Genomic DNA, 130,981 nt, shown 5'->3' with positions numbered 1-130,981 from the left:
GCCCACGTCTAAATCTCCCCCCAGTCTCTCCACTGCTGGAACGTGCTGCACGTGTCTCTTTTTTTCTCCTTTTCAGCTGGGGAAATGAAAATTAACTTCTGGCACAGTGTGTGACACTGCTTCATTTTTGGAACATTACAATAATTTCAGCGTGTTCACTGAGCACTCAGCCCAGACCAAAATAACTACTGGTTCAAAAACATTTTAAAAAAGGAAGTAACACCACAAATGCCTTTTCTTTACATAAGCTCCTTGATTTTTGGCTGTAACCTGTGATGTTACATCCTGAGGCAAAATTAAAGCAAGGGGCTGTACAGCAAACACTGGCAGCTGCATGGTTGGTGGGAAAAATGCAAAAAATACATTAATAAATATCAGGTTAAAAATACAATAAATACAACCTTAATGCTGCCACTGTTTGGTAAGGTTTTATTAGGCTGTCTTTGTATCAAATGTATTATTCTAAGAAGGCAAAACTGAGCTTAAAATATTTCAGGGTTTTGATAAAATATCAAGTTCATCAACTGAAATCACAAACCTGAGCGAACAGTTAAATTGCAAAATAAAACATCTGCTTTCGGAGCTGCAGACATTTACAGTTTTACAGTCGGTCTGAACAGTACATTAAGTGCAGAGTGCTGTGAAATTATTTTTACGATAACGTTTTTACATCAGTGACTATTTACATGGATGGCAATAATTCGACCTTATTCTGAATAAGACATCTTGATTATGATGTTTACATGCATCGCTAATAAAATACATATTCCTGTTTACAGAACGTAGTCTTGACTTCAAGCAGGTGGTAACTCCCGCACATCTCACAAACTGCTGTGAAATCCACATGTCTTGTGACCTTATCCGGGTTAAGGTTATCAGAATATGCTGTCTACATGGCAGTATCTTGTTCAGACTATTGTCTTAATCGGTTAATGTTGAAATATTGCTGTCCATTTGTACCAAAGTATTGCTACTGCTGAAGAATGAAAACCATTCGGTTTTTGTTGCTCTGACTGTTAAAAAAACAACCTCTGGAAACCATGAATGTCTTAACATTATGTCATGACAAAATAATTGAGATGCTGGAAAAGGGGACGACAATGTTTGGCCAAAACATTTAGAATCCAAATATCAAGAATAGGCTGTAACTCAGAAGAGCACATACCTACGCCAACAGGCCCAACAGTTACTTTAAATTCAATCAACCTAAACCACTCATAAAACCAGTCCCCTAAATATGCCGGATTTTTAATAAAGATCTTGGCATTATTTCTTTAGAAGTTCACAAACTTGTTGAAAAATAAATGTATCCTTGGATCGGCCTCTTTGAATGTCCTCCAAAATGTATTGTACCCCACCCCTCCACCAAGTTTCAAGAAGATCGGCTCAGTAGTTTTTGTGTCATCCTGTTGACAGGCAGGCAAAAAGTGATGGAAACATTAGCTCTGTAGAGGAGGTAATGAAGTAGTCTCTTTTTGTCTATGGTCTAAGAGTCACGATGTCAATCAGCGTCTTCATTTGGTTGTAGAGATGCTGATAATTGTTGTGACGCTGCAGAGAAGATTGATTGTCATCGCGTATGTATAATGTTTTGTTACTTGACATTAAAGCTGAGCAGTCGCTGTCTGCTCCATTATTACTGTGAATGGATCTTTCCTCATCATTAAGGTAGATAAGCGTCAGCACCGAGGGTCAGCTTTTGACAGACAGCTGCAGGGGTCAGAGTTCAAATGGCTCTTGTGCAGGTGAATTCTCCGAGGACACGGGCCGAACACAACTGTAGAGCCAATCTGACCTGCATCTTTAGCCTCCTCCTCGCGACCCCTGACCCCCCTGCTGTTGAATCCACCTCTCTCCTGCCAACCTGCAAAGGTAACAGTGGGAGAAAAATAATGAGGGAAAATAATGTGGGCCGAGGTGCGAGGCGATCGCTCCCGCTTCAGATTTACTTTCGAAAGGTCAAGCCAAAGGTCCGGCAGCCCAGGAGCCAGGTGTGTGTGTGCGTGTGCGTGTGCGTGCGCGTGCGCGTGCGCGTGTGTGCGTGTGTGCGCAGAGACTCCTGCTCCATTATTACTAACAGAGCATCTTCATTGTATACTTTATATATTATTACTATTATCCGCCATGAGAATTAAATGCAGATGACATCAATGTAGCTCACTATGGTAACAACATTTTATAATTACAGAAACCATCGCTGTTGAAGAAAATATCTCAATGTAAAAAACAAGAAATACATTTAATATTTTTAAAGGCATCAGTGTTAAATTATTCAAATAGTGATTATAAATATGAAATTGTTTAAATTTATATTTTCCTATCCTACCTATATATATTTTATGGATCTGATTCAAAAAATGTTACTGAAAGAGATGTTAATACCATAAATGGAGAAATGAAAGTCACATATTTAGAAAATTTGAGGTTGAACATGTAAATAATAATAATAATAATAATAAACATTTATAATAATAAATTCTATATAGCACTTTTCAAACAAACTGGTTTACAAAGCACCTCACATATTTGAAAAAAAATAGTGCAATTACAAATGTGAACAAGTTGATGCTGATAAACCAATAAAACATCTAATTGAAAGCCATTTAATAAAAGATGCCTTTATAAAAGGATTTTAAAAGAGGACACTGACTCGTCTGATCGACAAAGGAAGGTTATTCCACTTGTGAAATCACGTCTTGTCCTGGTTACTGAGAGCAACAGCTGGTTTGCACAAGGTTTCCCCAACTTCACTGACCCCCAAAGTAAAGATACAACAGACTTGGGACCCCCCACTGTATGCTTGAAGCATATAAAAGATGTCGATTTGATCCAGTTGGTAAAAATAAAAATGTGCCCACGTGCACATGTTGCAATGTTTCTTGTGGTGCTGTAAATTGACCTGCTGCAAAAGATTCTGTCAATCGTGTGTTATGTTCTGTCATGTGGGGATAAAATACAAGACAGTTGATTGGCTAAAAGATGCAACGTCAAATAGTCCCCCTTTTTCATCACAACATTGTGAGATATGGCATTTTTCAATATTTTCCCCTACATTTCTCCGAGGATAATTCATGGATCTTGAAGAAAAAATCGGACATGTTTAGGCAACTGATATTTATGAGGGTGTGCAATCTTGTAATTTTGTGCCAATCCAAATAAAAATCTTAATGTGGTGTCATAGGGGACTGTTGGACCTTGGCAGGGACATGTGCTCTACTGAGTGACATTCTTCCTGGAAATCATCTTGCGACCCCCCACACCCCACACTAGCTCCGTGTGACCTCCCAGGGGGTCGCGACCACCAGACTGGGAACCACATTGGCACTTTAGCAGATTGAAAAGTAGCAGGGACATAAGAGATGAGGAGGATGTGTTCACAAAACACTACTGAACTGCAACTAAACAACTCATCATAAACTCAGAGCTGTTTTATCTCCCCCACTTAACTGCTCCTCCTCTTATCACCGAAACACTCAAAGATTATGTCGCCGTATCTTCCTGCTGCGAGTCTGTAAACGTCAGACATGCAGATGATAAACACTCTTTAGCGTGTTCTCTGTTAACTCAACACGCAGACGAGACAAATTCAACATGTCTGCAGTGGCCACACGCACAGTGATATTTTTCATTTATCTCTGTCTCAAATCTTCCTCTGTATTGCCTTGGTTACCTCTCAATTACCTCTCTGATATCAGTCAGCCACACGCACACAGACACACACACACGCTTGCAGACGCTTTACTGAAGGAATAAACCGCTTTCCGTCCCCCGCTGTGAGCTGTGTTGAGTATAATGAGCGAAAGCCTTCTTCCCTCTGTTTCTTTCAGAGAGAGTGCCTCTCATGTTTTGCCATTTGGAGTTTGACTCAGAGCCGTTCTCCACTCGTTCTTTCTGTGTATTCACCCCAGCTTCTTTTTTTTTATCCCTCCTTTCTTCTCCCTCCTTCCTCCTCTTTCAAGAGTTTAACTTGCTTAACTCATGAAGCTCACACACACACACACACACACACACACACACACACACACACACAAACACACACGCGCACAGCCAATCAGACAGCAAGTTCATCATGGAAGTTTTATTCCAACACAACCACATTGATCCTTGGGCTTGGTCACTCGGGATGACAAAGTGCCATTTGCAGCAGATGCACAAAAAGGTCAGGGTTGTCGATGTATTTTTGCATGAGGGATTGAGTAAGGACGCTACAATTTAACAGCCATTTCAACAGGAATACCACAGGAATTAATCATGCCCGATATCTCAGGGACAGAGGGGCCGTGCGGGCGTGCTTTATGTGCTGTTTCAGAGCGTGCATCACTCACTTCGGGAGCCAATTCAGCGGCGGCCCGGCTGGATGGTTAGAGACTGTCTCATAAATACAAGGCCTCAGGTTTGATCCCTGGAACAAGCAGAGTGACTTGTTAACGTGTCCTTGAGCAAGACAGTGAAGCCCTGAGGACAGACTGTCAAACAAATGTCTGTAATGAAAAAGAACAGTTGAGATATTGAAAAGTTAAAGAGCAATGTTTGGTGTGTGATTACTCCCTCAATGCTTTACGAGGACGAGGATAACAGATAACAGACATGCCAGATCTAAGTTCCCATCATCCCTGGCATCTGTGTTTCCATCAAATCTGTTTCTTTTTTCTTTTTGCATCCATGGTAGGAAAGCAGGTCAAAATTTAAATAGCTGAAAATAGAACATCTGGCTGGGCCTTGTCAGTCAGCCGTGTGTAATGAAATATGGAAATTGGGGCACTCTTCAAAGAGATGCGGGCCTCTCGGTGCCGTCCTGGGTCTCCAGCAGGCCCCTCCACAGCCCCGGTGGAGCCCCGCCCCCCTGAAACGTGTGCTACATTTCCAGGTGCTGCCGCCGAGGCCCAGTCCGCCGCCAGTGCCAGCTCGTTAGCACTCACAGCCTGGCGGAGCTGGCAGCTGGCATCATTAAACTTCAAACCGGCTTTCGACCCGGGGTGCCGCTGCAGGGACAGACCGCCCGCTCGTCCGCCTGCCAACAGCTGATCAGAGCCGTGCTGACACCAGCAACCAGACGCTATCCACACGCTATCCACACACCACCAACCACACCAAAAACTGTCCATGTCCACACACCACCAAACACACCAAAAACTGTCCATGTCCACACACCACCAAACACACCAAAAACTGTCCATGTCCACACACCACCAAACACACCAAAAACTGTCCATGTCCACACACCACCAAACACACCAAAAACTGTCCATGTCCACACACCACCAAACACACCAAAAACTGTCCATATCCACACACCACCAAACACACCAAAAACTGTCCAACCATAATATCCACACCACCAAACACACCAAAAACTGTCCAGACATAATGTCCACACGCTACCAACCACACCAAAAACAGTCCATGTCCACACACCACCAAACACGCCAAAAACTGTCCAGACATAATGTCCACACCACCAAACACACCAAAAACTGTCCATGTCCATACAGCACCAAACACACCAAAAACTGTCCAGACATAATGTCCACGCTACCAAACACACCAAAAACTGTCCAACCATAATATCCACACCCCACCAAACACACCAAAAACTGTCCAGACATAATGTCCACACGCTACCAACCACACCAAAAACTGTCCATGTCCACACCCCACCAAACACACCAGAAACTGTCCAAACATAATGTCCACACACCACCAACTATACCAAAACAACATATCCACACATATCCACCAACCACATTACAAACTCAAACTCTGTAGAGCGGAAACCACTGCCACGGCCAAATGGTCCCTTTAAATTGAATGAAGTCATGCCAAAATTTCACACTCTCATAGATATCAGTCCTCTAAATCTGCCAGATTTTTTTTCATGAAGATCCACATACTACTCTCTGGGGAAATAGTTAAAATATGGAAATCGCCCCCGGATCTGCACCAAAAGTGAATGGGTTCTTCTATGACCCGTACCACATCCTTCCACCGGGTTACATGGTTATCTGTCCGGTCGTTGTTTTTCATAATCATGTTTATGAACAAACAAAAGGACGGGGGTGAACACATAACCTCCTTGGTGGAGGTAATGAGCTGCATGTCTTACACAGAAATACCTCGGCCGAACCGTGATGTGAAACCAAGAACCCAACCACACCACACACACCATGCCAGTGTGTCCCCCAGGCCTCCAGCACCATCTCTTCCTCAGTCTGTAAAACTACTTCAATTAATATTTTTCATGTGCACAAGAGCAAAGATTAATTTGGAAGCCGTGCCTGAAATATCTCTCCGTCACATTCAAATGAGTGAGCAACATGTGCAAAGACATGTTTGGCAGAAAATCAAATGGAAGCAAAACTGCCATGACCAGAGGCCTTCAGGTTCGAGCTGAGCAACAGTGGAGAAAGGCAGGTGGACAGTAATAACCTTGATGGATTGTGAGTCAACATTTTTAGGTTTAAGAATATTCTGTGTTTTGAACCTTTTTCTGCATTGAGTCTGCCTGTTCTGGTTAAGATCAGCTCTTTCCGTCAGCAGGTGGATGAGAAGATGGATATCGCTCTCACACGTTAGTCAGGCCCATTCACAAACTTTAATAGTCTTTGTGCCACCTCAAACTAATTAATTCATCTCATCTCATTTGTTTAGTCTGCACAATAACCAAAGTTTTAAAAAAATGGACACGTAGTGGTTTCACGGGTGTTATGCCCAGGAGTTATACGTGCCAGACATTCTTGGCTGTGAAAAAAAACCCATCCTGAGCTCGCCGCCATTTGCCTGGCAACCTCACAGCGACGCAGAGACTTCAAGCAGCCGCCGACTCAGGCCAAGAAATAGTCCTGCCTATATTTATATTCGGCAGACGGATACAGTCAGAGAGTTGTATCGATCTCATCTAAATCAACTCTTGGCATGAAAATTAATAAGAGTGTTTCCTAAAACATTGATTCCATTATTTACGATTGGGGAAAGACACAGAACCCTTTGTATCCTGGAAACTGACCAATGAAAATCCATTTGGAAGATGATGCAGGACCAGCTGGGTCCTTCACTGACATCACTCCTTCACCACGTCAGACAAAAACCTGTGTTACCCATCGTCTGTAGTAAAGATGGACAATGTGAGGGCCCTGGTGGCAGGTCATAAACCCTGCCTCCTCCATGTTAGTGGACGGGGACAGAGACCAAACTAAAAAGTCAAAGTAGCCTACATGTTAAAGATGGTGTCTGTTATTGTAGGTAGTTCTTGTTTCTGATAAGGTTGGTTTTAATCAGTTATTTGATATTTTAAAAACTAGATGAAATGCCATGATTGACAGCAGCTCGTGATTGGTCGAGCGTGTGTATTGGCGGGGCCTCGATACCACCACTCCACTCCATGATCGCTCGACTATACTGCAGACTCTGGCTCATTACAGCATCATTGGCAAAAAATGGCAGCGTATGTATCCCTGGATAGTGGGAGGAAGTGGAGCTACGTCGTTCATCTTTATTCACAGTTTATGGTGTCACCACATACTTCTGTACAAATGCCACTTTTATTGACATCAGATCACGGAGAGATCCACGTTCATTCATTCACAAAACCTCCAAATCTAATTTCATCAACCTATTGGAAATAAATAGCAGACCAACCACAAACAAAATGACAATAGCCATCAGGATAAAACATTCGATGTAACACGCATCTGATGCACTCAGCTCAGAGCGAACACGCTGCCTAAATTCTCCCTTGATATGATTTTCTTTACAGCTATTGCCTCCAAATAGATTGTCGGCCATTTTTTCGCTCCGTCTTTGCCTTCCATTCAGATGATGAAACAAGATTTAATTTGCACTCAATCAGGCTCAGGTATGGCAGAGCGCCCATATCTCGCCAAACCCCAGTGACGCACATGAACACCGGTCCCGCCGGAGCCACACACTGGTTTCGAGCTCCATTATCGTCCCTTTGTTTTCTCACATGTCTGCTCTTTTATTATTTTTTTTTCCTCTGTGCTGCCGGGCACAAGCGGAGACATGGTAATTTCCACTGTGATTGAGTCATGAATGATAATGGCTTGATTATTTGGCGAGAATTGGTCTCTTTAGATTCATTTCATGTTCGGTGATAATTGAGAAGCTTTGTCGGTCTAGATAATACCAAACGGACTGACTGCTGTTACACATCCCTCTGTCTTTATATTTTCACAGCTGAATACTTTAGGCCAGTGGAAAACTCATTTCGTTTTTTCATGCGGTGGGAAAATCTCCAGATAATTTCCATTAAATCAATGTATCACCATACCACAAGGCTGTAAAAGAACCCTTGAAAGCCAGTGCAGGAAACCTCTGAATCTATTCCCTCCTGTGAGAAAAGACCGATCTCGTCTGCAGCGCTGTCGAGGAATCTTGGCCCTCCCTTCGGGCGCTAAATTGTCCCTTCTGTCATCGTTTGGAAAAAGGCACTTTCACCTCTTTACAGTAAAACACCAGATCTAAGAAGCCAGTTATTTATCGATAAGTAGCCCAGGATGAGTGCCGATTTCTTTATCGCTGAGAGGAAGATTTTGCCACAACCATAACTTCCTTCCTGAAATAGCAGAGAATCCATTAATGCGCTCTAAAGGCACCTCTGGGATGAGTGTGGGCTGCTGGGAGGAGAAACAGCCCAGTTATGCTGCTGCTGCGGCTGCTGCTGCTTACTGAGAGAGGACTTTAGTCATAATGCAGCTCTGCCGCTAATGAACACAGACACCCACAAATATCAAGGCTGATTCTGGTCAAATCCAAGCAGGGGAGAATTTATGAATCTACAGAGAGATAATAGAGAACAGATATGAGGTCTAAAGGAGCTTATATAAGGACAGCAGTTTGAAGTTTTCCCTTTTTATTCGGATAGGCTCCTTTTTAGGAGCGCCGAGTGTATCGTTACAAACTAATAGCAGGAGGTTATTAGGAGGTCCAGAGGAACAACTGGTGTGGGTGGCTCGCTCCTTAAAGGATCCCTAATGAGCTGGCTGTGTGTCTTCAGAGACCTCATGCATTGATTTATCACAAAACCAGAGACGCAAAGGTCACCGAGTCAAGCTGTGATGGACTTCGGTACTTTGGGGTTTTGACACAACCCTTTAACCTCCACCTTGCATCGCAATCCTCTCCTTATCTTGCTGTCACGCAGTCCACGTGCATCAATATGCAACCAAAGTACTCCCCGGGGATAATAAAAACCACGTCAATATGTACAACATTTCCAATTTGGCATCCCTCCCTCTCTCTCTCTCTCAATGAAAGATGAGCTGACACAAAGACTCCGGTCTTGATAGTTTCAGAGCTGAGAGACCTTGAGAGGGCATGTTTTGTCTGAGTGAAGAAATGCCTGCGCTCACGTCTATACTTGGAGATGTAGTTTTGCTTGTATCCACGGGGAGGCAGCAAAGTGTTTGTGGGAGAGGAAGGAAGCAGGGTGACCCCACTCTGTAAACAGTTGACCCTTGTGGCGGTGGAGGGCTGGGGGCCGGGCAGGGTACCCATGTTCCCCTGGCCCGTTGCCGTCCGGCCGGGGCGGGAGGGAGCTGGACTGAAAGAAGCAGAACCTTTCGGACTCCATCTGTTGCTTCCTCCACAGCGGAGAGGAGGGAGACAGGGAGAGCCAGAGACAGGTGGGCCCACCCCCCACCAGCTGGCACCGCAACCAGCATCTGCCCACAGCCAAGGCAACTTTCCTTTCCCCTCGTCATCACAGCTCAGACAGCTCTCTCCATCTTTTCCTTTCATCCTTTTTTAAATCTTTCATCCCTCCTCATCATCTGAAGTCCCTTTACCCCTCACTTTAATCGAGTTACTTTATATTTAAGCGAAATCAGGAGCACTCAAGTTTCTGTAGACCTCTTCCTCTCCTGCCCGCTGCTGTCAATTCAATACTCAATCAATAACAGCAAAAGTGAAGTGGGAGCGTCAGCAGAGGGATGCAAACATCCGACAGATTAGGCCAACATTTTTATATTTTGAGACAATGTGAGTTGTGAGAAGGAGCAACAAGTAAAGTTAGCAAGATGAAGCCAAACTTATACTCTAGCCTATATAGAGAGAAATCGGAGCAACAGCAGGTTTCAGAGTTCATACACAGTAGAAACATCAGGGCTGGGAAATAAATTGTGGGGAGATTTTTTTCTGAAGAATTTTTGGGGCATTTTATACCTTATTATAGAAAAAGTCAATAGAAGAGTGGTGGCAGTAAATGAGGAGAGAAAAATACAGAGGACAAAAGTCCTTTGTCAGCAAGGGTCACCGCAAATGGTTGAAGCCGTCGTTCACCAGAGGATTCTCCACAAACATGTTTTTTAACCTGTTTTCCCCTGTGTACGTCTGTTTTCAAAACTCTGTACAAAGACGTATGCCAGAAATATGACCTTTTATTCATGGCTGTGGGTAAGGAGGACATTGTAATTAAAAAAAATAAAAAAAATGCTCTTTGTTTAATATTCGCCAAAGACAAATTTTTTGGAAACATAGAGCCCTTTGCACTTAAAAGCAAAGATATTAAATTAAGTGTTTAAACATAAATCAAACTTTTCTTTAGAGATGAATTAATTAACAGGTCAACACGGTTTAAAAAAACTTTTACTCCCTTTTGACCTGAAACTATTTTGTACTTCCCATTGGGAAAGTGCCACTTTGAGAAGTCATAATTGAGATATGTTTAAAACTCCTCAACGGCTTTTGATTTGTTTGTATTTTGGGTTCATATTTCTGTTTAATTGTGAATGAAATAATTTGCTCTTTGTAACATTAACTAAATGGTGATTTGAAGTGTAAATGTTTACTTTAAATAATGATATTTTTTATTGATTTGATTGTTGTAGCTCACAACAGAGATTTATAATGAACCTGCTCAGTGTTAATTATTTTATAACCTTTTTATAGGTCAGGTTTTTTTTAATGAGCTGTTCTGATGGTGGGCTAACCAAACAACCTGAAGGGAACTGAATCACCCTTCCTCGTTGTGATAGGATGAAAATAACTGACATTTTCGCCCTCTTCTCTTTAAAAATCTGATTGAATCAACAGGCCTATTATATTAGTTTGTTCATTACTGAAATACAATGTTGGTTGAAACTCACCTCTGTGTTGTGGTATTCATAAAAATTGTCATATCACCCCAGCATCAAGTCTATTGGTGCACACACAATGTGTAGAGGGGCCACGCTGCAGTGATGTCACCCGGAGCTTCAGAAATCCTATAGTCTCGGACCAGGAAGGTACTGCCCATCACAGTGGACCTCGCCTATAGGGGGCGACGTAACTTCTCTGCAAATTTGTTTGAACCAAGTCAGGACCTCTGTCCCCTTATGTAACACAGTGAAAGGTTTAACATCACATATCTGTACAGTTTAGCCTCTGAATGAGCTGCTGTGTAGTGTTTCACTGTGAAAACTGTGACACTGGAGTGAAGTGCGATGATAGCAGCCCAGCATCTCCCCCCTCTCCGCCTAATTCTGCTACATCTCTGGTGGACCAGGCTAATTTAGTTGAAAATTGATACAAGGATGGGGATAAAATGTTAAGCAAGACAATCCAGTAAGTCAGATTAGGCTGTATGCAGCCAATTAGGCCCACTGGCTCCCATCTGAAGTCGAGTGAGCAGCAAACACAGGCACATTAGTCTCCTGGAGAGCTTTTCGTCTGTCCCGTAACATAATTAGACCCACGCCGTTACATTTAATCAGATTCTTGTCAGATTTGACGTCCCTGTAAAGTGCACACAAACAATAAAACTAAAAGGGCAAAGTGCAGCTCGTAGATCTATAATTTCAGTGACGATCGTAACAGGACAATCTTGCGGATGCAGTTTGACGTCTCACTCAGTCACCGCAGGAGATATGTGGCTAAAATGTAAATGTAATGTTAATGTACAATATTTAATCAAATAAGATGCAAATTGCCTACATAAACACAAATGCATCTTGGCACACTGAACAGCTGCAATTCTTTTTTTTATAACTGCAGAAAACAGACTAACATACTGGTGTTTATGATGTTTAAAGACCCAGGACAGGAGATTTTGTCCAAACGATTTCACTTTCTACTAGACGCATCATTCTGAAATCTTGCTCATTATACAGTAACTGGTCAAACTCCTTTTAATTCATACTGCTTCGTATTGATGTTATACTTCTGACTCTTTCTGTTGTTTATGGTCTATACTACTTTGCCTGTAAACAAAATCCCTCCCTTGAGTTTTATTCCCTTCAAAAGAAGAGGAATCCAATTTAAGGGCTTGCTCTATATTTCCTGTAATCTCTGAATGAGTTTTAAAGGGAGCAGCAGTCGGTGGTCGGCTTACCCAAAATAACATGCAAATGAAGCTCCTATATATTGCTTTGAAAACATCACGTGAAATGCAAGGATAAAGAAAAAAAAAAATCACATTACATGCTTAACTTTTAGATTTGAAGTCCAAACGTTATGTTCTCTGTAAATTCATCATATAAAAAACTCAGCGGTCACGTAATGAAGAACAGGTGATCGGTACATAAATAATTTTGCTTCTGATTTGTTTTTTATGTGCGCGGTGGCACCATTGCCTCTGTCTCATTTGCCTCTGCCGCCTGCTGGGTTTAATCTCAGCTCTCCACAGACCCCAATGTCCATCTATTTATGATCATTAGTCCTAATAGATGTGCAGTTGGCCTCTATTTGATGACTGTTGTTTGTTGACAAAGCCTTGAGATGTTATTTATTACAAGCTGCCGAAAGGATGGATTTCCTACCACAATAACTCAAAGCACACATGTTTGTATCAATCTACTGTGCTCACATGTCATTTAAATATAGATTCCACATTGATTATTACAGTGATCTTCACAACACTACATAAACCCGATATACAGCTCCATAAGGAAAAATACAATTCCTTGGAAAAAGTGTGCATGGCATGATTAATACAATGCACTTAATTGCGTGCATTGGATATAAATGAATGGGTTGTGAGTTATGCTGGAGGGACTGTGGGATGGTGGGAGATTTATCTCATATATTCTGGGATTGTTCAAAAATCTTAGATTTCTGGAAAAATCTTCCAAAAGAGATGGAAGTTGAATTTGGAATGAAAGCCTTGCGTGCTGGGAGTATAGACCAGCGTAAGATATTCAGTTAGTTTCTGAAAACTCAGATTTTAATTAACTAAGAAAATGATGACAATCACCTGGTTAAGGCCACAGCCCCCTACATAATGCATTGAAGACACTCTAAAAAAAGCTCTTTATTTATTGTTATATTTATTACAGTGAAACTAAAGCTAAAACCAGACTGATTTGCTAAAAGATTTACATCAAAAGAGAGCAAGCAAGGACAGAGCTCGAACCACCTCTCTTAATCTTTCTTTTGATTCCTTTAATTTATACAAGTGTCTTTTATTTAATTTTTTACTTGTATCAGGAATTTCTTATGTTTGAAATAAAAAATGTAAAAAGAAATGAATTAACTCCAGATTCTCCAAATTAACGAGGGTTTCAAAAACTTTGAATTATATTCACTGTGGTAATAAGTGGCATGTGGCAGATTCTCACATCCTAAAATCAGCTCAAGGTAAATGATGTGTAAATATGTATTTCAAGGTGTGATAACGCACCTCTGTGAACACATGGTGCTATTTTAGATGCCCTGGAGCATCTGATGGAGGACGTACCCCCCCAGGAGCCTTTCAGGTACATGACGGATATGTTATTTAACCGGGTTGTACCAACAGACGAGGAGCTGATGTTGCCGACGATGTCAGCTGCATAAACACATACAGTGCTGGTGGTGTATTGTGTAAAATATTTCTGTAGAAGCTCAAAAAAAGTGAACTTAGGTCAAACAGAAATGAACATCTGGATGTTTATGATTGATAGTGGATAAAAGAAAATGTTGTTGTCCGGACAGTTATTGCATTATAAGTATAATCCAGTTTTTATTGCAGTGACCAGGAGACGGTCCTTATCTATACCTCATTCAGCCTGGTTTTGGTTTTGAATATGCATATACACAAAAAAACGTTTCACATTACTGTCCCTGACCTGCACTGCCATATTTGCACAGTAGCGGAGGAGACGAATGTCCCAAATCTCCCTCGTTCACACTTTTAGAAGAGACCTAATCCCATTGCTAGTTATTGCCTTCATTCGTCTCCAGTATTATCATTACTGCAGGTGATTGGCAGTCCCCGGTGACGCTTTTTGGCGAGTCCTCCCTTTACTTGAAATGTGTGAGCCAGGCGTGATGGACGCGCCTCTTGGCAGCACGTCGTACCTATCTTCAGATCATCTGTTATCTCTGACTGAGCATATTGGATTATTGATTCAGAGAGGGAATGTGTTTTTGTAGGCGTTCAAAGATCCACATTTGTCTGTAGAAACCTAACATGTAGCCTAACTGTGACTCGATAAAGTGCTCGATGTAAAACAAATAATAAACCTGATTCTCTTTGTATGCTGGCGTTGGACAAATTCCATACTGGAGCTGTCCATGGTGCTGAATCTGATATTTTGTAGTGTTTGTGCCTTAAAAGAAAATCCCAATCAAAGGACAACACTTAATATAGCATAAGAAAAGAGGTTATACGCTGGCGAGCTGAGAACCCCACCTCTCACCCAATATCAGCTGGGATTGGCTCAAGCCCTTAACGACCCTCAATGACGAGCAGTATAGATAATGGATGGATGAACTTGAGCACCAAATATATAATGTGTTGTAAATGGTTCATTTTTCCATGTCACAATTGGGGACCTACATTACCCTACAATGCAATTTGACTGGTGACAGTTTGGTCAGAGAGTCCTTTGTGTTATGCTAGTAGCAGCTGATCTAGCAGCAGAGATGCAGAGATGAGTGATGGGCTATAACGGCTTTCTGACTCCACACCACAGGATCTTTTTTTCGTTTGTCAGATTTGTAGTTTTTAGCTACGACCAATGCAGACTCCAGTGACATCACTTGAGGCAATGCTTCAGATTGTACATATCTCCCTTGGGAGCCACCATAGGATTTGCACGTTTTCTATATGCTGTAGTAGAAGAAGTACTTGCCAACAATGAACATTTAATGTGTAAAATCTGAATTTCCCTTTAACACACATAAAATTTCTCAATTTTACACCGTGGCCTTGTGAAACTAAATGAAGGTTAGATTTCCCAAGTAGAGGCTGAAACAGAGGAGGTTATTTGATATTATTAAAAAGACACATCCACATCCACAAACACGTACTTTAAACGTAAAACAATCTGGGAGCAGGGTTCATTTCTGGACACCCTCTATTATTAATGTGCCCTCTATGCACCAAACGTATAAAACTGCGTGAGTGCACCTGTGCACACAGTGGGGTAAAACGAACGGGTAAAGCAGGACAAAGACGTATAATACAGGAAGCTGCACTTTGATGGTTCCTCAGGAGGATCTGTGAATTAGGACAGCCTGAAAATCAGCAGAAGGAGAGAGGAGGAGTCTGTCAACAGGAGGAGAGCAAAGTGGGAATATGCGGAGACGTGGCAATGAATTTTATTGATATTTCTCCTGCCTTTTGTGTGTGTGTATGTGCACACGCGTATGTGTGTGTGTGTGAAGGAGGCAAAGATTGAGAGCGAGAGAGATTGACCGGAGAGACACCAGACTCTTCTGCTGCCAGGTCGCATTAATTGTATATCAGTAACTGGCTTCCATTCCTCCAGTCTGATGCCGTTTCAAGTAACACCATGATTATTTTACCAGGCATGCTGAGACACATCCAACAGTTTCTATCTTTGGCCTTCGTATGGTTTCAGCCCATCATCACCCGTGCAATTAAAATGAAAACATGCAAGAAGATTTTATTTTGCTGGTAATCACCAGCTTAGTTAGATGCCATGGACATCTCTGCAGTTCTACTTCAACTATATTTCAGTCAAACTGTGTCGTAAATGTAAAATGCATGAATTCCTTCACACCTGAGTTTTCCCTGTAAACAGTCAGTGGATGATTGGAATCATTAATGTATATTCATGAAATGGGAATAGGTTGATTTTATGTTGTTATCCTGCTGATTAATTTAATCAGGCACAGAGATTACTACTCATATAGATCAATAATGGACAGAGAGAAAGCAAGTGTCTATTTCTGTGACATCGTGACCAAATTCTCTCTTTCAGAGGAGTGAATTTAAACTTTGAACTCTTTTCTCTCTGCATGCTCCCGTGCTGGCATGCTCTCTCACTGTTTACCAGCGTCTCTCTGGTACAATGACGATCAAAGTGTGTCTGGCTGCAAAAATCTCTGCTCTCTGAGACGAGCTCCTTCTTCCTTGGTTCTACTATTACCTGACGGCACTTCCTCTTCTCTCTCACACACACACACACACACACACACACACACACACACACACACACACACACACACACACACACACACACACACACACACACACACACACACACACACACCACACACACACACACACACACTGGTCCCGGCTAAATTAGCTGATGGCATGCTGTCTGGAAGCGAGTAATACACTGGGGACCTGCTCCTACTGTCCCCAGCTGTCTATATGAATTAGTAACACACCGTGCCACTAATGCTAGCAGATCACAGTCCCAGGCACGCTAACATCTGTGCACATCTGCGTACATCAGTGTGAGTCCTTGAACTTAGCGGGGAATCTGCTCTGAGGACACTGGGAGCTGTCAGACAACCTGTGGGGGCGCTCTCCGGTTTAACCTACACGAAGGAGCAACATGTCCTTCTATTTACCCGTCCTGACTGCCGCCATGTGTCGGGGAGCGTGGAGACAGTGTGCTCAGGTGACCTCATGAGTCGCTGCTCGTCATCCACCACCCACCACCTCTGCTCGATCCGTCGCCTCACCCCGTAGCTCCGTCACGGTCCCTGCTCATCACTTCTCAAACGATCCCCTCCATCTCCATTTTCTATTTTAGTTTCCATATGTTTGTTTATCTCTCTCCCTCTTTCTCTTGGCGCACAGCAACCCCCCACCCTCACACCCCCCTCCTCCTTCTTGCAGGCAAACAGAAGCATTGCCAAGAACAGCTCTGTTGGCCTGCTTAGGATTTACATATGTAAATGAGAGCCAGCGTTGCTTGTAGATCTGCAATTAAGCAAACAGCTGAAGCTTACAAACAACGTCGGTCCCCATTACTTTACCAATAATAGAGTTTCTTGTGCGCTGATTTATATTGCTAACCCTTATTACCTTCTTTCTCCTGCCTTTATGCAGTTGGTTGAAGATAATGTCCTGGACCCGACTCAAGGTCTTTGATTAGCGGAGCAGCACAATGTGTTCAGAAGGAAAAGAAGCGGCGCACTCTGTCTTTCAAAACACAAAACACGGGGCTTGACTTACTTTTTATGCTGTGAGGTCAGGAGAGCTTCTGAGCATGTGTTCATCAAAGAGCTGTTAAATCTATTCACCTACTGTACTCCAAAAACAAAACAGCACTTTTAATGGGTTGCAGAGTTCAAATGTCATGATTTAGATTTCATACCATCACTTATTATAACCAGCATGCAAAAATATACAATCCATCTTTGTGCCAGCAATATATTGTGTATAAAAAGGCTCTGTACTTCATTTAGTAAAGAGTGAACCAAAGCAACCTGACTATACAGTATACTACACAACAGCACGGAGTTTTCTGCCTGCTAAATCATCAAACGTCCGTCTCTCTGTCTGTATGTGGGACGCATACCCCGCAAACTGTTCATCTTATTGGCTTCACACATGTGAATCACCTAATGGCCCAGGGAAGTGCAGTGTTTCATTTTGTGCAATTAACTAACCTTCGAAAAAACCGTGAACAGGAGAAAAAGAGATGCAGAGACCTTAGGGGGGGATCACAAGTGAGGGATCCTTCTACTTGGACAGACAGAAGTGTGATAGATTAAGTATTAGCATGAGCAAAATGCTAAATGGGGCATTTAAATTTCCTGCAAAAAACAACCATAACAACATTAGGCCATTGTGAGGATTATACTAATATTAAAGGTGACAGTATGTGCTGCCAGGCTGACATGATATCAGATAATTGCATCTTGGAAATCTTGCAGTGAATCCACCCAGTTCCAGTTCCTGGCTTGGACTTCCTTAGAAAGTTTCCGACTTTCCAGCATCTTCTGGCTGTAGCATTAGATCCGGCATCTCGTGCCAACTGGAGATAAGGAGGTCGGCCTTCTTATTGCAGCCTGGTGGCCCCAGTGCTGCTCAGAACTTGATGTGCGGTGATTTGAGGTCACTGTGACCTGCCGCATGTGTGAGGTGAGTGAAGGTTCTCCAATATCACCTCCCCTCCGGATGACTCCTCTACAGAGGGAATCAAAAGAGGGATTCAAAGTCTGTTTGGTGGCAGGAGAGACCGAAAGTCGTCAATCGAGGTCATGCATTTTTTTTGTCCTGATTTTCTTCCTGTTTATCTGACACAAACACTCAAATGGTGTAAATTTCCTTCCAAAAAAACTGATAGGACTTGTCAGCGGGGCCATGTTGCAAAACCAAACAGACTGAAAGCTGTAAAAAAAAAAAAGCATCGAGAAATGGATTCATACAACAAAATCAAGAAGATCACCATGAAAATAAAGCATCAATTGAAGGATTTGTGTCGATATAAGACTCAGAAAAGTTTATCCATCCTTTCATTTTGGGTAGGCTATCGTGGGAGAACTCACTAACACTAAGAAAGCAAAGCACAATACTTCAGTTCTCAGATCAAGGCACAAGGCACCTGTGTGTCAAAGGACAGATTTTTGAAGACTGTAACAGACACTTGTTCGCAGAGGATGGAAATATTATTTACATCTGTGACCTGGTTCTGTGTTGCAAACCCTCCAGACCTCCAAACTTTGTCTCAGGTCGTCTGGGGCTGGTTTGATCACCGCTCCGAGGAACAAAACAGAAAACACCGGAAAACATCTTTTACTTTGGAAACGTCTCATATCTGGAACAAAACGCCGGTGTGCTGTTTAAAATACTGTAAAAGCAATTTTTTTTGCTTTTTCTTCTTTTTATTGAAATGGCTTTTCACACCTTACAAACTTGCCTTTTTGCCACACAAATAAACCTGCATTGCCACGATATTTGCTGGAGAAGAGAAAAAAAGCCACTATTGAAATGATGGAATTGGATTATGGCACATGATGAGGAATTAGGCCGGGGACCGCTGAGATGTTAAGTGTTACAGTCCCAGACCTTCTCTAATAGCGTGAAATGAGAACAGATCTGTTAAGGCCTCAAAGAACACAGAAATGGGATGGGATTGGCTTTATGCCGTTGTACATTACAGCCCTCACATTGATAGGCGCTTTATGAGACTTAATTAAAAAGTCGATGGCATCTTTAATGGCCACGGCGCTGGTTGTTTTTCTGTGCTTCTAAAACGCGGGTTCCCTAATGACCAGAGGCAGCCTCATTTGGGGGTTGGAGGACAGAAAAAATGTTTCGACCTGTGGCACGAGGTCATTATGCCCCAGCTGTATCAGAAAAACAAGTGTTTTGTACAAGTCCACTGAGCTTTAGCTGCTGGTTAGCGGGGAGAAAATTGCATCTAACAGGCGGCCGGCTTCGCAGACACAGCAGCCAGGCGGAGATGAAGTGGTTAAATGAAATGACAAATGGAGTGTTTGTTGACAGGATGCTGCTCCATTTGCTCTTCATGCAGCTACTTTTCTGGCATTTTGTTTTCGTGTCCTTGTTTATCCTCTGAATTAGGAGCAGAGTAATAGTGCAAGATGTTTGCGATGAAGCCAAGCGTGTCAAAGCCTTGAAAGACAGCCAGTGTCCTCCCTGTCTCATAAACTACTTTAGTTGAAGTTAATGACTGCAGTTTAAAGGACACAGGAGAAGGCCTCATCAGAGTAAATGTGGTGAATTATATTTTACACTGATCTAACAGGTTTTTCCTTTATTCTCATTTGTAGCTTGAAACAGTGATGAAAGACTATTTCTGTCTTCTATGCCATTCAATTTTGGGATGGATTTAATTCATCGTAAATAATGATGGATGATGCTTTTCCGCTTCCTCCCATTGAAGTAAAATATCCCATATACAGGACATTGACCTTATGATGTCATTTGGAGCCTCAGTCTCAGAAGCGATCAGGGGACCAAGCCAAGGTATCGAGGTCCCCCCCCGATACGCACGCATGACCAATCAGAAATCAGTCTCAGCTGTCAATCATGACGTCTCACCCTGTTTTTATGGCATCAGGTATTTGTTTAAAACTTACCGGAAAAATGAACACTTGAAAAAACAGTAGTATGATAAAAGCTAAAAAAAAATGTCCATCTTTGGTAAAGATTTATTTAATGTGTACTTCAATGTTTTAGCTTGTCCCAGCTAACACGAAGGAGGCAAGGTTTATGACTTACATTGCAGCCAGCCACCAGGGGGCAATCAAGATGATTTGGCTTCATTTTTTGCCCACATTTGTACACATAAAGATCAGTTTGCTTGTTATTTGTACAACTAAACTAAATTATGTGAATTATACATTGGGGTTGAGATTTTCAGATTCATTGTGTGACGTTTGAAAGTTGTTGTTAGTAACCAGACAGTGCAGGTTCTGTCCTGACAGACTCAGGATTTGATTTGCAGAGGTGGTGCTGTTGTTTGGAGGTTCCATTCATAATTTGGATTCAGCAAAGCACCTAATTTTCAGCAGGAAATATATTATCTACTTTAATCTGTCTCCTTTGAGTCCAACTTTATAAAAGAACATCACCAAAGAGTTTGAGTTCCCCTTTAAATGGAATGATTTCTGTTTTCTGAACCTAAAACACAGAACTGTGTCTTATCTTTGATCATCATCAATTTCATGTTGAAACAATTCATAACATAAGAAATATTCAAAACCATGTGCGCTCGTGTCTTCACATGTCGTATTTCCCATATGTTTACCCTGAAAACCTTTCAGCTTCTACACACACTCTCCCTTTGCTATGCAAATGCTGCTGTGCAAGTCAATGCTGGAGGGGAATTAGCCTGTGGAGTCAATCAAACTGAGCTGCATAACTCAGCCTCCGACAGCTCGAGAAAAACAAGCATCTTTCATTCTCGTTACGTGTTTCGTACTTTTCACGTTGTAGTTGTTAATTAAGATATTAATAATTTGCTTCATAGAGGCAAAATACACTTCCAGCAAGGATGTGCTACTTTCATAATTATAATTTGCCTAATTCAGAAAAACACATTTGCAAATGTGCAACTTTTCAGTGAAGCATTTATGTTGACATAAATACATCATTAACTTATCATTAATAACTGCTGTTGTCATTAATCATTATTGTACTCAAAGTGCAAAAATGACTCGACATGGAAATTCACTCAAGGTGATTTGACTGCGCAAAAAAGTAGGAAAAGTGGAGTGTTAAGTGGAAATATTATCAACACAATAAAGTGAAAAGTGAAGATTATGTCCATTAAACACAATGAGGCGATCTTGAGTCTAATCTAATGGATACATTTATCTCATTTCTTTTCTTTTTCATAAGCTATCAACTCCCACGAGGCTTCAGTCGCTGCCTGCCTTTGTTAAAGATATTTTCCCACCTTGATATTTTAATGCATTTCCAGCCTGTTTGAGTCTGACATTAGTGACTGAGCATCAACAGCTCCCCTTTCTCCATCGAAGAAAAAAAAAAGAGCCTCGCTCTGAACAGGGAGTCTGTCTTCCAAAGGATGCCTCTAATTGGAGGAGAAAAGGCTTCTTCCTGACGGCACTGGAGATTTCAAATAAAGCCCATTTGCCGATGTGAGGAGTCATTAAACATGTCATTAAACGCAGCTTCTTTGATATAAGTGGATGAAGCTCTGGATCCCATTTGGTCTTTGGAAAGGATGATGGAATTTAAACTGGGCTTATGGCAGACAGAGAATCCTGCCGGACCTGCCACACACACAAAGCGACACATATAAACGCATGTTCACACACAATGGGCGAGTGTGTATTGTGTATTCAAAGGGCGACTAGTACAGTCTATCATTTTCCTACAGGAGGCCACCAAATCATCCCATTACTGCAGGAGGAGAGTGTGACATTCAGCCACCGGATGACAAATCCTTGATGTTCTCAGACCGGTCACGCTCTTCTGTCTGGCTTCCACTTCTTTGTTTCACCGTTGCGGCTGATTTTTATTTTTTCCCACTAATCTTTATTTTTATTTTTTTTACTCAGTGGTCTGATTTGGCCTGCAGCAAGAGGCTGGTAAGTCCCAGTGGACATGTCGGCCTAAACAGCCGGGTCTGAAGTGATTATGTGAGTGTAGTGTGAGAGATTCCTTTAGGGCCTGTGGGAAGCCTGCACATTCTTTGTTGACAGTAGCAATGGAAGAGAGAGAGAGCGAGGGAGAGAAAGGTGGAGGGGAAGGAGATGAGAACAGAAAGAAGAAGTGGGAAATTAAAGGAACGTGTTGATATAAAATCCCCTTTTTGCGGTAAGCTGATAGGTTTATGAGATGAATGCAAAATTGGAAGAATACAAATATATCAGGACAAAAAGAAGAGTCCTGCACATAGAATACGCCAATAAAGGTGTCGACTTAGAAAGACAACGAGATTCTAGAGCTTTTGGCGATATGGGTCGATGTTGATGTGCTGCAAACAAAAACACTGCTCTCCGCATCCATCCATTGTCTTCTGCTTATCCAAGCTCGGGTCGTAGAGGTAGCCAGCCAAGAGGATATCCAGACATCGCTCTCCCCAGCCACAACTTCCAGCTCTTCCTGGGGGATCCTGAGGTGTTCCCAGGCCAGATGGGATATATAGTCCCTCCAGCGAGTTCTGAGTCTATTTCAGGGTCCCCTCCCAGTTGGGGCGTGTCTGGTAAACCTCCAACGGAAAGGCAGCCAGCAGGCATCACTGACTAGATGCCTGAACCACCTCAATGACGACAAGGAGCAGCGATTCTACACCTCACCCTGTCTCTAAGGCTGAGCCAGCCATCCGACAGAGAACAATAATTTCGGCTGCAATCTTGTCCTTTCGTCACTACCTATAGCTTGTGACCATACGTGAGGGTCGGAACGTAGATCGACCAGTACATCCAAAAGTTTACCTTGCAGCTAAGCGCCTTCACTAAAACGGTCCAGTTCAACACGACTTTCTGCAGCAGAATTTATGTCATTTCCTGCCTCCATCATGCTCTACTCAGGCACCCCACCCCCCCTCGCCTGAATGTTGCAGACATTTCCCTGGCAATCTCCTCCTGCCTTTTTAATATGTAAAAGACAAACTCAGGTAAATGGAACCCAATTTTCTCGACATTTTTCCAAGTTCATGTGTGAAAACAGCTTATGTTCAGGTAAACCCTCTGGTGTGTATCTTACAACCCTCTCATGCTGTGTCTGTGCAGCCTCCTTATGCAACTTACTGTAAAAGGGATTTCCTCTACACATTTTCATCTTTAAATCATTGAAAACTCACCGTGCCTCGGGCAAACACAACCAGTAATTAAACACCGCGAAACCTGCATTTAGCTCTAAAACAATTAATTATTCACATTCATTTCATCTCACTACGTCTTCATAACTTTCGCTGTGCAGTCAAATTGAAATTTTCCCTCTTTCTTCACTGCCATTGGTTTGTTTACTCTAAAAGCATGTCCTTCAAGCATCTCCTTCTCAGAATCAAGGAGCTAAGCCGTAGAAAGGCGAGCTGCCGTTTATCGCTGCCTTGCAGACAAATCCACTCTAAATGGCTGGTGATTTTCGCTCATTGGCTCAATAATCCATTTGAGAATTTACTCAGGGACTCAGACACATTGTTGAGGTTTTTTTTTGCTTCATTTTGAACAGAGTCTTCTGTAAACCCCCCTCAACTTGAAGGAGACGTTTGTAAACAACACAGAGAATGGAAATTAATGCGCGCGCTTACACACACACACACACACACACAGGCATTTGGAATCAGTGTGGTGCCACATTGTGAAGCGCCGGGAAGTTTAATGGATGCATGTTTTCAGACGTCCTTGTTGAATCCAAGGCCAGAACTTAGAGCGGGGGACCTGAGTCACACATGGATGGATCTCCCTCCAGTTGTTCCTCCTCATTTAATCTTTTCTCCGTCCTTGTCTTTGCACGGATCCATCCCGATTAAATACTTGGCTCAGCCGGCACAAATACTTGACATCTCTTGCTTTTTCTCCTCCTGTCTTCTTGCGTCACCTTGCTCCTTTAGCCCGCTGCCTATTGGCCTTCCACCCCTTCCTGCATATACTGTCCCTCCTTCCGTAGTGCACTGTGGTAATTGAGTGAGAGCTGTGGCCCTGGAGTCCTTGTGTAATCCACACTTTATAAGCACTCTAATTGAAGTGCAAATTCAATACTCCCTCATCAGCCTTTTACTGGCTGTGCTTTTGCCTGCACCCCTTAGGTAATTACAAGGAGACTGGCGGTTCAATCATTTTGCAGAAAATAATGTAACAAAAAACACAGCGGCGTACACCAAACCATTTCACTGTGGCTGTGTAGAGGGTGTGATAGCGAGGTGACTGGGGGTGAAGTACTGGAAGAGACAATTAAAATACCTCGCCTTTGTTATCAGGGAGGTAAAACACCCCAAAACTGTGTGATAAAGAATTTTGGACGACCTTATCTAAACATCATGGGATTACTCCACACTCACGTTTCCCTTCAGTGATATGGACTGTAGACAGGTTCACACACAGATGCACGTGCATGTGGATACTAACACGGCACATGCACGCTCACATAATTTTCTCTTTTGTATAGTTGCGAGGGAGATGCATACACAAACATTTCTAAGTTTATCGGTTTGCCTGTGTTTCTGCATGCACGCGCGTGTGTGTCTGTGTGTGGGAGTGCAGTTTGCAGCTTTAATTAAACTTCCTCTATTTTCTCTCAGCTTGTCCCCATAGGGCCCTGTCTTCTTCCCGTCCACATGCTTATTTATTTATAATTGCATAAAACTCCGGAGCTGAGCCACGGCTGAACACGGTGCCAGACCTGTGCAGCAAGCTGGGGTCGTCACACAGTAATACAATTTCATGTACTGAAACATCCCACCGCCTGGGAAAATTCCACATTATGAATCATGAAGGGAAGCACTAATCATTAGAAAACAACAAACAGAAGGGAAAGAAAAGTTCAGATCACTGTTTACAATATGAGAGCAGCAATACAGTGTCAACACAGATGTATAGGATTTAAATCTGTGGGGAGATGGACTGTTTCATGCAGCAGAGAAGCAAAAGGATCTCATGAATATCGTCATTGCGGCAATTGTCATCCTCAAGAGATCAAACATTCCCGAGAGGAAAAAAATCCAGGTGTCTTAACAACTTTTTTTCTCTCTCTTCTTTATTCAATTGCCAGATTTCATCCCTAGTTTTTTTGTTTATCTGCCTAATTTACTTTGCCTTATAATAAATATCCCACCAGACAACCGCTTGGATGAGCATCACAGCAAATGCATAGTTTATCCCATGTGTTTTCGTTGAAGTTGGATGAATAGATTTAAATCTTCAAAAGAGAAAATCATGTTACGATATTCTTATAACATTGCGAAATTGCCAAGATAACCTACATGGGCAGCTATACCCACATGTGGTGACTTAATATCTGCAACACTGCCTACACACATCTGCAGAATAAACCAGCCTGCACAGCCTTCTTTTCAATTTTAATTCTGGCATCACAATCATAATCATATTATCGCACGTCTTTTCCTGTCAACTCATCGAGCACCAAAGCCCCAGATCTGCACAAAGACACTGTACACTAATTTATATATTCCATCATTCTCAGTAGATTTTTAATTGCTTGATGCTTTATCTATTGTATCCCCACTCATCTTGCTTACATCTGTTTCCTGCTGTGATGACCCACTTTTATGGGGGCAATACTTCCCAAAAAACCACACACGTGGCAAAGTTTCCTGCATTTAATGGGGTTTGCCCTGAAAATACAAAATCCCAAACGTATGCTCATAATGATCAGAATTCTGGAAATAAAGTGAAGCAATTACTGGCTACAAACAAAAAAAATGTATTGAAGATGAATTGTCGATCACCGGGCGCTCAGCTACAGAAAAAATATGGTACAGTACGCTGGAAGAAAAACAGATTTACTTTTAGGCTTCAACACTGATGTCCAGCTCCAAGTAAATTTTAAACTTGCTAATTCACATATATAGTGAGGATCAGTCAAGTTTCATGATTATTGATTATTAGTTAGGTCTTATATGCAGTCAATTGTGAGTTTCTAATGTTTTTAATGGAATCAGTTCTTTTAGAGTGAGTTATACAGATATATGAATAATCTTTATTGGTTAAGGAGGTAAATCTACCTATGTTCATGTGTCATATATATATATATATTGTCTCACTTCTGTTGTCTGTATATTAATTATATGCTGATCTTTTAATCCAACCCCTAGCAATAGTGAAATGTGACAAAAATACCTAAGTATACCTATATTTTACAGTGAAGTATCATTTAGTATAGGTATAAAATGCAGATTCCAGGGGGTAGATCTCCAAAGTTATTGTTGAGATACAGAGAATGGAAAAACAGAAGAGAGAAAGCAAGACAGACAGAAAGAAAAATGATCAAAACGTTAAAAGGGCTAAAATATTGTATCAACATTTTTGTTTTAGAGTCAGTGCATCTCTTCCTGTGAATGTGGACTTTTTCCACTAATAATAATAATACATTTTTATCTAACTCATCAATGTCAAAACATAGAGAAAAAAAATCCTTATCCTGACACTTCTTTGTTTGTCCAGTTTGTATCCTTGTAACATAGATACCCAACCAGACCTAAAACATTCATATATTGTTTCATCCACCAGTGCACAGAAGTTAATAGGGATATTAAATATTGACGCAAAATCAGTCACGTCTTTTTTGCTGCTCATGTTCGATGCAGCGTGAAAAAGAAAAGTGTCTCTGACATGATTACCGAGACAAAATCAGTCACAGACTCCCAGTGAGAGTCCTCCTCCTCAGAGACTCTACCTGCTCCACAATCAAAACAATCCCAGCATGGCCACACGCCTGTGACGCGCCCGTAAACGTCACAGGCTCACCCGGAAGTGCGGTGACAGCACTTGTCAAAGATCCTCCAACGCTTCCGTGGAACTACGAAAACAAAAGGTGAGTTTCACCGCTTTAGAACAGCCTCTTCCTACACTGGTTCCCTGTGCGTCACAATACATCACCGGCATTGACGCATGTCGTAAGTTTGGCCGTGATTTAACGCTCGCAGCACTTTTACACGGCGTAAACATTAGCCGCTAGCTGGCTAATGTTAGCAGGTGAATAAGGGTGCGGGTTGTGTATTTGTGCTGCGGGGGTTTGTGAAGGACTTCCCGGCTGCTTTTTGTCATTTTGCCGCGTCTTGCCGCTGCATGGATGCGGACGTCACATCAGCGGGCAAATTTCACTCATGCAAAATAATGAGCCCACTCGTAGAACACGTTTTGCGCTGAATCGTTCGGCTCAGTCTGCGAATCCTGCCAAATAGTGACCCCCCCGGCTGCAGTTTGCTCCTCCTGTGTTGCATCTCCATGCTCAGCGCAGGACAGCAGCACTGTACACTGAGAAGCCCTGCTCATCAGACTAAGGGAGTCCGAACTGAGAGGCCACTGCCATGTAGAGAGACGTGACCACGATACCAGTGCAACAAGTCGTCATAAAGTGGCTTCGAGACTGATGAATTGGGTTTATTTTCTTCAATCAGAGAATATTGACTCGGTTTCATACATGGCCCCTTTTTCTGTCATCAGGGTGAATATTGTGATTTAACTCAACAATTACGACGCTTTAAAGTCTTAATTGAATAAACAGCAAGACAAGGGCTGCCAGCAAAGATTATTTTCATTATCGATTAATCTGCAGATTGTTCTCTCCACTGATTGTTTAGTCTATATGATGTCAGAGGACGGCACAAAACCTCTTCGATCAAAGTTCCTCAGTCGGAGCAGACGCAGTCCCCCGAGGAGGACGGTGAGATGGGGAAGTTTGAGAAAAAAGCCTTTGAGTTTATTTTTGTTATCAAGGGATTTTCACACTGAACTTTGCATGCCTTGTTTTGTCCGATCAACCATTCAAAAATCAAAACCAAGCGGTATAAACCAGAGAGAAGCAGCCAATCCTCACACTGGAGAAGCTGGTGTTCTTAAATCGAATGATTAATCGATGATCAAAAGTTTTAAAGATACATTTTCTGTCAGTCAAATAATTGATTCGATTGTTGCAGGTCTATATTAGATACACTTGCTCCGAGCACATCTGCGACAGAAGGCATGGGATGGAAACCTTGTGGAGTATGTGGGGCTGATTGGATGTTGAGGAACAGACTGGTGTGTAATAACAATAGCAGTGGGTTAGAAAATCCTCATGGGGCAATACAGACATGTTGTCCTTGGCCTGACACCTGATTTCATAAAGTAGGGCGTGAGGAAGTGTTGTATTGTGAAAATCGAAAGATTGAAAGATTGAAAGTTTTTTTTTTTTTCAGGAGTTTAAAAAACAATTGTTCATTCTAACAGAAAACAACTTTCCTATAAATGAATGTTTTTCTTGTTTGGAGCAGGAGTGTCAATCAATAGAAGTTGTTATTTATATGTCATGTCATTATGTGGGATTGAACATTTTATGATATGACAAGAAAACTAAAATTCATTTATTTCTACTTCTTGAGCTTAAAGAATCAGTTGAATTCATTCTTTGTTAATTGTCAGGAAATTAAAAAGCAGCTATTTTAGTAATTAAATAATTGACAAGTCATGTTTCTTCTTCTCAAAATGAGAGTTTGCTGCATTTAGTTGTCTTGAGCTAAATAACACATTATCTTCTGCTCTGTTATAATAATCATAATAATAATAATTATGACAATATTTTATACAGCCTTACGACAACGTGACAACACTATTTACAGAACAAGTTCAAAGTAACACAAGATCAACTAATCAGCAATTAGTTTTATACTGTTGGTTGGACAAAGGGAGACATTTGAACACACGCACCACTTTGGATTGTTGTGTTGACATTTTATAGACAAAGCAATTTATTGATTAATGAAGAAAAGTATCAACCTGGTTAATCATTATTAACTTTTTGTTGCAGTCCTAATTGACGGCTTGATAATGAGAAAAAGATTGCATTGACAAAACACATAGAGCCAAGTCATGAACAATTGACTAATTACCTATTTGGTAAATTGTAAAAATAAATCATGATGACTTAATAATAATGAAATAATCATGAATAAATATATAACTGTTAAAAAAACACAGTTAAATGCTTCTCAATTCTTATTTGTGGTGACTAATGAGGAGCAAGTTGGTGGAGTAGCTGTCTCAGTTGGTTTGTTCCACAGTGTTTTTCCACCCAGCTGTGCTGGAACTGTATGCATGAGTAGAGAGGCAAGTGGGAGCTCAGAAATGCTTTGAATGGGAGTCTTGTTTGATTCATAACAGTCAATGGGTGAAAAATATTTGAATCTCAAAGATAACTTGTAGACTGGCTTTGTATTTTTAGCATTTTACTGTTCCTCTCCTACTGTCAATCCCATTCTTTACATATCTGTCGGTAAAATGAGTTATGCTGGTGTAAATGTTCCTGGAAATATGTGTGAAAGTGTTTTTAAAAGGCTGCTGCTCATCGGGGAAAAAAAACTCCATTCTGCTGTTTTCAGATAGTATTTGACTTCATTTTACAGTTTTACTGCTGCAGTTGTCTCAGTCACTTCAGCACAGTGTAAAAAATGTCCCTCGCCTGCACTCAATGAGAAAAGGATGAGATGTAATGTCACTATGTGGTGTAAATAATAAAGAAACACAGACTAGAGTAATTATTGACTGTGTCAAAGTTGAACACAAACACAATGTGGTCGCAATATGAAATGGATGCCCCCATCCTCATCTATCTACCGATCTAAGGGTCAGGGTTGTTGCAGGAGGTTGATCTGTATTAACTATACGAAGCATTCAGTGACCCTTATATGAAGGTCTGTGATGCTACTGCTGAGCACACAGACTGTCGTATAAAGATGAACGACGTGTCTTCACTTCCTCCCACTATCCAGAAATGAAACCAAACTATCTCAGATACAAACGCTGACATCTTGTGCATTTGGAGCCAGAGTCTGTGCTGTAGTGACGGGGGATGGAGCTGCAGGAACAAGGTGTAGCCGATACTTGCGTGTGACCAATCAGTCTCGGCTGTTGACGCCTGATTTCGTCTTTATAGAATTAAATAACAAGCCATAACAAAGTTACTGGACATACGTCAGTGTGATAAGAACTACCTAAAATCACAAAAACCATCTCAAAGAAAAGTTTATTTGATGTGTAGAAAACCACCAGGGGGTGATGGAGACACTTTAGCTTCATTTAAGGCGAGCTGTCATGGCGTCCACGGTAATACAGTCTATGATTGAACATGGCTCACTGATAACAGAGCCATCATTATTTGTATCAAATACTCTGCTGTGCTCTTCCTGCTGTGACACATCCAATTGTCTGAAAAAGAACAGTACAGAAACAATCACATGCATTCAAAGGTATGTGTCAATCATATAGATGTATGCAACTGACATGTACTACTATCTCATTTATTATTATATTAATTAGTATCGCAAATACTATATATGCTACTATATTTTATACCCCCCCCAATAGATTTCTTCCAGAATATTATTATTTCTTTCAGAAGTTTGAAGTACAAATAGCTGATTAAATTTCACTTTGTGAGCAGCCCTGCCAGCCTTTCTTCTGTCAGCATACTTAGTTTCAGTCCAGTTCTTTTTTTTATCTGTACCTGTTCCAAATGCAGTAAAAAAAAAACTAATTTAGCTGCAGCATGTCAAGCATTGCATTTTTAATAATTGTCCCTAGAATTTGCAAATCCATTTAATTTTACTGCAGGGCTATTTGGTTTGTAAAGAAAGGAAGAGAGGTGTCTTGGATAAAACGCTCCTGGCTTAGCTGGACAACAACCAATACATCCTCACTCTCTGCTCTTCCTTAAACGTCCAGTGGACATCTGGTGGCTGGCTGAGTGTTGGTGGCAAAACCACATTGCGATCCCAAGCCCTAATTGGTTGAATTGAAAAACACAAAATTATCTTTTTGGTGAGGGGAGAAAAAAGCTGTTCAGATGAACCACCCAAATGAATTCTGTGTGAGGATCTGTGACACGTGTGCTGTTAACACGATCAGTTTGAAGGGGACAGGCCAGATGCTTAGTTTCATATTGCTGAGCTGTGTGCATCAGAAACGGTTATTAGACAGGTGGCCTTTCCTTCCACTTCCACCTGGCAGCTGGCAGATACACTTTTTACTTTGTTTATGGGAGTGTGTGTGGAGTGCAATGAGACCACTTGTCTTGATTTAACAGCGCTTCCCTCGCCTGGCTGCTTGTATTCTTCTTAAACACCAGTCAAATTTAAACTCTTACACTGATATGTGTCGAGCTGTCCCTCTTGTCGACTGTGTCCATTTAGCCCGGTGCTGTATATTAAACTATTCAACCGCTCTGTCGGATGTTCTTTACACACAAGTGCCCAGCTGCCCGGACCCCCACCCCCCACCCCCCTCGCCTCCCTCCGTCCCCCCCGCCCTTCACACCCTACAAGATGCAGCCATTTGGTTTATTTACGGGAGGTGCTTCTGTAACTGCTGGGAATAGGCCAAGAGCCAATCGAAACGCACAGTGGAGGCCAAGCTAATAGGATCTGACAGGAATGGAGTCGTAGTGGCCGCTCAGGCATCGTAAAGCTGTCGTCGTTTAAGGCCCTATATTTGTCGCTATTACCTGCTTGCCTCACCCTTTACATGGGTAATGACTTGTGAGGAAAAGTGCAGCCAGACTCCCGTGTTTCGCTGGGTGTTGTTAATCATCTTTGCCTATTTTAGCAACATTAAATGAGTATGGTTATGTCGGTTTGTCGAGGACACATGCCCCTGCATGTTCAGGGTATAACGCAGGTGGTTCCTTCCAGAAATTAACAACCAGCGCTGTTGCCGCTCGACCACAAGCACCAGGATCCTCACTTTCAAATGCACTAATAAGTAACTCGTGTAATGTCATTTAAACTGTGCAATACTTACTACTTGCAATATCTTTGTCCATACAATCCTTATATCTTTCTATGTGCATCCTGTTTTACTAGAGCCCATCGGATTTATACGTTGGCAGATAATATCGGCCAGTATGAGCTTTTCCCACACAGTATGGGTACCCGGTTTATGTTTACAAATATGAAAACTTTTATTTTACAGAATAACCTATTAAGAAAAGATCTGCATTTATTTATTTTCTCAATTTAAGTTCTATATATGTGGTTGTATTTGTGTTTTCTCTTATAGTTATTTATAATAAAGAATTTATGATTAAACAGTATCAAGCCTCAGTTACATTTCAAAGATTTGACTATGACATCTTGGACTCATTGCCATATATTATTACTATTTCAATATTTCCTTATTTTTAAATTGCATGTTTACTTATTTAGTACTGTTGTATTGATGGAAATTGATTGAATGTGAAGATTAGAAATAAACTGTAAAGTGAATTTCATCAAACAAAATATTTCTGCACTGCACCATTTCTCAGTTTGTCTCTGCCGCAGCCAGTTATCCATGTACAGTATTTGTTTACAGTCATATTATCATTTGTGTCTGAGCTTTGTTGATGGCGCCACAGGGAGAGATGTCAAGATGAGCGGATCTGTTCTGTGGTGTCTGAGTGGAAAATGCATCAGCAGTTAGTATATCAAATACTAGTTAGAAAGGAGGGAGCATTTGGAAATTGTTCACTCGTCAGAAATCCATTGTAGAATCCAAATGAATGGATCCCATCTGATGAGCCTGATTCACACGATATACGTCTATTCCCCCTAAAACTTGGCTCGTCACTGTGGCCGGTTTGTCTCCTGAGCTGCGTCGGTGGATCGAATCCAAGAAGAGTTGGCCGATGGCATCACAGCCCACAGCGTTTGCATTTCTGTCTTTGGCTTTGAGGGATGTTTACAACTTCATAAATCTGCACTGATAAATGTTTGAAGCTGAATTCCACTCTAAGGGTCAAATCTAAAATTAGAGCAAATCATATAAGAACTACTCATTCACACGGACTGACCCACAGTTTAATACTTAATGCTTATTTAATAGCTTTGAAACCATGAGTAGTTAAGCCCTTGATATTGACACTGACAGTACACGATGTAGTTTTAGAGTCTAAAAAATGTAAGAGGGCCTGAATGCAGTCTGAGAACAGGAAATGTGAAGAGAAGCGATTTGCATTTTGTACTTCATTGCGGTGAGAATGTTTTAAAGCACCGATTTTCCATCCTCAAGTGTTACCTCCAAGAATCTGCCTTTGTGCAGGCCTACCGAGACATAATCGATGTAGGCAGAGGCTCTCTCAAAAATGTCTCTGATTGGGCCTTTTTATAGAGGCAGCACGAGAAGAAGCTCATTTCTCACATAGCTGATCACTTGTGGGGGAAGGAAACAAGTATCGCATTAGTTTGCATGAGAGAAGGAAAATTGAAATATGGATTGGGGTCGCAAATGCCTGCCAGTGCTATTGGCTGTTTTGGATGTGGAGGATGAAATGTATTTTCTGTGTCTATGTGAGTGTCAGCGTGTGACTGATGCAGACAGTGCCGGCATCGAATGGTTTTCCAACGTTCCTGCACGGAGCTATTTTCCAATAACAAGTTGGGAGCTGCAGTGACACAGATGAAGTGAATGTTTTAAGAGGAGAAGTAATCTTAAAGACAAGCCGAGCCATTCCTCACTCGAGTACGTCATCGTCTGCCTCCCCCTACATCACTGCTTCTGTCTTAGAGCCAGACATGAGCCGGCTCTCTTGCCATCTGCCATTTAGATGTATTTAAATCATGCATGCATGCTGAGTTTGGACCTGTGATTTGAACTGGTCAAGTCCCTGGTCTGCGCCAGGCTGCTCAGCACAACGTGTGACCCACGGAAGCCATCTGAATATGAATTAATGACAACACAGTTGGATAGAAGTGTCACTGCCCAAAAGTCAGATCCAAATTTGCTGATATTATCTGGCATTTATGCCTGGAATATGTTGACCCATCCAAATGGTTTGATTACCAAATTCAGCTCTGTCGAGGCTGAAAGATTGTCTGATTTGGCATTTGAGAAGGATATCATTTTTATGTAAAATGTTGAAAGCAAAACCAGGGTTAGTGTGTTTAGAATATTGATAAAGTGTACAGGAAGAAAAGCCATGAAGCCAGAAACTGTGGTTTAAATGTTAAATGAGATGAAAATAACAATAACATCCTCAATTTGGATCTAACTGAACTTATTTACTCATTTATATGCATAGTTGTTGCATGCAGATTGTAAATTGATATTGCTAACAGTGTTTATCCGAGCTTGACTGCTTCTGGGGGGGTCCTCATGTTTTTTCATTTTGTTGTTGTGTACAGATGCAAATTGGACAGTTTGTGGTGTGAGTGGTAAAAGACTGTATGAAGTTGATTTAAGTGCACATTTTATTTACTTTAGCACCTAACCTAATTAATATCAGTCTTGTAGAGGTTATGTATTTCCTTTCCGACAGCTAGGTCAAAGCCAGTCCTCCGGTGCTTGTGGAGGCGGGGTGCAGATGTAACAGCAGGAGAGCTGCTGGTGCTCTGGCCAGCAGAGCTGCTAACTTCCTCGCCACTTTCGCCAGATTGCTGTTATATTTTGAACTCACTTTCAGATGTGTGGGGTTTGACGTCCGTCCATCTTTGGTTTGAAGAGTGATTTGTTACATTTGTTGGAAAGCTTTATTTAACTTAACATTAGGAGTTCTCAACCTGTCTCTCCTCTCTGAACCGCGTGTGGGAAAGGGCAAGCGCACGCATGCACGCACGCATGCACACACACACTGGAAGTGAGAGCAGAGGAAAGGAGAGAATCACAACCGTAAATGACAGTAAAACACAGTCTAGACTTTTAGATCGGAAATGACCGCACATTTGTCAATTTGCCAATTAATTGATTATTTGATTGACAATAAATGACTGAAACAATTAAGACAATTACCTAGTTGCTTTGATCAATTTTAATCCCTAACCCGTGTCAGTATTTGCTGGTTTTCTCAGGCTTTAATAGAATTGCATGGGATTTATGTGAATTTGAATATTTCAGCTTGGCTGCTTTTGACTTGTAATTGGCAATTTCACTATTTTTTGATATTTTATTTAACAAACGGTTAATAAATTAGTCAAGAGAATAATGTAGAGTTTAATCAAGTATGAAAATAATTGTTCATTATCGCTGTAAATAATAATAAAGTTGAAACTTTTTTTCTATGCCACACACAAAAAACAGCACCAGAGTTGTTGCTGACTGAAGCAAAAATAAAGAGCAGACAATGTAAAAAATAGTGAAAACATTGAAATGCATCTAAAAAGAGTAGTAAGTAGCTGCATTATTCAATTTGTGCAGAGAAAGATTTACTTTGTTATATTTAAATATGATATCTGTAGCTGCCCTCCCAGTGATTCATGTTACCAGTGGATGAAACTTAGAATGACCTTGTCCCAGACCAACTGAAGTAATGCCGTAGGTCACTTGTGAGGGATTTGAATGGTGGTCTAATGAAGTTCACAGATAAGGACGAGTCCACCACTCTCACTACTGAACATAAACATTCATGTTTCCCTTTAACAGAGATTGGAAAAGCAGTGTCAAGGGTAGGGGACTGGCAAAGAGAGAGGACAGACGGAGGCGGAGGACGAGTCTGAACCGTGGCTGTGAAATCAATAGTTCATACCGTTCTGAAATTGAAGTTTTTTTTTTTTTTGTCCGAAAGTGTGTGTGGAAGCTGGAATATGAAATAGCTTTGGTGAAGGCCCCTCATGTAAGCAGCAGTATTGATTTCCAGAGACCTGGTCCAATTATGGTTGCGTGTTTTTTTTTGTCCATGCCCTTTAAAGGACCAGAGTGACTCTGGTGGGGCAAAATATTTGGACATCGTCCAACTTCACCTCATGTCCTCCTCTGCTAGTGTCCGAATGTCTGTGTCACCACAACCACGGACAAAAAGTCAAGGAAATGGAGTCCGCTGCTTCTACACTTTCCAGGGTCTCTCTGAGGACACAGCTGCAGGATGGGAGATTTCCCCTGTTGGCAGTTCCTGTTAAGAGATTCACTGGCATTACAACATAAAGAGAAAATAATCCCCTCTCTATGTTTGGTTGTATCTGTCCGTGTGTGTGTCTGTTGGCAAGTGGCTCAGAGAGAAAGAGTCTGACTGACTGGACTGACAGACTCAGTATCTGCGTACTAGACAGCCGGGCTTTGTACGGCTGCACGTGCGGGTTTGTTTTGTTGCTGAACAAAGACGGAGGTTGCACGAATGCCTGTACAGCTGCAGCTTGTGTTGAGGTGCATTTTCACATATCTCAAACAGTTCAGCTGTTATTGTGAACAGCCCGACATTAAGCAGCGAAATTGCAGCTGTTTTAAAGCTTTTATTGCTGGTGCTTTTGTTGGGTAAAATGGCCTGTAATTCTCTGCCTGCGCTCCCGCTGTGCTGTCCCTGCTGCTGACGCTGCTTTCATACTGCCCTAGTCTGGCTTCATAAGGAAAAGTGGCAGGAGTTTATCAGCTCCCGGAACAATATGGAACATTCCCCCTCTTCACTCTTGAGACTCAAAAAAGTTTGCTGGCAGTGAAAAGAAGGCTTTGCCTCTTACTCTGTTTCTCTTCCCCTTTGCTTCCTCTACAATCACCATGTGTCCCATCTCTTCTTCCCCCTTCCTCTCCCTCCCTCAACTCTCATTCTCTCTCCAAGTAAGGGGAGTCTCATGCAATATGCCGTGTTCCCCCACTTGAGTGCTAATGAGGCATATGAATATTCATGAAGAGGAGGCTGACATCGCTGGATAGCAATTGTGTAGAGGGTGTTTGTGTGCACTGGGACTGTGGTGGCCACATTTCTGAGGGATCTGTTTTGCAGTGAATAGACATCAGGAGACTCTGGGCCTCTCTGCTAATGATGCAGATGTGCATCCCTGAGTTTTGTTTTGGTCGTTTTGATTGTGTATGACCCCTTCCCAAGGCCTGGCCTCTCTCCCTAATGGCTGCTGGAGGAGCCGAAGTCTAGCCTCCAGCTGCTGTGGAGGACAGCCAGGGAGAGCAGGACTGAGGAGAGGAGCAGCAGTCTGCCCTCCTTCTCCTCCTCCTCTTCCTCCCTGTGGTCCTGGCTTGTGACAAACAGATGCCATGGACCATCTCTCTGGGGATCATCTTCATCTTTTTTATTTTACCCTTCTCTCTTTCTTGCCACCCCTCTTCATCTTTTCATTTTCTCTGGCTCCTGAATTTCTCTTTCCTGGAACATATTGTGCTGTGATGTCTGGAGCTGTCAGCACTATGTTTTGAAGGACATATGAGGAAGCACGTGGCCTTTTTTCAGCAGCAAAAAGCTGTGTGATATGTGCCCATCATGTCTCATGTATTGCCATTTCCTCCTGTGCTCTCGCTCCCCCTTTCTTGCCGCACTTTTTCATCGTCAGCTTTGTTCTTCTCTTCAGATTCCTGTCCAGCAGTTCCTGTTGTAATCTCTCACTTTCTCTTTTCCCTCTTTTCTCTTTTGCTCGGCATCCTCTCATTTGCATTTTCTCACTTACTTGTCTTTTTCTTCTCTTCCTTCTGTCATTAGCCTGCTCCCCTTTCCCTCTCTTTTCAGCCTTTACTCAATTTGTTTCCTCTCAGGCAAGCATTATACTTTTTGCATCTACGCAAGGGTCCAAGTGACGTAAATGTCATCATCAGAAGACCTACGCGCCACACTGTGCGTCCAATTTGTTGTGTCAACTCAGACCCATCCATGCTGGTCTGGACACACAAACACACAGCTACACTACGTTGGCACCAACTGTACATGGTCTGCACCAAGCGAATTACAAGCAGACATTAAGTACTATAATAAGAACAACTATGCGTCTCTGGTGTCCACAGTTGTCCATGTGCACATCAGCAAGGGAGAATAATTTAGCCCTAAGCTTTTCTCTTTCCTCCCTTCCTTCTCTGTGTACATATCCAACTCCTGTAGTCTACCTGAAAGAGCTCCTATGGTTCTCTAAAATCTTTTCTACATAAAATGATGCGTGTTCATGTCTGTTGCATACGGTGGAAATGTGTTTGTTTTTCTGTCTCATGCTGCTTTTGCTCTGCAACCTTTAATTTTAGAGAGGTGAGTCTTTTGGAGCTGTGGAGGAGGACATATAGTCCAAATTACTTTGTATGTGTACTGTTTGCCGGGGTCTATGACATCCACAGTCTACAATTATGTCTTAATTGTTGTTTTAATTATGTTAGAGCTGTCATAATCAAGTATTTCTCTCTACTTTCCAAACCTATTAAAAACCCACCTTGAGAGTCCACACATTCACTGTTGCAGTTTTCAGACATGCCCTGCGGAGGGTCTCCGGAGAATTGGTTCTGGACTTTCTCCGCAGTTTGCCTGTTACACAGGCACAATGCAGCGGCAAGTTCTCCGCTCAGATGTGTTTACAACAGCAGCAAATTCTCTGAAGGATTCAGGTGAGGTGTGGTACTGCAGGCAGAGGCAGGATGTAACGTATTAATTCTGCTGCGAAGATCACATGATTTTGTTTAAAGTACATCGACACCGGCATCACCACAAACTCTCTTCGTCAGTGTCTTCTACGTGTACGGCTCCGGTTTTTCACCTGGAGATATTATACCTTTTGTTTTTTCAATTTTGGGTCATTGATGTGTTAGAAGTGTCATCAAGCCCCCACTCGCTCGTGCTGAATCCAGTTGGGGATCTCCTGCTCTGTTCTCACATTGACTCCTATGGACTCTCTGTGGACTACAGGGGCCCAGTCAGATAGTGTCTGTCACTCGGACATTTGCGTTCACACATACACCTCCTCCGGAGAAACAGTGGACGATATCCGGAGTTCATTGCATGTCTGAAGGTAGCTTGTGTCATTCACAGTGCATACAGTGTGCTAGTATAGGTCACAAGCTAAGCTAACATAGCTGCTACAACATGCATGACTGAAGTTATAAATTAGTGAACAAACAGCAACAGGAGACTTAATACAGTCAGCACAAGGCTCAAAATATTGTTAGATTAACTTGATAGATGTGGATGATACTCTCTCCCATGGCAGTGGTTTGGCTTTGAAAAGACAGATGTTGCTTAAAAAAGGTCAATCTGACAAATATGTCATAAAAGATAGCTCTTGTTTCAACATCTGCAAACTAACCAAAATATGAAGAATATGAAAAGCAGAGCAAATTCACAGGTAGAGAGAGATTTTTGAAACATTGCCTGGCCAAAAACAATTTCAGTCAAACGGCTCTGCCTAAATTGTATGATTCATGTCACCAAACAATCAATATCTTAAGATTCAGCACCTTTTTGAAGGATGCAAAATACCATCTACTTATCATTATATACCAGATATCCAGATATCATTTTTCGTCACTATCGTCACACCCCTATACTGTGACATAATAAAGGCCCTTCTGCTCATTTGTGCTCTTGGCGTCCCTGTGTTCATGAAATCGGTGACAGTGCCACTTTATATTGTCAGTTCCAGTCTAGCAGGTGTCCATGCTGATTCTCATGCACACACATGCTTCCTGCAGGCGGGGAAAGGGTGGAGGCTGGCCAATTTATCCGCGCTCTGACTGTAAGGCTACAGGGAGCCCTCCGTCTTCATCAGTTCACTCAGCAGATAGGTACCCCCAGTCACTGCTACTAGACTTACCTCATGCGTCTCCATTACACGTTAATAACAAAGAGGTGAGGATTGACTAGAATTGGCGCAGGGCTCTGCTGGAAGCACAGGTGAAACGGGTTCAAATGTATTTATTAACTAAAATGAGAAGCACCTTAGATTTATTAGTGTACCTCTGAGTGTTGTGCATGGCAGTTTACATATACTATATTATGATTGTAGTCATTTTTTATTAACTAATGGCATTAACATTAGTTTAATTGTACCTGTGGTATTTGCAGAAATTTACTCAATAGACGCTTTTAGACATGCACTAAAGTTTGGACATTTTTTCCGAAATTTTCTGGAGGGGTTGTATGTGAGAACGCAAATGTCCAAGTCAGTTGCTCCGGATATATTCCAGAACTTTTCGTTCCAGTCTGGACAATCTTAGAGTGAGCCCATGAAAAAAAACCAATAGGAAACTACCCAGAAAATTTACAGCGAGCAAGCGAGTATTGATTATCACACGACAGACACCGGAAGAATGCCGGAGCTTTTGGCGATAAGGGCTGACAAGTTGATGTGCTGTAAACAAAACACTATAAATGTATACGTCAGGTCCTGCCTCCTACATGGTCAACCCAGACACCACCCCTCGCCTGAATGTTCCTGTTATCGTAAACAAGACTGACCTCGACGATCTCCTGCTGTGTTCTTAATACGCGAAAAGGAAAACTTATTAAAACTTTCTTTATAACTATCAAAATGTATTCAATTGAGTTGATTTAAACAAGTAGTCTGCAGTTTGAAATTTCTTTTGTAATGGTCAGCGTATTTGACAAGGTTATGCGCAATAAGTTTTAATGCTGGTCAACTCTACTGTTTCTGTCCCATTATGTGATATCTCAGGGCCGTCCTGTAATAGCGAAGGGTGGTTGTCTGCTTCGTCTATCTGTCTGTCTCCGCTCTCAGTCTCTCTGCTGTCCTTGGCCCGCGTGCCCCATCGCTCTCTTTGGCCCGCTGATGATCAAAGCCCCTTTGAGGATGCCGAATGGGTCCAAAGATGAAAGTGATTTGATGATATTTGTGCGTCTTCAGAATCTTCACTTCTTGTGTGATTAGATGACAGCCGAATCAATTATCAGTGATTATGTTAGTGTCAAAGTCTTAAGAGGCTGGTTGAGCCCGAGTCCCGCTGCCTCTTCTTCCTCCTCCCCTTCCATCTTTGTCACAGTGTCGCTCAGACGCCCAACAGAAGCCACTCTGTGCTGATCCCCACTCAGAGCTCTGCTATTGCTGAGGGACAGATATAACCAACTCTCAGTTTACTCTTCCTCTTCAACAGTGGTGTGACAAAACAAGGAGGGTTTATTATGCCTGACAAAACTCTGCTATGTGGGGAGTCTGAGCCTGTGGTCTCAGACTTTTGGACTCAATATTTTCTCTACAGTGCAAAAGCTGCATAGCGATTACCCCTATCATGCTCTCGTGCGGATGTAGCCGTCAAAGCTGGCTTTGTGGACTTTATGTGTGCTTGGATTAAACACGATGCACATTGCTGCAGAAGGCTATTTGTATAAGAAATAAGAGAGCGCAGAGCCTTTACTACACCACACTTGCGTTAGCTGGTAATAGGAGAATTTGCTTTGCAAAAACTCTCCTCCACACTTTCCCATGTATCCTATCTCTTTCTCTCATGGGCTTTTCTCAGAATTACGCACTTGATACCCAGTGTGTGAGTATGTGTGTCTGGATTATTGCCAGTGTAACACATGGGGCAGTGAGGTGGCTCGTTAAAAACCCCTCTCAGCTGCAAGGTCACAGCTCTGGCTTTTGCACCTTTGCTTTGCTCCAGTGCTTCGTCACACACATGCTCGCACACGTTCTGGAGTTTTTAAGCATCGTGAAGCTGCAAATTTAGGCTCTAACACTTTCAAACACATTCACATACGCGCTACTAACTGTTTGCTTGGTGTCTTTGCAATTAATAAGTATCAGCTGCTCCATCATGTCCCCCAGCTCCTTTGTATTTACTCACATGCATGCTAGTGTTGAAACAGTATGGGTGGTTTCCATTTTGGCTCCAATTCCTATTTGCTTCAAGCTCCGACGCTAACATTACTCTGTCAGCAAATCCTCTTCTCTCCTTAACCTTTTTAAGCTTCACATCTTTTGCCAGTGCTGACAGCCATCACTGTTAAAATGTCAAACATATAACAAACATATTACTCTGGTAGTTTTGTTGGGACTGTTGAAGAACCAACAAAGTGGCTACTCTAGCTGTCTTGTTGAACTGTAATGGCTCGGGAGGGAGAGCGGCTTGTCTCTCAATCGGAAGGTCGGCAGTTTGATCCTCCCATCGGCATTTTGAAAGTGTCGTTGGGCCAGACACTGGACCCCAAGTTGCCCTTGACGGCTGTGCTAGCAGTGTCTGCATGGGATGTGTGAATGATAGATAAGCACTGTGTGAATAAGTTGAATGAAACTGCGGTGGTTGTTAAATTACCATTAAATTAGAAAAACAAAGTCTCTAGATATTTGATCTAGCTCATTGTACCAGGGAGCATTCTCTCATTAGCCATTCCTCTTTCATGAATATCATATCAACATTTTAATTCTGTCAGAACAACAATTATAAATTGGGATCACCAGCATTTGAAGCAAGTAACCCATTAAAAAAAAGTTGTGTAAAGTAATACGTTCGTCGCTGTTATTTTGCTGTGTCAGAAGCCACCTTCAGACACTGAAGTCTGGACCTTTTCTCCGACTCAGTTGCTCCAGACATTTTCCAGAAGATTTCCTGCCAGCCCCTCAGTGAAATTTCTTGAAAATGTCAGTGTGAGCCCATATGAGAATACAAGAGTAAAACTACCAGTAACTGACAGTGAGCGAGTGGGTGTGTTGATGGCGTTTCTTACATGTGACGGATGTGAAATCAGAAGAATCGCACGTAGAAGTTGCTGACGACGATGTCAACTTGATGAAACAAGATTTGAGAGCTTTTGGTGAAAAGGGCTGACAACAGTGTTAATGTACTATAGACAAAAACACAGCAGAATTTATACGTGTCACGTTCTGCCTCCTGCATGTTCTACCCAGGCGCCACCATTCACGCAAATGTTCCAGACTCGGACAATCCCCTGCTGCTATCTTCAAATATGAAAGGCAAACTCCAAACTCCAGTTAATGTCTGAAAAACAGCCAGATGCATGTTTCATTTTTTTCAGTTCATGATGAATGAAGTAAGCTACCACTAAAACCTGCAGTGTTTCTGCCCCCTCATCCAAAAGAAAGTGATCAGACATCTTGCTCTGGATAATTTACGGGAAAATGCGAAAAGAGATGAACCCTATTTAATTTGGTAAGAGATTTAAAAGGATTTGGATCAGAGAATAGGGTTTTGCACTGAATACAAATTTCATAAAATGCTGTCCATGTCCAACCACAACGCAGTTTGTCAGTTAGTCAAGTAGAAACATTATTGATCGTTTGTTTTAACTAATTTCTCAAGAAGAGACATAGACTTTGTGAGCTGGTGGAGACTTTTATTGACATTTTTCATGCTATCATAAGATTAATTTAAAAATAATGATTTGATTTACTGATTAAAAAACATTTGATAATAATGACAGATCCTCCACCCAAGCCAGCTGTTTACCAGAAATGAAAGCTTAAGTGTATAGCCTGTGTTCCTACATCAGCAGAACTCTGGAAATAAATCAAGGGTCAGGTTTGAAGTTTCCAGTTAGGATTAATTCAGCCGCTGTCCTTCTTTATTTGACAAGCCTCTGCTGTTGACAGGGGTGGACGTTTGTTTGAGGCTTTTAAGATCTAATGTGTCCGCCTGCTATCTAAGATTGTTTCTTTGCCTCACTCTCGACCCTTTCTGCCTCTCCGTCTGCCCACCCTCTCCTTCTATGTTATCCAGTGTTGAGTGGAGGTAAGGAGAGATAGTAATCTGCTGTAGCCTTGGCACTCTCTCGCACTCTGGTATCACTGAAGAAGATTGATGGCCCTCTTTCTGAAATGGCTGTTGTTTTGGATGGAGAGAGAAAAAGACGGAGGCAGAGAAGTGGATTTAGAATGACAAACTGAGCGAGGGAGGGCAGGTTATATTTGGGAGGGGAGAAGAGAAATGGAGGTAGGGAGAATGTTAGTTGTAAAAGATGGAGAAATGAAAGAGGAAATGTCACAGTGGAGGAGCTTGAGAGCTCATTAAATTTGGTTTGTATTTTATTGAGCGGGAGTGTGCATTCATCTGTGATTGATTTCAGACTCACACATCATTCTGTTTTCTGATGGACACGCGGGTTATGGAATTGGCTGCACGTAGTTTGCATGTCAGCAGGATTATATTTAAATGTCATGCTTTCCTCTCAGGATGCAAATGAGGCAGGGATGTGATGGAATGATTTTCTACATGCGTCTCTTGTTTCTGTTGCATTAAAATGCTGTAGCCTGTAGGCCGTTAAGGTATCAGGTATTCACTATAAGCAGTCAGTGCGGAATTGCTAGGGGGAATCAGCAGCTCTTTATCCTTCTTCATGATAGGTCTATTGCTCAGTGCCTGTGTGTGGGCAGCACTGGGTTGATTGGCTGTGATGACAATTATTCTCTTAATTGTGTCGGTTATTCTACCTCTGTGACTCTTTTTGAATATAGTCAAGTGCTTCGTGTAACCTCCTGGCGTTTTACTCCTTTCTACATATTGGACTTTTTAAGTCTGTGCAGGTTCTCGGACCGGTGAGACTGAAAGGAACAAGCCTTTCTTCGTCCTCCTTAATCCTCCCTTCTGTTGAGAGAAGAATTGGTTCTGGCATTCTTTTTTTTGGGGCTATCCCCATCTCATTTTGTCCCCCTCTGCCCTTTGCTTAATTTGCCTTGCATCCCTTTAGAGTGCCTCCTCTCGCCTCTGTTTCTTTAGTATTGTTTGAGTTGCTGTTCCACTCCTTTTTCCCTCTGTCTGTCTTGCTCTATGTTATCAGTCTATTGTACAGCCACCTATCCTTTATCCGCCTGCTTTCAATTCTCCCTGCTCTTGTCTTGTTGTTTCCCACATCCCTGTCTGGCAGCCCCATCCTCCTTTTCTATTCTGTTTTCCCTAGACAGACCACACCATCTCATGATGCTCAGACAGCACTGGGGTCAACCAGTCAGGTTTTGGTGGCATGACTAATGTCATCCATCTCTGTCGATAGTGACCACTTGAGACTACCGGAGTCAAAGGAGGAGAAAACAGCGTGAACGTAGAAGACAGGAAGGGCATGAAGGCCAAGTCCTGTCCTGCTTATCCAAACTCTTGATGGGCTCATTACAAGCTCCAGGTCATACCTCATTTCCTGTGGTCACAGTGATCACACCTCTGACCAGCATGAGTATTTGACAGAGAAATTGCTGAGCTGTAGTCTCCTGTTCGGCTGGTCAGTTGGTCGATAAACTCTCGTCTGACAAAATTCTTACTAGTCGGAGTTGGTCGAGTTTGGAACTGTGTCCTCCTGGTTGTGGTAATTTAAGGTTCTTTGAGCCCTGGTTTGGTCACCACCCTCCTCTGAGAGAAGAAATCTTGCTCCTTAGGTGCTAAATGTTCTGCTATGTTCACTAGCAAGTAGCTAACTTTGTCCATCCACCATTTGGTGCTTAGCAAGTTGTGGACAGTGAAGTATTAGAATGAAAACAGCTGGCCCAATGAAATAATTGCAAGTAATATTTTGTTTCATTATTTATCATATTTTCATTTAATTATAATAGGTAATGATTTTTTTTAGAGTTGTCTGTCTCTGAATGTGACACCTTCAAAAACCTTTTTTTTTTAAATTACAGCCCAAAACCCAAAGATATTCAGTTAATGGTAATATAAAAGAGGAAATACTCAGCAGGAAAAAGCTGGACCCAGTTTGATCTCTTGCTTCATTAATATATAAAAAAAATAATTGATCATTGAATCAGTTGGCAATTCTTTTTTTCTCACTACTTTCACAACCAAGAGCAGTTGTCTCATCACCACTTCTCTTCTTCTATCATTTTTCAGTTTTCTCTATAATCCTGGTAAAATAAGCTTCATTATTAATTCTGTAGTAGTGACAAATGAAATGGATCTTAAAACTTAGAGAAAAGGGGGATTACTGAAGTAACGTAGTCTCAACTTTTGTGTTAAATTAGAAAAATGGAAAGCAATTGAAAAAAATCCAAAATCGTTGTAAAGTAGGATGGTCAGTACTGAAAATGTTTCCTCAAACTTGGTCGGTATTAAAAAGATTTTGAAATGAGGCCTATTGATCTTGGTTGTGTCTGTTTAGTCTATTTTTAAGTTTGGAGTGCATGTCTGGTTGGATTCAAAGAGAATGATCACATATTCATTTCAGGTTAGCTATTGATCAAACCGCACTGGGCCCATACAGAGATCACAGAGTCAGACTAGCTCTTTGACATTTCTTTCAGGGCTCAACCTCTGCGTTTTTGCATCCGATTGACATTTTCGTGGTATGTATGTGTAAACATGCGGATCTTAAGATATTTCATTCATTCATGTTGATCATCAGTTGTCTCTCTAAGGTAAAAGCCCACAGGCAGGTTTAGTACTGGTCATGAATACAAAGAACCTCTGTGTGAAAGAGTGGTCTATTCTTTGCACAGTACATCATAGTGTTTAGTGTTTTAGTTCCACTGGGAATTTATTTCAATTCAAGGCAATTTGCGTCTCACATTTAGGTATCACAATAGTTTCAAGTCATTCATGCCTGTATTAAAACTCATAAATCTTTGAACTTTATAAGCTGGTATAAAACTGAAACTCGACTAAGGCAGCCTTTTCTAGTTTAAAGGTTTGTGTGTAGAATTTAGTGACATCTTTTGGTGAAGTGTCATGTTGCAGCTGAATACCTCTCACCTCATCCTCCCCTTCCAATCGTGAAAGAGAACCTGTGGGAGCCTTCAGTTGTCATACAAACTCAAAATGTGTTTAGTTTGTCCAGTCTGGGCTACTGTAAAAAAACATGGCGGCCTCAGTAGAGAGGACCTGCTCCCGATGTAAATATATAGTATCTAAATACAAAGGGTAAAGACGGGCAACAATTTGTACAATTTAGATCAAACACACTAGTGAAAACATCACTAGGATTATTTTATATTAAATTTCTGTCAATTGATCCCTTTCACCTAATTCATGTCAGGCATCTTTATGGATTGGCTTTATTATGAGCCCAAATAGTATCAGTGTGGTTTTTAAGCTTCAGACGTTGTTTTAACCATCCACAGACCTTTTTTTAGAATAATGGTTGACCAGACACAACCAGCTGCCCCCTGTGAAGTCCTGCTCATCTGTGGTTGGCTGGTGGAGTATGAGTAAGCGTCTACGGCCATGTTTATTTAGATAGAGGTGGTATCTGAAAGAGAATTAGACTTGGAGGATTTTAATGAGACTGTCAGAGCAGACTTCTACTCTGGAGATGACCGCCACCGTGGGTCTGCTCTGTCAGGTAGTTGGACTATTATTGGGTTGTGTGTGGGCCATTTACACATCACATTAACATGCAATGCCTATATCAGAATTATATCCACAACATTTTTTTTTACATTATTTAAGGGTCAGAGTATACACCCTTAAAAGTATCAAGGAAGCTTAAAACCTGCTTTGAATCTGCTTAGCACCATCATTTGATCTGTGGGAATGAGATCGCTTTCCTTCATGGATCTGTTTACACCTGTGACTTGGTTTTCTGTTTGGATACAGTCCAGATACTGTTTGTGTTTGGATTAGTGTTTTAATGGCGGTTGTTATTACATTGGGAGGGCCCCTCTCCCACTTTGTTCCGCCACGCTGTGTAAACCTCACTACAGTCCTCATAAAACATGTCTTTGTAATATCTTGTCAAACAGTTACATACAAACACACGGATAAACTCTATCTAAAAAAAATTCTGTATTCAAGTCTCCTACATAACAGATGTGCGCACAAACAGTCAACTTGACAAGGAGTCGCTTGCAAGAATATGATAAGGCACTGGCTCACACCCACTCTCGCAGTCTTGTTGATTCTTTCGGCTGTTTGCGTTTGCAGCTTGCCAAGAAGCTCCTGCTTTGGACCGACACGCAGTATAGTGACACACCTACAGATGCAGAGACCTGACGGACACAGTCCAGCTGGCTAGTCATGGCAGCGGCAAGCAGAACAGATGTGCGAGGGACTTTGATCTAGGTGAGTACCAAATAGGGTGAGGATCTTGGGCGAGGGAAGTGGGGGCATTGGTCTGTACCAATATTGGGAAATGCCAAGTGTGTGCAGGTCTTGGAAAAGTCTTCAAAAATGTTTTGAACCATGCTATTGAAACTCAAGGCCACAAAGTTACATCAATGAAATGTTTTATTTATTAAACTAACTTGTACCTACTTTATCTTAAATATTGTTGGTGCCATGTTTTCTGCACTGAATTGTCAGCCCACAAACAGTATACGGATCAGTATTATTATAAATCTACAGTTAATCAGATTTACATGTTTAATTAGGTTGGAGATGCTGTAATCCTTTGAATCCTGTATTCCCTAACTTGTCTTTGATAGTCTTCCAGACAGTTTTTTGTATCTATTTTTTTGCTCTGGAAGACATGCTGTTGAAAATGATTACTCAGTAAATTATGGTGCTTTTAGACATGCACTGAACTCTGGACTTTCTACTGATATTATCCGGAGGAGGCTGTGTGTGAGAACGCAAATGTCAGAGTCAGTTGCTCCGGTTATTCTCCTGCCAGCTCCCAAGTAAAATATCTGGAGAATTCAAAGCGATTAAGCGATTGATGATGTTTCGAACACAAAACAAAAAGAATACAAATATCTCAGGATTAAAAAGATGTGCATGTAGAAGATGCAGACGGATAAGTCACTTTGAAAGGAAAACGAGATTCAAGAGTTTTTTGATGATAAGAATCAATTCTGGTGTCGATGTGCTCTAAACAAAAAAAAACATGATTTCTGCAGCAGAATTTATACATCATGTTCTGCCCCCTGCATGCTCTACCTAGGTGCCACCCCTCCGCTTAATGTTCAGGAAGTTATCTCGTTGTTGTGAACACGTCTGACCCGGATATTCTCCTGCTGTGTATTTCATGTGAAAGGTATTCTCCAGAACTTTTTCCAGAGGTCATGTCTGAAAAAGGAGTTAATCATTTGTTCTCAAGCAAACTACATTTAGCTTTGCTTTTTAATAAAACCGCCAAACACAGAGCTCTCAGATGGCCAGGACTGAACCAAATAGTGGGTAAGAGGAACTGGATGGTGCAGAATGAGAAATAAGTCAGATGGTTTGAATAGAACACACAAACCTTCAAAAAGAGTGAAGGTGACAGAAGATCTAAAAGCTACCTGTGGAGGAATACCAAGTAGCTAAAAGAACAGAGGATGCAGAAGACAGTTGATCACGCTGGCAGCTGGGTATGAAGTTTCAGGTAGTATTCAGCTGTCATTTAAAAGTGGAAATCGCATACACTTATAATAAAAGAGTAAAAAGCGAGAAAAGGGGAAGACGATTTTTAAAGGGCAAATGAGGGCAGAGGTACAGAGTATGTGCTAACATGAGAGGCCAAAGAAGGAGAAGGATGAGAAAAAAAGAGAACACAATAAATCCTTCAGGGGAAATTATGTGGGCCTGTGTGTTTCATGCCTCCCCCCGAAACATCTATGTTAATTAGGTAATGTAAAACTAGCAAGAACAGCAAGACAGCAAGAAAAAAGCAAGGGCAAAAATCTGGATGGAAAATACGGTGTAAAACAGCACACTCCATTCAGTTAGAGGCGATAAGACTTTTGCTATTTTGTTGGTGCTGAGACGAGAAAATATTACATGATAGATGCATTATTGATGCGATATAATAGCCTGCTGATGTGTACAGGTTTGTTGCTGTTCCTTTTGGTTCGAGCTCAAAACACGATGTAGAGACGAGAAAGTCCAGGTCACAGTTCAAATCTTTTCCCACATGTATGGAATGTGATTAACCTTCATATATATTCAAAGTGAAACTAGCATTTCACTCTGGCAGTGTCTTCTCAAATCAGTGTTGCTGTATATCCATGAAAATTAAATCTGTGCGTAGGATTTGTCGGGAAATGCGGGCGTATTATTTTCCATCTCCTTTCTATATTATCACGCAGACAGCGCACCATGCAGAATCAACACGGATATGGTTCTGCAGATGGATGTACTGCGTTACTGGATTTTTTTAGTTGTGACATAATTTCAGTTCTCTTGGGAAACAATGATGGGTTTTCTTTTTGCACAAGACAGGATGTGTTGTGTGTATCCCGTGTGGAAACGCGAGTGACAGACAGTCCTCGCTGACCCTGCAGTTACATACTTATACTTAGTAATTAGTCTAGAGAAGATGCAGAAAGGTTGGTGTTAGTGGGGCATTAGAGGACCTGTCAGAGTGCCCCACTCATCTTACCCCCTCCCAAAATCTGCCAGGAGGCTTGTCTTAGGTCCCCTCCCTCACACTTGGCTGCTCCAGTTAATTGAAGCAACTTCAGATCAGTCAGAGGAGCTGGATCTGCACGCCTGAACAGACCACGCCGCTCACCTAATCTGTCACTCAACACCGCCAGCAGCCCGCCACACACACCACCACATCCTCCACACATTGTCCACTTTTACATTTACCATCCCCAAATCTCTGCAGGGGAGACGCGCAGTATACGCCCACGCCAACCCACATCATCAGATCCTTTCCAGTTTTAGTCTGAGCCAGGGTCCTTCTAGTCAGCTTTGTCATCGGTATTTGAACCTGTGCTTATTTAGTTTTTCATTCAGATAGGTGAGTTAGCATCACATAAAACTCTACTGAGACGCCTCAGAAATATGTATCTCTAGTGAACTGCATAGCTCTTTATTAGGAGTTAGACCTTCATCTTAAAGATGTGACCCTGCAATGGAGTTTAATGGCTGCAAGGAGATGAATATTGTCATCTGATAGCTGATACTTACTCGGGCTTGAAAAGCCAAGCATAACAAAACGAACGAAGGGCAAACCTACACTCAAGATGCGGTGAAATGTCTTTTAAGTACATGGCACATTTATAAACTATAAAGCTCAGTGCAAACAAAGAGCCAAGACTGTAAGTCCACACAATACTCAGCGAAAGTGACATGGACAGCAATTGGATTTGTTTGGTCTAGTCTGCCTCCCACATGGCTTTTGTTGATATTTTATGGCTTAAAGGGGACATAGCATGCAAATTCCACTTTGTTAGTGCTTCTACAGGTTAATGTGGGTATCTGGCATGTCTACCAACCCAAAAACTCTGGGGAAAAAACACTCGCGCATTTTGTTATAGTTCCTCTAAGTCAGAAACGTCATGCTTGAGCGACTCGATTGCGCTTCCTGGGTATTGTTTCGTAACAAGGAACTGGAAGTCTCCCTACATGGTCTTGTGTGGGTATATATAAGGTCAGCCCGCGATTCTGCTTTCTCCGCTTGTTGTTGTACCCGTTGAATGTCGGGGTTCGGGGGTAAATGATGGTCTTCATAGCCCCCACCTCTCTTTCTCTCTCTGTCTGTCTGCTTGTGTGCTTGTAGTGGATGGGCAGAGGGGGGCATTTAATTATGTGATTGGGAAAATTAAAACTCCAGGACAACAAGGGAATACAAAGTATGGGATGCATATTTGATAATTTATATCATATAAAATATGTAATTTATATCGTTTAAAATCATGGGGGGAGAGGGGGGAGGGGGGAGCTGGCTCATTAGCATTTAAAGGAACAGGCACTCAAAACAGGTCGCTCTGTGGAGGGCTGTTTTATACAGGGTAAAAAGGGTGCTGTTTTATATGATCCTTGTGGTATTTTGACCAAAGTATGTTACAGACATTTCATTAAGACCCCAAGGAACCATATCAACTTGTGGTAAAATGGGCATGCTATGTCCCCTTTAATGGAAAATTGTCTGTGGTTTTCAAAAAAGCAACCACTAAATAAAGCAAAAAAGAAACTACTTGTCCCCTGATTTGGATCAAAACTAACTCAGCAATGTTTGCAAAGATCATTAATGTGAAACCTTCCTCCTCCCTGCAGAGATTTTTCTTTACCTTTGGCCAAATTACACGATAAGATACACGACAAGCAAGTCCTGATACCTCATATAGGAAAATAATAGGTTGTTAGTGCTTTCCATAGACTGTATGTTAAGACAGATCACATCACTGCTCCCCAAAAGTGAAACCAGAGTGTCTTGATCGCTACCTGGTGGCTGGTTGCAGTACAGGTCATAAACCCTGCCTCCTCCATGTTTGCAGATGGGACATGGACCAAACTAAAAATTCTAAGTATGTCTCAAAGATGGGTTATCATTTGTGGTAGTTCCTATCACACTCACATAAGTATACATTTTTTTGCATGTTTGTTTTTAATTACTTATTGGATGAAATAAAAAGGAAGTGAAATGTCATGATTGAGACTGACTCCTGATTGGTTGACGGCAAATGTCAAAGGGACCTTGCTACTGCGGCACAACTATCCGATCATTATTGCGCTGACTTTGGTTTCAAATGCTTAAGATGATGGTGATGTTCATATCTGGGTTATTTTAGCTTCATCTCCGGATAGTGGGAGGAAGTGGATCGGCGTCGACTATTTTGTATACAGTCTATTGTACTTTTCAAAGTGTTCGGACCTCTACTAGAGGTAACGTCTTATCTCACCATGTTTAAGAAAGTAAAAAGTAAAACATTTCCTCACTGCTCCAAAATGGAATTGCTACTTCTTTGGTTCGTACCCCACACCTACACAAAATTTGGCGAGAATCAGTTCAACTGTTTTTGTGTAATCTTACTAACTAACATAGAGAAAAACATTGATGTAAGCATAACTTCCTGGCGAAGGTAATAATAAGAGGGTTTAGGGTTTATAGCGTTTAGTTAAAGGCTTGTTAAGTTGAAGCTACTAAAACTACCTGGTTAAGAAAATATTGGGCTCATGTTTAAAAGAAACCAAATGAGATAGGGCCTTGGTGTGGAAGTGATCCATATTTCGGGTACAGCCATTATTGACATGACAGCAAAGGGTTGTTGGCTATACATGTGAACTTGTGTAGGTAGGTTTTAGGCATTGGACTGTTCTAAGGGCTGCTGTGTGTCAGGAAGTAGAGCATGTCGTCAGTTTAGCAGAGGGTTGGTGGTTCAATCCCTGGCTCCTTCAGTCTGCATTCCTACGTGTCGTTTTGCACTGAAGCCCCTTAAGGACTTTTGGCGGTAGTGTGTTAATGGCGTGTGATAGAAAAGTGCTGCATGTGGCCTCTACTACAACATAAGCACAGTCCATTCTCTGGGAAATTACAAATGGCTCAATGTCTTGTTCAGTGGCAAATTGGCAAGTTTAGGGATAGTCACTGTAACTTGCCAATATGACATCCTGCAGGAATTCTACAGTTTGCTCTTAAATACGGTTCTTTTTTCTTCTCTTGGTTCAGCGCAGCGTCATCCCACAACACTGAGCACTGGGGATGTGTTGAGGGGAACTCCAGGGAATAAATCTTTTTGAAACAACCCACTTGGGAGCGAACGTCTAAAATGAGAAGTAGGGCTTGTGTATTGTTTGAAATGCCAGGCTTCTCCTCATTCTGTGTGAGTTCTGGTGCGAGCCTTTAGTTGTAGCTCAGTCAGCTGACATTTAATGCTCGGCCATTACATCCTCTGCCGCTGCTTTAGTGTAGGCTCGGTCATTACTGCCATGAATATGAACAGACAGATGTGACAGCTGGCCAGCCATATGTGACAAGCCTTTTAGATCTTTACGCCTTAATTATTCCTTCCCATGGGACCAATATTGACATTTTAGGTCTTAACACTCAGACCTTATAAACTGCCAGCCTCTGGTTGGCATTATCTGTCTCTTGGCAACCTCCAGACGAGAAAGGTGCTTGATATCTGCTCACGGCTAAATTTGTGTCTTTCAGCTGTGTTGAAATGGCTGCTTTCACATCAACGGTGTTGTAAAAATTATTGTCAGTATATCATGTCTGGTGTTTACTGATGAGTAGCTCTTTTTTCCTCCTCATTTTCCGTGTAGGTCTGAGGTTGGAAATCGTCGTTTTCATTTATTTTTTGTGTGTGGGTGTTGAGAAATCCTTAGAGACTCGCTGTGATTAGAGGCTATACACATAAAATTAACTTAATTCATAACTGGAAGTTGTATTATTCAGAACACTGTATGATTAAATATCAACATTTCCTGCAATTTCCACACAGCTCCAATGATCCTGCTGCAGTATGCAAGCATGTATTATTATCTTATTCAATTTAGATGAGAACCCATTTATAGTTCATCATATATTATGTTGAATTAGCCACAGCCGTACCTTTTTCAGATTTGTGTGTTTTATTTATTACTTTGTCGTATACGTGACGCTCATAGGAGTGTAGTCAGCCCTTTTATTTTTTCTCCAGACCTCTTTTTCTTTCAGTCAATTTTTCTATCTCGCTGTTCCCGTCTTTCTGTCTGTCTCACCTACATCCTCTCACACAATCTCATTTCTCTTGTTATCCCAGGTTCTAATTTCAGTTGCCGCAGCAACTCCCTCCACTTTTATGCCTCCCCCTTCGTCTCTCTGAGCTCCTTGTTAAGTGCGTCAGAGTTGGTTAATGATTATGTTTTTTTTTTGTTTTTTTTTCCCCCAGTAGGATTTAGTTTGCTGGGCCATACATGTCTTCACTCTTAACTTTTTTTCCTACTGTATCTTTATTTTATTTCTTTCCTGCTTACTTGTTTGCTTTCGTCCTGACTTGTCTCTTTGGTTTATCTCCCCCTCGCTTTCTTGTTTTGTCGTATTTTCTTGTTTTTCTCATGACTCCGCAGACTGCCACTGCTAGCCGTCAGTCATGCAGTAAATTGTGGTCATTCAAGGACACTAGGTGGACCGTCACTGCCTATCCAATGGCAGACGCAAATTAGTTTGCTCAGTGTGCCTTGTCTGTTTGTTTTTATGCAGATCAAGTTTTAATGGAGTTCAGCCAAACTCTTGGTTCAACTATTTCAGAGAAGAATCCAATTCGACACACACATGCAATCCATTTGTTACACATCTTAAGATTTTATGATATTGATTGTTTTAAATATCAGGTGTGGAAGGCATACTGGGAAATTGTAATGAAGTTAAAGTACTGTTATTCAAGACATTTTACTCATGAAGTATAATACAAGTATTTTTACTTGTATTATAATGTACTTGGTTTGTGCAAAGTAAGTAAGTTAAAGTGAATTTAAAAGGGGAGGAGTAAAATGTTGTGTAGTGGTAATGATGTATGATAAAACTAATAAATTAAAGAACATCTTTCGGCTGCCGTTAATATTTCAATGCATATCTGCCGTCCCTGGATGAAAACCAATAAATTCCACATTTACAGGCTGTGCTTAGAACTGATAATTAATAATTGATAATTACAAGTCCACAGACACCACGGCGGGTGTCCATTAACTCTAAAGCAATATTCAGCTAGATAAACGAAATAACCTGCCACTTAACGGCAGAATAAAGCAACAGAAACAGCGATGTATAAACAACAGAAACTCCACAGCAGCGGAAAGTCGGCTACATTCCTCACTGGCAGAGGAAGTGAACGTAGAAGTCACAGCTAGAGGATCAACCGTCACTACATTAGCATGAAGAGTTTAGCCAGCATGCATGTGTCGGTCACGCAACGTGGCAGGTGTCTTTGATTTGGGACACTGGGCACGTTCAGCCGGGTGGTGCTTCCAATCAGCAGCTTCTTCTCCGCTGCAGCTGCTGATTTGGCTCTTTTCATTTGTTGCGCTCTCACACAATTTATCACAACTTCTAATTATTTAAATTCACAGCAAAGTGAAATGATTGAATTAAAATACTTGATAAGCGAAATGAATGCTTTTAAAATACTAACGTAAATGTAACCTGTTACTTTAACCATTTGAGCCAATATTTTTAACTTCACAGTAATACCACCATGTACCAGTAGAGTTCACTTATTATACTACAACTGTAGTGCTTAGTACAGACATTTTTAAGTGCTGAATTGTCTGTTTTCAGCGAAAGCAGATGAGCACAAATTGGTTCCACTCGCATGCAGGAAAAGAAATGTGTCCTTTTTTTGCGCAGCAGATGCATCCCTGAAAGGTTTCCAGTTAGTTGCTGACTTTCTTAGTGTTGTGTTAAGTGAAAAACTTGTTGTTCTTAATATCAAAGCAGGGAATTATCCTCCACTTGTTCATCATGTTCAGTTTTTAGAGATACACAGAAAGGGAGGAAGTAAAGTTTAGCAATTCAGTATTCTGCAGTACAGATATTCCCTGAAAGCCCCAAAAATGACAAAGCATAAGATATTTTGGGCAATTATTCCATGATACGTGGGCTGACTTGTATATTGTGCACCTCTACAGGAAGCGTAAATTCATTTAGATGACATACTGAGTTCTGCTAGTTCAATATAGATGCATCATGGGACTGAACAGCCTTTTTTTCCTTCCTTTGTTTGGATATATCAGTGTAAGAAAAACCGAGGACCATCCCCTGCACATTTTGTGTGCTTGTTTGCATTTCTTTCCTCTTTCTTATCATACCGCTCGTTTGTACTCCTGTCTTCTTATGGCGTATACAGTATATGCCTGGCTCCCCACTGTTATTTTTCTCTTGCCGACTTTCTTTGTCTGTGTATCTGCTGCTGTCTGTCCGTCCATCACTGCCTCTTGTTGCCACCGTCTTGGCATCTGCCACTGCACAGAAAGTCTTTCTAGTTTTTTGATTAGCGTTCAGAGATATGTGAGTTCCGGACTCAAATTACTCCATTAGGGGGTGATAATCTATGAAGTGGTTTCCACCAAAGGTAACCCGATGTGACTGATTTGTCAGAGCCATTTAGACAAAAGACGAAATGTGTGTAAAAGTTAACACAAGTCATTTTAAATGGCAGAATCGGCAGAGGCGACGAGTTTTAGGGCTAGAAGTTTGATATTGGCTGGAGTGCTCTCAGATATAGTAAAAAGAGAAGGGGGATGAATTAGGAAGGCTTTGATTCAGAGCGTAACTGTTGGTTACGGTCCCAGATTTACTGTGGCAGTGTGAAATGTCAGTGTGTGTGTGTGTGTGTGTGTTTGTGGTAGTCTAGCAGCTTTATCGGCCTGGCATTTCCTGCTTTCAGAAGCGAGTACAGCACCAGGCACCATCTGATGACCCTCCAAAAGGCGCTGCGCTGCAAAGAATATTGAGGGGGAATTCATGTAACCTTAACAGGAATTACCACAACATGGATTTGTAGGATGACAGACACGGTTTCATCACCTTTACCAACGCCACCAGTTATTTTGTGGGTGTTATCTTAATAGTGTGGGTTTGGATTTGATTCTTCCATAGTGGCTTTTCTATGAGTCCCTGTATGCACGTAATGAACTGATATAAAATCAGGCTGGTGGCTGATTAATACAGATGATATGACACATTCACATAGTTGTCAGCTTGTGGCTGCAACTTTTCAGTCTTTTCCACTTCAGTTCTGCAAGGATCTAGTTTGGCATTTAGGTGCCAGCAGCCAAACCGAGATGTGCGACTGCAGGCACTCAACCGCCCACCACTATCTCAACTAGGGCTCTCCTGGGAGTGCATATTGAAAATGTCACTAGAAAATTATGTAAATATTGAAACTGTAGAAAATTGTAGTTTATTTAATGCCATGTATCTCCTCAAAAGAAAATTACATACAGATATACTTTAAAACATAAAGTGGAGTCATTGAAGCCACATTTACATATTATACTCCAAACAAATGGGATGTACTTTTACTATGCATATGCATAGTTAGAAAGAAATGTGTAAAAAACACATCACTTTGCACCAGGTATATGAATAGAGCTTCCAAGTGCAACACAAGGCTCTTAGCTAGTTTCAGACTGATGCAGTTTTTTCATGTTGTGTAAATAGCAAACGCACTTGTCCCCATCTTAGAGCTCATAGATGTGTTGGTCTTAAAAATGGGTAGTGGAAGGCAATTATGTGATTTACCAACAAAGGCCTCACTGTTATTTTAAGGGCACATTATCAAGATAGTAATATGTGTCTACATATAGGCAGGTGCACAACCCGTGTACACACAGGGAAGTGCAGCAGGAATTATTGCCGACCTGTTTCCTCTGCAGAAAAGTGTTAATTAAACCATTAAAACCATCATAATAAGATAAACAATTTTAATCTGCCAAGGTGCAAACATGACTGGATTTTAAAGGGGCTGGCAAATGGCACCACACCAAATTCTAATTTGAAGCACAACCCTCTTTAGCTCTTAAACCATGCATCGTGTGCTGCGACCTTCATTTGTCCTCTGTCATAGCATAGACTGTAATACAAGTCAGAGCATCTCAATCACCACCTGGTGGCCGGCTGCGGTGTAGGTCATAATCCCTGCCTCCTCCGTGTTAGCAGATGGATAATGGATTTTTTCTCAAAGATGGCTTCAGTCATTTTAGGTAGTTCAGGTTAGGTGGTTCACATGGATGTTTGTTCAGGTGTTCATATTTCCAGTTAGTAGATATGAAAACAGGGTGAAAGTGACAGCTGAGACTGACTAGTTATTGGTTGAGTGTCAGTATTGGAAGGACCTTGATACGACGATTGCAGCTGCACAGACTCTGGCTCCAAATGACAACATCGGTGCAAAATGGTAGCATTCTGGGAAGACCAAATAAATTAGATATTTGAGATCTTTTGTCCCCTCAGATGTTCCCATCAAGCAAGGCCTTGGTGGTATTGCACACACACATTTTGACAAAGGACTAACAGGACTCTTAGTGTCTTTTTTTTATTTAACTTGTTTCATGATGGCTGCATCTTCATTATATGTTCTCTTATGATGTGTATGGGTTGTGTGTTGGTTGTGTGACTACTGTTTGCTAACCAAATGGCCCCTCTGGGACAATTAACACTACCCTTAACCCTTAACCTTCATATGCGGGATATTTTGGCTCCATTTCTCGATAGTGGGAGGAAGTGGGTAAGTGTTATCCATTTTTATATATAGTCTGTGTTTAACTAGCAGAGGTGGTATTGGACAAAAGCCGAATTCACTTGCTCTGTGTGCTTTCGACCATTTGTTCCTGAGTAACGAGTATAGGCTCATGCATCTAACGTATTTTCAATAGCACTTGTATAAAAAATCCAATCAGTATCTTGAGCCAAGTTTTGCTGATGTTTCCATTTTAAAAGTTTATGTTTTTGCACTTGTGTTCTCATCTGACCAGCAGTATTTTTATGGGCTTACTCTAACTGGCATTTCTTTTCAGACACTTTTCAGAGTAAGATGGCTCATTTACAGCCCTCACTGTATAATGTGAGTGCTATTTAATGTATAGATAACAATGTATAAAAGGTGAGGAGATCACTTTTGGTTTCAAAAGACGATCCATCTTTTATGAATTTAATGGAGAACATTTAACATTCTCCCTGAATATAAATGAGTGTGAATGTGAGTGTGTATATGTGTGTAAATGTGGTAATTGGGAGGCAGAGTGACGTCGGGGCACACAAAGGAGTAACCCTTGTCGTACCAAGTGCAACCGATGGATAGAACTGAACTTATTAGCGCAGCTACCTTTTCTCTCCCTCCCTTCTACTGAAAAGAGCAACAGCAAAGCAATAAGACAGAGAGCACTGTGTGCAACTGTCTTCCTCTCTCCAAATCTCCTGACTGCGTTTCCACTATGTAGAAGTGTATTTCTGTAAGCTTTAACTGTAGTGAATGAGAGAAGCTTGAATAGAAATATTTCTTAACAAATTATGAGTTAAATAATGAGATAGGTGCATTCACTCCTTTTAATTAGAAAGATAGTGTTTTCATAACCATTCGGTTGTACATTACTTTATTGTTATTTATTATTATTTTTATTTTTGTAGATGTTGAAATACATGGTTGAGATAAAATGTGGCCTCACATCAGTAGACATGAAGAATAACATCTTCTCTTGTATTTGTGTTCCTGACGTCTTCACACTTTCCTTGTCGAGTCTGTAGAAAGCCAATTTATTCACCTCAGTAGAGCAGATGGAAACACACATAATTGCATTTCACATGATGCAACTTTTCCAATATCATTTTTTGTTTGGAGTTCTTGCATGTCTGATATTACTATTTTCACTGATCTCATGCCTCAATCGACAACATCTGTACACAAACATTACAAATTTGAAATAACAAAAAGTTGTAGCCGGGATACTTTGGCTTCATTTTTATACAGTTGGAGGATGTGGAGATGTGTCGTCCATCTTTATATGCAGTCACTGGTCCAAACAGATCTCCCTGCGTGGTCACTGTCGCTCCGTAACGTCACCCCAATTTTCTTCGTTGCTCACCAGGACCAAGCTTTGCGACCTGAACATAAACATACAACATTCTGTTGTTTCTCTTGGGAGGGTGAACCAGGACCACAGCTTCCAATGACCCTGCACAGTGGCTCTCTGTCTTAGTGGTTTCTGCTGAATGGTCTCAGATGTAAGCTTCTCCAGGGAGAGGGATATTAAAAGTGACATTTGGTAGGAAGCAGGAATATTGCTCCCTGCTGTGAAGATATGCTTTTGCACGGACGAATGGCAGTTTTAACCCCGTCTCTCCCTCCTATGGCATTAAAAAAGCCTTTGATTCCACGAGAAGATTTTATTGCTTTTTATTGATATTTGGTTCAGTGATGTTTCTCTTGACTGGGTCTTCCATCTCCAGAGGCAGACTTACATTGGATCTGTGAGAGGATCCTAAACAGCTTAATGTATGGTCTCGTGCCCCCTGCTGTCAATCATATTTCCTTTATTTGATTATACATTTCGACATTTCTGGAGTAGAATCGATTCACACCAGCTTTCTTACACTATTGCTCCTTCTCCCCCTCTTTTTTTCCTTTTGCCCACACGACTCACTGTGCCTCTGTTTAAGATGACATCTCACAAATTCACTGTCTTCATTATAATTGTTGGAGCGAAGAGAGGATAGGGTGAGGAGGAAATGAAAAGTAAGGGAGGATAAACTCTGAAATGGCTCCCATATTTGCTCATCCACTACTCTCCACAAATTAAACATTTCAAAAACTCAGTAGTCCTCCCTCCACTCTGTTGTGAGCTTTCATAGACTACTAACGCATTATCATTTGGTGGCACAATTGTCATCTTAAGAGCAGAAGTGAGCAATTGAATTGCATGTTTTTCTGGGGATTTTTGAATGGCTTGTATTTGTGTATGTTAAAAAAAGAAAACTCTTAAAAAATTGATGAAGGTATATTTTGTAGCAAATTAATGAGGAGCGATTCTGAGCAAAGCACCATAGTGAAGGGGGAGACTGAAATGAGCCTTTATAGCTGTCTGGAGATGGATGTAAAGCAGTTTTACCTCAGGCTACATTTCTGTGCCAAACCAAGCTGACATGATTTCAAACTGTAATTAAAATGGAAAACAACACGAGGAGGAGATTGGTGACCAAAGTCTGACATGGTCTTAACCTTTATGTGTATAATTCTAATAATGTCATGACATGCTTTAAACACCGAATCGATTTTTGCAAAAATGTTGTGTTACTCTGTTAAATGTCATCACACAAGTTCTGATTACTTGACAGGAAAACATTACAGGAAATATTGGAGATGTAAATATTAGACTTGCTTTGTTGTTGCTAGTAGTTTATCAAGCTTACAGCAAAGGTAATCTGTTTCATCAAGAGTGGTTCACCCAATGCTGTATTCGGAGGTTGGTTAACTTAGATATATGTATAAAATACACATCGAATCCATTTTCTCAAACATGTTTCCTGTCATTTGAGCTCATTCTTATCACACTGATGTTCAAGTGTTTCTGGTAAGTTCAGTTTTAATTAGTTGATTGATTGATTTGATGCTATTAAAAAAGGGGGGTGAAATATCACGATTGACAGCTGAGACTGACTTTTGATTGGTCAAGCTAATGTGTAGGTGGGACCCCTGATACCCCGGCTCTGTCCCACTATCACTATATCACACAGCATTCGTGTCCAGTATATTTTAGCTTAATTTCTCGTTAGTGGGAGGAAGTGGAGACATGTCGTCCATCTTTATGGACTATGGTTTGCCCAATTTTGTTATGTGAGAAACTATTTTAATTAATTTACTCAGTATTTTAAGCATTAAATGTGTTTTATAAGGTGAACTGTATCATTAATGATAACCCATAAAACAGGTTCTTGTTTTTTTTAAGCCTGCTCTTATGGGTCGGGTATCTAATTTTGCATCATGCTTTAGTTCATCAAAGCTGAAACCTCTTGGCATATAAAAGTATTGACTCCGTGCATATATGATGTCCAACACCCTTCGTGAAGAGAGAAGGATCAGAAGAGATTAGACAAGTGGAAGGGATAAAGATAGAGCTAAAGACAGGCTTTGTTTTTGGTCCCCTTATGATCCAGGGCTCCTGCTAATTACCAAGCTCTCTGGTCCTTGCTAAACGTGTTTGAAATCCACTGGATGCAGATAATTGAGCTGGAAATGTGTTACATGACAAAGTCACACTGAAGGACAACCAATGAAAAAAGCTTCCTCTCCACTTCCCCCCTGTTTTCTCTGTCAGGCTCACTTTTGGAATAAAACTCCCCCAAATGATTAATTCCATGGCATTTGTCTTTGTTGTTTGTCAAGATTGAAGCTTAGAGGACATTTGAGCCACCTATTGTGATAAGCTATAGTCAAAACAGAGACAGGCCAATGGCGTGCATGTCAGACAAGCCTGTGTTTTCTTGTTTCTGAAATAATTGCTTTTAGCCCTCAGTTTAAGGATGTGCTTCTAAAAATCCCTCACACATCATCTTAGCAAAGTAGAAAATGTTTTATAGCCACAGGCTGGATGTTTCTGTCCGTGCAAGTTTTCTCTCAGCTTCACAGTGGCTTGTGCTTAAAATTTTGTACAGCCCGAATCTCAAATTGATTTCAGAGCTTCATATGAAAATTGATTTACTGGCTTGGACACATAGATAGTGCGCAGAGATGGGCCTCCCCTGAGAATACTGGAGTAAAGTGGAAACAAGGTGAAGAGAGACTCCCTTTCTTTCTATTTGCATTTTAATTATAAATTGCATCATTGCACTGAGTGCAGTAACAAAACAAATCCCTCTCCCTCCATTCACTCCTCCCTTTTGCTTCAAGCTCGGCTCATTTCATGAGAATGAAACTTCATGCAGAGAGCCTCTGCAGGGCAGAAAATAAACAGGGAGGGTAAAAAAAACAAAACCCCGCAGGAGCACATCCAATACAAACATTGCTGCACAAGTATATTGTCTATCATCTTAGTTCAGGGGAATGAAGAGGCCCTCTGATCACTCACCAGCCACAACATATATATGATGTGTGTGTGGGTGTACATGTATAAGTATGCATATATTATAGGGGTGTCGCGCTATGATAACGTGTAAAGCAATTCAAATCTTCTTAAATAATTTCCGTTTCTCTCCATCGGGACGCAGTAACTATCTGGTTCACACTCCAACATGGTGAATAAGAATTATTAGTTCCAATTATTATTTCTGCCATATGTGCGGAGCGAAACCCGTCTCTCTCTTTTTCTCTTCTCTCTCTTTCTCTCTCTCTCTCTCTTTCTCACTGTGAGAATGGGGAGGCATGTCGTAGAAACAGGGGTGGGGCAAAAGGCAAAGCAGGCAATGACCTTTGGGCCCGAGCGGAGAGGGCCCCCCCCCCCCGAGAAAGGCTGATCCACAGCACCAACAATTTTGTAACTTCCTAATTTATTTATACAAACCCCCTGCCTCATGCTTTTTGCTATCAGCACTGTAATTTCAGAGGTTTGGTTGAGGACTAGAATGTCTATCATGTATCATGTGTTTATTGGAGGGCGGGCTCAGTTTGGTTCAATGTAGCGGCTCCCCGGTCCCTTTTTCCTGGGGACCCCCTTGAAATGTTGCTGCTTATAAACAGCAGATAATGGGTCTCTGCCATTACCAAGAAAAATAATAATCAGGCTGACTAACAACTGATGTCTTGTCTTTGTTCTAATAATTTAATCAGGAATACTTATGGCCATGATCATTATATATGTTTTGTATAATACATAATGTGTGTGTGTATATATATATTATATTATATATATGTATATATATATATACAAATATTGTTGCTGATTGGTGTATGCTGTCTAAAATAATTTTATTTTGATAGTCACTCTCAGATTTTGCTTTGTTTTAGTTGATTTCTGTGTTGGAGAAGGGGACAGTATCATGTTGTCGTGCACCTCTCTGCTGCTAACTCAGCTACACGTGTTCACTGCAGTTTGATGCCTGCTTCAGAGTATATCATTTTTATCCTTTCAACTCTCAAATTACTGTGGATTTTCTGTGCTGTAAGTGTGTTATGTGCTTGTGTTGTGCTGTGAGTGTATAGATGGTTAATTGGTCACACTGAGTACAGGACAGGTTGTAAGAGCGCAGACTGAAAGGCTTCAGACGTCAGGCTCCAGGATGCTAATGTACACATACACTGGGTTTTGTTTACAACGGTTGTGTGTGAAAACCACATGCAACTGTTACTGCTGTGAAATAAGTACAGCAGCAGTGCAGGGTTCTTTTTTAGGTCAGTCTTATTGAATAAGTAATATCTGATATTTCTAGCTGAGTGTGCAAAAAACTGCAGAGGAGTATGCAAATAGATCGATTTGCATGTGTAATGTGATTCACTAAGACTAGAAGTCATTGCAGTATAAAGGTATTTGTATGAAGAACACAAGACTATTTATTTATCAGGCAGTCATTCACAAAGTGCAGCTTTGTGGCAAAATGTGAGATAAAGCATTAACATTTGTTTTTAGTGACTTGTAAAGACGATTAAATATCGTTATAACACCGAAATAAGTTATTGATATTACCACTCACTTTAACACTTTAAAGTGAATCAATGATATTAACATTAGCATTTGGGCTTAGCGATCTCACTGTGACTCATTGTTTCACTTTTTTATTTTCTTATCTTCGCTGCACAGATGAATATTTATTTTATCTTTTAAAGCAGGAAATGCGATCGAATCATAGCATTAAGGAAGAAGTGTGGCATTGGCAAGGTTGCCTGGAATTCTAGCAATTTTGTAGGTTTAAGAGCGAAAATTATAAAGTCTGGATGATGGTTTGAAATGGGGAGAAATAACAAGACAGAGGAAAAGAAAGAGAGACACTCAGAGAAGACACCATCAGTGATATGGAGAGGGATGGTGATGTTGTTTCACTGGGGTTAACTCCACGGTTCAGAGAGGGCCTCTGTCTCTGCCAGCGTCTCTTAATCCATCATACCTCCTGCGGCCCTGGATCCGACACACTCCAGTGTCTCCTCAACACCGCCGCCGAGTCTGCGCTCAGCCCTGTCATGCATGTGTGCCCACTTGTCCTGGCATTCTCTTATCCCTGTTTTCACCCTCCTTTTCTCTCTCTCTCAGTGAGTGTCAGGGCTTTCAGCAGTGCCTGGGGCAAGATGGACGGACACTGTTCGAGAGCAGAAGTGTTTTCATACATGCTCCACATCCCGTCTTGTTCACACGTGTGTGTGTGTGTGTGTGTGTGTGTGTGTGTGTGTGTGTGTGTGTGTGTGTGTGTGTGTGTGTGTGTGTGTGTGTGTGTGTGTGTGTGTGTGTGTGTGTGTGTGTGTGTGTGTGTGTGTGTGTCTTTCGCTTGCACCTCAGAGAAGATTCTCCTCTTCTGTCAATTTTGCCTGCCAGACTCACCTGCGGCAGCTTCTAATATAGTTTCGATTTTCTTGCCAATAATGTCAGAGACAACTCCAAGTTACTTTCCTCTCTCACCAACGTCTGCCTGACGGCTGCCAAAACTCCTGAATCTTACACTTACAACTCCTGTGTAAGTGCATATTTGACAGGACGTGCACCAGTTGTCCAGCTGTGTATGGTAATTTTTTTGATAGAAATGGGGGTCAGCTTACTTCACTTGATCAGTCTTGCTGATCCCCCGGATGCATTCGCACATGCTGCCTGTAAGCTTTCATTGGAGCTGCAGTCTGCCTTTAATGGAATCTGACCTTATAATGAACAGGCTTCGTTAACCCTCTGTCAGACTTCTCACCAGAGCTGAAAGGAGGAGGGCGGTGATGGGAGAGGAGAGGGGGGTTGTTTGAAGAGCACACGGTTGACTATCAGCCGTGTAAAAAGCGAGCTAGCATGTGGGTGTTTGATTTACGTTCAGACATGCGTCATGCATACGCTCAAGGCTGCAACGCTTTGTCACTTAGCCTCAGCTTTTGGGGTATTCTTTTCACTCCCTCTCTTGTACTTTGTCTCTCTAAACCCTGCAGCTCATCTCTGTACCTCACTGTTACACTCGCTGCCTATTACCTCACAAGGTGACCCTCCAAACACTCCACGGTAGCTGCTGTGATCGCAGCCTTTTCTCCAGCAGCCAAAATCACGCAGCTCCACCCTCTGTCCACCTGGTGGTGGTGTCTCGGCACCGTACCACCCATTTTCATCTCTTCCCAGCAGTAAGAGGGACCCTGAGGGAGAGGCTAGTGGGTGGTTCGGTGTATTTGATGTTTCCCTTTCATTTTGCAAGTTAAAGGGAATTTAGATAGAGACATATTTGTGTGTGTGTGTGGGTGCTTGCATGCAGAGTGTGTTTTTGTGTTTTTCCTTTTTTATAATGAATTTATTTTCTGTTGAGCATCTGAGCAATAGCTGTAATGAATTCCAGGAGGATATCCATTGCTCTATTCTGTCAGTCTTCACCTCCTACTCCACAGCAGGCCTGGTCGCCTCAAGTCCCTGCCATATGGCCTTAGTGAAGGTTTTTTGGGACAAACTTGACAATTTCATACAAATCCATTGGTTTAACATATAATGCACTTATCATCATGTAATGGGTGTATACTGATCTTGAGGAAAGCGGTGCCTACATTATCTTAGAAGAAAGTATTATCTCGAGAGTGACTTATTTTAGTGGTAGTACAAATTTAGTATTTTGCCATTATTAGCAGCAAATATCAGACATGACACATTTGGAGAGTGATTGGTATGACCACAGATAGTTAAGAAAGATGAATAACACATCTCCACTTCCTCCCACTATCCAGAAATGTAGCCCAAATATCCCAGATATGAACGCCGCCATCTTGTGGGGCTTATGTCATTTGGACCCAGAGTCTGCACAATAGTGCTGATCTGTAATGCTGTCATATACACATGTAACACTACACAAATTATAAATAAGTCTTAGTTTATGTCAACTCATATATTATCTTATTGAAGGAATAGCAGTATGTAGGACCAGGGTAAGCATAAAAACTAGTAGAGCAGGGATTAGTGGAAAAATAAGGGTTTGATTCACCCAAAGTATTTACCAAGTTTAAGATTATTAAAAATAAGTCAACAAAACAGAACATAACTAACTGACCGCTCCTCAGACCAAGTGACACCATGTTAGCTCCTAACTGCAGGTTTATATAGTCTATGCTGACCAGTCCATCGATTATTGCGGGGAAGGAAAGACAGTCCTTTTTAAACAGCTGTGGCACAGATGAAGGTGGCTCCTGAGAACACCCCCTTCGGTCTACAGCCGAATGGTGCTGTCCAATCATGCAGCCTCCTCTACTTAAAGGGATAGTTCACCGAAAAATGAAAATTCACTCATTATCGACTCACCACTATGCCGATGGAGGGGTGGGTGAAGTGTTTAAGAACACTAAGAGTCTCAGGGGTAAACTTTGTTGCAGCTGAATCCAATGAAATTTAAATATATATTTGACTCCTTCTTCAGACGTAATAAAACAACAGAAAAAAAACATGCCTCCCTTTCATATTCAGCTCGAAACAGCATCATTTACACCATGTTTTTAGCCTAAATGTCCTCTGATATCCTCCTCGGAGCCGCGTTCCCATTTGCGCGCACACACCGTAAACTCACACACGATCCACACAAGCTCTCGCCCAAGGCCATTCGCGGGGTGTGTGTTAGCATCGCTGTATCTGCTAGCATCAAGCAGTATGGATGTGACATGCATGATGTGTTTTTTTCTGATGTTTTATTATGTTTGAAAAATTGATCACCAGTACTTCAATTGTATTGGATTTGGCTACAACACTGTTTACCCCCGAGACTCCAAAAGTGTGTTTTGGACTCAAACCCTTTACCCACCCCTCCATCGGCAAAGTGGTGAATAGATAATAAGCGAATTTTATTTTTCAGTGAACTATCCCTTTCAGCTGTTGTGTTGCAGCAGCTCAGTCTTTACCAGCTTGCTGGGAGGATGGTGGACTGCAAGACACTGACAGGAAAGTAATTAACAAAAAACAGAACAGAAAAAATAATTGGGCTAAAGCAAAGTGGCTGTGTCTGGTCAGTTAATGGTAAATAAAACTGAAAACATCACCTTTAAGGTGCAGCAGTTGTCACAAGCAGGAAACTTGTGTGAAAAATCTAGACAGCTTTCATAGTGTGAAATGAAAAAAAAGAAATTGAGCAATAGGTTGTTTGGGGGATTGCCCTGAGTCGACATCAGAGGCCAGCTCGGGCAGCCATCCAACAATCACCCTGCCCAATCAATGTTGCTGAAAATATTCTTGCTCGAATTTTGCGGCTGTTCCAAGAGAAAACATTCTGGAGGCAGTTGGCTTAACAGCTCTCAGCAAAAGACGGGTAGGCAAACAGGTCTAATCTCTCTCTCTCTCAGCCCAACAGTAGGTCAATAGAGTCCACTCTGCAACTCTGCTACGCATGAGCACTTACTTTACAGAGTTCGCTGAGTTAATTGATAAGCCCTGTCCACTTTTAGCCAGCCAATAGAAAGAGGACATGTTTTAATTGTATGAGCTAATGCCTCAACATGCATGTTAATATGCTCACGTTTAGTCTAAGATTTTAATATCAGCAAATTTGCTCGCAGATTAAAGCGCAGCTGAGACTAAGTACAGCTGAGGCTTAGCTTTGACAGCTCATCCTCGTCTGACAGGGTAGATCTAAGTCGCACAAGATGAAGAAATACTGTCAAATCGCCACTGTACAGAGGATAAACCTATTAGATTTAGTTAATAGGACAAGACAAGTCAAGTCAAATTAATCAAAACTTCTCAAAATCACACATTTGCTACAAAAGGATTTATAAGTTATACAAAATAGACCATTAATTATGAGGGTGTAAATGAGGCTTTCTTCCGTGCCTTCGTCAGGCAGGAAGTATGTAGCCTCATTTGTGGCACAGATCTAAAAATAGCAATGTTGTGGCTCCATTTTTTGTTGTCTAGATCCTTTTGTTTCTGGTGCGTATTAAGCATTACAATCTCAGAGGCCACTGTGTCAACATGTTTATTTCTGTTACTGTTTCGTTGGTAACACCATAAATTTAGATTGCAGCCTTTAATTTAAACACAGAACCAGGTTTCCATAAGGGACAGCAAGTGTTTGTGTATTTGCATAATAGTTGTACTAACGCTAAAGTTATCATATTCAAACATATAGTATCACTCTGAAAATACACTAGATAAAAATGCACTGTGTTCAGAGACTGTCAGGTCGCGGTAGCTGTGCAGGCAACGTGTGCAACACCAGCGATCCGGGTTGTCACGAGCACAGATGGAAAAACAAATGAACAGAAATTTGTCCTGGAGTATAAATATGCATTGTAAGCTGTTCATGTTATCAAATTTGCAGATGGAGGTAACATATGCGCAGAGATATATGCTATCACCATGTAAAATTTACAGATGGAGTTAATATCACAGCACAAGCATTACAACACCAGGACCTGATGTGTGGACTCGGTGGGCAACATGAGCTTGCGGTGCAATGACTGTACGTGGTGTGGTCAGTACACTGGGCAGCTGGCAGCCTCCAGCTCTCATCCTGATGGGGGAGGCAGATCCGCCATCATCTTGCTTAGCTCTTGTTTATACAGAGGAAGTTGAATCTATCTGTCTGTTGGTTTGTCAGACCCTCCTCCCCGGCGGGCTGAGGTGTGTGACAGAGAGATGGAGGCTGGACTGGCAGAGTGAGAGCGGACTGTCTCTCTGTAATGAATATAAATGGGCTCCAGGTCTGTCTCTCCTCATCTGGCTCCCCCTCCCTGAAAGCAGGCATGGGACCTAAGATGCAGGATGGAGGCTGCCCATCCTCCTCCCCTCCCTCTTAACATATGCTTGCACACTTGCTGCATTGCACATACAGAACACATACAAAAATGCAAATGTGCTCCTTTTGTGGTGACGGCTCTTCTGTTTCTTACGTCCCAGTTCAGCCAACGTAGCAATGAAACAGCATCATAGTGTCAAAGTACCTGTTTAAAGTGTTAAGCTCAACCAGTAATTCTTCTATTCCACCCACGACGATGTATGCAAATCATGCTTGAAGAAGTAGAAGCAAATGAGACCAAACTTCATCAATTTTGGTTCCTGAGATAAACGGACCAAATATTCACATATAACAGTGGAAGACGTGACTATATCATGTCATTGTTGAAACAGTCATTAGTCAGTTGACAGATAGTCACCTGCAATTTTGTTAATCAATTAATCATTAAAGTCGAAAAATGCATCTGGTTAATACAATTTATAAATTTGTTATTTATATGAAAAAATATATACAGATTAATCATAATTAACACTAGAACTCAGAGAGCACATATCTACGCCAAGGCCCACCAAATTGCACACGCTCATAAATGTCAGTCCTCTATAAACATGGCAGATTTCTTTCATCAAGACCCATGATTTATTCACGAAGGAAAATCTTTGCATTTGTTTGGTTGTTATTGCTGGGTCATCTCACTGGTTCAGATCTGCACCATAATTTAACGGGTCCATACTACATCCTTCCACCAAGTTCTATGGTAATCCATCCAGTTCTTGTGTAATCCTGCTAACCAACAGACAGACAGAGAGAAAATCAAAAACCACTTGTTATCCTACACTAAATCACAATATTGCATCAGTTGTTCTTTGTACAAAGCTGCAGTCTGTCACATACACTCATAGAATCTAATGCGTCTTTGTGTAGCTCATGATGTTGAATGGCTGTTTAAACTTGAGGAAAAATACAGCCTCCGCTATAGTATAATCAGTATAACAACAGCCCTCATGAATTGCTGCATTGAATCCCAGTAAGAACTCAACAGGAAAGGCTTCACAATGTAGAATCCACTGCAGGGCCTGTGTATGCATATGTATGCAATGCGATAAGCTGTTGTGTGCTTCTTGCTGCATTTGCTGGCGAGGAGATTAAGGCGTATTCTGCTTATAATTCCTCCTTGTTTGCTCTCTTTCTGTATTGACGTCGCGAAGCTTCGAACCCTCATCCTAATTTCCACTACTTTTTAATCCAGCCTATGAGGTGCTGATGACATCCAAGTAGCTGCATCAAACACTTCAGCCCTTATCTGAAGTACGGCACCTCCATTACCTCCATGGTCGTTTAATTGCCTTTTTGGAGAGGAAACACAGTCTTTGCAAATCTCTTCCAGACGTACACTGTAATTTGACAATATTTATTTTCTCTATGCACTGTGCATTATTAGTCATTTTTCCCATTCACAGTGTCATCATCTGATTTCCCATGACAAATGAACTGTCTGAAGACATTTCTACTGAGGGGGGGGGGGCCGTTGATTAGCACACATCAACTCAGTCTCTCTGACTCGTTATTGCAGCTTTCCTTCTGCCGCTGTGCTCTTGATGTTTGTCATGAAAAGGATGAAAAAAATAAATATCTTCAGCGTTACTCTGGTTAAGTGTCATCTGGGTCTATTTAGAAAGCTGTGAGGCTGTTAGCAGTGCTGCCAGTGTTGTCATGTTTTCTTAAATTGATTCCTTGTGATTACTAGGCATTCATGGTGCTCTATAAGGGACAGTATACGAGAGGAGCACTTGGTAAATTGTGCTTGGGATATGCTGTGAAACAAAGCCTGAATGATGACACATACACACGCACACACACACACACGTAGAGAAACACACATGCGTATACGCTCTCACTCACTCATATAAACTATAATTAATTGCCAGGAAGTCTCAGGTAATTTAAATTGCAAATCAGGGCAGCCTTGTTCTCCCAACTTTTGTGATTAATATTTTATTGTTTTACTGAGCGAAAATGCCACCAGTGTTTTTCATCAGATACAAATAGCACAAAAGAAGAAAAGAGGGTCGCCGACTTGAGAAAGATCAAATCCAGGCGTTATCTCAAAACATTAATTAAGCCATGTCTCGGTCTGGAGCTGTCGAGGTTTCGGCGTCGCCCCTGTCGTCTCCGATCCTTTCGCAAAGACAGAGGTCGCTCTCACTTTATACCTTTCTCTCATTTCTTGCTCCATCTCTTATGCACTCTTGCTCTCATACTCTAATTTCTGACAGGTTTCCACAGGTCCTGAACTTTTCTTTCAATCAGCCATTAATTAAGCAACAAAGTGGATGGTTTCTTTGGCTGGAGATTGGAAGGATGTGCAGGTTGAGTGGGAAAAGCCAAATCCTGAGACCTTGTGATGACTTGGGTATGAAATGTCTGGGGAGGAATATGAAAGGAGCAGGGATATGAATCCAGCGGAAATGAGGGATTTAGGTACCAGAGAAATGAAGCTTTGAAACCAAACTTTCACGTGTGCCTTTTTTTTCAAGATTTTCCCATGAGGCTGCTTTTGTTTTAAAGGAACAAACATTAGATAAAAATAATGGGGAAGTTTCCCTTTGCAACAAACAGAAAGTGAGACATGATGTGGCCTTTGCAGTGCCAATCTCAATTGCAGCATTTCAGAATGAAACTTGAGAATGAAAATCATGTTGCAGGAAATGTGGTTATTTATTTTCCTGAGTCACGATATATGGCCAGTAACTGGTCTTTTGCTGAAAATCACTATAACGTTAGATTTATATAGATGTAATCATCGTGTCATAATTTTACCCAATCAGTTATTTCCCAGAAAACTTAGTTTTACTTAATTAGTGCACAAATCCTTGAATAATGGCTGATGCTCTCTTTTGTGATGTTGGATCTTTGACTACCAAAATCTATTCAGTCCCTTTGAGTCCAAGTTAAGAAATCTTTTCAAGGTGTTGGTGAAATATGGCATTTACAGAGCCCAACACATGTTTTGTGAGATCACGGTGACCTTGAAGTTTAATGGGTTCGCTCCTGACCGATATGGCACCTTTCCATCAAGTTGTGTGAGAATGCATCCAGTAGTTCTTGCGCAATCCTGCTAGCACGCAGACGAAAACATAACTTCATTGGCGGAGGTTAAAACAAAACTGTGAAAGACGTACATGTCGACTGTGTGATTACAAGATCCAAATCTTTTTTCAAAACTTTCATTTTCAATTCAGTTTCACTTTGTACCAGGTCAAAGGTCGCTGTGATTGTTTACTGTAGCAACAGGGGTTTTGAATATGGAACTTGGCGGCAGCAGAAGGGGAGGAGAATTCTGCCTAAAGTAGGTCCCAATGCATCCAGTGAGTCGGACTACAGTGACCCTGACCTTTGACATATGACCACCAAATTCTGTGTAGTTACTGTGGATGTTTTTGCCCGAATTTGAAAACATTCCTAAGATACTGTGTTTCTAAGAATGGGACAGACGGACAGACAAACATGATGCCTCCAGCCACGGCTATCAACAAGAGGCATACAAAAAAAGTCCAGGATACGGGTGCTTATAAAAAAAACTAAATTTTAAGCTTCCTTAGCCATTGCTGCCTTTTGAAAGAACTGTGTGACCTTGTATTTGTATGAATACAGACTGGCAGCTGGAGATGAAAGTCTTACGTCTTGCCCTTTCACTCAGAGCCACAGTAGACGGGTGCAGCCTGGCTGGAATCAGATGACTGGCGCAGCACTCTTTTCCTCTCAAAGCAAAAACAAAGACGACACCACGCGCAGATTAAGGAAGGCTTCCCTCACTAAAGCAGAGTGCGGGCCACTGCTGTGCTCTGAATGCTGACGCCTCTTTTAAAACAAATGAATTCAGAGCCCTTGCGTTCTACTTGCTGGGAAATACCGCTCTATTACACCATTCAATTAGAAATTGCCTTGATGTGCACAAATACAAACACATACACACAACAACATTCACAAGGTCACACATTTTTTACAGAAATGTGCCACTCGTATGAAGTCACATTTATTTGAATGATGGTATTTCTGTGTCCCTGCAGGGTGCCCGTGGGTAATTTGGAGTCTGCGCGTCCTGTTGTACTGGATTCATCTCTCTGCAGCTCACAGTACGGATGGTGTTGTTTAGGAGGCTGCCAGCTTGACCTATTATCGGCCCTCCTCTCCTCTACACACCCTGAACCACCTCACCCAACACCTGGCTGGTGCTCTGGCCCCATTCAGGTGCTCTCTGCATCAAGGCTGGCAATGTCCAGAGCCCCAAGCCCCCCTTCCCCGGCAGAAATGTCCAGCGGCCCCGTGGCTGAGAGCTGGTGTTACACTCAGGTGAGGAGGGATGCATGACTTCTGGATGTGTGGTGTTAGTGCTTGAATTCCAGTGGTGAAAAATGTTTCATAAAGGGCTGTCATCAGTTCTGTGTAAATAAATGTGTATTTGCTGTTTGATTAAAAAGAGATTTGTAAGTTGTTTGACTCAGTGTGGGACAGTTGCTGCATGGAGCGCATAACACTGAGGCCCTGTCTACACTGCTGCAGATATTATTTTGTATATTTTCCCCTCCATTAAAGAATAACTAAATATTTCCATCTAGACGAGAACACAATTACGACTTCAAACACTCAAACAAGCGTGGCGATAATGTCTACACCTACAATCCATCAAATACCAGGGAACATTGTGAGTTTCTTCAGTGAACTCATTGACCTTCAGCGGTATCCAACCACCATTGTTGTTGTTGTTTCTGGTGCATGCTCATTACACAGGACAACATTGGGCATGCGCAAAGTAAGCTGTGATGTCAATCGTTTCCCAAACAGTGTTGTAGTGACTTAAAACGCCATTTGCGTGTAGACGAGAGGCCCAAACACAGAGGAAAAGGTTTGTTTTGCAAAATATCCGCATTAACGTGGACAAAGTGTGAAACACCTGAACACGCATGGGAAGTTATTATTCACGTACACAGTGCATGTGTCTGCCGGTGTGAACAAGGAGCAGATTGCCTTTACTCTCTAAAATACCAGGATCAAGAAACAACAATGATGAGAAGTAAGAGCAAGCGAGGTGGAACTGTTAGTGTGTCAGTAAGTCTTAGCTGCGTTTCGCCTACAACGCAGGTAGGCGAGTCAGGGCTGATAAGAACTAATCAGGAAGCATATGTTGATGACTCTGTCATTCTTAACAAATGCCTCCATCTGCATATTCAAATTCAAACACAGCCCCGGATGTTTTCTTTAACTTTAATGGGGCCAGCACCATTCCCAAACTCTTTAGGCGCTTGAAAACTCTGCAGTGTTGACGTCGGGCATAAACAAAGGAATAGTGACATGTTTTAACACTAAAACACAACAATGTGGATGTGACCTGATACCCCATTTATGTGTCAGTTTTTGCTCAGTGTTTTACATGGAACCATAGACTGTGATTTCAGCTGAGAATTGTTATATATTTTTGAGTAAAACTCAAACGTGTTACTTCTCTCTCTTGCTCTGTTTTGGGCATTGCTTCTTGAAATAAGCCAAGTCGAGACAGAAGAAGGTCAATGAAGATGAATGTGATTAGTCAGAAAACCTTGTATTTTATGTGATTTAATTTGCTCCTTCAATTGAACAGCTGAATGGACATTAACCATGTCTGGGTTTTTCCAGTTTCTGATTGCGAGTATTATGAGCATAATTTTGACATTGGTGTCATTTCACTTATTTACCTGTTGAAAGGTACCTATACTGTGAAATTGTTTTTGTTTCAGTCCTTGCAGTATAGACCTTGCCAGTTCAGATATCACTCCTCTGTTAGGAGCCACGGTAGATAAACTATGTCATTGATGATGTCTATTTTTTCATCTCTGTCCTTGTAAAATTGTTTGGTTTTTTGTGCTGCTACTTTAACAATATCCTTTCTTCTTTCCATTCGTTTGTTGTCTGTGTTTATTTAGATGAAAGGCAGTTTTGATGTGCGGTTTTGAAGTCCAGGCTGACCAAACACCACTTACTCATATAGAATAGATAAATATATAAATAAAGAGGTCTGGTCTCAGCCCTTCCTGTGTCCTCTCTGTGCAGATCAAAGTGGTGAAGTTCTCCTACATGTGGACCATCAACAACTTCAGCTTTTGTCGCGAGGAGATGGGAGAGGTCATCAAAAGCTCCACTTTCTCCTCCGGAGCCAACGACAAACTCAAATGGTTAGTCAAAGGCTGGTTAGTGGAGCTGTTGGAATCTATAGAGGAGATCTCTGAGAACTCAAACAGCTCTCTCCAGGCTCATCCACTCGTTGTCTTCATTCAAGAGATAGAGCATTTTCTTTTTTAGAGAGTAAATTCATCAACCTCTACATCCTTTTGCTCTAGTGGTATCCTTTGTCCCTTCATATATTCTGAATCAGCACTGACGTTTACTTACTTGTGTGTTCGAAATAATAAATTATGTGTCATTGTCATGCCTGAATTTCGACAAATCTGGCGTTACCTTTTTTTGTCATGTTGCATTAGCCTCAGAGTGTGAAGAAATGTGTTTAATTTATATATACTAATATGGTGAGACATTTTTAAATGCAATTCATTAAGTCAGACTTATTGTATATTTTCATGAAAAATGTCTCTGTAGATTTGGGGAAGCCTTGACCATGTCTTGAATAGACGTCGTTGAGGGAGGGTGCAGTGGCACCAGATTTGCCCTGAAATGGAAAAATAACAGTAATTCAAGTTCCCCCAGAGCAGATTAGATCTCTACACTTCTACTTGGCATGCAAAAGTGTCTGTTGAGGTAACATTAGCATCTGACTCCGATGCCTCTTGGATGCCTCCAGGAGATATTCCATCTTACATCAATACACTGTGGGATTCCCTGGGAAAAGATGGATGATGTATTTAGGTAAACAGACATGCAGGCTGCTTTGCGTATTGTTCTACCAAAGTGACAAATTAATTCTAAAGACTCTGCATATTGACTGTCTTGGTTGACGCACCTCTTCAGTATCATGTGAAGGTCTGGGGCAGTGCTTGTAAGATAGGGGAGGTTCACATTTAAAAAAAGTATCATCCACGTGTCAAGTTGTCACAGTGATCGACCTCCGTGGAAGGCTTATGCCATACAGCGTGGTGGAATCGAAGCTCTGACCAGCAGGAAAATATGATTTGAGTTTGCTCTGGACGGAGTTAAGGTGGTTTGCACTGAGCTGATACTTTCTGGTGGTCTTCCTGTGGAAGCATATTCAATGGGTAGGAAAGGATAAGAGAATATCTAAAACATGCTAGAGGGTTTACATATTCCTCCTGGTCTGGTAATACCCTGAGATGTGGGAACCCCCTGGTGGAGCTGGACTTCTACTTCTTCTGCTGTCACTGTGACCTAGACATGAATGGCTGGATAGATGGATGACTGGATTAATGAGGACACTTCCAAATGTTTTGTCTCAAGTGCTTTAGTAGAACCCCAGCTTCCAGATGCTTCTTATGTTAAGTAATTGTCCATATGGGCTTGTGTTTCCTTTTACTGTTTTAAAACTATATAACAGCATGTGCAACAAACAACCCATATGTTACAAAGACAGTGTGCAAAGCTCGGACTCTTTTGAGTCTGCTCTCTGTAACCACAAAAACACAATGACTCAGCTGAAGCATTGATGTACGGTAACTGAGCACAGCAAATCTAAGTTATTAAATATATTGTGAGTGTATTGGCTCACTGTATTTGTTTTCAGTTTAGCTAGAAAGCTAGTTGCTAACCCCCATTCAGAAATCACTGTGGGCCAAAAAAAATCAATGTTGTGTTACAGTCTTGGTAACTGTACCATATTGATACTCCAGAACCAGCATTTTTTGTTGTATTTCTGAAGCAGAGGTGTTCCCTGCCCTCCGTGTACACGCTTGAGCTGTGAAATGTTTTGCTTTTGGCAGTTCAGCCTTTTGCCAGATTATTGCTGTTGCTGACAGTGAAATATTGGCATGTGTTTAGGTTTGCTGTGTTTGTGTTAAAAAGACTTTCCTGTTTGGTCCACAGTGTTGTACTGCAGCTTTCTATGAAAATCTGTGAAACAAAGTGACTAAATAGAGTATGGCTTTGTTTCCAGCTCTTTTAGCGGAGGTTGTATTTTCATACTCACAAATAGCCTAATTTTCATTTTTGAATGTTACCATTGCATACAATTATGAAGAAAAGTGCCTCTAGGCCTCTAGGCACTGAAGCATCAGGTCACCCTTCAGCTTTATCTCTCTTACCAGTCTCTTCCTTTTCTTTCCCTCAGGTGTTTACGTGTAAATCCTAAAGGTCTGGATGAGGAGAGCAAAGACTATCTGTCACTTTACTTGCTCTTAGTCAGCTGCCCAAAGAGTGAGGTGCGCGCCAAGTTTAAGTTTTCTATCCTCAATGCCAAGGGAGAAGAGACCAAAGCCATGGGTAAGTCAGAGCCACCAGCTCATAACCAATCCCAGGCTTAAAGGGATAGTTCACCCAAAAATTCAAATTCATTCAATATCTACTCACCACTATGCCAAAGTGTATGAGTCCACAAAACACTTTCAGAATTTCAGGGGTAAACAGCGTTGCAGCCAAATATCCCTTTAACTAACCAAAGGATTTAAAGGTGGGGTAAGTGATTCTAGGGAATGACTGTTGCTATTTGAACTCAAGAATAAAACAAATACACGCCTCCCTTTACTGGTCCTTCAGAAGCTCCACCCTCTACATTCATGCACGACCATTGCCAAGGCGAACCACTGATCTCAAAAAGTTGGAATAACCCACCACACACATTTAAAAATTAGACAAAACAATACTGAACCAAATGTGAACAAAAGAGAATGAATGCCTAAGAACCTGCCAAACAGAAACCTCTTCATCTTTTTTCATCCCTCTCCACTCTTGGTGGTCCCTCCACTGTTGAAACGGCTCACTGGTGTTTATACGGGTCTTTGCCCTTTTGTTCTTTAGTTATCTTCTTTGCATTAGATGTAGTGTGTGGTTCTTCAGCTCAGAGCATTTTGAGCCCCACTGTGAAGATGATGGGCTGTATAACGTCCTGTGCCATAGCAGTAACAGAAAGGCATTTACAGTGGCTAACTGTAGTTGTTACATTCTGAAACAGTAATAGCAGTGTACTTTATCCTCTATTTCAGGTTGTCCTCCCATCCTTCGATAATAGAAGGCAGATGAATGATGACATTATCTTGTTTAAGGTGTAACACGTATTTCCACATATTTTATAAATTGCGCCAAAGGGATCCTTAGCATACACTGTTAATGACCATTCCCATGGAAATTGCTTTCTTCTGCTCCATTCCTACTGCCCCTTCACCCTGCCCTTTCCTGTGCACGTGCCCGAATACCCTAGTTGCTGATTTGCTAAATTAGCATTGTGCTATTTGGGTATAGTCCAGCATTCTTTGGTTCTTAAATACAGAGCCAGGGATCTGTGTTTACACTGGATTTGTTTCCAGCGCACACACAGAACATACAGCTATAGCAGACAGTGAGTAAATATTAGCAGAAAACAAAAAATGCATTGGATTAAAATCGCTTACCCCACCTTTAAGGCCAAACCTTCAAGTCTACGTTCAGCAGAAAACTGAGCATATCACAAAGTTTCAAAGTTTCAAAATTAAAAACTCTTGTCACACCTGAGTCTTTTGGTCGGTGAAATTTGTAAATGTAGGAGGTGGGGAGTGTGTCTAATACGCCAAGTGTGTCTAATAATGTGAAGTATTGATAGCCATATGGGCCTGTGTAATCACTGCTGGTTGGATTCATTTCTGGTAAATATATAATTCAAAGTAGCGTGGGGCAATTTTGATTTTAATTAAAAAAGACCCAACCTTTTTAGAAGTCTTCCTCTGCATCTCTCCCCATTGATGAATTGGAAATGAATGCGCCTCCAATTCCTGCTTTTTTAATTAGGTTATGTTATGGGGAGGAAAAGCAAACTTGTGTGGAATTGAATTAGTGAGGGCCAGATGTGGCCGCTTCCTGGTTATCAGGCTTTTTGGCTTCCTCCTCTCTCCCAGTACCCTGCAGCATACTGTACAGGAAGCGTGGAGGAGGGAAAACGGTGCAGGTGGGAGGTGTGGAGAGGGGAGGAAAGGAGAGGTGGGAGGAGGAAGTGTGTTTGAATCGGAGGCATGTGCGGTGAAACTGTGTACAACCCCCTGCGGTGCAGCTTGTGTAGAAAGGGAAATCATTTTTCCTGCTAAGAAACATTCCCCCACGTGAACTTGACACCCCCATCCCCCTGTGTGTGTTTTCCACCCCTCATTTGCTCACTCAGACCTCTCTCTCCTCCCTGCCACATCCACAATGTCACTTTCTTTTTCCTTTATTACCCTTTTTTCGTCTTCAGTCTTCTAATATTGGAACACCACCTCTTAATTCTCAGCAGCAAGCTCGAGAAAACTGAACCTCACTGCAGTTTAAGTCGTTAAATCTGTCTTTCCTGACATTATGCTCGTGGCTATGTGGTATTGTGGAGAGGCTTTTCCTGGGGTATGAGCAATAAACAGACTTCACTCCATGGCCATTTCTTGAGCACTGCTTCCCTAAATGACCACAGAAATTCCAGAATAAGAGGAATACTGAGTGAAGAGGTTCTCATTTTCCGCTTCTCCTCTCTTTTTGTGTCCCAAGGGGCTTTTGCCGATAAATGGTGTGCTCTATGGTGCACACCCCATCCCATTCTTGCCATATGCCCTCCTCCAATCTTCACACAATCCCCCTAGGGAGACCTGGGCCCTCGACTATGGTTGCCCTGTCACAGGAGAAAATTACCCAGCTGCCAGTATATTTGTGACAGTTTAGTGAGCACTCCATCTAAGAATATGGCAGTAAAGATCACTCTATTGGTTCTGGATCATTTAGAATCCAATTTAATCCAGGCCTCTAGGAAAAAAGGCCAAATAAAAAACAAAGTGCCTTAATTAAGAAAGCTAGGAGGATGTGGACTGTTTATGTAGCACGTCCCTGTGGGGACAGTTTTTAATACAATGCATATTAATTCTTTTGTTATTTAAACCCGAATAGTAAGCTAGAACAATGAGTGAGTAATCAGTGTAGAAGATATATTTTGAAACTGTGAGCACAACATACTGAAGCATAGCAAAGCGACATTGCTTTCGCAGGTGCGTGTCAAAATCGAACTGATGGAAATCCTCTGTAATAAGCTGAAGTTCTGAATGGCTGAAGTTTGTGTTTGAGGTGTCTGTTTGAATTTCAATCTCTTGAAGCTTTCGGATGAGGCAAACTCTCACTTACAAACCAGTCTCTGTCACTAATGGAGAGGCACTGTTACGCTTTACCCACTCTGGGAAGGTATAAATCTTGATTTTGTTGAGGATTCTGTGCAGCAGTCAAAAGAAGAGGCATAAATACAGTGGGAGATATGAAGGCTGTGCTATGATGGCAGGTCTGGAAAGGGGTGACAATACCTGATGAAACACCCCATCTGCATCAGTCAGCCCCGAAGCCCCCACTAGAGAGTGTGTGCGTCTTGTGTCTGGATCCTCTGATGGTCCGTACTTGCTAATGGAGATAGATTCAGGCAGCAATAGTACTGGCAGCCCGCCGCCCCCCTCCTCACGACGACGCACTACCGTACTCTCGGCTCGGCCACATCATTTCTCTCCCTGGCTTAATGTGCTGGTTTTCCTCTGAGGCTGTCGGGTGGGTTGTAACTTGTCCCTTGACACCCCCTCCTTCCTCGTCCTTTTGCCAGATAAAACAGCTGCCCCCCTGCAGACTCCTGTTCTGACAGCTTGGAGAGGAAAGATGGACAGTTCTCATCCTATGCTGCAAGCTGTTTTGTATTCAAATAGTCTCCTTGTTAAGTCTCCCCTACAGACAATGTTTTTTTCTGTGTTGTAGCCAAAGGCTAAGTGAGCTTATGTGTATGAGTTGGCCAGAGACTCTATCTACAGCAGGTATTGGTGCGGGCTGCCTCTATATTTTGTAGCCGGAGATTCTGTGTTTTTTTTGGATTCAGTTAATTGAAGCTCAGGGTGTGAGCTTGTCAGAGTATGTTGGCCCCGGTAACTGATGGAGGTGATCAGGCATTCTGTGTGGGTAAGTGGAGCATGGCTAATAGAGTAGAAGCTATTGGTCAGTCTCTACATAATCAGATGGTATTGACATTGGAAGAAAGAAAGTCAATAGACATGTTTGTGCTGACACTAGCTTATAGAGCTCAATCTTCAATAGGGATTAGATTTTCTCTGAGAGGCTGTGTGTCATGTTTATGTGTATCTGCCTGCTTTATGCCAGCCAGTGTGATCACAGCGTGTACATGGGAATAAAGTTTTAACCCTTTGAATGCTGCAATAGAAATGGTCCACCAATGCCTCCATCTGTATCTTTTGCTCACTGTGATGTATGGGATGGTACTTGGACTATCTTCAAATCTCGAAACTCTGCACACCCTATTCTCAAAGGTTATGTAGGTCAATAAACCATAACAAATGATAAAAGTACTCAAAGATGTAATATGTAACAACTTGTGCAACAGTTTAGAGGTGAGTGGGGGGCTGTCACAAGGTAAATCTGTAAACTGTGTGTCCCCATTCCAAATAAAGATTAAATTTCGGAGGGTAAACCTCCTTAAAGGGAAGGATAAATGTATAGAACTATGTCTGGTAAACCCGCCACTAACACATCCAGTGTATCTCAATCCCTCCCTGTTTCCACATGCGCACAGTCACTCTTTCTGCGCACTGGTCATTTAACTGCACTTTGCACAAATAGGGCCCAATGTCTTTATTGACTAGTAATTGCAGACATTTCCACCACAATGTGACCTCAGTCAGAGTCAGTGCAGACAGTGTGTCACACTCAAGACCATTATAGAGGATACACCATGTGATTAAGTGAAACGATTCATCGCTCATCCAAGGGGCTTCTTCAGTTCAGCTCACCAGGTCTTTTTCTACATATTGCACATCGAAATTTTTATATAAATTAATAACACATACAAATATTTTTTACTAAATAAACACATGAATATAGAAACATGAACAAAATATCTCTTAATACTCCATAAGTTATTTGATGTCTTCCTTTTGTTTTTTGGAGATATGCCGGATTTTCTCTCCTTCCTTCCTGCCATTCTGGGTCCACCGTACCACAAGTAACCAAATGCTATGATGTCATCACAAGCATACAACGTGATGAGGTAGAAGAAAACCTTTTTTAGTTTGATTCAAGCAGAGTCATGAAAACAACTATTTCCCCTGGCCACTTTGGGGCCTCCCGCATGATTTCTGTTTCCAGAGGGTCAAAGTGAGATTAATATACAATGGTATAGACTGAGGTGTCAACAGCTGGTGGTTGCGCTAATTACCCTTTCTCGTCAATAGTTTGAGAGTTTGGGAAATAGATGTGAGTGTGGTCGGTCGGTGGTAGTGAGCTGAGGTGAGTCCAGGGTTCTTTGCTGAACCTGAACGTGTGAAAGATAAGGCCATAAGAGTGACAGACAGGAAGAGAGATGTTGACTCTGGCCGCTGTGTCGGCCGGCTCCCCACACGCCAGCTCGTCTTCTGGTGACCTTCTCGTTCTGTGTGCCAGCCGTGCCCCCGAGCCCTCCATCTGAATATGGATGCCCTGCTCACTTAAACGTCCTGGCATTGCTTCTGCTCTCCTTCTTCTTCGTCTTCTATACGTCTTCAGCTCAGACCTCATTTTCTTCCCCACCTTCTTTATCACCTTCAGTCTTATTTTGGCAGGGTGAGAAACTTTGCTGTTCACGGCCAGGAAACTAGTAAGTGCAGCTAGCATTTACAGTGAGGTAAAAACTTGTAAATCATCTCTTTCATTAATTGAATGGTGTCTATACATATCTTCAATATAAGTGTGATTTTTCACACGGATTATATAATTTTTCTCCACATGTTAATGAGATCGTTATGATCTCAACACAACTTAAACTTAACACAGTCTCCTATTAATGCTGGATAATCTTTCTATAATACCAGTATTTTTCATCACTCACTTTTTTCCCCATTGGATATTTCAGTGGCACCGACCCCCTCCATCACTGTCCAGCTCTTTTTTGTTTTATGGCAGAGTGGCTGCACAGCCGCCACCTTGGCGAGCTCACAGAAAGAGTGGACGCCAGCGATTTGACCTGCAGTTGATTCTCTGCCAGTGCAAGTTTCTGATGCCCCACTGGAGATGGCAGCATGACATTAGCTGAGCTCAGCACACACGGGCACACACCACACACACACACACACACACACACACACACACACACACACACACACACACACACACACACACACACACACACACACACACACACACACACACACTTCATCGTCAAAAGTATGTGCTATAGAAGTCACACCTCTCTTTCTCCCCGGAGTCTACGGGTTATTCTTCCAGCGTACACTCATCTCTTTCTCTTTCCAGGGTCCCTCTACTCTTTCTTCACCCCTCCTCAAACTGGAGTTTATCTCCATATATTGAGAAATCTTTGGAGTGTCTTTTTTGAAACAGTGAATCTCCCTTTCTGTTACACATAGAGGCAGAACAATGAATTAAGTAGGGAGCTTTTAAAATCACAGTGCTTGGATTTGTAATTTTTTTCTGCACTTTGCTTGAATGCAGGATTATGCAAGTGCGTGTGTGTGTTTGCGTGGTGATTCCTCTTAGCGTCTTCGCGTACACAGTCTGTAGAGTCAAGGGATTACAGCGACGGACCCCCTGCATGAGCAGTCATGGGAATAACTGCATATGCACTGTACTCCTCCACCAATCCCTTCTTTGGCTGCCTGCTCCCTCAGATCTAAGCAGAGGATTTGACACAGGATCTTAGCATTGACACTTCATCTTAGTACTTCCCACTGTGATCTGTCAGCAGATCTCCTGTTGGGATCTCTACGCAAGAGCAGCCTGAAGAGAAGTCTGTTTGAACTGCTGGGCCTAAACACATAGCGCTGTGCACACGCTGCAGATGTGTGGATGTGGGGTCGATGACCTCTTGGTATGTGGTGACTGTGTAGCTTATCGTCGGCTCTGTCTGCTTTTAACAGGAGTCTCCTACCACTTTGTGCCTCACGCCTCTCGTTTTTCATCATCTAGTATTAACACGTGAAATGAATGTAGATTGTGGATGGATATTCTGTAAGTCATCTGCAAGTCCAACAAAATAGTCTTGAAGATCATCAGCTTAATGACAAAAACATTAAAAAGGGATGGTTGTAGTTAGTTAAATTGGGGCTTTTGGTTGTTTAGTATGTACATACAGGAACATGTTCTAAACCAGGGCTCACTAAAAGACGGACTGCAGTCCGGTTCCCGACCCAGACAGGTCCCGTCTTGACACGGATCTATAACAGATCAATCAATGTGAATTATCAAATTTTGTCAGAGCGTTTGTATTTCACAGGTTTTTTACGGCACTGGTTTAGCAGGCCAGAAAACTCAAACAGACCAATAGCATCCGTTGTGAATCCTGATGTGACGCCACTCAGCCAATCAAAACTGTGAATTCTAATGAGCAGCGAGTCAGAGTGAGATACACACACCAGCGTGAGACGAGTGGAGGAAGAATAGACATTGATAAGTTAACCAGCTAAAAGAAAGAAAAGTTACTCCACATGGTCTACTTTGAAAAGAGAAAGGTAGACGGCGAAAAAAGAGTGTTTACTTAAGACTGGACAGACTCTTACACGTTTGGTTGAGACTGTGAAGTGAAAATTAATTAACAAGGGGAAGAAACTGGGGGATTTAGTTTAAACTTTTATTTTTATTTTTCTTTAGTAAGTATATGTACATTTTTAAAAAAGCTTTCTGTTTTTAAGTTTTTTTTATTTGACATGAGAACAGAGCGTTTCTATTTTGTTAGAGTACTTAATCCCTCCTGACTATAATTATTGTTAAAATATTATTGCATTATACTCATACTTTTATTATACTTTACACGAGTTAACAGTCAGTTGTATATTATGATATTTCCCAACCTTTTCTTCAGGACATTTTCTCAATCTGGATTTGTCCGAATTTTAATTGACTACCCCACCTCTAGACATTTGCTCTAATCATCGTGCTTTTTCTCGTAGCATGTTGGTCTTATATTCCATTTTATATTCCAGTTTCAGAATTTTGCATTTCACTTCATAATATTTCATGTATCTACGAAGATGATAACATGTGCATTAAAATAACCCTCACGTACAGGTTGAAATTGGATCTCTTGCCAGATACATCACTCCATTATCCCTCCTAATACTCATATCCCTCTCAATGAGCTGCCTGTTGGCTTTCTGGTGGAATACAGGCACAAATACTCATTTACATATATGGAGTTGATAAACTGGATGTAGACTGGCCACACGTTGCTTTTACTCCCAGTCAGAATAGTCCGATGAGAGTCGATGAAGCTATTTTTGCGTTTGGATCTTCAGTGAAATTGCTCCTGGATTGCGATTCAGCTCAGTGTCAACACCATCCAGTGCACGTTAATGTTCTGGGAATACCACGTTCTTGGAAAGATTACGATGCTGCTAAAGAAATTAAAATAATTGAAGAAAGGGAAAATGTTTCTGGTTGTTCCGTTGTGCAGGTTTCCTTATTACTGTCGTCTGGTGGTGAGACATGTCTACCCTGATAGAAATGGACGATGTCTCCACACACAGAAAGCGTCTGTGTCACTGGAGCTCGGCTCAACTGAGCACATTCAGAAATCCCCGAGCAGTGTCCAAGGAAGCATTATCTTCTCATTAACGAAATGGCAAATGATGTAATTTCTCTAAAGAATGGTGTTACATCCCTCCAACAGAGCTCCAGTTACTTGCTGCAATGATGTGTCAGTGCTGTGTTTCCCCTCTATTGGCAATTAGCTTTAATTTGCTGTGATCTCTGTGGCAGTCATTGCCCGTAGCCGTTGTCTTTGGACCTTGCATTGTGAGCATTTGTGACTGTTAGGTGACTGTAGATAGCTGTGACCGCCCCCACACTGTGACTGTTGTACACACAAGAACTCCGGCACCTTTCCTGTGTCTTTGTAGTGCAACTGAGTGTTACAGAATCCTTCCTGCCACTGTCAGAGATAATTGGCACTCCATAAACACATGATAATTGGACTGCTTTGATCCCTGCAATTTCTCACTTCTTGGCCAAAGAGGCACAGCAGTTCTGTCTCATGTTTACCACGAGTCTTTATGTGGCAGCGAGAGGATGGAGAGAGTGAAAGAGGGAGAGAGAGATTCTGTTTTCTTCTGAAGTGTTAAAAGCTCCCTGCAGGCAATACTTCCTGCACCCAGCCTCTTTCGCCATTGTTCCTCCGCTGCTTATGGCCATGACTCATAACAAACTTTCCCTTTTTTCGCGCACGCACGCATTCATTCACACATGCAGAGTTTAATGACACTGTGAAAGTCCCCACATAATCTTGTCTCACCTTTTTTGTGTGTCTTCTTTCGCAGAGAGCCAGCGGGCCTACCGTTTTGTCCAGGGGAAAGACTGGGGTTTCAAGAAGTTCATCAGGAGGGACTTCCTGCTGGACGAGGCCAACGGTCTGCTGCCCGATGACAAACTGACACTGTTCTGTGAGGTAAGCGTCGCGACTGTTCACCTGAAACAAAGATCGCCCCCTGTCTTCGTTCATAAGCCTTAAATCTTTTCCCCGGAGAAATTCAGAGTACAGGCTGCACAGTCAAAAGTGATAATCCTGATTATATTGCTAGATCAAAATTATTATTCATAAGGTGAGGTACCTCGACATTGCAGACAAATACAGACATCTATGAATAACCGTTAAAATGAAAATTGAAGTCGGATCACTCTGATGCTGGATCGTGTTTACATTTTGAGAACTGTTTGGATTACCCCAGAATAAATAATTTTAATAATAATGAAAGCTGTTGAAATATCTAAATTTCTTGTTTGTAGTTTTGCTTTTGCCTTGGAGTGATCACAACTGTAATTCCTGTTTCACTCATCCTTTTATTCAACACTCCCCGCTCACTGTATGTCCCGGTTAGTGAATAATGTATGTTTTTATTGGTACTACATAGCCTCTGGGTTTAGATCTCTCTCTCTCTCTCATTGCTAACATACAAGCTGATTGTCATGCAGCCTGCATGGTGGCTTGGCTCCGATTCCTCTGATCCAAAGCTGGCTGCTGCTCCTCATCGAAAATTCCCTTGTTGTTTTTCAGCTGTAACACAGGGGGCAGCAGAGGTCAACTGTCCTCTCTCTCTCTGTCTCTCTCTTGGTTCCCCTCTGCCCCTCAAAGCGAGTCAGGGAGCAGAGAAGAGGTTAAACTTTCTGGATATGTTAATGCCTTAGTTGTAATGCATGCACCCATAAATGTTTAAAAAGCATGGCAGTGGCTGTTTAAAACAATTCTAATTAACCCTGCGGGTATGGAGGAGAGCATGTCTTGAAGTTTTTCCTTTTTGTAGTGGAGCAATGTGCAAGTCTGTTTAAAGTGTTTCCAAACTGGGCTTATTGACAGAGGGGTAGGAGGGGTAGCACTGCTTCTCCAGAGTCGTGTGGAATGGGGGAGTAGAGGCGTGTGTGTGTACGTGTGAGAGAGAGTGTGTGTATGTGTGTGTGTGTGTGTGTATCTTATGCATGCATAGTGTGTATTTCTGAAGGCGTGTCTCATTGGGACGTAATTTTGAGGATGAGGTTGTCTGCTGGAGAGAATGAGCTGGAAGAGAGAGAAATTAGTTTCCTTGCCGAGTCTCTCATCCACTCTCCTAAAGGGGGAGTTGGGGGGTTGCTGGTTCAACTCCTTGGTGGCCACTTCCTCCCCCCCCCCGTATATAATCAGCTACACTGTAATTAGCCAGCCCTGCTGATGAACAAGGCAAGGCAAACCTGATTTATATAGCACGTTCTATACACAAGCAAAAAAAAATCAATGTGGTTAATATAAAAACCACAACGGGCACAAAGGAAATTAGATAATTAAAAAAGACTGAGAATATTTTCTGTATTTGAAAGTAGTCAGGAGCTGTGGTCAAAGTTTACTAAACAGTGCATATGGCGTAATATCTTTTTTTAAATTCAGGAAACCGAACGGCACCAGATGACCTGCGAGGTCTAAAGAGTTCATATTGTTAAACGAGTCGGAGATGTGAAAAATAAACACACAGCACTGTTTGAAATCAATTAAAAAACATACTGGAAGGCAATGTGTTATAGAAAAATGTGCAGAAAACGATGAGATTGCCAATAGTGAGGTCTGGTGGTGTTTTCCACGAACACGTGGGCAGGACGGTTGGCAAAGTTGGCGAATTGGAAGGGGTGCGGCAGGCGGATGGTGGTAAGAAAGTGTGGAGTGGGTGTTTGAATCTCTTCTCTTGGTCTTTTTCCATGTAAAAGTGAAGCCCAGTGTTTACCGTCAGAGACCTGGCTCTGCTCTCGTCCAGATGGTCCTGTCCTGCATCTGAGAGAACCCCGTCGCCCCAGAGCCCAGCACTCTCTCTTCTCCCCTCTCTTATTTCCTCCACTTTCTCTTTTTCCTCTCCATCTTATCTCTCATTCAAACCCAGTCTCCTCCTCCTCCTCCTCCTCTTTTCCCTTTTCCTTTCATCTCTCACTACCTCCAACTTTGAGCATCCCAGTTCCCTACTTTTTTCCCCCTCCCTTCACCTCTCTCTCATGTCCCTTATCTCCCCCTTCTGCTCTGCCTCTCTTCGTTTTCCTCGTTCCTCTTTGCCCTCTTTCGTCACCCCTCTTTATTCGGAGAGTGTCAGAGAGGCGAAAAGGCTGTGAGGAGAGGCCAGATCACTGTGAGAGGGGGATACCGGCTCAACCTCTCCTCCTGACCCTTGGTCCCTGTACTCTGTTCAGTTACCTCTGGAGACATTACTAATTCAAATTTAGCGCAGGGAATCTGGCTATATGTCATGTCAGAGAGGGCCTGAACAACACCAGCTGCCACTCCGTCTCTCTCTTTGTATCTCTCTTTGTCTCCATTCTTCTTTCTCTCTCTGTCGCTGCCAAAGCGCTGTAGACACCTGCAGGTATTTAATGAGGCGATAGCTAACATTAAAGGTGCTGCGCTTGCTGTCAAAAGAGGGCATGAGGGACGGCGAAAGATAAAGAAGAAGGGGAAGGAAACGCAGTAGGAGGAGTTTGAAGGAAAGGCCCTTTCCCGCAAAAGTGTGCACGCTGGGTGGCATAGAGCAGAGGGGCTGAAGAACAGACAAAGAAGATAGAGTAAAGATTATACAGGATGAAAAACAAAAGGGCAGGATGGTTTGGATTTGATTTTGTCAGTGGATGTATTCATGTGGATGTGGACGTTTTTTGTACCCTTTTTTCTCATTCCTCCTCTAATGAGACACAGATGCAAAGGATGTTAAATCTCTCTCTCTCTCTCTCTCTCTCTCTCTTCACCTCACACCTCTCGTTCCCTGTCAGCACCGCAGGTAACCGCTTGCTTTCTAGCTGTTCTTGCTCGAGGTAATGCAGGGGCTGTGGAAGTTTTCCATACCAGCCCCACACGTCGGGACCCATATGGCTCCTGGAAAATCTCACCAACTTTGTGCTGTCATGATTCGCCAACCTGCAGACAGCCGTGTTGACTGACACTGCGAAGGTTAGCGCTCTGGAAGCCTGGTTTGATTGAATAAAGGGAAAGGAAGGGGTTGTTTTGGAAGGAAGAAGTTTATGGTGAAACTTGTGTGTCAGTCATGTTAAATTGGCTGGTGAAAAGCAGAGGAACACAGTGGTCCACCTTTAGTCCCTCAGAAGTTGAGTCAGAGAGTTACAGCTGCTGGACACATCTGGTTTATTTCACAGAGGAGCACCTCTCCTCCCCTCCAGTCTGCTGTGGCTTCAGGAGCCACATGTAGGACGAGCACTGACCCTCCCTGTATCCATCCTGCAGACACAACACAGGGTTATACCTTACTTTAGCCATCTTAAGTCACACTATCTCTCTTCGTGTCAGCTGAGGACATACTAATGAATTGTCCACAAAAGATGTCCGAAAACAAATTCCCGAAAGTGTGACAGAAATGAATCCTTTAGTTGATGGTCAAGTGCTGGTTTTGTTTCTAACAATGTAGCCTCCATAATAAAAGCTCTTTAACTAGAGTGCCTTGACTTTTCCCCCATATATTATGTGCATATTGATTGCCCTTTGACTTTTGACTGGAATGGGAATGGATTCAGTCAGCATTCCCGGGTCAAATGACTGCAGTAGACACAGGTTTTAATCGGCTCCCATCGGCAGTGATGGAAACATGATGAGCGGGCAAACGCTCTAATTCTGTAAGACAGCGAGGTGAGTGAGCACCTTAGTTGTCAGTGCGTCAGTGGCATCGAACATGACTCGCCGGGGGAAAACGAAAAGGCAAACATCTCTACTGGCAGTGGGAAAAGAGTCAAAAGTTTTTTTTTTGTGAGTTTTTGCCGTGTTTCAAAAGAGTGTGAAAGAGGTATTAGTAAAGTGTTTGTCCACCAAATGCTTCCAAAGCAGTTTCACTTTGCTTTGGCAGGGATTTTAAAAGTCTCTGGGAGGGAAAATTCTTCCTAAAGATATATCCTCATTTGGTGTTTGTATGATGGGGGTAGAGTGCATTGTCTAACACATTGGTCTAAAGTCTCCCGCAAGTGTTTATTCAGTGGTAAGGGGAGCTCCTCTCCCCCACAGAAAACACCTCCTGCAGCTTTTGAAACACCTCATTAGTTGTCCGGCCGATACTTCAGCATCATTGAGATGTCATGTGATATTGCGAGGCCTCAAATTTGCACAATACACACCTGGCGGCTAGTCTAGCACGCCCCCTAACAAAGCCAGGTGAAGAGAAAGCAGAAGCCGACACTTACACAGGGTGAAAGCAGTTGACCATCACAGCAGAGTGGGCCAGCTGGCCAATCAGAACAGACTGGGCTTTATTCGGGAGGGAGGCCAGAGACAGGAACTAAAAACAAGTGTTTCAGGCAGCGGCTGAAAAGAGGAGCTGCAGCAATAGACAGTGTGAGGAAGGTGATGTGCTTTCTGAACATTAGAGCACGTGAACCTCTTCAAGTAATAAACCAAATTAAAATCATCAACCTGAATATGAACATAATGTGTCTCCTGGTGGCCATAACCTAAAACTCCCCTCTTTTTTTGCCAATTCAAATCCAGAGACACAAACCTCCTTCTATTCTGCTTGTTACTGTGACTCACAATGTTTAGTCATGTGTGGTTTTATGTGATGAACATGGTTAGATTGTCATCCAATATATAATTTGACAGCAGAATTTATTTATAAACCCCCAAGTTCCAAATAATTCATCACAACTACTTATTACAGGAAGAGGGAGGAATATTGATATAAAATTGTAAAATACAGCACATAGCATACATGGCATATGACATATGTTAACTTAACAGAGGACACAGGGACACAATCATAACCTTCATAACTGTGCCTTAAAGGTGAAATTATATATAAAATGAAAATATTGTTCAACTACAGGGATAATTAGACTATAGTAACTGTCGGGTGTGAGGTAGAAAAACAGGCTAAAAGCTTGGTTCAGCTGCATGTTTCGCTAGTATTCATGTATAGGGTTATTAGCAGTCATGCAGGCTTATGCACCACTGTGAAACACAAAAGGGTGATGAGTGCATGAAGGATCAGTGCCTGCATGTGGAGGTTGGAAGATGAGCCAGTGTTTTTCTCCTGATTGATTTATCTTCTGCACATACTCTGTCTTTGATGCAATTCACTGTAATGCATTGCGACTCATGTCTTGGCCACTGCTCGCCGGTCGGAGGTCTTTTCTTAAAGGCTCCTCCACCGTGTCCCTCCTGGGGAGCGGTGGCGGCAGGAGAATAAATGAGTGGGGTGCTGATGTTCAGCTGTTTCCTCCTCTTCCTCATAGTGTTAGTGCGGCTTGCCTCTCCTGTCGGTGGGTAAGCACTTTGCTGGGTGACAGCACCCATCCTTCACAGGGCCCTGCCATATGCTGTGCTGCTGTCAGAGGAGACGACTGCAGATGCTCCAGCTGCTCCCTCCCTGCACACACACACACACACACACACACACACACACACACACACACACACACACACACACACACACACACACACACACACACACACACACACACACACACACACACACACACAAAGGAGAAGGGTTGATTGAGGGAGAAAGGATGCACATAGAGGTTTGGATTTTTCGTAGGAAGGCAGAGACAATCCTTCATTTGTGGGAAATGAGGTAAAATATATTTATATAATTCTGATTTTCCACAACAGAAAATGGAGCAAAAGTGAAAGGGGAAAAATTAGGTGGAACCTTTAAAAGGGAAGTGTTGATCTAAGTCAAGGGGATGGAAATAAAAACACTGATTGAGGTCGCGATACAGGAATAGAATGAGCAAAGAGAGTGCAAGCTTGATCCCTCTCTTGCAGTGGGATTTTCTATATGATCGCTTTTTCGGCACCTGTTTTTTTAGCCATAACGGATCCTTTTATTTGTCGTGTCTTCGCAACACTTTTGCACCAAACACCACATCCACAGGTCTTTTATATCCCATCAAAAGCGCTTTCCTCCTCCCAGCATAAAGAACCACAACGAAAGAAACTGGCAACTTTTCCTGCTTGTTCATTCATTTATTTATTTATTTCGTTTGTCCAGACGTTTCCCTCAAGCACTGTAGTTCAGACCTCAGAGTCTCAAAGCTAACACTATAGTGTCTGTGATTCCTCCAGCAGAGAAAACAAACTACTTAGAAAGAGACCCAAATGGTTGGGTCCCGGTGCACTGAAGCTCATGCACTGCCAGTGGTAATACTGAGTGTGTGTGTGTGTGTGTGTTGAAAGCCCATGTTAAAAAGCCTGTGCCCTGCAATATGCACAGATCAAGGTTGGCCAAACACAGCACACTTGGCTGTGAGTCGGGGCACAGGCCACATCGCTTGTTCAGTAGCTTGACTTCAAATCATGCATGAAATATGCCTCTGTCTGTACTGATTCACCCAAGTTCCTCTGTGTCAATAGTAAGCCCACCTGCCTTTCTATGGGCTGAGCCAATGAGATTCAAACCGCCAGGTCCTTCCACACAGCAGATGAAATGACCACTGTAACACATGAACAGGCACATACAGTGGTGTGATTATGTGAAGGAAGATTCAATTTGAATAAAGAACAGTGACTGTCTTCTTAAAGTTTCCAGCTCTCAGCAAAAAGTATCGAGACTCATCAAGTTGTTTGAAGTTATAACCTTTAAGACTTTAGTGCCGGTTGATTTAGTGTCACTGTTGGTCTTTTATGGTGACAGCAAGTGTGGTTTGATATGACAGGTTAAGTCAAGAAGTCCATCAAGGACATGTTATGATACAACAAATAAATCATTAAGGTTATCAGACCACTCCCTTTTATGACTTTCTTTTAACATTGCAATATACGGCATTTTCAACATTTTCACCTCTGCTTTGGCGGAGGTATGCACTCTAGTTACTTTCATATTTCAAAAATGTTCTTGATTTCATGCCCTAAATATGGGATGAGACATTATGCTTGACAGCTGAGACTGACCCATGATTGGTTGAGCAGACTCTGGCTCCAAATAATGTCAAAAGTGAAAGATGATCGTTTCTGAGCACAACAGCGCAGAGGAAGTTGAGATGCTTTAAATACAGTCTTGACAACAACACACTCGTTTGGCCTTGGTGGAGATTTCAACTTTACCAAGTGCCTTTGTAGTTTTTTCTCTTTTTGTGGTGATCACTTTGCATTTTTTCTTATTTTATTTGTTGTGTGATGTTAAGTGAAGCGCTGTTCTTTGCCTGCTAGTGTCCACAGCTGCTCAGACTAACCACCCAAAAGGTTAATGGTTATATTTTTTTCCCTTTTTCTCTAAACAAACCATAAATATAAAACCAATTATCTTTTGTGCACCAAAGAAAAGACCGATCACACACTATGCTGTGAAGACAGCAAAAATAAAAGCTTCTAATATTCTCTTTAAAGGTTGAATAAGGAGGTTGAATAACAACAATTATTAATTGAAAGGAATAGCCTGTAATTAAAAAACGTTTTTTACTATCATCTTCTTGTGAATGAAATGTTTATTTATTGACTTTAACAGCTTTCGGATTTTGGGGTCTATGTTTGTTTAATGATGTCAGGACCATATCAGATTCTGTTATTATTCTCAGTTTTAACCGGTTCAGTGACCTGTTGTAGCTGCCGGAGGGCTGCTCACTCCGATGCCTGTATCAGAACGTCTCCTAGCTAAAATATCCTGTCATTGCTCTGAACGTTTTCTGGATTTTTCGTGAGCAACGAATAAGGAGGGGGAGAAGGAGAGCTGCCGAGTGCATCTGTGACATGGAGCCAACATCAAGCCTGTTTACACTGCCTGGCTGGAGAGAGGAGGGCGAGTCATGCATTATAAAAAGCTGGTGATGAGTTCTGTGCTTGGGGCTTCAGACAAGTTTAAAGATTACAGATCTTTTAAGCTGTTGTAGATGAGAAGTGCTTATGTGCATGTTGTGTGTATTTATGTGGTTTTAGTGAAAAATCTGCAGGTTCTCGTCACCTGTGTCTCGCATCTCAATTCACTGTCAACAATCCAATACATTGAAAATGCATCTGAAGCAAAGACTAATGGGATATTATTGGATAAACCTCTTTTGCAATGCAGTGTGATTCAACATGATATGATGCCATGCAAAACAATAAGAAGCTGTGCAATTCAGCATGGCACAGATAGTTTGGTTTTATTTCTTCGGTTCATCTGGCAGCAAACCACAAATCATATATTAAATAAAAACGTCTTGTGTTTACTTCAAATATTTGTTTCTGATGTAGTCCTGCGACTCAGTAAACATCTCACTTATGCTGTTTCTCTTTGACCTCTGAAAGACACTTTCAAACAGGCCTCTTCACAAGTCCTTTGTTGTGCAAACAGGAAAATAGTCTCTCACAAATGATGAAATAAAACCAGGCCTGGACTTTATCTTAAACCAGTCCATGTTTTTCTTCATCTCTGTTTCCAGTTACGCTCTTATAACCTCACACATATAACTGTTAAACAATTAAAGATGCTCTGTATTAACAATGAAGCATAGTGCATTGTGCTGTGGGGCTTTTACAGCGGCATGGCATGTTTTACAAATTGCATTTTTCTTTTCAAATAGTCCATCTCACTTGAAAACCTGAAGAGTCATCAAACATTTAATTTGTACCAGTTCAGTGGAATGTGCTGCTCTCTAAAAGACAAGATAATCCTTCATTGATTCCACACAGGGGAAATACGCCTATTACTGTAATCCAGGTACAGAATATATACAGGTAAAAAGAATAGAAACAAATTGAATAAACTAGCACTACTGTATATGAGAACAATGGACTCCATAATCTATGACTCGCACAAACTCATGTAAGACTTAGCAAGAGAAATCAATCCTAATATGAAAACATCATAAAAAAGAATGACTCTGCATAGGGCTGATAATAATAATTATATATAAATAAATTGGATTTTACAAGATCCCAAATTGTTTCTACTGCACAATTCTTTTTTAATCTGGGCAATTACATTGTGGATTTACGATCCCAGCCAGGCAAATGAGAGCGATGCTGTTGCAGTGATCTGTCTGATGTTAAACTGAAAGTAAAGGACTAAAAGAACATAGTGTCAACAACAAAGTGTAACCCACCTCCTTGCACCTGAGAAACACTGCCAAGTGCAGCCATGTTCAACACAACGGGATAGCGACAAATTCATGCCTATTTGTAGATTGAATTATAATGCAATGTCCTTTTTACTGCTCCTGCGAAAAAAGTTTGTAACGACTCTGCAGCTAGACTTTTAACCAAGACCAAGAAGAAAGAGCACATAACTCCCGTCTTACCTGAAGTGCCCTGTTTCTTTTTGAATTGATTTTAAGGCCCTTTTCATTATAGACAAAGCTCTTAATGGCACAGTACCCTCATACATCTCTGACCTTTTAATATCCAGAAAAGCCATGAGATGTTCCAAAGCTGGTATTTTGATCGGGACCAAAGCACTCCACAAAAAAACAGGGAAGCTGCTTTTAGGATTTATACGCCAACACTGCAGAATGCCCTGCCTATTCGTATTTCAAACATACAGCAACCTCTGTGAACAGCCTGAAAAAGAACTTCAAATATACCTTTACTTGGAGGTTTTAGGGAACACATCTTTAATTAGTTTTAGCCAAGGTCACATGACAGTTGACCTGCTACTCTGACAGCCAAAATTGAATTTTGAATTGAGAGATTGTTCGTAATTTCACCAGAGCAGGTGTAGGCTACACTGCACTTGCTGTGGGTTGTGTTTTGTTGTCGTTGTCAACCTTTCCTCAGCTTCTGTAATTGACTTTGCGTTGTAGACACACAGCTGAAATTTGTTGAGCGAACAGTCTATCGCTGTTATTTATATACCTCGAAAATAATAATAGGGCTCAGGCACAATGGTATGTATAGCTGTTTGTTTGTCTGTGTGTAAGAGAGATGGAGTCTTAAAGAGAAAAGCAACCTTGTGGCTACTTCTGAACCTACATTCATACGATTACATTTTCATTTGAAAATGGGGTTTTCAAACTAAAGCAATCTCTGTCCACACAAGCGTTTTGTCTCCGTATTAGTTTAAATCCTCTTCCATACAAACACAACTGAAAACGCACACATGACCCCTCAGGTACATTGGGCAGGCGCTTGCCGGTGTGAACAGGAAGCATTTGGTTGTTTGTTGCAGATTGCTCAAATAATAGCTTGACTCCTACACATGTAAACAGTTGTATCATTGTAAAATGTAGTCAAATGTAGTAAAGACAACTGGGTCAGCAGCACTTGTAATCCATTTTGCGTTCTACACTGATAGCCAAGGTGAATGACGGTAGTTTTCTTTCGGAAGAGGGTCATGTGATAGGAGCCTGACGAATCAGCGCATGTTACATCGTGACCGAAAAGACCCAATCAGCAAGCGATGGTGAGTGTCTACATCATCATTTCCAAACATCTTTTCTGCCCATCCAGACTAAAATGCTGTCCTGGAGTTTTCTAAATGAAAAAACGGCCAGCAGCGATTCCAAACTTCTCCATTTTTAGTGGCTCTTAAACGCCAGAGTAGTGTGGACGTCAGGAGTATCTGTCGCAGTGTTTGGATGTAGCATTACTGTTGAACTCTACCTCTGTAACAACAGTTGCACATGGGTCATTTTTGCATCATTCTGTTTGTATAGTTAGTTACCTGTAGTCTCAAGTCATTTCGACACAAGTCTCAGATTCTGATCAGATGATCATGAGCCAAAGATGGAATCACAATATTTGCTCAGTCAAACAGATGCTTATTTCCATGTTAGTCATAACTAATATGGAGTATATGATGAATACCAATTTTTACAAGCTAGTAAAAATGTTCACGACTGTTATCACGACTGTGTGACACAAATGTGAGTTTAGAGCGAATCTTGACAGCTTTATGTCGCAGTAGAGATATGAACTCATACTGATTGCCATCTAGTTAAGGTCAATAGCAAAGAGGAGAGCAAGAAGGAAATTATCCAAATAAAAAGAAAAGAGTTAGATTTTCTTTTCCAGCTTCAGCAAGTGAAAGCATATGAGGATGTATGTCTGTGGAGTTTGATGAGGTAAGTGTGTGCATGTTTCTGTCCATGTCTGTGCATGAGTCTGTGTGTCTCCCTGATATCTTCCCGTGTTTACGTGTTTGAAAATGAACGGGACTGACTGAAAAATGAGACGAGGGAGGTAAAAGTGTTCCATAACTTAATGAATTTCATTTGATTTGATGTTTTTTTTCTTTTTCAAACTATTTCACGCATGGTAAAACACTGTAAATCCATAAACAAACACATAAACAGGCAGGAATTGATGCATTATGAATAAATCATCTGGGCACCGAAACTCAATATTAACTCTGCATTGCCTGGAGGGTTGAGAGGGAGCTTATGACAGATCCATCTTGATGTCTGTGGATCTAACTGGGAGGCAAGCACGTTAGCAAGTACTTATCTTGGGAACTTAATTAGCAAAACAAATGATGATTATGGTGATTCAGTGGCAATGATTCTTCATTACTGTTATTCTTTACCTTGGGTTTTAAACAGAATGCATCATGACCATTAACGCCAACAGGGATTAAATAAGTTTTCCATTCAGACAGTCAGTTGAGAGGGCATGATATCGTCACCATTGCTGGCTGAGTTACCATGGAATTTGGCATAGATGTGTAAAGATCTCAGTGGATGATTCATAACGACTTTTGTGGTAAAATTGATAATTACTTTTCATTACATTTGCTGTGAAATTTGTCCCCAGAAGGAACCCAAACATTTTTGGTAAGTGCATCTACATTTGTGGGAACTCTTGGATTTCTCTGTACATTTTAAGGTTATGATTTGGCCCTCAATATTGTACTGAATTAAATACCTTTTATTTTAGTTTATTCATCTTTTTGCCATGGATTTTTTTGTGAAGCACTTTGTAACTTTTTTTAGATAAGTGCTATACAAATAACGTTATTATTATTTCCTGTTGTGCCACAAACCATTATGTGCACTGGTATATACAACAAGTAACAAACTCAAATCAGCAGATTGGTTGTAAAATCAAATTTGTTATCCTATCCAAAGAAAATGGGGTTGCAGCCAGGCGTTACTAAATACATACAAAACATCATTAATACCACAGTTAAAGCAAATACCCAAGAGATGACAGGGAAAAAAATACAATACATCCTGGGGTTTTTTTTCAAGGAGACAAACATGAGTCAAAGTTCATTGTGCAAGAAAAGAAAAGTGTCCTAGTGTCATCAATTGTGCAAATTCAGCATAAATAATCAACTATGGCTTTTCTACTTGAAAGGTAGAAGCACATATTCCCTGTGAAGGGGTTGGTCACTACAGTCGAATATGGCCTGCACCTTCCTTAAAATATTACTTTGTGATATCAGTTTACCAGCATGATACTAGCAAGAGGATGAATCCTTTCTTTTTTGGACACTTGTTCCCTGTTTTGGTCAAGGCGTTTGATAAAATGTCAGCCAACAGATATATTGCCAAGCACATACATGCTTCCAAAGGAAAAATCCTGTTGAGTTTTCACTAGCCTGTGACCTTTCTGCTAGCGCCACCAGCTCCATTTTTAACACTATTAAAAATACACAACCCTTAATGCTTTAGTATTTAGGATCGTTGCTAGCAGATTCAACAGATTTTGTCCATGCCCGCTTAGAACGACACAAATAAGCATTTTCTTATCTGACGGCCCTGTAGCAACAGGACATCATCATTTAATCCAAAATCCATTCATTATCACTGTTATGATAATAAACACTTGATTAACGACAGAGAAACAAGAGTGGTGATGGCAAGAAGATGCAAATGTTGACTTTTTGTCAGGAATTTTTTATTTTCTTGAGAGGACAGTCTGTAATACATTTTTGCAGCATATGTATAAATGCATTAGAGAACGAGGTGGCGGAAACTCAACTTATCAATCATCAGAAATCACTACAGTGTATTTACAGTCAGCTGTTTATAGGGATTAAAAAGCTTGGGACAAAATCATGCCTCTACAAATGTGGCTTAAATCATTTACAGATTGTAACAAAGTAATCTACTTACAGTTTTCATTTTTGTAACCCACTCCTGCAAGCTGTCATATGCTTAGACTTAGGTTTTTGTCCCAGCCTGCTCACCGAGTGTGCGTATTCATGTGCTTGCTGTGCGCCCGTTCATGCAATGTGATATCTTCTCGTACTCACGCTGCCCTGGCTCATGGAGTTATTTTACCCTTCCGTTCCTGCTTTGCTTGCGTTTTTTGGTCTTTTACAGTGTGCAGCTTTCGTCCCTGCTCTCGCACAGCAGCATGTATGTTACGTGTGTAGAGTGTTATTCTTTCACCCGGACCATTCAGACCTGAAGTGGGAGATGACCACAGCACAGCTACTTTTTCTTTAATCAAATCATAACACTCATTTATGCTGCCTTTACATATACGAAAAGGTAACCATCAATACATCCACTAGAGGGCAGCATAGAGAAAAGTCTCTCCTTAAGAAGTTCTTCTACTGTTAAAATTTCTTCCATGTGTCGTTTGGTTGTCTCGCTTGAACTAATGGCTACACTGCCTCCCCATGATTTCCAGTGGTACTGCTACATTTTGTCTGTTAGGTCCATGTACATACGCTTTCAGTAGGACGAGCACAAATACGGACAAAATGAATGAGTTCAGGCATTAGGCTCCATCTGTTTCCATATACGTATTTAGCATTGAGCATAAATGAGCCTTTTCAATTTGGCCTGAACAGAGGTGACCTCTATACTATACCCAAACAGTGAGTTCATAATTTAGACACAATAATTCTTGTTCAATATAAGCTTTTCATTTTACTCTAAAAAAAATACACAACCATAAAAAATGTGCCAGTATCAAGAGTATGTTATTTGACTACATCCCTGTCCGTGAGTCCAGTATGAGAAGGAGTGTTGAAGAAGCAGGAAATGCAAGGAATGAGAGGAGGAGGTTGACAATGACCGAAGATGACAGCTAATAGCGTGAAGACTGTCAGGGCGGCCAGAGCGTCTAAATAACCAGGTGCTGCGATTTAGTTTCTGCCTGGTTAAACACTGGAATAATTGGTCAAGTTAGCCAGTAATTAGACCGACTTTACCATGCTGCGTCTGTGAGCCCAGCTACGGTTCCCCCATGCTAATTGGGCTATTTATACCGAGACGCATTGACCAGGCTCGCTGGCTTCCTCTCCAATTTCAGCACTTGTTTATTTTCTCAGTGTGTGCTCAGGACACGGAGCTGGACTCACCACCCTCCCTCTCCTCCTCCTCCTCCTCCTCCTCCTCCTAAAAACATTTTTCATTCCAACTTGAGCTCACTGAACTTTTGTCCTCAGCCTTCGGTCTCTTTGTCCATCTGTCTGTCTGTCTTGTGTGTTTTTTTTTCACATTCTTCTTTTTTACTCTTCCCCTTCTACACAGCAGCTGCCTTTCTGTGTCACTTATCAGTGTTCTATGATTACCAGTGTCTGTGCTTGGGACCTTCTCCTCCTCCTCATGTGAATGAGCATTTCTCTGAAAGTATGTAGAGATGGATGGATGTATGTCAGTCAGCCAGAACTGCATCCTTACTGGAGGGGGATTAACAGAGCCAGCTGTGGAAACCAGACTGTCACATATACACATGCACACATACATGTTTTCACGCATCACTTTTAGGGTCATCACATTGAACTGGTTTTAGTGGTCAGCATTAAGTTCGTCTGTTCCCACCTGGAACTAAAACACATCCTCACTGTGTCTCCTGTGACAACCTAAGATTGAATCTCTCATTGATTCCACTCTATAGGCAAAGAGTCACGTGCATCATTTTTATTTACAAAGGACAAATGACGTTTGATGTCACTATGTTCGTGTCTGTGTGTCGGCGTGAGCCAGTGAGAGAGAGGAGTCAGGGGCTGAATGAATCTCGGGCAGCTGAGGTGTAAAGACTTTACCGATTTAAGAAAAGTATCCATCATCATGTGATGATCAGTGTTGATATGTGGCCACAAATACATCAGCATGTGGGCACTGAGAAGAGTAAAAATACATTTGATTGATTGTGAAACTGTAGCAGGTCAGAGGACATCAGCTGAGCAGACGGTCCTTCATATGTGGCCCAGGACACATGTAGGTTCACACGTTGAGTGATCGAATCTCAAGATGCTTTGAGTAAGCATTTGGGTGCGTTTAGACGTGTTCTGAGCAGTGACCACTTGTGATTGCACCACTCAGGATAGATGTTAATACCTGGTCTGAATGGGGTCATGGACTTGGATTAATTTCCACGCCACTTAACCCTAACCATAACTACTAGCCTGGCTACCCCTGACCCTAACCAAAATGTAATTCCAACCCTTGACCCAAAACCAAGTTCTGACCCTTAAAAAGCAGTCTGTACCCGTGGGGACCTTAATTTCTGCCACCATACTGACTATCATAGGATAGTGTGTATTCAAGTTGAAGTCACCAATGGGGTGAAAAAACAGAAACCACACACACATACACACTCACTCACACAGGGATATTTTTATCCATCACATTTTTCGTCTCTGTGTGCCTGTAATTTCTGTTCCAGAAATGAGCAGCTGCTTATGAGAGGCCATCTCCAATTGTAGATCCCACCAATAGCTAGAGCACACACTTCCGTCCCTCTTTGTGTGTCATGGTCGCTCTCTCTCTCTCTCTCTCTCTCTCTCTCTCTCTCTCTCTCTCTCTCTCTCTCTCTATCTCTCTCTCTCTCTCTCTCTCCCTCTCCCTCACACTCACTCTCCCCCTCACACTCACTCTCTCTCCCCCCACTCTCTCCCTCACTCTATTCTGTCCGACTGTCACTTGGTATCTCTGCATCTGTGTTCTCTTTGCCTTTTATTATCCCTATATCTTCCCCCTCTCCTCCCTTTTCTCACACTCCACTCCTCCTCTGTTGTATTATCTTCCTCTTTCTCTCTCTTTCTGTCCTTTTCAGGCTAACCCTCAAACCTCCATCAGGAGCAAACAAGTTCCTTGACATTCAATTTCCTGCTTGCCACGCACTTCTCTATTGTTTGCGCTGCTCCTACTTTTTCAGGTCTGTTTTTGTGCGAGGTGAATAGGTGGATGGATGTGGCATTGGGCGAGTGGGCGGGCAGAAGGCTGGATGGGTGGGGTAGTTGGGTGTCAGCTTCCCTTGCTAAAGCTTAAACAGCAAGGTCAGTTTGAAAGGATGTTGTTGCCATTTTCTTGATAACAGCACTGAATGTGTTTGTGTGTGAGAATGTGCTCCAACTTTTTCTAGTGTTATCTCTTACCTGACAATGTCATAATTGCTGAATAGAATATAATTCTAAAGTATTCTTTAATGTAATAAAATTCCTTTTAATAATGTAGTACGATGTGAAAAAAGGTTCTTAAAACCATTATTTTGTTTTTAAAAATCTCTAACATATACAAAACATGTAGCACAATATGTAACATAAAGATAAACAAATCACCTTGAATGGATGGAAATCATTATAAAACATAAACTTAAAACAGTTTGTGTTAATTTTTTTTGGGTCACATTTTCTAAATTAAAAATATATTTATTAATTATAATAACCTCTTCAAAGGAGGTTATGTTTTCACCCCTGTCCGTTTGTTTGTTTGTTTGGAAGCAAGATTACACAGAAATAACTGAACAGATTTTCATTAAACCTGGTGGAAGGATGTGGTATGGGTCAGGGGAGAACCCAAACAAATTTAGGTGTGGATCCGAATCCGCAGGTGGTTCCAGTTTTATTTAATTTTTTTCATTTTCTGTTACATTGTGAGACATTTGATTGATTTATCAGAGAATAACTCATGGACCTTGATGAAAAATCAGGTGCAATTTGGTGCAGATTCAAATGAAAATCCGGATCTAGTGGTTTTAAATGTGCTTTCATAAGTGGACTGTTGGGCCTTGGTGGAGGTCTGCTCTACTGAGTGCCAGTCAGGATGAAATAAAATAAATAAATAATACAGAATCTCTAATTAACCAGTTATATTTTACTGTAAGCTTAATAACACATTTGACATTTTGACAGATTTAGATCTTTCATATTTCAGATTTGATTGCATTGGTTACCGTTTCATACATTATTGAACAAAACAACTTCCACTTCATGTCTACTTCATCAGCTACTGTGAAGTAGACATAATGTTTTTTCTCCCCTGTACATTCTCATATTTCCACAGAAGGATGATTTAATGATATCACAGAGCGTGAGGCCGACAAGTGCTTCAGCATAATTTCAGCATGATGAAAAAGTTCGGTTTGCCAGATAAGTCTAGATTAAACAATACATACCTATGAGCCTCCAATATTATTATGAAGAACAGACACCAGAGTTCACAGCCAATCTATTTGTATCAACCCGCTTTCAGAAGAGCCACTGCTGTTTAATCAAACACCTGTGTTTGCTTTATCAAACATAAAGATATTATCTCTCAATTGATATTTTTAGCATTAAATTACTTAAAAGTTTATACAAGGCCAACCTTAAGAAATAACTTCAGCCAACAACTGTTAAATTATATTGACCAGTGTGGTTATGCATGACTAGTTGTATTTGTTTTTCATTTGTGAAGCAGTTTCAGGTTTGACTTGCTCATACATTACACTGCAGGGGCTGTATTAGAAACGTTTTTCAGTGAATCTAGGTTTGAAATCTGGGGCTGAAGAGCAGTGAGTGGTTGAAGTGGATCCTTATTTTCATCATGGTTTATATGGTTGTAATTTTGTTCAGAGAAAAGACCAAGTGACTCATCTCAGACAGAAATATATAGAGAGAGAAATAGCAAATTCTCCGTATTACTTTTTTTTAGCAGCCTATCAGTGTTTGCAAAGAGTTTGATTGGATGAGTTCAGGCAGGCAGTCAGACCACATGTATTTGATACCACGCCAATCATATCATGTTTTCTCCCTTGTTTGTTTGTTTGCTAATTTGTTTGTCAGCAGGATTCCACAAAAATACAGAATAGGTTTGGGGGACATTGGCCAAGAAAGAACCAATTAGAGTTTGGTGCGGATCTGGACAAAGGAGTAGATTCAAGAAATTTATATCACTTTCTTCTACAGTGTGAAATAGAATGCTTTGTGATGTTTTCACTCAATTCCAAGAAAGTAATTGTCGGATCTTGATTAAAAAGTCTGTGTTATTTGATTGAATTTAAAGGAACTGTTGAACCTTGGACAAGGTTGCGCAACACAGAGTGTCATTAAATTCTGAAATGGTAAAAAATCTGAACAAGACCACTCAACACAACTTTCTCTTATTGCATTGCATTTGATGAATTTGTTAGTTGTCACAACTCAAGTGCTTCTGTTAAAACTAATCTAGAATTTTTAAATATGGTGTTAGCTGATATTTCTCAGCCTGAGCAACTTTAAATACTTTCAAAAAACTGTAAGTTGCTGTTTTTAGATGAACAATTAACAATGTTGAATTGTCAGTGTTGACAATGTCATTAAGACACATAAAAAAGGATATTCTCTTGAGTATTAAAACTTCAGATGTAGCTTCTAAATCACAGTCCAGTTACAGTCACTATAACTGGAATCCTGCATTGAAGCGTCGGAGTCCATTCATTAGCACCAACACGGATGTCTGCACAATAGATTACTTAGCTTGCTGATGGGATGTTTTTCCCTGCAGTGCTCCCTGTTTGAGTCTTTCGAAAGTTTGAAGCTGCTAAAATGCAGGAGTGCAATGTCCATCTAAAGTTGTAATACTCAATAGGTTATCATCAAACATTTTTAATTGTTTGAACCACACTATAATATTTTATACTTTTCCTTATTCCTAACTAACCAGCCAATTGACTAAGCCTTTGTTCTCAGACAGGCTGCAGCTACGTAATACATTTTTTGATACCATGGCACAGCAAGCAGGTAAAAAGCTGCAAGTCAATCCAGGCAGTCAGAAATTTCTAAGTAATTGTGTGTGTGTGTGTGTGTGTGTGTGTGTGTGTGTGTGTGTGTGTGTGTGTGTGTGTGTGTGTGTGTGTGTGTGTGTGTGTGTGTGTGTGTGTGTGTGTGTGTGTGTGTGTGTGTGTGTGTGTGTGTGTTTGCGTGTTTGCGGTGAGTCCTGTTGAGAGATAAATGAGTCTGGTTGACATTGTCTGGAACAGGTGGTGAAGTCAGCAGGGAAGACATACAGACAACAACAGACAACTCTCATGCACACACACAAAAAAAAAGAGACACACACACTCACACACCCAATTTGACTTCAGTGGCGATTTTCTGGCTTGTTTGAGAGTGTAGCCAGTCTGACTGGATAAAGAGGGAAAAATAGGTTGTCTTTGAATAGCCCCCATACTGAGTGGCTTCTGTATTGATTACAGAGGCAGAGAACTCACATTAATCATTCACAGCATGTTTGATTGACAGATTTTCTTGTCTTTTTATGAACATTGCATGCTATTTATTAGTCTCTGTGTGAACCAGTGAGTGTGTCACCCTTGAACTATAACTCTATATGTGTAAGTACTCCTCTGTCACTTCAATACAATACAAGACATACAACAACAACACTCAGACCAGATAATAATACAAATGACTTGACGTATTTGTGCTTATGTACTCTGTGTATGTGTGTGTGTGTTTCCAGGTGAGTGTGGTGCAGGACTCTGTGAACATCTCAGGCCAGAACACAATGAACATGGTGAAGGTTCCTGACTGCAGGCTGGCAGAGGAGCTCGGGGATTTGTGGGAAAACTCGAGATTCACAGACTGCTCCCTTTGTGTCGCTGGCCAGAAATTCCAGGCGCACAAAGCCATCTTGGCAGGTGAGGATATCCTTTCATTCATTAGGCTACATTTCAAAAATGCGGACGGGTACCATCTTTACACGTAGCTTTCAGTCACAAAAAAACACTTTGAAACTTGGTATCAGGTTCAACAGGCGTCCTGTCTTCTCATGTATGGAAATGAAATACTTTGGTTTTAGTTAATGATATATACATGAAAACATCAAGAATTTTTCAAGTCATTGCGGGATCATAATTCTTGACAAGGTCATAATAGGATACAGCAATATTCTGTATGATTTAGTCTCTTTTGCAGTAAAACATGAACGGCAGAATACAGTGAAAACCACCCATTCTATTTTTAAAATATGTCCAAGATGACATCTTCAGATTGCTTTTATGTTACTTAAATCTGCTTTTATATGACTAAACAAACACGTACTCATGTGAAGGCCCCTCATCCCAAACAGTGCACCATGTTTACCTGATTCACGATGTCTACAGCTTTTTCTGCAATACTTTTGTTCAACTCGAGGCCCTGAGGAGAAGCATTTGTCTTTTCTATGACCTTGGGTTGCTATGGCAACAGCCAACGGCAACTTGGCTATCCCATCAGTGTCTTCACAGCTACGTCAGGAAAAGACATTGAACTATTGCTTATTATATGTGACACTACTTAACCTAAAGACCTGAAGAAGGAAACGATTTTTCGAGATAAATTAAATGAATGTGGATGCTTGGTGTTAGTGATGGTGATAATTGGTGATGATGACATACCATTAAAGCTGTGCTAAAAATATATATATATATATATATATATCAATGAAAATGAAAATTACATTCAATACAAGGCTTAAAAAAGAACTAAGTTCTGAATATATATGTAATAATGGAAGTACTAAATTCATATATATTGGTTTTGTGTGTCGTCAGGCTGTCGGGTATATAAAAATGTAAATGTACATGAAGTATGAATGACACCACTGTGAGGTACATAATAATAGTCCTAATAGTTTTAGCTCTACATCACCTCCAAACTAATACACGTGGTGGAGTTTTTAATTATTCATGGTGGAGTTTGTCATTATCATCTCGCGTTTCATTTCAAAGTTTTATTCTCAGTCTAAATGCTATTTCAAATGCTTCTCCGCAGTGAATTAAATTCCAGAGGAAATCCTAATACAAATTATTAATTTTAATGAATACTACTGCTTGCCACAGGGATGGTTAAATTTGAATATATTGAATATCCATACAGGAATCAGCTATTGGCACCTTCAGCACCTGCGTGTTGTCTTCTTCATCTGTGGCTTTCAGGAATCAATATTGTTCAAACATGGCTATACGTAGACACTTAGAGAAAAACAAAACAACAACAATGATGCATTTTGAACAATTTGTTGCAGATATTGACACTTTTATGACAGCCAGCGTCAGATAGTGAAAAGTTTGAGGAAACTGGTGAACTGTGTGTCTCTGCGGAGGCAACGAGAGGCTGTTCATTATTGGATTTGTTGAAATGTGTGTGTGTGAGCAGCCATTTTAATTATGTGCTGCTGTGGTTTGGGGTCCCCCCTCTCTCCCCCTCCCCGTCCCTTCCGCCCTCTCTCTCTACTTCGCTCTGCTCGGCCCAGACGACGTCCCTCCTCCTCGTTATTCCCCCTCTCGGTCGTTCCCGTGACAACTCTCCCGGCCGTTAATCGCCGTGGAGACGGACAGAGAGGGATCAAACGAAGGAGGGAGAGCAACTGAAATTGGCTCCACGTTGGCCATGTGATCTTCATAGCGCCTCGCTCTGTCTCTCACCTTCTCCCCTGTATCTCTACGATACCTTTTCTCAATATCTTTCCTTCGCCTTTTACTTTAATGTTCTTCCTTTTTGTACTTTCTTCTCCTCCGTTTTCCTCCACCATTCACCATTCCCCTTCTCCTACCTCCTCTTGAGTTTTCACATATCCTTTTATTTGTCTTCCTGTCAGTCTGTACTTCTTTATCATTCTCTCATCTCATTTTTCCTCTGCTCTACTTACCTCCTTTGTCTACTTCCCTCTCCCTGCGACTTTCTCTTTCTTTTCCTTCTTTCACTTTCTGTGACCCTCTCTCCATCTCTCACTCTCTGTAGCCTCTTTCATACAGAGACCCTTCTAGAATGCCATCAAGAAGACCCCTCACTATGCCGCTTTCGCTTGTTGAACCAAACAAAGCCAGTATAATGCTGCTCCCCTGTTCGATTTGAGATAGCACACTAGTGTTTTGTAATCTAAGGCATGATGTGTAACACAACAGCATATGTCCTGCAGTGCTCGGTCTCGTTTCTACACAGATGTTGGTTCGGCTCTGTGACCTACACCGCCGCCGGCTTAAAGGCGTAACAACAATGCCCCCTCATTCTTTATCATAGCTTTTATACATATCGGCGAGGCAGAATAAAGGTGCAACATTCCCGCCTTGAAAGCGCTGTATAAAAGGAGCTTGTCTCTCTCGCTCCTCCACCCCTTCCTTTTGTTGCTGCAGTATGAGCTCACCAGTACTGAGCTGCACCAGACAGACTTATTGTAAGTTTGTCCCCATAGTCCACCTGGGCATTCAGGGCTAAGTTTGTTTTCAGTGCAAATAGTTGGGATGTTCACTCTACTCTATGTCCAAACTAGCCTAAAGGATCAAAGTATTAAGGAATAATCATACAAACTTTTACTGACTTTACCTGATGTATAAAGAAAGGATTGATACCAACATCATGTTCATCAGGTTGCTGGTTTGAATCCCGGTTCAGCCGCTGCCTTTTTGTGTGGCATGGGATTTCTATCGATACTCATATTTCCTCCCAAAGTTCAAAGACATGCAGGCTGGGGTTATAGTTTAATTGGAGACTCTAAATTGAGTGTTGGTGTGAAGGTGAGTGTGAATGGTTGTTTGGCTCTATATATGTCAGCCATGTGATATACTGGCGACCTGACCAGGGTGTGCCAAACCTCTCGCACAATGTCAGCTGGGATTGGCTCCAGCTCCCCCTGTGAAAAGGATAAACACTATAGCTAATGGATGGATGAATAGGTGGAACCGACTTTCTTGCAATTGTTTGGCATGGTTAACCAAGAATCAGCCAATCTGATTGTCTTGTAGACATCCTGAAGTGAAACTCCCTCTTTTTAGTTTGCTGTTATTATTTTCTGAAACCAATCTTCATCACTATTGAACTGTTTCCACAAATCAACTGTTCAAAAGAAAAAACAAGTTGTCTGGCCCGCTTCCCTTGACTCCCCTGTAGACAAAACAATTTACCTTTTCAGCAGAAGAGAAGTGTTCTACGACTTTAATTTTCTGATTGCTAGCCAATCCCCTTGGCACTGACAAATATGTAATCTGTTACACAATCATGAAATAACAGGAACTTTCTTACCAAAAAAATTTCTGAAAGTTCTTTTTTCTTTTCTTGGACTCCTTAAAAGTTTTGAGGACACACAGAAGTATAACTTTTATCTTTTTGTTTCTTTCCTTTCCTTGTACATTACTCTGACCCTGAGCCACAGTTTATCTGAAACACATTGTCTGCAACCTGTTAGTTTGTTTTAGTCCATCCATCCATTATCTTTAATGGATGGATGGACTATCCCACCTGACAATGGGTCGAGAGGCGGACGCCCTGGACCGGTTGCCAGCGTATAGGGACAACATACAGAGACAACCATTCACACTCAGATTCACACTTATGGTTGATTTAGAGTCTCCAATTCCATGCGCACTGAAGCAGTGTGAGAAGAGCTAAAGCTGGAGCACAGGAAATCTATGCACAATTAGGGTATCTTAGAGTGCAAGCACAGGGTTCTAAGTGAAAATCTGAACATGAAATCAATAAGTCTCAAACTGAAAGGCCACGTTCTTGAATAAAGATAAGGAAATGACCCACAGTGGTGAAAGTGATAATGGACTAGGGACAGCTATTTCTCCCATTCAGCCAAGGCTCTAGTAATACTTATTTGTGGCTTGGGCAGAGTTGATGGATGACACCCTGTTTCCAAATGAGTAATTAAATTGGTAGCTAGCTCCGCAGTTAATAACTGATTACTAAGCACTTAAATTAATTAGCATACCACTGACTTTGACACATACTTAATAATGTGTTAAACATTTGTTAAATTTTAATCACTAGTTAATTAGGCGCATATTAAAAAACAGTATTATAAAGTGTAACCCAGTGAGCACATCATCAAACAAAGTGAACCAAAAGAAGAGGACACTGGTTGGGATGTGATTCTTAGTAAAAGGCCAAGCTCTAACATTTGAAGAGGCACATTCTTCCTGCGCTGGTGAACAACTTCAGCCTCAACCTCATCTCTGAGATTCAGCCTCAGCGGATGCAGAGACTAACCACCATCATAGGATGATAGGGAAACTATATGGTGTCGTTGCCTGAAGCAGAACTGCACAGACAAGAGGGGGTGATTACTTTCAGCTTGCGGAATTATCATCCAGCAGTGATTTCAAGCAGTGGAAGTGATTTATGTTATTTGAAGCCCAGTGGTTGGATCAGGTACCGAGCATCGTCGGTCTGTGCTTAAGATTAAACATGACTTCTTCATCTGGGGGTCACGTCGGTGATGATTAGAGAGAATACATACTGTGAAGCAGTTCAGTAAGTTATACATCACCTTTTCGGTATTGAAACTCAAATACCAGAATCATCCATTTGTCTCTGTTGTAAACACTTTGGAGTCACTGTTTCAGTCCTGATTTTGTTAAATTGAATCTTTGTTTACTTTGAATATTAAAAACATGTCAAATCTACTTTACGAATTTTAATCTGAGTGAAAATTGGAATTATAAAAATACATCCTGCATTGCAAACATTCTTTTTAACCATTTTCTTTTACATTTGGTCCATAATCAGCAGCTCTTTCGTATTTTGTCAACAATTTTATTTCTCATTTTGAGCATGGGTTGATCTGATGTGTCTGTGCCTCAAGAGTATTTAGTAACTGTAGCATTTAGTTTTGGATTTTATAAGGACATAAAAACCCATTGAAAATCACCTGAGAAGTGTGAATTTATTTCATAAACATTGAATGGCATTCAGTAGAGCACAGACCTCAAGTCACAACAAATTGCAAAAACTCGTAGATATCAGCTCCCTAAATATGCCTGGAAAATGAGTGAAAATGGCAAAAACACGCAATGTCAAAGAAAGCGATGAAAAGATGAAAGTGCTCTATCCGCACCAAAATTTAATGGGTTCTTCCCTGACACACACCACATCCTTCCACCAGGTTTCTTCATCCATTCTGTTGTTTTTGGATGAAAACACACACTTCCTGCATGGCAGAGTTAATAAACCTTATAACTTCTCTATACCACCATGTTAGAATAGTCTATGTTGAATAGCAGCAGTTGACCATGTTCTCTAAAAGGGAAGACAAACGTTAATTAAAGCATAATGTTTCAAACAAGCTCCAGTCTAGTCAAGTCTATCAGCATCAAATAGTTGCTAAACAAACCTGAGAGGTCGTCATGAGTCTGTCAGCAGGAAGGAGCTGCAGTCAACCTTTTCCACATGATGCTTTTACTGCTGTCACTGCTGTCAATCATCCGCCTCACTCTGCTCTGGCCCTGTGGCAGGCTGTTAACAGATATCAGAGACCTCGCCGTGTATCAACATTGCGCACAATAACAAACCCCCTCTCTCTGTGTCTTTTGTTTCCCTCTGCCTCAGCTCGCTCGCCGGTGTTCAGTGCCATGTTTGAACACGAGATGGAGGAGAGCAAGAAGGTGAGTGGAGCACTTGACTCTGTTGTTCCCGTTTCTCCTCTGTGGCGAGTTGAAACGTCTAAATTTGAATCTTTCTCTCTGTTGCGTCAGGAAGTGCTCATCTCTGAAAAAGTGTCTGCACGTGTCCCGTCACGCCTTGTTGACTGCAGCTCCGATTATCTGGTGTCCTCACAACAGCTATCTGCACAATTTTGATGTGATTACTGGGACTTTGAAATTGTTCTTAAGGCACAAGGTGCTATTTGTAGACAGAACGAGACAGCACCACTGAAAATGAGACACTTCCGTCTCAGTTTCGGTAATTTCTCTGATTCCAGGATGAAATTTGGGTTGGGGGCTGAGTTTCAGATTCAACATAGGAGCTGCACAATACTAAATATTTGAGACTAATACCATTACCAGCATTAGAAAAAATGTAATTATTACCCAGACAATATTTGTTTTCGATCATAAGCACGTAACCAAAATATTACCTACATTTTGTGACATGCACCTAGCAGGACATTTTACAGCACAAAATGAGGTTGTCTGTGCTCTCTGAGGTGTTGAATTGTGTCCGATATATCATTAGCATTACTGTGCCGCATTCCCCACCAAAGTTAAGTCACACCAGCTTTTAAAGTGAATTTCTTGGACAGAATCACTGCAGTCTGTGGATTTTGCTTGTGTGGTTGTTGTAAATCAAATTCTGACCTTTGAGGGAAAAGAGAGGCAGAGAGTTCAAAATGGCTGAGGCAGTTGTAGCCAATTTGCAGCTCTGCACCATCCACTATTATTTAACTCTCTTCTCTCGAGTATGAACTGCTCTGTAAGAAGAGGAATGGGTTAGAAACAGTTATAATTCAAGAGAAGATCGAAATGCGTCTTTTTGATTGAAGAAATTAGGAATTACACTTGTTACATTGCTTTTTGCCAATTTCATAACTTCACTGAATGAAACGATATAAAATTCTGGGATTAAATGCCACAACGAAGTAAATAGCCCACCACCTAAAATAGAAAACAGAGAGCTTTTGTGCCTGTTCCCAACTGGTTAGCCTGTTTGCAGTTAGCTCAGCAGCTGCTATAGCTTTGCAACAAGCCGTGCAAATAGTCACGACCATTGACTGTAAATAAAGATGGACCACAAGCAGCTTCCCAGAATTGAAGCCAAGGTGTTTTGATTGCCCCTGGTGGCTGGCTGCAGTATATGTCATGAAGTCCACCTTCTCCGTGTTAGCAGATGGGACATCGATCTAACGAAAAAGTAAAAGTACTCGTCAAATAAGGTACTTTTATTCGATTAACTATAAAATGTATTGAATTATTTATTATGCTCATATAATACGATGTTATTTTACAGATGTCTGTATATGTTTCCGATAAATTTAGTTTGAATTCATTATTTGATGCTATTAAAACAGGGTGAAATGTCATAATTGAAAGCTAAGATGGACTCCCGATTGGTCGAGCATGTGTATCGGGGGGCCTTGATACCGCAGCTTTATCCCCCACAACTGTGCAGATTCTGGCTCCAAATGTGAATCATGGCGCTGTCTGTCTGTGGGATGGTTTGGTTTTATTTCCATCTTTATTTACAGTCTATGGTCACTAGCACCAAATGTCTGGAACACAATAATTTGTGAAGACATGATTTCCACTGTTCCGCTTCCTGGCATGACCATTGGCTGACATGCTTTATTTGCTAATGCTAATATACTGTATCTCTGATAATAGATAATATTGGCCGATAAATACAGTCTCTATATTAAATATAGTGGCTCAAAAGAGTCTGAAAAAAGTATTGGAAAAATAGCAAAACATTAAGATATGAATTGTACAAACTTACATTTGAGTAAAAGCAACCACAAGATATTCTCTCAGTGCAGTGGTTGGTTGTCACTTTATGTGCAGTTTAATAGAGCTCTGGCTAGAACCATCTCGTCCATTGTGTGCACTTTATTATCTGAGTTCATTGCTGTAATTGTTAAGTACTGTAGCATTGAAAGGGTTTTATGGTAACTTAAATTGAAACCTCTGTGATTTAAATTCTTAGTTGCCCTGAGTGCAGTTGATGTTATGGATGCATTGATTAAAAGTGTATATGTTTGTCTTTTTCCGTTGCATGCAGTGCGTGCACGCTTTTCTGTGATGTTTGTTTGTTCCCGTGTGTGTGTGTGTGTGTGTGTGTGCGCGCGCACATGTGTGATGCAGAGAGCCCTCGTGCCACAGTTGGTTGTGCTCATATGATATGAGGTGGTGAGATTGAACCGTGGTGATTTAGCCGTCACGTCAGCGGAATATTGATGCCTGCTCGGCTCGAATGGGGAAATTATAAAGCATAGAGCCAGGAAATGCATCTTAATTGCTGTTTAAGTGGGCGTCTTCATCAGAACGCGGGAGAGAGGGTGGGCCATGTCCCTGTACGATTTACAGAAAACAGATAGATGGGTTAACACTCTTCTGCAGCAGTGATGATGCTTTTATAGTGTCCGTGCAGCCCCATCTGCATAGAAGAGAGACAAATGAGCTCAGATAGAAGCTTGCTAATAGATGACTGCTCTGTGAATAGGCTTCAGATACTGTAACTGTATGAGTGATGTCTATTTACGAGATACCGTTGAAAGCTCGCCTTCGCAGTAGTGAAACAAGTCCTGTTAGGTTTTTCTCATGTGACCTCGGCTGTGGTTGCTCTGTGCTTTTTTTCTCTTTTTATTATTTCATTATCCCTCCAACACGCTGCCGTCGCAAAATTAGCAGCGCAAATGAGTCAGGTTTATATCATCTGTACGTGAACCCCCCCCCCATCTTTATTACTGGATTGTTTTCACAATATCAAATGTGGTGTCTGTGATGAAGAAAATTACTTCTCAAGGAAGAGCCCGTAGTTAATTTAAAAAACAATATGTTCATAATGAAGCAGAAGATTCGTGTAATGCGTGCTCACATATGTTTGTGTGTGTTCGGAGTTCCATGTAAAAGCAGACCCCTTGCATTCAGGCTCTCCCTCCATTATTCCTCTGTGTCTTTATGTTGCTGTCGAGTGGTCAGAGTTGTCACAAATGCACTAAGCTGTTGGTACACCCAACCTGACCCCGCTAAAACGCCTCTGGTCACCGTGGTGACGATAAAGCACAGTTATAATTGGTTTACTGCTTTGTTCTGCCTCTCTGTGCAGAGGGAAAGGTTCGGGTTACCGTCACTGTGCCAGTGAGCGATAAAGCCGCTCCGCTGGCTGCAGGCACTGTCAAGGAATGAATGCTTGGGATTAATTTTCAGGAATCAGCTGAAAAGAGTTAAATAAATGTACTAGAATGGAGTTTTACTGAAACGTGTTCAGACTGTTCAGAGAATCCTTTAAGTTTTTTTTCTTCTTCTTATTTGAAACTTGTTTTGAATCACTGCATGGCTGACTGTCCCTGTGTGCGCGTGTGCAGAACAAGGTGAGTGAGTTTAATTCAGATTTTCAGGTTTTTGGGGACACTCGACATAAAATAAAAAACACTCAGCCGCCGCCGCGTGTGGTTTTGAAGGATTGTCAAAGCATCTTTTTCCTCCCTCGCCTTTTATTTTGTTAAACCCTCTGTGTATTCTCTCCTGTCCTGTACTCCCGTTCAGAACCGTGTGGAGATAAATGACGTGGAGCCAGATGTCTTCAAAGAGATGATGTGCTTCATCTACACAGGCAAGGCCCCCAACCTGGACAAGATGGCTGATGACCTGCTGGCTGCAGCTGACAAGGTACAGAGAGCCTGTTTGCGTGTGGACGTGCGTGCACCTGTTTCTGTGTATATTTACTCACAAGACAGTATGCATAATAATGTCCACTAAAACAGACATTAAATGTTTAGTTCCCGAACACTAACACGTTTAGAATCTCATCCAAACATGTTGTGGGAGGTATATACAGTATATGCACTCATTTACAATGAACCCGTCATTGTATGTACCCTTGAACTGACCTTGTATCTATCCTTTATTCTACCATGTAAGCTCTATTCATCGCAACCCATATTTTACTCCCCCACTCTTCTCTTTCTATTGGTTGTACTCTCACTGTTTTCCCAGTCTTCATGGAAATCATTGCCCTTGTTTTATTAATAGCAACGCGCTGCTTGAGTTGTATTTCCAACTTTTATTTGCTCACAGCAGGTCTAGTCCAGTTATGACGGAAGCAGCCATTTATCCACTTAATAAGTGAGCCCGTTTTTTTAAAGCATGTTTACAGCAGAAATCTCATCAAAGGATTTACGGACCAAAAGACAACAAAAAACCATCTCGTATCAAATTTCAGGAGCTGAGTCACTGGTTTTAGAGAGGTGGTCGAGGGATTCAGCGTCACCCTCATATTAATGGGGTTTTCAAGCGTTTTGTACCAGTTTTAATCCCTGTCGTTACTCACACGCCTGAAAACACAAATCTCGTGGCCACTCACGTTGGGCGTGCGTGTGCAGGTGTAAGCAGGAAATGTTTGGAGAATAGCTCGTCTCCTATACATGCAAACAGTTGTTTCATCGTAAAATGCAGAATTTAACTGCACAACAGCTGTTAGCAAAGACAACAGGGTCAGAAACGCTTGCAATTGATTATCCATTGCATTCTACACTGTAGTTGAGGCAGGGCCGGCCCTGGCAATGTTGCAGCCCTCGGCGAGTTTTCAGATTGGCACCCGGTAAATGATGATGGTCTTCAGAGATGACTGACCTACGCAAGCCTACAAATTATGGGATGCATATTTTATCATTTACATTATATATAATATATCACTTATATCGTTTAATATCGATTTTCAGTGTGTTTTCTTGCCAGATTCGCTCGCGGCAAGCGGGAAAAAAAGTAGAACAGACCCCGAAACCATCGCTGCAGATCGCGAGCCGCTTCCCGGCGCTTTGATGCCGGTGTGAACAGCCCAATTGATTAACTTGGGTGCGGAAAGGAGGCGGGCAGCTTTTCGTGGCTCTTCGCGGCGCTTCTGCCTCCGGTGTGTCCCCGGGGTTAGAGGATGATGGTGTGACGTTACTGCACTGGTTAACATTGCATGTATCACGTCATGCTAAATAAGCCTCTTGTGGCGCCCTCTCTGCATTTGCGCCCTAGGCAACCGCCTATGCCAGGAGCCGCCCCTGAGTTGAGGCTTATGTTGTTTTTACCCGGAAGAGGGTGATGTGAAAGGAGCCTGACAAATTAGCAAAGGCTCTGTCGTGACCCAAAAGACCCAATCAGCAAGCGATTGTAAGCGTCAACATCATCGTTTCCAAACATCTCAGTTTCTGCCCGTCCAGACTGAACTGCTGCCTTGGAGTTTTCTAACTAAATCGGGGCCTCAGCCATATCCGCACTTTGATAAACGGATGTATTAACGTTTTTTTTAAATATTCATATATCCTCACATTACTTATATTCTCCCTTCTTGAATGAATAATATTTTATTGCAGTTACAGATTAAAGTATTTTCTCAATTTTTTCAAGTGTGACATGTCTTAACCCTTTGAACGCGATAGAAATAGTCCGCCACTCCCTACGTTGGTATTTATGCTTACTGTGTAAGTAAATCTTCTTGGAATATCTTCAAATGCTTCATCCCTAAAATCTGTACAACCTAAGCTTAAAGGTTCTTCAAGTCAATAAAGCAATAATAAATTATAAAAGGACTGAAATTATATTAACCTTTGCCTAATAAACATATAAAAACGTATTGATCCAAGTGATTTCTCAATATAGAAACTTGAACAAAGTTTTCTTAACACAAGTTATTCAAACTTTTATTACATTCCATTTTTATTTAGCTGATGCTTTTATCCAAAGCGACTGACAGTAAGTTCATTCAACCATGAGGGTACAAACCCAGAACAACAAGAATCAAGAAAGTACCATTTTTATTAAGAAAGAACTTCTTGAGATAAGCCCATTTTTCTCTGCTCCTCTCCTGCCACTCCCTGGCGCCACCGCCTGTTATCAGCACGTAGGTGATGATGACATCATGAGCATATACAACTTAATGAGATGGAAGACAGCGGCCTTAGCTTTTAGCTGCAGAAAGTTTGAATATTATTGATATTATGTTCTTTTATTTTATTGATTTAAACAGGATCATGCAAAACAAAATACATCTCCCGCAGTCAGTGAGGGGCCAAGTGCAGGATGTTGGTTTTCAGGGGGTTAAACTGCTCCGCACAAGTCCTAGTATTTAGTATTTAGATAATTAATATCACTTTCACGTCATTATTTTTGGTAAATACTTTGCTTAACTGAAAAACTGGTGGTGATTCCCCTGTAGTCTCTGCTGATCCTCTACAACTCATCCTGAAGTGTGCTTGAGTAAAAGAGAAGATTATTGTTCCCAGCAATTTCGTAATCAAACGTAGTGGAAACTCCGTCTGCATAACTGTCACTTTCCCCTCTCTTGGTCATATATTTTCTTATTCAATTTAGCCGTTGTTTTGCTGCTGCTGCAGTGGAGCAATTCTGTGTTTCCGTATCATTACACAGTGCGACAACAGTTGTTAGTGGCAGCATTGTTTAAGTAATTCAGTTTACCTGTTGTTCCCCCTCCCTCTCTTGCGCTCTCTGTCACCGGCAGTATGCTCTGGAGCGGCTGAAGGTGATGTGCGAGGACGCTCTGTGCACGAGTCTCTCTGTGGAGAACGCCGCAGAGATCCTCATCCTCGCCGACCTGCACAGCGCTGACCAGCTCAAGACACAGGCTGTGGACTTCATCAACTGGCGAGTTACACGTCTGCACTGAAATCATCCATCTGCCGAACTACTTCCACTCTTATGCAAACACTTTTTTTTTTTCTGTTTCACACACAGCACGTCATTAATTTAGAGGGAGCAATTTTTGTTTCCAGAGGAAGTTTAATTGAATCCAAAGATCAGAACATTTTGCTGCCAGATCACATTGGGCTATTGAGCAATAAACCTCAACTGCCGATGTTAATCACATTGCAGGCAGCCCGTTTAGGTAAAAAAAAGTCCTATTGGCATCCATGACTCCTTTTTATGTCCACGGAGAGGTGATTGATCCCGTATTTGAATGCCCAGTTGAAACAAAGAGCTTGTTCACAGTCACTACCTAAATTGCTCATCACCTTCCCTCTGTTATCTGAATTTTCTGTCTCACAGCCAGACACATTTCACTTCCCTTTGTCCATTCGTCTGTCCTCCCTCTGCAGCTTGACTCCATCTCCTGGCCTTGTTCCCGAACGGATTCCATCTCCCTCTCTCCTCTTGTTCGCTCCCCCTCTTCTTTCCTTCCCCTCCCTTTTTACTCTCCCTCTCCTGCTCTGTGCTCAAGAGCTCATGTGTACCTAAAGGTGTTCAGTAATGCAGATTTCTGCCCCTAATCCCTGTCATTAATTGTGGTTATGGGCGTTATGACAGTTTAATTTGCGAGTGTTGTTGTGGTGGTGGGGAAATTGGCCACGGGGGACTCCTGGCCAGCAACGCCTTATCAACCCTCCTCCCGCGGACACAATCGACAGCAACAAGAGCAACAAAACAAAAATCAATTTAGAGGACGAATACAGAAAACAGATGACACGGAGGAGCCAATAATCCCCCCCCCCCAGTAGCATCTCAACCTCCTTGCAGACCAGTCTTTACAAGCAGCTTACAGTCATTTAGTCGAGACAATGGGAGTCCTCTTCATCCCACCTCTCTCTCCTTTATTCATCCCCTCCAGAGGTGTAGCAGAAAGTGAAGCCTTCCAAACTCTCCTTATCCACTTTGTTTATAGAAAAGAGTTAACACGCTTTTTTTTTTGCCGAACATGAATCTTTAGGCTCGAGTATATTTGAAGAATAAATCCCGGTAAGTTGTGCGAATGCAACATGAGTAATTGAAGCAAAGGGTCTTTTAAAGCGGAAAATAACCTGTGGTTTTCTGAAATTAGTATATTTGATAATTGTAGCAGTTTGCCTCATTATATCTGCTGACTGGAGGTCATGGTTTGGCCTCTTTTTAATTTACCTTCACATCACTGTTCCCTCGGCCCCCTCCTGTCCTTCTTTCTGCACTTTCATTACTCACCTCCCTTGCTATTTATTTATTTATTTTTTTGTCACTGCTGCTGTCTTCTTCTCTCCTCCCTCCGTCCGCCCCTCCTCCTTCCTCTCCTGCTGTGGCTGCTCCCCTCATGCCCTTTCGCTGGCCTGCTGCCTCAGCCTCAGCATACGAGCCATTACTGTAAGCAGGGGTTCACATCCTCCACAGAGAATAGGGTCAGAGGTTGGCTGGAGGTCTGGAGCTGCTGTGTGGAGAGCGTGTGACCACAAACACACACACAGAAACACACCTTGGTAGACATGCCAAGACATAAATATATGTGAACACACAAACACTGTTGTGTATTTACTCAAAATGAAACATGGAGAATGTCATTAAAGGCCACACAGTGGATTGCGTGATAGTGCAGCCCAGCACCCTCAGGGTGTTGGGGGGGTCAGGACTGCCACAGTGTCTGAGATGATGACCACCAGTCAAACTTTTCAGCAATTAATTACAAGATTTTCCCAACTTTCTTGGGCTGTGTGGCTTCCGTTAGTTTTTACTTCCCCACAAACACAGGTAATCCAAATAGTCCTGTAGCTTTAAAATGGCCATAACCTACAAAGAATCGTGAAAAAATGTCAATTAAGAATCTGCAATTAGTAGTTTGTGTGTTGATTTTTTGCACAATCACCAGCTTATTGCTTCCAGTCACCTCAAATACTGTTTATTACCTGACACCAGGACTCGCTGTTCAGATTGAAGTATTCAAATGTCGATTGTTTGTAAAAGCAGAAACAGTTGCAGTCTAAAACTAATCCATTTCTATTTGCAGTAGAGATGATGTCATTTTTTACTGCCTTATGTTGTTAGGCGGTAGGTAGTTGATCGTTAATCTTAATAAAGCTTCATATTGTATATATATTTTGAATAATCGTAATTAGCAAAAGTATAAGTAGCAAAATAAAAAAGTATATTTGAAATCTAGTGTAGTGGAAATGTAAAGTATCATCCACTGGAAATATTGAAATATGTAGAGTACAAATATCTTAGTTGCAATACTTAATATATGATATTTCCACCATATCAAAAAAAGTTAAGGCTGGTTTACAAATCCTGACAAAATAAATTCATTCAAAGTCAGTTAGGTTTCCCCTAAAGGGTTGCAAACAAAATCCAAGGGGCTGTGAAGTAATTAACAGTGTTGGAGAGATGGGAGAAAAAGCCTGGGGAAAAAAACTCTTAAAAAGAAAATTATCATTAGAAACATATGTTGTTTTTTGTTGCAGTTTTCCTCCCTTTTCTTCTGTGTAAAATGCTGTCGAGTTTTTACCTCCTCTGAACTCGAAAGAACTATAAGAATGAAACAATGTGTGAAGGGAATATAATCTTTTGGTTGAAGTGTTCACAGCTCATAACCATATGTAATGTGCGATGGGGGGTTGCAAATAGTCATCATAAAGGAAAAGATTCAACCAGGGCTCTAAAGAGAAATGACGTGATGTGATGTGACACAACTGTGACTAAACACACTTGCTCATCACATGCCCACATATTTATGGTCTTTGACTGGTGCCTTTTTTATTTGCGTTTTGTTTTTTTCTCTCAAAGATGACCTCTGGGGTTAAATATTTAAAAATATTAAGTAAATAACAGCCCTGCCAGCTGGTATGACAAATCCTTAATGTCTCAGAGCTGTACTCCAACCAGATGGAGTCATATAATCTCCAACTCTTGAGTTGTTTGTGCCGTTACTTTGTCCATTAAGTTTGTTTTCTCTGAACATTTAGTCACTTTCTTCTACTTCATACCTCCTCTCGTTGCCCTCGTCTTTTCGCAGTCACGCAGCGGATGTGATGGACACGTCAGGCTGGAAGTCCATGGTGATCTCTCAACCGCACCTCGTGGCAGAAGCATATCACTCCCTGGCCTCGGCCCAGTGCCCCTTCCTGGGCCCCCCACGGAAACGCCTCAAACAGTCCTAGTGGTCTGGAGAGTGACTCCTCAGTCCTGCTGGGTCCTTCTGTACCAGCGACCTCACTGCTCCTGCCTCCCAGTCCTCCTCTCGCTCCTACGGCATCCAGAGACACCAAAGACTGATTCCCAAAGGACTTGGCTCGATATGACTTAAAGGAAAACTCAGCTTGGAAGAACAGGGACTGATGCTGCAGAGGAGGTAATACAGATCTCTGTAGATTGGGAATGAAGCGAATATTTATATTCTCTCACTGTGATATTGGAAAGCTGGAGCCTTGATCTGGGAGTCGGTCACGTAAAGAAAACTTCTCCTGGCTCGAAACAGAAAAGTCAATGTTGAGTCCCTGTAAATTGAATTCTGTGGCATGTTGTCTCGTACGACGTCTGGAGTTTTGAAGCCCAAACTGCTCATGAAAGCCGAGTGAAGAGGATCAACCATCCAGAAAGTGATGTTTGTGCAAAGTGCTGTTCTTCTGGGGCATAATCAATTCTCAGTTTGAGTGAAAGAGGACTGGTCTGAACATGTCTTAAAATGGGCAGACAGTGTATGGATAAAGCCTGAGTTTAATTTAAAAATCTAGTTGAATATCTTTCAGATCAATCGCAGTTCGACATGCAGTTTGAGGGCGGTCACGACACCTGATTAATGATCCAAACGATCAATGAACTGTCTCTTGTGCGATCTGTTCAGGTCCGACATTCAGAAAGTCGGCCATCTTGCACTTTAAGAAGTTCCACACTTCACTTTCTTACAGGGCTGCTATTAAAGGAGCTGTTATCAACTGTAGTTGACATGTTTGAATGTGGTTGTAGCAGTGTTTACATGTTGTGGCTAAAACTGTTGTCTTAATCGAGACTGTGCTGTGATATAAAACAGCATTTTACTTTCCACTCGTAGTGGAATTACACAGAGAAATGCTGGATTTCTCTCTTTGAAATGATTTGATTAAATCGTGCAGTTTGAGTTAACACAACCTAGAGGATTGGAAAAGAAAAGCACAGTGTCTGCCAAGCTTTAAGAAACATATCAAATAAACATTCTTTTAATCTACCTGTTAATTAACAGTTCATTTCCTCTTACTGACACCCTGCCATGCAGATGTTTTGCAGAACAGTTTTTTTCCCTCTGTGTTTAAGCCTCTCGTTCACATGCAAACAGCGTTTTTAAGTCACTAAAACAACGATTTTACAAACACCTTCCAAAATGCTTTCTGTGTTCATGTAAAACTGAGTTCTTGGGAAACGATGACATCACAGTTTACTCTACGCATGCCGAATGCTGCTTTGTGTAAAAAACATGCACCAGAAACAACAACAATGGCGGCTATATACCACCGTCTCTACGATTCGCTAAGTCTGCAACTAAATCAATCATCACTGCTCCACATCAGTGGCATTCGCAGGCGTCGGCCTCAACCAATTTCACTTGGACCAAAGCTCACTGAGCATGCTCACAATGTTCTTCTCTGGTATTTGACGGACCGTCGATTAAGCCTTCATCGCCACCTGCTGGCCTGACAAGCTTGTTTGAGCGTTTGTATTCGTTTTTGCGTTCTTGTCTAAATAAACATATTTTGTACAATGATGGATGTATGGATGGATTTTTTTTTTTAAACAAATGGCAAAATTTCTGTTAAAAAAAAGACCCGCAGTGTTGTAGACAAGGCCTGAAAAAACGTTTTGTTTAGTGAACCTGTAAAATACAGGCTCTTTGACTTTATCTGGCTGTGACAGTGTCTTTTTCATCTTTGATATCTTCATTATTGCTCATTATGCAGTTTGGTCAGTTAGTGACTCATTAATGCCCCCCCCCCCTTCAACTTGCTGCCAGATCTGTGTGTGTGTGTGAGAGTAACACATTTCAGTTTCAAGCTTAATCTAGTCATGATCAAAGTTCAATCCCCAGTGCACGTGCTGTTCCCCCTGTCTGATCACAGGGGCTCATACCCAGCAGTGCACTGTGTGGACTCACCCTCGCTCATGGCCACAGGCCTGTTTGACTTGATCTCCGAGGGCTTGCTTAGAGAACATCTAGGTTGTAATCACTTCCGAGAGACTTGGCCCTTTCTCTCGGACACTATTTTAACAGGGATTTCTCTGTGTTGACCAAAGTTGAGGCCCAGCGGGACTTTAAGGAAGCTCATTCCTGAGCCCTGCAAATCGCTGCTCATCCAACAGTCGGCCTTGACCGCTGATCTGTGGGGATATTCTGCCGTCGTCCCGGCACTCATCAAACTGATGGAAAGCCACAGTTTGGGATACAGAGAGCAAAGCGTAGCTTTATGATGGAGCACATGCAGCGTCAGTGGGACGTCTGATTCAATTTCATCATGCATCATCATGATGGAGTTAATCAACACATCATTTTTTAAAGCTATATATAAATGTACTGTTTTCGGTGGAATTGTGTTTCTTTAATTTGAGAGCCGGCGGAGGAGAGATGATAGGAAACGAGGAGAGAGGAAAAGATGGGAACCACATGAAGCACAGGACTGAACCTGGAGACATTGGAATTCATGTTGCGATTCATTCACTGCCATATGTGACATACTGCGAATCAGCGCCCATATATGAGCAGAATTATTTATTGTGCATTACCAGAATAAATCACTGATAATGAGAAGTGAGGTCAAAATTTCCTCTGCATCGTGTACAAAATGTAATTCCTGCCAGTTATCCTGATCAACCATAAAGCTAAAATATGATCACATTATATGACTGAAACCAGTACACATATTAATGGGCACCAAACAAGAACACGCTCAAAGTTCAGTTCATACACCATTAAAAAGAACGGATGGGATGGAGGTCCGAGTTACCTCCATCCCAAACTAAATGACTTAATTTACACTACTATAGATTCACAGATTGACTGATTACTTTTAAAAGCCAAGGACAAACGAGGTGAGTGTGTGTTTCACCACTTCAACAATGTGTATGCAGGACGTGAGACAGTCGAGGCGCAGCAAAAGGTGACTGTAGATGCAATGGACGATTGTTTAGCCTGCGTGAACCAAGAAGTACACTTTTCAAAAACAGATTAATTAAGACACCAGGCTCTGCATCAGAGTACAGACGATGCAAAACACTTGAATTGCTAGTACTAGCCTACAAGCATTAGCCACGCTGGACCGACATGCTGGGCTTAGTCCTGCGAGAGCTAACGATGCTCACGCTAACGTTCGGCCGTTCTAAACTGATCGCGCCTTTTCACAGCATTCATGATCAACAATGTCAATGAGTATATTTGTGGCTATTGACATGAGTCACAATATGACAAACAATGTTAAAATGCATTTCCTTGGACTCTCTAATGTGGACGTAGAATTACATAAAACCATATCACACTGAGCCTTGTGTATATGAGACTATAAAATCAAGCTGTAGACAGAAAAGGAGGAACAGGGGTTGATAAGTTGTACTCTGTAATGCATGATAACTCTGCCTGCAGCCAATTCTCCTGAGTTGGAGAGTTTCCCCCAGTAAAGGTCAAGGTGTGTGTGCATGAAAGAACGTGTGAACATGGCGGGCATACGGTGCTCTCTGAGTGGACATGCATGTCAGCACTGTGAGCTTCTTTAGGACTGTCCCTCAGATGGAAAGAGGCTTTGTTAACTGCAGTCGGGCCAGTGTGACCCTCCTCATATGAGCTGAAATCTGAGGCATCGGGGTGTGATAGGTTTTTTTTTTTCCCCGAGCTTTGATAGTCAGCTTGTGTAGCAGCTTGCAGCCAACCTTCTGTATCTTTGTAACGATGTGTGTGTGTGTGTCTCTGCACTCGTGTGTCTCCGCTGGCCTTAGATGAGACAGTCAGGGGAGGCATATAGATGGAGCCATGCATGTGGAGAGGCGTGCTCAGTTGTTATGCATGCTGTATGAGTCTGTCACTCCCCCCACCACCCTCCTAACTCTTCCTCTCATGCCTCCGTCTCGCCTTCCCATCATTCACTCCTCCTTTTATAGGAGATGGGAGACCGAGGTGTGGCAGGTCAATGCTGTGAAAGACTGTGACAAGCTCTGCGCCTTTGTCAGGCCGCCATCACAAAAGAGGAGGGAGAGCCGGCCAGAGATTGATGCCTGCTGGTCTGCACCGCCCGGCGAGGAGGACGAGGGAGGACAAGGGATCGGGGAGAGAAGGTTATTTTTAGGGTTATGAGTTCAAAGGCTCGAAATCTAAACCAGGTATTTTAATGTCAGCTCCACCCACCAAACCAGTAACTAAATATTTTTGCTGTAGTGCTTTCCAACAACTCTGGGCTTTGCCAACGCCATATGTTTAATTTTCTCTTGATGTTTTTGTGTCAATCATCACAAACTCACTCGGTTTACTGAGGTTACAGAAATCGAGCTGGAGAAATCCGCTTTGCACCGTCCCCTCTCCAGTTTCAGGAACAAGGTGTTCATATCACATGATGTTTAGATGATCAGGTTCCTGGAGGAAGCCGACTGTGATCTCATTACGTAGTTGAACGTAAACACGCTGATTGATGCCTGAGTTCTGGAAAGCAGTTATAATTAGTAAGACACTAATAAGAACAACTATTGGATTGTCAGTTATCCGTCTGCGTTCATTAAATGTTTTAAACCACTTGGGGGCAGCACATTAAACTGTAAACTCGGTATTAGCGTATTATCACCTTATAAAGTTGTTATGGTGATACACGGATGTCGCGAACACGCAGAAACATTAGCATCCATCAGCAGTGTTTTAAAGGGACTTAAGGGGATTTACGGGGGTTCTCAGGAAATTGTCATTGCGATGAACTAATGTAATCATTCGTTCTCCTTGGTACCTCTCTCAACTTTCGGGGTCCCACGCAATTGTTTGCTTTGCCCACCCTCCCGATTCTCTCCGACAAGTTATTTCTGTGTCTCCACCTGCACTTTTATCTGTCCACTGTTTGGTGCGGGACAGGCAGCGTACAGTGGGTTTATGGGAGCTTTCTGCCGCTGCTTGAAACAAGACAGATGAGAGCACTGAGACAGAAACAAAGCAGTAAAATCTCAGGCTGTAAAAACCCAAACTGCTTTGTCATTCTAAGCAATAATTCAAACACTTTTACAAACTATATCCACAAAGTCATGTTCATAGATCAATTTTTTAATAAAAGAATACAGATTAACAGCTGTACATTGCATGAATTTAAATCCACCTAATGAGGCGTTCTATACTCAGAATGGCAGTGATGATGGTAAATAAGACAAAGATTAATCAGAAATATCAGTAAGACATTGATAAGGACAATTTTTATGTTGCCAGGTTGTGAAAATTCATCGGGTGGTTTCAGTATTTTTTCTTTTTCTTTTCTAAATTCATCATGAATCATCTTGAGTGGACTGTTTAACCACATATCTGCTGGAAGAAAAGATGCAAAGCGTTTACCACAGCTTTTCTTTATTGACTCCTTATCTTGTAAATGTTTTTAAACTCAGACTTGACTGATGACTTTACTGGATGAAGCCTTTATTAATTACTTTAATTTTGAATCATTAAAAGAGACAAAAAAACACTGTTTACTAAAGATGTATGCATTTTCTAACTGGCCGTCAAACCTTAAGGTGTTATGAAGTGATTTGGTAACAATAATACAATAATTAGTAAAAATCAAACTGTGCGTAATTGAAAAAAAAATGATACCCTGTCATCAGGGTGTCAGTACGTCACGGCTGAATGCAGCAAAGGCATATTGTAACCTTTGTGTGGAGATATTTGACCATATATCCCTCATGATATCCGAAGTAATCCACTTAGATGGTATCATCTGTGACAGGTAAAGGGGAGCTCGGGGCCTTGGGGCAGAGAAATGGAGGGATGACGTGACAGGGGTAATGGATGGATGGAGGGATGAAGAGTGATCGTGTGTCATACAGGTGGGATAGGGGCCAGACAGATGGAGAATGAAGGAGCGATGGAGGATGGATGGCCGGAGCCCCTCAGACATTGACAGCGTCGAGAGATTTGTCTTCTTTGTGCCCCATTTGTCTTGTTTCTCCTTCGCCGCTGTGTCCGAGCGAGTTACAACTCATAGAACGATTTACTCTTGACAAGGTGGTGGCGGCGGCGTACTGTACCTGAGTGTTGTCCTTTCTCCTCCTTTCTCAGGGGGTTGTTTCAAGGATTATAGGGGGGAAGTGCACAAACAAACTGCAATCCACAATAAACTGTTTGCTAATAACAGCGGATGTAGAAATTAGAAGAGAAGAAGAACCAGACGTGGGAGCTGAATTATGCACACACACACTCAGACGCAGACACAATTACACACATATGAGCCGCTAATTGCTTTGTGTGCACCAATCTGTCCTGTGAATGTGCCGGTGCAATATTGCGGTGCTGTGGGTGTTTGCCCAGCTCATAACCGCAGACCAATGTGACGGAGACAAGCTCATATATTAAGATAACCCCGAAACAGAATGGAATTGTATTTCCCCGGCGGTTCAAACGACTTCTGTGGTTGTAAACTGATAGTGGATGAGATTTGGCTTTAATGAAGCAAGACTTATTGTGCACAGCGCAACAGAGGAAGGTCCACGCGGTGTATGTGTTTCATTATTCAAGTGTGTTTGAATGTGCATGTGTGTGTCCATTATTTTCCCTGTAACAAGGAGCGCTGTTATCTGCATCTGCGTGTTTGTTCGATCTCTCACGGCGGATGTTATTGTATCACTATTTTTCTTGCTCTCAGATTGGAGTGTGTCTGAGGACTCAGATTTATTTTGCCTGAAATAATCAAGTGAAAGGTTTTTATTTTGTACTTGTCCCTGGTGTAATCTTTCTCAAGGTTGTGTGAGTGTGTGTGTGTGCGCGCAGGCTGTAAGAGTGTCATCTTCATCTGTTTATTAGAGCGTTCCCCATTGGCCTGGCTGTAATGAGACCTGTGGAGCCGGGGCGAAAAGGAGTTCATCATCACAACAGAGAGAAGTAGCAGGGAGAGGTAGAAATTAAAAAGCCATGTTGATTTGTGGAAAGGCCACTAGAAGCAAGATATTTTCACCAGTTTTTGTCTTAACCTTATTATTGACTTTCAACCTCCTTTTCTTTGTTTGGATCTATTTCTGAAAATCCATTCACATCATTTTTCGAGGCGATGTCCTCTCCTCGAAGCTTCCTCCTGTGCTGAATTCCCTGTGGAATTATTAGCTCAGTTACTAAGCGGGGGAAATATTTTACTACCCGTCTCCCTCTGGAGTATTAATCCTGTCCAAATAAGGCTGAAGATATACAGTATAATGGAAGGAGAGATGAATGGAAAATAAATGGGGGCCCGCTCCAGCATGCATTAGACCAGAGGAAGGATGGGACGAGTAAAGTATTCGAGGGCTTTTATGACCCTGAGGCACAATTTGGTTTACAGTCAAACAGTAAATGTATAAACTCAGTAATAGAAAAAACACAATAGATACAAACAAGACCAAAGCTGCTTTCAGACATGCAGTTGACTCCGGACATTTTCCTGAAATTATCCAACATTATCCATTTCCAAAGAATTTAAATATCTCAGGATGAAAAAGTGGAGCCGCACACGTAGATTCGAGTTCCTTCATGCTGCGTTCTTCATATGTTCGAAGACGAAATCCTGAGAAAGACCGGCCAAAATTGTCTAGACACTCTCAGGAGCTCAGGTCCTACGGCTTCCAGCTCTGTGAGGCTTTACTAAGGCAGACCTGCTGGTGGTACAAGATGAGAAGTCAGGGGATCACCGAAGTTATTAAGATTCATTGTCTGGGCTGGATATGGATATCTGTAAAATTCATGCCAATCCATACAATAGTTTCTGAGATATTTCAGCTTGGACCAAAGTGACAGACGGGTTTTTTTGGCCAAAGTAGAAATGCGCAGACCCACAGAGAGAACTATGGTCTATAATATTAAAAACTCTTCCAGTGTAATACAATCCAATCCAGCTCCCCCACTAACTGCTGGATAGATTCAGCTATTACCACAGAATTCAATCAACTCCTCTCCGACAAGGAGTCAACAAAAGTTTCACATTAGAGCGGGTGTGTTTTGCAGGGCTGCTGTGCTGGATTGGATCAGACTGTAAAGGAGCACCTAATAAACTCTAAACCCCCACTGTAAAACAAATACACAGCAAACCCGTTAGAGCCTTGGTCCAAACATTGAAATGGCTTTGCACAAAATAAAATAAAAACCAATGTGTGAAGAGTTAAAGAAGAAAAAAAAACAGTGCTCAAGTGGAAAGGGCGAAAAATAAAAAGCAACAGTGTAT

At 41.6% G+C, this 130,981-nt stretch overlaps 1 protein-coding gene across 2 annotated transcripts; it reads left to right on the top strand.

Moving 5' to 3' along the window:
- The first annotated feature begins 27,035 nt into the window (after window positions 1-27,035).
- LOC118123507 (speckle type BTB/POZ protein) lies at window positions 27,036-124,335 on the top strand. Of its 2 annotated transcripts, XM_035180931.2 has the most exons (11): window positions 27,036-27,115; window positions 47,761-47,898; window positions 73,846-74,128; window positions 75,863-75,984; window positions 78,045-78,196; window positions 87,205-87,332; window positions 106,904-107,081; window positions 112,750-112,805; window positions 116,403-116,525; window positions 119,365-119,507; window positions 122,614-124,335. In XM_035180931.2, the coding sequence occupies exons 3-11, from the start codon at window positions 74,051-74,053 to the stop codon at window positions 122,756-122,758; spliced, it is 1,125 nt and encodes a 374-aa protein (XP_035036822.1). In that variant the 5' UTR covers window positions 27,036-27,115; window positions 47,761-47,898; window positions 73,846-74,050; the 3' UTR covers window positions 122,759-124,335. The 2 variants fall into 2 exon arrangements, with proteins under 2 accessions (XP_035036822.1, XP_035036823.1); XM_035180932.2 differs by lacking the exon at window positions 47,761-47,898 and having other exon boundaries at window positions 27,044-27,115.
- Window positions 124,336-130,981: the final 6,646 nt, after the last annotated feature.

The sequence above is a fragment of the Hippoglossus stenolepis genome, chromosome 16 (genome assembly GCF_022539355.2).
Source record: "Hippoglossus stenolepis isolate QCI-W04-F060 chromosome 16, HSTE1.2, whole genome shotgun sequence".
NCBI classification, from domain to species: Eukaryota; Metazoa; Chordata; class Actinopteri; order Pleuronectiformes; family Pleuronectidae; genus Hippoglossus; species Hippoglossus stenolepis.
This window is presented reverse-complemented; position numbering and strand designations above follow the sequence as displayed.

Coding starts and splice junctions, on each gene's coding strand:
- LOC118123507 (XM_035180931.2), top strand. CDS start 74,051: ATGTCCAGAGCCCCAAGCCCCCCTTCCCCGGCAGAAATGTCCAGCGGC. Junction 75,985..78,044: donor GCCAACGACAAACTCAAATG/GTTAGTCAAAGG, acceptor TCTTTCCCTCAG/GTGTTTACGTGTAAATCCTA. Junction 119,508..122,613: donor GCTGTGGACTTCATCAACTG/GCGAGTTACACG, acceptor GTCTTTTCGCAG/TCACGCAGCGGATGTGATGG.